At 35.8% G+C, this 141,179-nt stretch overlaps 12 protein-coding genes and 1 long non-coding RNA gene across 27 annotated transcripts; 6 read left to right on the forward strand and 7 right to left on the reverse strand.

The window, feature by feature from the left end:
- Window positions 1–15,645: 15,645 nt before the first annotated feature.
- On the reverse strand, window positions 15,646–17,449 carry LOC132176906 (uncharacterized). The gene is made up of 3 exons (XM_059589067.1): window positions 17,372–17,449; window positions 16,677–17,193; window positions 15,646–15,723 (listed from the first exon to the last, which is right to left on the reverse strand). Exons 2-3 carry the CDS (start codon window positions 17,165–17,167, stop codon window positions 15,702–15,704), a joined length of 513 nt encoding a protein of 170 aa, XP_059445050.1. The 5' UTR covers window positions 17,168–17,193; window positions 17,372–17,449; the 3' UTR covers window positions 15,646–15,701.
- A 220-nt stretch (window positions 17,450–17,669) lies between these two features.
- On the forward strand, window positions 17,670–30,987 carry LOC132177427 (DExH-box ATP-dependent RNA helicase DExH16, mitochondrial-like). 7 transcript variants are annotated; one of them, XM_059589736.1, is made up of 16 exons: window positions 17,670–17,991; window positions 18,361–18,487; window positions 21,439–21,560; window positions 21,654–21,844; window positions 22,452–22,592; window positions 23,361–23,483; window positions 26,152–26,229; window positions 26,721–26,889; window positions 27,547–27,683; window positions 27,832–27,912; window positions 28,704–28,769; window positions 29,176–29,240; window positions 29,408–29,453; window positions 29,538–29,654; window positions 30,530–30,621; window positions 30,700–30,987. In XM_059589736.1, exons 1-16 carry the CDS (start codon window positions 17,928–17,930, stop codon window positions 30,794–30,796), a joined length of 1,716 nt encoding a protein of 571 aa, XP_059445719.1. In that variant the 5' UTR covers window positions 17,670–17,927; the 3' UTR covers window positions 30,797–30,987. The 7 variants fall into 7 exon arrangements, with proteins under 7 accessions (XP_059445719.1, XP_059445721.1, XP_059445720.1 ...); XM_059589738.1 differs by having other exon boundaries at window positions 29,180–29,240; window positions 29,413–29,453; XM_059589737.1 differs by having other exon boundaries at window positions 18,364–18,487.
- Window positions 30,988–34,085: 3,098 nt separating this feature from the next.
- LOC132177429 (DExH-box ATP-dependent RNA helicase DExH16, mitochondrial-like) lies at window positions 34,086–54,831 on the forward strand. 7 transcript variants are annotated; one of them, XM_059589745.1, is made up of 16 exons: window positions 34,102–34,534; window positions 35,542–35,668; window positions 39,014–39,135; window positions 39,227–39,417; window positions 39,970–40,110; window positions 41,198–41,320; window positions 44,272–44,349; window positions 44,834–45,002; window positions 45,697–45,833; window positions 45,982–46,062; window positions 52,899–52,964; window positions 53,065–53,125; window positions 53,326–53,366; window positions 53,450–53,566; window positions 54,440–54,531; window positions 54,610–54,831. In XM_059589745.1, the coding sequence occupies exons 1-16, from the start codon at window positions 34,471–34,473 to the stop codon at window positions 54,710–54,712; spliced, it is 1,713 nt and encodes a 570-aa protein (XP_059445728.1). In that variant the 5' UTR covers window positions 34,102–34,470; the 3' UTR covers window positions 54,713–54,831. The 7 variants fall into 7 exon arrangements, with proteins under 7 accessions (XP_059445734.1, XP_059445733.1, XP_059445728.1 ...); XM_059589743.1 differs by having other exon boundaries at window positions 34,103–34,534; window positions 53,061–53,125; window positions 53,321–53,366; XM_059589744.1 differs by having other exon boundaries at window positions 34,103–34,534; window positions 35,545–35,668; window positions 53,061–53,125; window positions 53,321–53,366.
- Window positions 54,832–54,909: 78 nt separating this feature from the next.
- LOC132177430 (pentatricopeptide repeat-containing protein At3g22670, mitochondrial) lies at window positions 54,910–60,370 on the reverse strand. 3 transcript variants are annotated; one of them, XR_009439758.1, is made up of 3 exons: window positions 60,035–60,370; window positions 55,943–57,954; window positions 54,910–55,697 (listed from the first exon to the last, which is right to left on the reverse strand). XR_009439758.1 is itself a non-coding variant. In XM_059589752.1 (2 exons), the coding sequence occupies exon 2, from the start codon at window positions 57,654–57,656 to the stop codon at window positions 56,010–56,012; it is 1,647 nt and encodes a 548-aa protein (XP_059445735.1). In that variant the 5' UTR covers window positions 57,657–57,954; window positions 60,035–60,370; the 3' UTR covers window positions 55,895–56,009. The 3 variants fall into 3 exon arrangements, 2 of the variants coding, with proteins under 2 accessions (XP_059445735.1, XP_059445736.1); XM_059589752.1 differs by lacking the exon at window positions 54,910–55,697 and having other exon boundaries at window positions 55,895–57,954; XM_059589753.1 differs by lacking the exons at window positions 54,910–55,697; window positions 60,035–60,370 and adding an exon at window positions 58,342–58,599 and having other exon boundaries at window positions 55,895–57,954.
- A 2,127-nt stretch (window positions 60,371–62,497) lies between these two features.
- Window positions 62,498–63,597, forward strand: LOC132179690 (uncharacterized). The gene is made up of 2 exons (XR_009439950.1): window positions 62,498–63,006; window positions 63,374–63,597. It is a non-coding gene; the product is annotated as an uncharacterized LOC132179690 (long non-coding RNA).
- A 1,452-nt stretch (window positions 63,598–65,049) lies between these two features.
- Window positions 65,050–68,246, forward strand: LOC132179820 (protein RDM1). Its single transcript, XM_059592601.1, has 3 exons — window positions 65,050–65,394; window positions 66,486–66,722; window positions 67,699–68,246. Exons 2-3 carry the CDS (start codon window positions 66,503–66,505, stop codon window positions 68,064–68,066), a joined length of 588 nt encoding a protein of 195 aa, XP_059448584.1. The 5' UTR covers window positions 65,050–65,394; window positions 66,486–66,502; the 3' UTR covers window positions 68,067–68,246.
- A 92-nt stretch (window positions 68,247–68,338) lies between these two features.
- LOC132179818 (pentatricopeptide repeat-containing protein At3g22690) lies at window positions 68,339–71,892 on the reverse strand. Its single transcript, XM_059592599.1, has one exon. It carries the CDS (start codon window positions 71,036–71,038, stop codon window positions 68,486–68,488), a length of 2,553 nt encoding a protein of 850 aa, XP_059448582.1. The 5' UTR covers window positions 71,039–71,892; the 3' UTR covers window positions 68,339–68,485.
- Window positions 71,893–71,993: 101 nt separating this feature from the next.
- On the reverse strand, window positions 71,994–75,872 carry LOC132179819 (homocysteine S-methyltransferase 3). The gene is made up of 7 exons (XM_059592600.1): window positions 75,591–75,872; window positions 74,898–74,954; window positions 74,543–74,787; window positions 73,771–73,900; window positions 73,304–73,507; window positions 72,811–72,882; window positions 71,994–72,491 (listed from the first exon to the last, which is right to left on the reverse strand). Exons 1-7 carry the CDS (start codon window positions 75,780–75,782, stop codon window positions 72,348–72,350), a joined length of 1,044 nt encoding a protein of 347 aa, XP_059448583.1. The 5' UTR covers window positions 75,783–75,872; the 3' UTR covers window positions 71,994–72,347.
- Window positions 75,873–80,891: 5,019 nt separating this feature from the next.
- On the reverse strand, window positions 80,892–87,253 carry LOC132177674 (serine/threonine-protein kinase STY13). Its single transcript, XM_059590100.1, has 6 exons — window positions 85,874–87,253; window positions 83,819–83,940; window positions 83,318–83,526; window positions 83,018–83,192; window positions 82,389–82,523; window positions 80,892–81,429 (listed from the first exon to the last, which is right to left on the reverse strand). The coding sequence occupies exons 1-6, from the start codon at window positions 86,193–86,195 to the stop codon at window positions 81,223–81,225; spliced, it is 1,170 nt and encodes a 389-aa protein (XP_059446083.1). The 5' UTR covers window positions 86,196–87,253; the 3' UTR covers window positions 80,892–81,222.
- An 11,618-nt stretch (window positions 87,254–98,871) lies between these two features.
- Window positions 98,872–104,643, forward strand: LOC132177538 (protein tesmin/TSO1-like CXC 2). Its single transcript, XM_059589905.1, has 10 exons — window positions 98,872–99,135; window positions 100,296–100,456; window positions 100,582–101,359; window positions 101,691–102,175; window positions 102,290–102,364; window positions 103,157–103,337; window positions 103,423–103,518; window positions 103,597–103,663; window positions 103,837–103,993; window positions 104,083–104,643. Exons 1-10 carry the CDS (start codon window positions 99,085–99,087, stop codon window positions 104,426–104,428), a joined length of 2,397 nt encoding a protein of 798 aa, XP_059445888.1. The 5' UTR covers window positions 98,872–99,084; the 3' UTR covers window positions 104,429–104,643.
- A 6,953-nt stretch (window positions 104,644–111,596) lies between these two features.
- Window positions 111,597–121,468, forward strand: LOC132176953 (protein NETWORKED 1A). The gene is made up of 7 exons (XM_059589119.1): window positions 111,597–111,810; window positions 111,916–111,960; window positions 112,063–112,107; window positions 112,558–112,632; window positions 112,750–113,017; window positions 113,759–117,927; window positions 120,087–121,468. The coding sequence occupies exons 5-7, from the start codon at window positions 112,915–112,917 to the stop codon at window positions 121,272–121,274; spliced, it is 5,460 nt and encodes a 1,819-aa protein (XP_059445102.1). The 5' UTR covers window positions 111,597–111,810; window positions 111,916–111,960; window positions 112,063–112,107; window positions 112,558–112,632; window positions 112,750–112,914; the 3' UTR covers window positions 121,275–121,468.
- Window positions 121,469–123,080: 1,612 nt separating this feature from the next.
- LOC132178874 (small ribosomal subunit protein eS1y-like) lies at window positions 123,081–126,206 on the reverse strand. Its single transcript, XM_059591448.1, has 7 exons — window positions 126,099–126,206; window positions 125,948–125,995; window positions 125,758–125,863; window positions 124,517–124,654; window positions 124,225–124,410; window positions 123,600–123,800; window positions 123,081–123,358 (listed from the first exon to the last, which is right to left on the reverse strand). Exons 1-7 carry the CDS (start codon window positions 126,107–126,109, stop codon window positions 123,263–123,265), a joined length of 786 nt encoding a protein of 261 aa, XP_059447431.1. The 5' UTR covers window positions 126,110–126,206; the 3' UTR covers window positions 123,081–123,262.
- A 3,278-nt stretch (window positions 126,207–129,484) lies between these two features.
- LOC132178244 (leucine-rich repeat extensin-like protein 6) lies at window positions 129,485–130,982 on the reverse strand. The gene is given in 2 exon segments (XM_059590693.1): window positions 129,485–129,597; window positions 129,600–130,982. Coding segments are annotated over 2 exon segments (1,299 nt in total). The 5' UTR covers window positions 130,786–130,982.
- Window positions 130,983–141,179: the final 10,197 nt, after the last annotated feature.

A 141,179-nucleotide genomic window follows, 5' to 3' on the forward strand; every position in this document is an offset into this window, starting at 1 on the left:
CACATCTTCCCAATATGAGAGCGGGGTATTACACACTCTCCCTCTTAAACTCCGAACGTCCTCGTTAGAAACACGTCATGCAATGCTCCAATACCGCATGGTATGACGTTACTAATGGCCCGCTCCAAATGATATGTTATTGTCCTATTGCTAGGAGTATTAACAATCCTTGACATCACCCTCGAAACAACTGCATCAAATACCGCTAGGGGTGTAAACGAGCCGAGCTTGGGCGAGCTTGTGCTGTCCAGGCTCGGCTCATTTATTTTTGGGCCAGGCTCGAGCTCGACTCGAGCCCGACTTTGCTGCTCGAGCTCGGCTCGACAGGGTTGGAACCCTGTTCGAGCTCGAGCTCGAGCTCGTCAATTTTGCTTGAACTTGAGCCCAGGCTCGAGCTCGAGCTCGACTGTTAGTTTTTTTTTTTTTTTGGTAATTTAAGTGTATTAGATTACAAAAATCATCCATACAGAATATTTTGCACCTTAAAATACTAAAGAGCATTAACAAACATAACGGATTAATGTCAACCTTACAATTAAAACTAACAAAATCAACTAAAATGCTAAAGAACATTAAACAAACATAACAAATTAATCCCAACATTACAATCATCCATACATAATCAACTAAAATGTTAAAGAACATTAAACAAATATAACATATTAATCTCCATCTCACAATTCCATACATAATCAACTAACATAATCAACTAAAATTTTAAAAAATAGTTATTAATGATAATATATATATTTCTTATATGTTTTTATATTAATATATACATATATTATATATATAATATATATACACACATATGCATAAATAATTTTTTTTTTTAAAAAAACAAAGGTATATAATATATTTGTTATTATTGAGTAAATGAGTAATGTTGATTATATATTGTTATTTGTTACTTGATAAAAAATATACGAGGCGAGCTCACGAGCTGCTCACGAGCTTAGTCGAGTCGAGCCGATCTTGCTTCGTTTAATATTCGAGCCAGGATTTGTGTTCACGAAGCGCTTCATTTAATATTCGAGTCGAGCACGAGCCGAGCCCGAGCTTGCTCGCGAGACGCTTCGCTCACTTAACAGCCCTAAATACCGCCAAGGTATCCTCAAGATTATCTTCTACTCTATGCAAATTCCCATCACTACCATTGGGAATCTCTAGCCTACCGCTGCGAGTCCTAACTGATTTTCTTCCATTTGTAGTATGATGTACCAAAACAACCACCAAGAAGCAAATAATATTATAACAACTACTACCATGATTATCTAGCAAACCTATAGATTTAAAACCTGAAATGACTTAGAAAAAAGTGTTAGCCATATTTGCGTTATCATTTTAATAGGACTATTAAATTTAGATTTTTCATAGAATTTCTCATAAAACCCAATTTCACTTAATAACTAGGCAATGTAAAACTTAGCACTTATGACTATCTTTATAAACTCTATATGGGTTACTCCTTATCTTCCGGATATGGGACCTGAGTGTTACATCATCTCTCCTACCTTATGGGAGAAAGTATGTGAAACCATAGCTCAAATGCAAAATAGAGATATTGAAGAGATGATTATTTTAGTGTGTGGCTGATTTAATTGTTTTTTGTGTGAAGGTGTGATCGAATTCTATCGTATGGAGAGGGCCTTCAACAATTTATCTTATTTATGTTCGTGGGGAACCTAGATTTTCAGATCATAGACCCATGTGTCGTATGGAATATTTTGGGCTGAGGTTGAGTCAAGCCCCAGCCTTATTATTCATTAGTAATAAGCTATAGTCTTATACTTATAAAAAAAAAAAAATAAATAAGCTATAGTCTTATTAATGACAGCAGCTCCCAGGCTTTGTACAATATCCCTCCGGGAGCTGAATCATGCCTTTTTCAGCCCTACAGTGCATCCATTTTGTAAGAAGCCATTTGCAAACCCACCTCAGAAACAGAACATGCGCTTTGCATAATGTTAAAGTGCTTCACATTTACATTCTCTTTTCCTTTCTTTTTCCACTCTTCTTGGTTTTGCTGAAGCTCTCAGTTTCTTTGTCTAATATTACCTTTACTTTCTCTTATAACGCATTGTACTTTCGATCATCACATCTTCTTAGCTAACAACACACCAATTCAGTAAGTTGCATAATTCTGTTAACCGATTAACAAGCACCCTTTCTGGCATCTCATAGTTCCGTACGAGCATCTCATAATGACGTACTTCAATGCTTAAACTATATATATATATATATAATAAGCTGTCTGCAGGATGAACTCGACCTATCAAGAAGTGCCAAGTGGGTGGATGACGAATTTTTTATTCATGATTCTTTAATTTGTTTAGGGAGTACATAGATGGTGACTGATGACATTGAAAGATGGTCAAAATAATCATCCGGGTCTAACTTTTTGCTTTAAATGCAAAGAGAAGTAAAAGAAAGATTTGATGGATACTCATTGCCAAAAGTGATGGAGAAAATGTAGAGAAAAAGAAAAAGAAATGAATGGTGAAAAAAGAAATGATAGAAATCATAAAGCTCTTCTGCTCTCTCTGTTGTCGTTAATGATTCTACTGAAAAAAGGTTGGTTTTCTTGATCGTCTCCCATCTCCACTGCGGTTTGCTTTTATTTTTACTGTTGGATGTTTAACAAAATACAAAAGCACACGACAGATTTCCAGCTTTGGCAGAATGAGACGCTATGATTTAGAAACACCTCTAATTAATTATTTAATTCCACGTTTGTCCTTTGCTGGTTGCTCTCAATTATACTATTAATAATTATTTTACCGTAGGTACTTCCACAAAAAGGGATGACCATGGTTTTTATTTTATGGTTAAAATTTAGGCAAATACTAAAGGCTCAACTTTTTTCTCAACAAAAGTTTAACTTTTGTCTCTTTTTTTTTTTTAAAAAAAAAAACAAAATAAAAAATGAAAAAAATGTCTAAAGCAACTCTATCTATTTTTGCCTTTCTTTTATTTCGTATTTTTTTAAAAATGAAAAAATGGTATTTTTTTCATAATAATGACATTTTCTTTAAAAAAAAAATGACATTATTATGAAAAAAATACCAATTTTCATTTTTTAAAAAATACCAAATAAAAGAAAGACAAAAAATAGATAGAGTTGCTTCAGACATTTTTTTCATTTTTTATTTTTATTTCTTTTAAAAAAAATATAAGATAAAAGTTGAACTTTTATTTGGCAAAAAAGTTGGGTTCCTATCGTACCTCTAAAATTTAAGGTTGGTATATTTAATGATGCACATAATTTTGTATTATTTAAAAATATGCCAATATTTACTTTATATATATTATTATATAATTTATATTTACTAACTTTAAATTCTGATTATAAAATAAATTTGAAAAGAAAAGAATCATTGTAAAAAAAAAAAAATACAAGAGTTGAAGTAACTCTTATGGTTTAAACCCAGACGCAATGGAATAAGTAACATGCAACAATTAACAATACAGGTAACTATAACCTATTGTAATAATAAAAATTTCAACACCAACAATCACATGCACAATATTTTTGTTGGCAAAGAGGAAATTCTTGAACCAAAGAAAAACTTCTCCGGAGCAACCAAACCCAGATTCAACTCTACTAAAAAAGAGAACAAATTACAAGCAACAGTAAAGCTTACAACTCCTTTGTAACTTTACCACGACAATTTGTAGGATGACCCACTCCTCACATGTCTTGGCTATGACTCCTTAGTTGATTATTCTTCAGAGGGTGAACTCCTTATCGATTATTACCGGTAGACTTGAGTTCTAACTTTGGCTTGAATCCTCATCCAAGAATCTTCACACGAACAAATTCTTGGAATAACATTCAAGAACCTTGTGTAGTATCAAAGGTCTAAGGTGCCATTTCAATACTCTTTATGGAGGTTCTGAAAATTGTGTCCGATAAATGCATAAAAGCCTTGACGAGGTCTCGATTGGGTTTCAGTAGTGTCGATCCCGCTAGTGTCCCGGCGAGGTCCCAATTAATCAGGTCTTGACAGGGTCTCGATGGTGGCCTAAGGAAGTCCTGGTGGGGTCCCGAATACGTTCCAACTAGATCCGTCGATTTAAGAATTAACAATAAAATGCTCAATCTCGAAAAATATTTTTCATAAATCATTTTATATCGAAACAAATAGAGTTATAGTGTATTTTTAGTTTCCTCCAATATCTCAGTAGATTATGTCTCTACAATATTTAATTCCTTTTAAAGAAAGAGCTTGCTTTTACCCCCAATAAGATAGCATGCACCACATAAGAAGGCACGCTAAAGAATTAGATTGAGTCACCTAAGGGAAGTACAAAAATAAAAAGGAAATGAATGGTGAAGAAGGTAGCTGTTTTTAAGTTTTATCTAAAATTTTAAAGTATGAAAGAAAATTTGTGAACCATATAAATGAATATTAAGTTCTTAAATTGTGTATAGTCATATGTAAATCAACAGAATGGAAGGGAAGCATCATTGATATGATTTATATAATTCATGATACTTGCATGGGGAGTTAGTTTGTCACAAATATAATGCTAGCAAAAAATAAAGCAATGAATATCAAAAGAGTTGCAAAATAAAAGTGTGAGATTCAAGTGATAGAATATATAAAATTACTTGATTAATTAAATGTTGAATAACTTTGTCCCCTCTCACACAAAAAGCTTTAAAAGTCAATTTCTAAACCAAACTGTATGAAAGGTCTTCCTTCTTATGTCTTTCATTCTCCACTTTTTATTTTTTTATTTTTAATTAAAAATACAAGAGATGAAAGAAAGATTCGAACTAGAAATCTCCGTTTCATAAGGCGTAATTTTTAGCCGATTGAGCTACTCCTTATTGAGATATTTAAGCTTTCTAATCTTTTGTTTGTGAAATTCTTTTCTAGAAACTAGTATCTAGTTTTTCAACATTTGGCAAATTTTGAAATCTCTGTTTCCTTTCTTCCTTTCTTCAATTAAAAAAAAAAAAAAAAAAAATCAAAATCAAAATCAAAACACCCGATCTAAATTGTTATGCAAGATTCAATTCTCAATTTAGTCTTTCCATGAACCAAATTCTTTTCGTTCTTCTATAATAGAACAAGCATACACTATGCAGTTCTCAGCTGACATTGCCGAGGATATGTAGAAACGGAAATAAATCCCATTCTGCATGCAGTAATCCTAGAAAACAACAAACTATGCTCAACTAGCCCACCATTATCACTTTCCTCAACATGGGTTGAGTTTTTTTTTTTTTTTTTTAAATAAACTTTTTTCTTTGTTTATTTTCCACAGTTTTCTTGGGTACCAAACACCTTCATTACAAAACAAAAATTGAACACGAAATTGAAGATTTATCAAAGAAAATGAAAACGAGTCCGGAGATCGAACCGTGGAGCGTACAAGAAAAGCCCAGAGACAAGAAACAATTAATGAGGCGATTGTTTTTTTGGATTGGAAAATTTTATTTTTTTGTCAAAAAAAATTAAGAGAAAATAATAATTTAAACGGTTTATATTAAAAATAATAAATAGAAATTTAAATTTTTTTCTATTCAAGTAAAAAAATCTATTTATTATTCAAACAAAGGGAAATCTACCATCGGTAAATCCCGAATTCCCTTTGTTTGAGTACTATCTCTTTCTAAATTTAAATTGTTTATATTAAAAATTGTAACTTCACTTTAAACTCCTGAATTATCAAGTGATTTAAGAAGTTTCAAAACTTCAAAACCTCTTAATTTGGACCCTAAACTTTCAATTGCAATCAATTTGAACCCACCGTCAAATTTTAAACATTAAAAGTGAGACAATGATGTTTATACTCTTGACTTCTTTTTTGTTTTTTGTTTTTTGTTTTTTTTTTTTTTATATATAAAATTTTAAATTTACCCCGAATTTTAAATTAAAAAAAAAAAGTTAAAAAAAAAAAATTATGGATGTTTTGGTCTTTTTAGGAGTAAATTAGGGCAGTTAACGGCTAAATCTAACAAATGGGTTCAAATTGACTGCAATTGAAAGTTTAGGAATTCAAATTGAGAGGTTTTAAAGTTTTTAGTAGCTTCTCAAATTGCGTGATAATTCAAGGGTCTAAAGTAAACTTATTCCTATTAAAAATAATACATATAAATTTAATTACTTTCACTATAAAATTATCTAGAAATTCTAAAAAATTATTATAGACCGACTGTACATGAACCCAGCCCAAACTGAACCCAGATTCTTTGCCTGCTAAACGACTCGTAGCACATGTTCCACGGTTTCGACTTCCCCTCTCTCTCTCTCCCCAACGACGGTGCTAGAAGTGCAGCCCATGAGCCTGGAGAGCGCAGAGAGGGAGCACCACATGTTTCCCTGCAAATACGATGTCTTACGTTAACACCATTTCTCGTTATTGGTTTTTCTCTGAATTTTTTTTGACAAAATAAAATTTTCTAATCCCAAAAGCAATGGCCTCGTTCTTACTTCGTCGAAGAGTTTCGTCGTCTCTGGGCGTTTCTCGTACGCTGCACAGTTCGACCTCCGGACACTTGTTTTATTTTCCTTGATAAATCTTCAATTTCGTGTTAAAGTTTTGTTTTGTGTTTTATGATTTAGTTGAACGTGTTTGGTAGCCGAGAAAACTGTGGAAAATGTAAAGAAAGTAAGAAGTTTGTTTGTTTGTTTTATTTTTTATTTTTAAGTCAAAATTGATATATAATGGTGGCCTTAGTTGAGCATAGTTTGTTGTTTCCTGGGTTTACTGCAGAATGAGATTTCTTTCTGTTTCTACATATCCTTGGCAATTTCAGCTGAGAAGTATATTGTATCACTTGAATGATTGAATCTCACACTTTTATTCTGCAACTCTTTTGATTTTCATTGCTTTCCTTCCATTTCGTTGATGACTATATAGGCCTTAGTTGACTATATGGTTCATTTCGTTGATGACTATATCCTACAACTTTCCTTCCATTTCTAATTCTACATATGACTATATGCTATTTAATAACTTGATATTCATTTATATGGTTCAATATGCTATTTAATAACTTGATATTCATTTATATGGTTCAAGAGGACAAGATTTTCTTCCATACTCTTAAATTTTGGGTTAAACGCACATTACCATGTGGTTTAACAACTTTATTTTTTTTTTTACCTATGTTTCGATTAGTATTGTAGACACTACAAAAAATTAAATTTTTTTTTTGACGGCCCGTTAGTGACGTGTCAAGCCTGATGACACGTCACTAACGGTTAGTGATGTGTCATTAGCAACGTGTGTGGCATGTGAAAAAAGGTGGGTGTAACTAATAGGACTTTAGTAATGTTTCAATTTGTGACACGTTACCATTTGGTGACGTGTCACAAATCAACACGTTACTAAAATATTAGTAACTGTCAATTTTTGATACGTCACAGTAACGTGTTAATTATGCCACATCACTAAATGGTGACGTGTCAAAATTGACACGTTCCTAACCTTTTTTTTATGACGTGGCAATAGAGCAAATCAATTCTCTGAAGAAACAGCCACATAAAACACAAGAATTCTGATAGTTGGCGTCGCATATGAAGAGAAGGAATCCTTAATGAAGTAAATCACGGCTAAAAACTCTAGAAGGAACCAGATTTGTTTGCTTTACCCTCTAATTCTACATAAAGAAGCCATACGAACTCAAGAGGGAGGGAGAGACAGACGGAGAAGAGCAGAATTTGGCAGGAGGAGTTCTTTCCCCATTCGGTCCGTTAGTTTATTTTACTTTGCTTTGTTTAATGTTTAGCACCTTAGTTATGGAATTTATTTCCATGATTATGAGTGGCTAATCTTTTTAGCTAGGACAATGGGTTAAGCCTAGCATTTTTATTATGTATTCTTGAGACTATTTTAATTGTTCTTCATAGATTAATGATTGAATTTTGGAGATGTTTTTGATTTGATGATACATTCACGTGACAAGTTTATTTTGATTCATTATGATTTTTGTTTATATCAACTGTTTACTTTGTTTGATTTGTTATGATTCAAAAATATAGTGAATGCTTAACATTGTTATTAGAATCAAATTCTCAACAAATCCATGTCCAATCTACTTTATATTTGATTAATGCTTTATTGATCAATCTTCCAATTAGGAGAGTTAATTCTTTTCCTATTTGAGTAAAAAAAGAAATGTCTCAAGAATATGTAATAAAATGCTAGATGGATCCTTGAAGCTCTAGTGTTTTTACCTTAATTTATTGTACATAAGTTAGTCTTGTTAATTTAATCACTCAATTGCCCCACTTTTTAGTGGAAAACCAAAATCAAATCTTTTTAATTTTCTGCATAATAATAGTAACTTTACATAGTGTTTTACTATTCCCTGTGAATCAATCTCATACTTACTGAAAATTTATTACTTGTGATAGCCTGCATTTGGATTTGCACTCTTTTTGGCACTGCTAGGGTAATTTATGATTTTTTTTTTCTTTTTTTCTTTTCCTTCTTTTATTATTATTTATTTATTTATTATTTTTTGAATGCAAGGGTGGAGAAATCCTTTATCAGGTGTATACCAAAGACCATTTTGCTCGCCATTGGCTGGAACTTTTATTTCATCATGTTGTGACATTAGGGACAATGTAAGTTTTAGGTTGGGGGGAGGAGCTTGATTTCTGATATATGTTGCTTTATTATTATTATTATTTTGTTTTATTTTCGTCCTTTTGTTTTTACAGTTTGTATTTTATTTTATTTTATTTTTAAATGTTGTTCTTAAGAATGGGCTAAACTATAACAGTGATTTGCATTTCATTGGCAAGTTTGAAATTATGAACACATGATCATTACGTTAGGCATCCAAGTTTTGTTACTAATTTTTTGGCAAAAGACTCACTTGTTTTGATTTGAACTTATCACAAGCACATTAACACATATTCTGTGAGGTATGAAAGCAATTTTGTTTATCTTGAGATTTGTTGATGGATTTATTGGATGGATTATCTTAGCATAATATATATATATACACAAAAATGATCATTTTAAGTTTTTCACTGAATAACCAGACATCTTACCTCATTAAGTAGTGAGTGTTCACGTAAAAATGTGAGAAATTTGGATTGATTGATAACCTGGCTAGTTTGGCTTCGTACCCTTTTTTACTCGAGTTAATAAGCTCATAAGAGTGTTTTTACACCTAATGCCCTAAAGCCATCTTGTTTAGGAATCATTGGCCTAACACTCGTTATATGGGTCAATTAGAAAGCTTAAAGGAGTTAAGCATTGCACAGCCTACAAAAAAATTTAAAACATTTAAAAGATTTATTATGTCTTGATTGTTTCATTTGATAGGAATTCCTACAAATTTTGAGGTTTGAACCATTTATTTTAAAGATCAAATCTTAGTTTCACTTTGCACTAATCAAAACAAGATGTCTCAATTGTTAATTTATGAGTAATTTGACTTTGGATTTCTTAAAGATTTCAAAGATAGAGTTTATATTTTTAAGCTTGCTTATGAATAAAAAAATCATTGTTTTTGTGAACATTTATTCTTTTTAATAATATAATACTGACAATGTTTGTGGGTATCATTTCTGTTAAACCATCACGAAACTAATCTTGTCCACTAGAGATGCCTAGAGGTTTAAAAAGCTTATTGCATATGCTAAATACAATCGTATATCCCACGAAAGATGACTTATGTTGTATGTTTTCATTTGTTTTTAGTTTTGTATTGCCAAGAACTAGCAATAAGCAGAATTTGGCAAAAGGAGTTCTTTCCCCATTCGATCCATTAGTTTATTTTACTTTGCTTTGTTTAATGTTTAGCAGCTTAGTTATGGAATTTATTTCCATGATTATGAGTGGCTAATCTTTTTAGCTAAGGCTATGGGTTAAGCCTAACATTTTAATTGTGTATTCTTGAGTTTAATTGTTCTTCATAGATTAATAATTGGATTTTAAAGATGTTTTTGATTTGATGATACTTTCATGTGACAAGTTTATTTTGATGTATTATGATTTTTGTTTATATCAAATGCTTACTTTGATTTGTTATGATTCGAAAATATAGTGAATGCTTAATTTATTGTAACGTTGTTATTAGAATCAAATTCTCAACAAATCCATATCCAATCTACTTTATATTTGATTAGTGCTTTATTGATCAATCTTCCGATTAGGAGAGTTAATTCTCTACCTTTTTGAGTAAAAAAAGAAATGTCTCAAGAATATGTAACAAAATGCTAGGCAGATCCTTGAAGCTCTTGTGTTTTTCCCTTACTTTATTTTAAATAAGTTAGTCTTGTCCCAATGTTTTGAGTTCTAGATATGCATCAGTTTGTATCATTCTTTACCTCATGATACAGTTTCAACCTTCTTCCCCTTAATTCTTTACAGATATAAAAAAAAAATTTAAAAGAATAATAATAATAATAATAATAAATTAAAATTAAAATTTTTTTTTTAAAAAAGGTGGGTTTTGAGAGATTTTGTTGTCTTGGAGTAGGTTTTGATAAATTTTGGTATGTTTTTCAACTGGAGGGGCTGTTTCACGTTGGCCATTGGAACCCATTGACAATGATGAAGCTTTTTCTCTTCATTGACAAGTGTGCGTGTGTTTAAAATAGATGGGGGTATTTTGGGTAAGCGACTTTGACTGACGGAATGGCCGAATTGCAAAACTTTGGCAAATTTGGAGGGTGAATTGCAAAAATTGAAACATTTGAGGTTAAGTTGAAAATGACCCCAAACTTTGAGGGGTAAAATGTAATTTTTCCTTAATTTAATTACTCAATTGCACCACTTTTTAGTGGAAAACCAAAATCAAATTTTTTTAATTTTCTGTACAATAATAGTAATTTTATATAGTGTTTTACCATTTCCTGTGGATCGACCTCGTACTTACCAAGAATTTATTACTTACGATAGCCTGCATTTGGGTTTGCACTCTTTTCGACGCAGCACCAACCAGGGCGAGATGTTGGATCACTGTTTCGTGGTTTCGCGTATGTGGAGTTGCCCTTCATATATAAATGTACGGATGTACCTTATTTCTTCTGAATACGGAGAGAGATTGTGGGACCGTTGAGTAGTCCACCTGGAGTTATTCTTGGGACATAGTCCCCGGGTTACCGGGGACTCTCCGATGCTTAAGTCAGTATTGGTGTATGGAACTCATAATGGAAAAATAAATAATGAAATAATTTGGAGCTAATCACCTTTATTCATCTTGTTTCTTGCCTTTGAAGCTTCTGATTTGGTTCCTTTCGCTGAGGATGTAGGTAATGACATAGTATACAACTCATACCTGAGGGGTTTTTGATGGCACCTTCTTAAGTTGGCTTTGTCCAACCTTCTTTCTATCATCTTGAAGATCGTTTTGTTAGTTGCTTCAGCCTGCCCATTGGCTAGGGTGTGTGCGGGTGAAGAGTAATACTCAGCTGTGAGCACCAGTCTCTGAAGGCCGGGTTAGCAAACCGGCTCAATTATATTTAATTACTCAATTACACCACTTTTTAGTGGAAAACCAAAATCAAATCTTTTTAATTTTCTGTACAATAATAGTAATTTTATATAGTGTTTTACCATTTCTTGTGGATCGACCTCGTAATTACCAAGAATTTATTACTTACGATAGCCTGCATTTGGGTTTGCACTCTTTTCGACGCAGCACCAACTAGGGCGAGATGTTGGCTCATCACTGTTTTGTGGTTTCACGTATGTGGAGTTGCCTTTCATATATAGATGTACCTTATTTCTTTTGAATAAGGAGAGAGATTGTGGGACCGTTGAGTAGTCCACCTGGAGTTATTCTAGGGACATAGTCCCCGGGTTACCGGGGACTCTCCGATGCTTAAGTCAGTATTGGTGTATGGAACTCATAATTGAAAAATAAATAATGAAATAATTTGGAGCTAATCACCTTTATTCATCTTGTTTCCTGCCTTTGAAGCTTCTGATTTGGTTCCTTTCGCTGAGAATGTAGGCAATGACATAGTATACAACTCATACCTGAGGGGTTTTTGATGGCACCTTCTTAAGTTGGCTTTGTCCAACCTTCTTTTTATCATCTTGAAGATCGCTTTGTTAGTTGCTTTAGCCTGCCCATTGGCCAGGGTGTGTGCAGGTGAAGAGTAATACTCAGCTGTGAACACCAGTCTCTGAAGGCTGGGTTAGCAAACCGGCTCAATTATATGCCCTCTAAAACGAGCCGAGATAGGATTGCCAAAACTCAGTTCGGCTCGTTTCGTTTACACCCCTACATGTAACTTTAATATTGAAAGTTTACAAATCACAATTTATCCTTGAATCAATCTTTTGACCAAGCACCTACATTCTCTTATCTAACAACTTGAAGTGACCTTTAATAAAGAATTGATCAAATCTCTAGTGTTTCGTTACACTTAGTTCCATTAAACACTTAAGCTGAAATTTCCATTTTGTTCATCAGTAATAATTCTTACTAATTACTTCAAACAGTAACATTGATCATACCTATACAACTTCAACCTCAAAATAAAGTAATGTAGCAAAAATTCATTTGGTCTTGTTTTGCTAAATACATCAATGGCCAAAACCACCGCTCAATATAATCTCCATACAGCAAAAATTTACAGCTATTAACTTTCATAATCAGTAATTAAATTCTAAAAATCATCAATTGCTTATCATCACTTACCAAAATTTTTATCTTAAAAATTGTATCACCTAATTGACCAAAATTGATATTCTATCAGAATTTACAGACTTCAATACTCATACTAGCTACAAAACATCCAACAATTTCTATGGTCATTTATTGATACTTTTCTGATCATCAAAGTACTTTAATCAAATCCTAGCACCTTAAGCTTAAATATTTTCAGCAACTAAAAGTAAATATTCTTTCCATCTAGCAAAACGGATCATGCATTAAATCTTTAATCCATATAGTTCTTAAGTCTTCTAACTATAAACTTTCTTGAGTGGCAAGAGTAATCCATCCATTCTCTCTCTCTTCCTACTCTCATGCTCCGGCTTCCTACTACGTAAAAGCCTACAGAATATTATAACCTTAGCTCTGATATCGCAACTGTCACACCCCAATCCCAAAAAGGGACCATGGCGGAGATTATGTGTTCTCAAATGTGTAGTATAAATTTTTTTAACTCATAAATTGATTCCAAAAATTCACTTAATACCTTTTATTGAATAATTCCTAGTTGGGTATCACATCAACCAAATGTTAATGCAACTAAGTGTAGAAGATGACCTATGTCTAAACACACCATGAGTAACACCAATGCAAATCATTAACCTTAAACTTATAAACCTGAGTTTAAATAAGGAAAAATCAATGAGACTAATGCAATCTAAGACTAAGTGAAACACATCCTAAAAACATGGGGAACCAATAAATTAAACAATACAAATGAATGCAATTGATGCAAGTAAAATGACTAACTTTTCATTGGAGCATTTTATCAAACAAGTGGTGTGCATTATGAAGAGTGAAAGATGCAAAATAATATAACTTGTGCGAAACATTCCCAAATACATGAGGAAAATCAGTAATGTAACACAAACCATGTTTTCAAAGCAGATACTCAAGTTGATCATGCGAAAATTTTAAGGAAAAAGATGCAATGCACATGAAATACCATAACTCAAAATACACATAAAAACTTAAGCAAAAATGTGGAACAAGGAAGTAAAAAATTCAAAGAATGAGATGAAATTTATCTTGTGAGTTGATCATGCGAAAATTTTAAGGAAAAAGATGCAATGCACATGAAATACCATAACTCAAAATACACATAAAAACTTAAGCAAAAATGTGGAACAAGGAAGTAAAAAATTCAAAGAATGAGATGAAATTTATCTTGTGAAAAAGGGGTTAACAATCAGGTTGGAGAACCATCACTTACAAACGTGACCTTTCGATCCCATTTGAACATGATACCAAAAAATTTGTAGAAACCAGCGCAAAAAATTTGAAAAATAACACCACTTTCTACAAATTTTAAGGCACCAAAACAATTTATACCCGACCTGATGCATCAAGATAATTTTTCACAACATGGAATATATCAAGAAACATTTGATGATTAATGAAATAAAATCATGTAGAAGATCAAATTGTGTTAACTTTAGATGCAATCAGATTTCAAAAGATTGATGGATTTCAATTCACACACAGTGCAGTCATAGAATTTAACAATTAAACAACGCTTGCATGCCGTGTGTAAACAGTTTCCAACCAGACCTTAGATTTATGAGATTGTTAAGCTTTTCACCACTAGTGTATGATAATACATTTTAAAGCCCGAAAATCCAATCGAGCTCTAGGACCTAGGAGCACTTTATACGTTGTCTTTCAACGTTGTGTCCCCAAACAGCACTAGGCACTATAAATGGTGATCCTAGTCCATTATTGTTCGACTTTTTCCGCAATGAATGAACAATGACTCTTTCTATAAGGACATCAGATTTAAATCTTTGACAAGCAATTAATGTAAACCTTTTTGGTGTTTATTTTTTACACCTTTTTGATTTATTTTTTTGTACACCTTTTTGGTGTTTCTTATTGCATGTGTACCATATAGTGAGTAGGGTAACACACTAAATTATAAGCCCTAGGTTCAACTAGGCCATGATTGATTTGGTCCTATAAAATGTATTATCTCCACCAATGACTTTGCTTACCAAGAACTCATAGGACAGCATATTAACAAGTCGGAATTCTTAGATGCACGAACATTGCAAGCATAATTTAAATGTTTAATACCATTTATGCACACAATAACATGCAGATCCATCACAAAAAATAATCCTCAAGCATAAGTCACGCAAAATGAACTAATGCATAATTTAAGAACATTAAGCACAAATGCAACCACGTGTGAATACAAAAGTAAGACCCCCAATTTTTTTTTTCTTCTTTTCAAAACTGAAAATCAAATAAAAAATAGTGAAAAAAAACTAAGCAAAGATTTAAAAGCAATGCAATAATATATATATATATATATATATATATATATATATATATATATATATATATATATATATTATTTTATTTGAAAAAAAAAAAAAAAAAAAAGCCAAAACTGAGGAAATGAGAAAATCCAGGATTAATGCACACCAAATGTAAAAGACAAAACAACAACAACAAAAAATATGACTTATATATTACTTATCAAAAAAAGTAATATGACTTATATATATATATATATATAATTTTTTTTTGATAGCACTTAACAATGTAATGAAATGACAAACAAAAAAAAAAACAGAAAAAAAAATATATATATATATATATATACTCAGACCCCACAAACACAAATGAAATGTAATGAAATGACAAACAAAAAAAAAGCAGAAAATATTTTTATTAAACGCAACAATGTAATGAAATGACAAACAAAAAAAAAGCAGAAAATATGAATATGCAAAATGTTTTATGAATGACATATGTACCTAAATTTTTTAATTTTTTTATTAAACGCAACAATGTAATGAAATGACAAACAAAAAAAAAAGCAGAAAATATGAATATGCAAAATGTTTTATGAATGACATATGTACCTAAATTTTTTAATTTTTTTATTAAACGCAACAATGTAATGAAATGACAAACAAAAAAAAAGCAGAAAATATGAATATACAAAATGTTTTATGAATGACATATGTACCTAAATTTTTTACTTTATAAGAAAATACCTTGCTTCATTCGCTGCAATTGTCTAACAACATGCTCCATTCGCTGCATTTGTCTACCAGCATGCCCCAAGGTACCTGCATGTTTAAAACCCATCAATCAAAAAAACAATAAAAATTCAGACTAAGTACTTTAGAGGAAAAATAAAGCACCTCATATTAATCCCAGATATCTAACATGGGAGGGGGCAGACGTGCCATCGGCAACTCTCTCCCTCCAATACCATCAACCCAGCCCTTCTCTCTCCCGCCCATTGTTTGATTTTTTTTGTTTCAATTCGTTTTCGAATTTTTGAAACTCATCAGTGGAGAAGGTGATTTTGGGGTGTTTAGCTGTGGAGTCCGTGCTCTCACCGGAAACAGAGGATGGGTTTTGGTAGTTTCTGGGCCTAACGTCTTTTAAGATTTCAAGGAATTACAGTGACTGGAAAAATGGTAGAAGATGGTAATTCTTGGATTAGAAGAACAACTTAGACAATTTGTCATCCGTTGGACTCTTCAAATATTCAATTTATAATTCGGCATGAACGACCCTCGGGTTGGAAATCAAGGCCCGCAACAACTTCGACAAGTGAGTAATCAATTCCTAATAATTCAAAGATTCAACGGAATCCTATTATAAAGAAGGAGTGATCTTTGTCCTATTTCCCTAAAACTTCGCTCTCAGATGCGTTTTAGGAAGAAGGTTAGAGCAGAAGAGATTCATCGAGGAAGGGTTAGTGCTATCAAGACAGCAGATGAATGGTGTGTTGATCTATAAGTTGCTTCTTGGACTGAAATTTGCTAACGGGTGCATAGTCGGCTTTACTGTGTGTGATAAACACCAATGAACCGAGAGGGGAGAAGGCTAAGCAAGAGAAAGAGAAAGAGAAAGAGAAAGAGAGAGAGAGAGAAGTGAATATCTATATATATATATATATATTTGAAGAAAGCAAAATAATACCATTTAAAGAAAGCAAAATAATACCATTTAAAGAAAGTAAAAAATATATTTTTTCCAAAAAGAAGTGCGCGAAAACCAGAAGACATACTTGTGCTTGTTCTCCCCCACTTGCTCGCGGTATCCGATGGCGGGCCTTCGGTCCAATGCCGGGAAGTGAGAGCGAACGATTACCGCGGCTCCGATGTTCAGGACACCGTGTATTCTTCCAGAGGGGCGGCGGATATGGACCGCGGAGAAGGAGGGGATGCTCGAACCGGATAGGACGGCGGGCGGTAAGTTGCTGGCGAGGAATCGTACGGTACCAACCATATGGTGGCGAAGGTAACCGACGGCATAGATCTCGATGGAGACGGCTGAGGTCTCACTGGAGAGAAACTCCGGGCTGACACTGAAGAAGAGCCTGTCGTTCCAGGTTGGGTTCTCGCCGCCGACCCGGTCGGTTCGGGTCTTGACCTTGTGGCTGGGGTCGACCCAGACTACTGCGTAGGTTTGCATTCGGCGTAGATTGGCGGAGGGGGGTTTGAGATTCTGCGCTGAGATCAAATTAATCTCCAAGGCAAGCATGGGCTTTCTCGTCATTGTTCCGGCAGAATCCACCGCTGTGGCTTCATGAAAGAAAGATTTCACGAATCAGTGTAAGATTTCATACTTAAAACATAGCAAGAAAATCTAAAGGAGTCTAAAGAATAAAGAAAGAAAATAACTACGTACATCAGCTCCTGTTAACTCGATGAACAAGAAAAACCATGGGAGAGAGATGAACGAGAGGGAGTGAGAGATTACCCTTAAAATTCTACTGATTTTGGTAGCCGGAAACTGCAAGCGGCGACGAGAGACGAGAGAGAGAGAGGCGGCGACGAGAGAGAGTAGAGAGTCGGCTGATGAGTGAGACTGTGAATATATATATATATACGATTAAGTCGGTGGTTTTGATTTAAAATCAAAACCACGTCGTTGTGATTTCAAGTAAAACGATGTCATTTAGTTTATTCGGTTCGGTTATCCGAAACCACCCCTACTTGGGACATCGAGTCAACTGGACCATGTTGTTTCAAAGGTTTGGAGATTGGGTGGACTGGACATGAGCCCAGCCCAAACTGAACCCAGATTCTTTGCTTGCTAAACGACTCGTAGCACATGTTCCACGGTTTCGACTTCCCCACTCTCTCTCCCCCAACGACGGCGCTAGAAGCGAAGCCCACGAACCCCGAGAGCGCAGAGAGGGAGCACCGCATGTTTCCTTTCGAATACGATGCTTACGTTAACACCTATTTCCCGCTATTGGTTTTTCCCTGATTTTTTTTTGACAAAAAAATAAAATTTTCCAATCCAAAAAGCAATGGCCTCGTTCTTACTTCGTCGAAGAATTTCGTCGTCTCTGGGAGTTTCTCGTACGCTCCACGGTTCGACCTTCGGACCCTCGTTTCATTTTCTTTAACAAATCTTTAAATTTCATATTAAAGTTCTTTTTTTTTTTTTTTTTTTTTAATTTATGATTTAGTTGAAGGTGTTTGGTACCCGAGAAAACTGTGGAAAATATAAAGAAGAAAGAAGTTTGCTTGTTTGCTTCTTTTTTTTTTTTTTTTTTTTTTAAGTCAACCTAATTTGAGGAAATTGATAATAGTGGGCTTAGTTGAGCAGTTTGTTGTTTTCTCGGTATACTGCAGAATGGGATTTATTTTTGATAGTTACATAAAAAGTTATTGTTGTGGGTTGTGAACTAGTTGTGTTGTTTTGGAGTTTTTCTCAGTCCCTTTCTCTCCATTATGTAGCAGGAAATATGGAGCCCATTTGGCAGCACGTGGAATTGAGGATTGCAGCTTTAGTTACCATTTCTTGTGCAACGAGAAAGTACAGCAGTTGTGCTGGTACCACGAAGTTTGACTTTACAGATCTCACGTAAGAAATGTGGCTCACAACTACCGATATAGTGTTATCTTCACTTGAGAGAGAAAAAAAATACCTTTGCCTTTGTAATGTAATAATTTTGTACATGAAAATTCTATAGACTGAAACTACATAATACATGTCTGAGTTCTTGGATATCACGACCTTTTGGTTTGCTCTAGCATAGCATTCGAAATGATTTTATTTATCTATTTTTTGTTATGCATATGAGACAGAATTGCTATGTTGTTCGGTTAGGTTAATCAATCTATTCCTTATTTTTGTTTCTATTTTAGTGATATGGATACAAAATCATGGGGCTTGACATTATATGGGATTAGTAACTATCTGGTCTTTACATCTTCTGATAAAGCTAACATTCTTCAAAGTAGAACAACCCCTCAATGAAATCAATGAAATCATATCTTTGAATTAACCAAAAATAAGTTCCTCATTCTTCCTCGTTCTGACACCAGAACAGCCTCTCAATCCTCACTTTTGCATCTGTGTGTGTTTGTCTATGTGTATGCGTTTGCTTGCACATAGTCTTTGGAGTAGTTCTTGGGGCCATTGATCATAAGGACTTTCGTCCTATTAGTCTTGTAAGTGGAGTTTACAAGATTATTGCTAAAGTCCTTGCCAATAGGTTGAAAATGGTCGTCAAGAAGATTGTTTCGAAGCCCCATAATGTTTTTGTTAGAGGTAGGCAAATCCTTGATTTTGCACTTATTGCTAATAAATGTAAGGATGGTCGGATCAGATATGGTGAGTCAGGGTTGCTCTGTAAGCTAGATATTGAGAAGGCCTATGATCATGTCAATTGGAATTTCTTTACTTGTTGAGGATGTGTGGTTTTTGGGGAGAAATGGCCTCTTGGATAATGTTTTGTATTTCTCTGGCGCGCTTCTCCGTTTTGGTGAATGGCAATCCGTTTGGTTTCTTCAGTAGCTCCCGTCATCTTAAACAGGGAGATCCTTTGTCACCTTTTCTCTTTGTTATTGTTGTGGAGGCCTTAAGTAGAATGATTTTTGCAACTATTGATGGGGTTTTCTTTCAGGCTTTTCTGTGGGGTTTAAGGAGGTTAATATCTCAAACCTCTTGTTTGCATATGACACTTTGGTTTGTTGTGGGGCTAAGCTTGGCCACCTTCACTATCTCTGTGCTTTATTTTTATGCTTTGAAGTTGCCTCAGGATTAAAGATTAATCTAGCTAAATCAGAATTGGTTCCTGTGAATAATGCTGAGAATGTGTATGGGTTGGTTGGCATTTTAGGTTTTGGGGTTTCTTCTTTGCCTCTGAAGTATCTTAGTCTCTCGTTGGTGGGGGCCTCCTCCTATAAGGCCAAGTCTATTTGGGACAGTGTTATTGAAAACACTAGATCGGTGGTTGGCTAGTTGGAAAAAGATGTATTTGTCTAGGGTGATATCAAGAGCACCCTTTCCAATTTTCCTACGTATTTTATGCTCCTTTTCCCTCTCCTAGTGGGTGTTGCAAACCGTATAGAGAAGCTTTTACAAGATTTCTTATGGGTGGCTAGGCCAAGAGTTCAAATTTCACCTGGTAAGTTGGTCCAAGGTCTGCTCTACAATCTTTGAGGGAGGACTGGAGGTTCAGAACGTGTAGATGTTCAACCGTGCTCTCGGAGGAAAATGGTTATGGCGCTACGTGCGTGAGAGAAAGGCTTGGTGGAAAGTTGTGGTGAACACTAAATTGGCAGTTCGTGGGGCGGGTGGTGTTCTAATGGACTTGTTGGGGTGTATGGGTGTGGTAATAAAAGAATATTAGGAGGGCTTGGGGGGTTTTCAAGTCATATTAGATTTAAGGTAGCAGTTGGCTCTAAGGTTAGATTTTGGCGTGAACTGTGGTATGGGGATAAAGTTCTAAAGGAAGCCTTTCTAGATTTATAGAGTATTGCTTACACAAAGGATGCCTCTGTAGCGGCCCACTTGGTGCTTTTGGGTGACTAATAAGTGGAACGTTAACTTTGCTAGACCAACTCATGACTATTTTTTTTTTCTGAGCAGAGCAACTCATGACTAAGAGGTGGATATCTTTGCCTTGTCTTTCAGCTTGTTGTATTCAATTAGCAGCAGACGAGAAGGTGAAGACAAGCTTTGGTCCCTCTTCAAAACAGGCTTGTTCAATGTCAGATCTTTCTATAGTGTCCTAGTTTGTATTGATGGCTCTCCTTTCCCTTGGAAGAGTATTTGGTGGACTAAGGCTCCTTAGAGGGTGGCTTTCTTTGCTTGGTCGGACGCCTTAGGAAGGATCCTTGTTATGGACAATCTTAAGAGGCCATTGTAATTAACAAGTGTTGGATGTGTAAGAGGACTATGGAGTCTGCATACCATCTTCTTCTCCATTGTGAGGTTGCTTGCACCTTATGAAATGTTTTTTTTTTTTTTTTATTGGGCGTTTTGGCTGTCTTGAGTTATGCCTAGCTGATTAATTGGCTTCTTTGCTATTGGTGGACTGTTGGTAGCACTCGGAGTGCAGTTGTGTGGAAGATGATGTCTCTTTGGCTCTTGTGGTGCCTTTGAAGGGAATGAAGGATAGAAATTTTGAGGACCGTGATTGAACATTGGTGGAGCTTGAGTCCTCTTTCTTCTATACTTTTTCTTTGGATAACTTCATTTATTTCTCCCTTGGTGCTTAGTTATCCTGATTTTCTTGTTTTTTTTTTTCTCTACTTCTAGCTAGCTAGGTGTTTTCTCTTGTATATTTCTTGTGTACCTGAGGCGCCTTATGCTTTTAATGATATTTCAATTCCTTATAAAAATAAAAAATAAAAAAGTTGGATTCTGACGAAGCCTTTTTTCCAATGTTCTAATAGATGTCTTATCCACATACTCAAGTCATAGGATACCAGTAATTCTTTTCATTATGCTTATGCAAATTGTGAATGCAATATTTTCTTTTACCATCATAGAATCCTCACAACGGAGTTTTTGATTTATTTTAGTCGTCCACATACATGGTACCCAAATGCTCGAAGGAAACATCGCAAGGTTTTCCTGCATATGGGTCCCACAAATAGTGGTAAAACATACCATGCTCTGAAGCAACTTGAGTCGAGTTCATCTGGTAAATTCCTTACCAAATCCTCTTAGTAAAAGAATTAAGAGAGAGTATTATAGCTGTATGTAAACTTCTTAAGCATCTGTCATTACTGTGCAGGTATATACTGTGGTCCATTGAGATTGTTGGCTTGGGAGGTGGCTAAACGGTTGAACAAGGCAAAAGTCCCTTGTGATCTCATTACGGGACAAGAAAGAGAGGAAGTTGATGGTGCAGAACACAAGGCTGTGACAGTTGAGATGGCTGATGTAACATCAGACTACCATTGCGCTGTTATTGATGAAATTCAGGCATGCCCTTGGTTTATCTGGAGACTTACTTCCTGCATATTTTAGCAAGTTCATCAGCATTTGGATGCTGTTAATTAAATTCTATATAAATGTGAAATTAGTTAAAGTGCGCACCTTGATGCAAATGATCTAGTTTCTATAGTTTGTAGATGGGAATCAGCCAATTATTGGAAAGGTTAGGGTCTGCCATAAAGCATCACGACATTGATTTAAATCATGTACAATTGTATTTAAAAGATTTCTCCTATTTAATGAAATATTCCTCCTATTTAATAAAAGGGAGTCTGTTTTCATGTTATAACAATACTTTGATTCAATATCTTTGCTTTGCTTATTTTACCATCACAGTTATAAGAAGTATCTTTGAACATCATGTTGGTCAATTATATGTTTGAAGATAAGGCCTAGATGGAACTTCTTTTTTATAAGAATCCTAGATGGAAATTCTTGGTGAAGTAATATTGGTCCAGAGAACCTCAAGTTTTTGGACTATGTGGCTTTGTCTTTATCAGTGTTGTTTTATATAAATAAAAGCTTTTGAATTTTCTGTAGGTACTTATATTTTGTGGTTATTTATATTCATATTCTTATTATCTTCCTTCCTCAGATGTTGGGATGTAGGACAAGGGGTTTTTCATTTACTCGTGCTTTATTAGGAATCTCTGCTGATGAGCTTCACCTTTGCGGAGATGCAGCTGCTGTTCCCCTTATCCAGGAAATACTCAAAGTGACAGGTGATGAGATTGAGGTAATAATCTGTTTAATGTAATCTTGAGTCAAAATTTACTTGTTTTAGTTCATAAAGGATATATTAAACCTACTTTACCACTTCCGTAAATAGATGAGAACTTTTTTTTGTGGATAATAATTGATTTGAAGTGGCATATTTACAAATTCTTCTATTGTCTAATGTCCATATAGAGTTCGCTTTCTTTCATTGTTCAAAAGAGAAGATAGAATGAAATTGAGAAGCCTATTGTAATGTGACTTTTTGTTTTTCTTTTGGTCTTCTGCTATCCTCCCCCCCCCCCCAACACCCATCACTCTCCCACGCTGCCATCTTTCAAATTTATTGGTTCTCTGTTGAATATCTTTAAAAAAGAAAGTAACTTTTTCTCTCTTTTTTCTTAATGATAATTTAAGTTTGTTGTTGGTACGAAACTTTTTTTCTTTCTTCTTTTTAGATGTATTCATTCTGTTTACCTGCATTGGACTAAAATGAACCTGAAATTCTTCTGCAACAAAGTTTAGGGAGCACTTTTTGGTTTCCATACCAGCTTCTATTGAAGTAGTCATAATTCTGTAAATTGTCTTTGATTAACTAATATCCTCAGACGTTTATGTTTGGGTATACAAATGGTAATGTGCCGATATCATTCTATATTTTCTAATTCACAATGCCCCTCCCATCCGCAAGTCTACCATTATGTGGCTGTAAGTTGTATGCTAATGTTGTGGTGTTTGTATCATGTTACTGACTGGAAAACCTTTTTTTATTGTATATGCCATACAATAGGTTCATTATTATGAGAGACTTTCACCACTAGTTCCATCAAAGGTCCCTCTTGTTTCCTTCTCTCATATACAAACAGGCGATTGCATTGTAACCTTTTCGCGTCGTGAGATATACAGATTAAAGGTCAGTAGTTACTTCTCTTTTGTTTCTACTTTTATCGTTATGTTCTGTTCCCTTGTTTTCTTTCTTGTTTAATCCCACTTGACGTGGGTTTAATTATTTTGTCCTGAATCATTATTTTTTCTTGTCTAAATTTTCTTGTTGCAATGATATATTTGCAGTGACCATGAGCCTATCCAGCTATCTTACAATTTATTTATTTATTTACCTATCAAAAAAAAAAATTTATTTATTTTGTTTTTCTTTTTGTGTGTATTTAGATGGAAAGATATGTACTTACCCCCCCCAAAAAAAAGGATGAAAGAAAAAATGCGTAGAATGACCATGTGGGCGGAAGCTGTGAAATTATTCTAAGCTGTTGCCATGTTGATTTGGTTCTTTTTATCTTAATAAAGCAATTTTCCAAACTATGATCAGATCTAACGTCTGATCCACATGAGGCTTACAGGCTTGGGTAAAATTACCTGTATAAAATACTTGACTTTTGCTACATGGTTAAATGGAGACAGTAGATCATGTCTTTTTATAAGTAGAAACAGTAGATCATGTCAGAATGGTGATCCTAATGGAGGACACATGATTGAGGCATGGAGCATTCTGGAAAGATGTTTGGGAGTTACAAAATGGGCTTTAAGCTGGTACTGGTAATGGGTGCAGAATTTGATTTGAACATACTATCAAACTCATTATGGTTCATTAGTTTCAGTTGACAGACTTGTTAAGAGTTATGATTGGAGTTGGATCATGAGCAAAGTAATAAAAGGTAAAAGCTATGTATTTTTCTTTTTTCTTTTTTTCTTTTTGATAAGTAATTCAATCTTATTAGAAAGCGCAAAGGGACACAACCTAAGTATACATGAAGTATACAAAAGAGACACCCAACTAGGAAGAAGAAGAAAAAAATCAGAAATTCTAAAATATTAGAAAAGTGAGAACTGTTGAAAGCAGTCATCCACCCATAAAGGGTTTTGAACAACATAGCTTTTAACTCAACTTCAGTTCTCTCATAATCTTCAAAATTTTGGGTATTGCATTATCTCACAATCTTCAAAATTCCGGGTATTGCGTTTTCTCCAAATACACCACATCAAGCAAAGGGGAACAGTCCTCCAAACTTCTATATTATGGTGGTGACCAACCTGGCCTCTCCAACTAGCTAATAACTCCACCACACGTTGGGGCATTGCCCACTCCATTCGGAAAAGACAAATTAATACCCACAAATCTTTAGCTACTTCGCAGTGGAGTAGAAGATGATCAATAGATTCCCTGGTCTTCTGGCACCATGCAACACTATTCTTTTTCTGAATTATTATTGATAATAAATATCAAGTTTCTATCTTCTACTTGTAAGTATTTTCATACTTGAGCCCAAGAAGCTCTAAAAGCATGTTCAAGCTGCACATGTAATTAGCTTTGGAGAGGAGATTGTAGCTAGATTGTTCAGATATGTAAGGATATTTCAGCAGAAGGAGGTGGAGACAGAAAGCTGTATTCCAATCTGAAATTATATGAAACTTTGAAGACCCCCATGTTTAGATTTTTAGATCGATCTATATTTTTAAAGATGGTAGAATTTGTGATATGCTTCAGCAGACAGATCAATACATAATTTTGTTGTGTGGTTTTGGAATAATTTTCAAATCAGACTCAAGTTGGACTCAGAGATGTCATATAATATCTTTCTTCCTTGTTTACTTTGCACAATTTGGAATTCTCTAGTTACAATTTGGAAACTTTGTTAGTTAGCCTGTAAGTATGCCATATAACATAGACAAAATTTTACTAATGATTAAAATTCTTGAGGTCTACGGGATGATCGTAACTCGTGAATTTTTCTTCATGGCTCTACTTAGGTGGTCTGGAATGAAAGAATTTGATTCAGTAAATCTTCTTATTGATGGAGTTCAAATGAGAATTTGCTATGGACTTCGCTTCAAGGTGTTCTAGGGCATCCTATTTTAGTCTTTGTCAAAGGCTAGTATTTTGCTATGCCCCTAATTCTGTTTCCAATAGAAGGAGAATGAGAAAGAGGGAGAAGATACACAAAATTTGACTAACGATTTAAAATTATTGAGGCCTATGGGATGATGGTAACCCGTGAATTTATCTTCATGGCTCTACTTAGGTGGTCTGGAATGAAAGAGTCTGAATCAGTTAATCTTCTTATTGATGGAGTTCAAATGAGTATTTGCTATGGACTTCGCTTCAAGGTGTTCTAGGGCATCCTATTTTAGTCTTTGTCAAATGCCCCTAAGTTCTGTTTCCAATAGAAGGAGAATGAGAAAAGAGGGAGAAGATACAGGTCCTCAGTAGTCTGAGTGGTGGCCAGACGAGCTCATGTTACTATTGTACTGCTGGGAGAGATCAAGCTGGCAGAAGTGGAAGCACTCTTTTTATTTACTCAAGAACTGAAGGGTTTCCTTCAATAAAACCTTCTTCTACTCATGTTTTAAACTCTGCTCCTTGGCTTACGAAAGATAGAAAATTTACTTTCCAACTTCTGTTGCCGTTGAGATCCTACGTATTGAGTTTACTTTCTTGACATAAGGGAACTTTGTTTCTTTCTCTTTTCCGAGTTCTGTTTAAACAATGCACATGTGACATAATATGAGTTTTATTTTGTAAAATAACTTTTCTAAGTTCATTTGTATCCTCTCCACCACTGTAGAAGAAAATTGAAAATGAGGAAAAGCATCTTTGTTCTGTAGTTTATGGTTCACTGCCGCCTGAGACTCGAACCAGACAGGTATGCCTTCCTTCCTGTGTCTAAAAAGCTTTATCTCGCCTCTGTTTTACTTATGCTTAGTTCATTGCAACAGATGTATTTTCTCAATAGATCTCATTTACATTTCCTTGCTTCTTCTTCTTCTTCTTTTTTTATCTACTTTTTTTTTCCCTTTTTCTGTTATACATTTGTGAAAAACTCACAGTTATCCCCCTTATCTAAAATATGTTTTCCTCTACAGTGAGTTATGTGTTTGGTATATACTGATAACAAAATTCATTTACAATGGCTACTTCTCCTAGTGGAAGTGCAATTTTTCTTAATGTACTTTGAAGGTTTTTTCCACTTTTTCCACTCTCTCTCTCTCCCTGTATATATATATACACACACACACACAAACATAAAAGTAAACCTTCTCTCAATTTTCAGTTGCTTGTTTATTTTCTCTCTTATGGTCCTCTATAGTTGATGATTATGGATTTGCTGAGTGAAAACATTCTTTAGGACTGCAGGCAACAATGTTCAACGATGCAAGTAGTGACTTTGATGTCCTTGTGGCTAGTGATGCCATTGGGATGGGTCTCAACTTGAACATCTCCAGGATCATATTTTCAACTATGAAGAAGTTTGATGGTATTGAGATGCGGGATCTTACCATTTCAGAAATCAAGCAAATTGCAGGTAGCTTAATCCGAGCCAAACTATAGAATTTTGTTTTGGTAGTGATTTTTAGCATGGTTGTAAGTTTTAACTGTTACTTGTTACTCAATATCTATAAAGCTCATGTTAATGTGGAAATTGGGCAGGAAAATTTTGTGAAAGGATTTCCTTTTTCTGTTGGTAACCTGCAACTTTTTGACATCAATGTAACAACAGATATTTATTTTAGTTAAATGTTAATTCCCATTTTTTGCTGCATTGATAGTTTTTTTATTTTTTTTATTTTTTGTATTTTGGAAGAAGAGCTTGCAGTATGTAGAGCTTGAGATCATTAAGACATTATGCCTGCTACATTATTTGAATATAGATGTTGGATACTCTCTCTTACATTCGTTATATGTTGTATCTCATTGAAAGCTTGGAATGAGTTTGGGGCTTGCCCTTGAAGTGAGCCATGGGTGAGGCTAGAGGCTCATGGCTGCAGATCTCCCTTTGTCTGGAATTACCTAATGGTCACTATGTTCGACCAATTTATGTGCTATCAAGATATCATCTGTTATGCCAACACTTGCATATCGAGTAAAGAATAGTCGCTTGGTGATAATGTTCTGTTGTTGTTTGTTTCCTGAGCTTGGAATGGTTTGATCTGTATATTCTGATCCTCCATGAACGCTTCAGATGGCTTGTTGAATTTACCTGTAGGGAGAGCGGGCCGGTATGGATCAAAATTTCCTGTTGGTGAAGTGACTTGTATCGATGCAGAGGATCTACCCTTGCTTCATTCATCACTCAAGTCCCCATCGCCCACTCTAGAGGTTATTCTACCATCATCAAAATGGCCACCACACATCTTATGCATCTGACTACTAATTACTTGTCAATTACAATATAAATATGTGCTTTTGTATCATTGTTTTACGTTGCATCATCATTTTTTTAATCGAAGTAACTCTTCTTATGCAGCGGGCTGGATTATTTCCTACTTTCGAACTCATGTTCATGTACTCTCGTGTACACCAAACAAATGACCTCCATCAGATCTTGGTAGGCGTTCACTTGACACTTTCTGTTTTCTTTGTATCTTCTATAGCCATCTATTTATTTGTTTCATGCTTATCAAAAACATATATATATATATATACTGTGCCTGTCTATTTATTGAGTTATACATTTTTTAGAACAATTAAAATTGTGTCTGCATAGCTGATGCTAAGGGTTATGATTCAATCTGTTATGTCATGGATTTTTACCTGTGAGGAAAAGAAAGAAAAGAGAAGCGAAAATTCATTTGCATTGTATGTGGAGGTTGTTGAATGTTGGAGCTTCACTCTCCTGCCCTCCCCATACGCTGCATGTGATAGTGCAAAAGAAAATATATATATATATATATATATATATCACTTTGATGAGTGTAATATTTCCTGACTTTGATGAGTGTATTTTTAGTAATCTATCCTCCTCCCCATCCAAAAAAAAAAAAAAAAAAAAAACGAATGAGTCTATCCATCAATTACATATTTTAGCTCCCAAGAAAACTCCTTTCTGTTTTAATAATCCACTTCTAATTTCCTTGGACATCACCTGAGTGCCGGTTGAAACTGGTAAAAAATGATAAAAAGGTTTAAACAAGTAAAGAAATTATGGTTGTAAAACAAACCATGATTCCTCATTGAATGCGATGGAACATTTGAAATTGTAATGAATACTTTCAGCCAACTGAGAAGTAAATCTGATTGTTAAAATGTTGAAAAACTTGTAGAAACTCGACCTTTTTTGCATTATGACAGTAATCTGTTTCCAACTATTTGATAGTTAGAGGCTTTTGATTTTGGCAGGAGCACTTTCTGGACAACGCCAAATTATCTGAGAATTATTTTATTGCTGATTGTGAAGAAACTTTGGTATGTTTTTATCATTCTCCCCCCATCAATCAGGGGAACATATCCCAATATGTTGCTTTCTTCTTGGCTACTAAGGACCTGTTTGGGATTGCGTTTGAGGAGTCTAAAAGTGCTTTTAACACTCAAAAAGTCGGTTAGAGAAAAAAAAGTACTTGTTTGGTAAAAAAACTAAAAGCGCTTTTAAGGGTCCAAAAAGCTTAAAAATGGTCAAAAAACACTTTTTGGCAAAAGCTTAAAAATGAAGTTTTTATCCAAAAGCTCTTTTTGACTTAAAAGCTTTATTTTTTAAACGCAATTCCAAATAGGCTTTAAGAAGGTCAACAATTTTGGTCATTTCACTTTCTTCAATATGTATTTATCTTTTATCAACTTTTGCTTTAGATGTTAATTGTGATATTGATGTCAGAAAGTTGCTGCTGTTATTGATGAATTGCCGCTCGGGTTGCATGATAAGTACCTTTTCTGCATCAGGTATTGTCTTTTATCCATCTGAAAAGGTCAAAATTTGTGTTTGTTTTAGCTTGTCCCCCAAGTTTTTAAAATATGATTACCTGTTTTGGTGGACTGAGCAAGTTAGGTAGCTTTTTTCTTTTGTTAACTTGTTCAGTTTCAGTATCATTAATTTATGTTTTGTGCAGTCCAGTTGACATGGGTGATGAGATTTCATCTCAGGGTCTCACACAAGTAAGATCAAGTTTATAGTTCTTGAAAAACTATTTGACGTTTGTTTTTAACTATGAATTAATATGATATATTATGATGCACCAGTTTGCACAAAATTATGCAAACAAAGGCATAGTACGGCTGCGAGAAATATTTACACCAGGAACACTTCAGGTGCCAAAAACACCTGCTGCTCTCAAAGAGCTTGAATCCATACACAAGGTAATTTTCTTTTTAGTATCACTTTTGATCCTGGGGGACAAAACTTGGTCTTGTTTCCATTGGTTCAGAAATTGTACTCATTGATGCAATCTTCTACTTTGTAGCACTGTTCGAAATAATCAAGTAACAACTTAAGTAGACATAACCGAGAATCTGAAAATTTTATATTGGACTTTGCAAGTGATAACAATCTTCTTAAATAGGCATTACTTTTTCTTTTTTCTTTTTTTTTTTTGCATAGTCACCACTTCTAATAAACCTAGAAATAGTTATAATATTAGAATTGTAAATTGCAATGTTTAGGAATAATTTTAGAATCAAAAGGTACATAAGTTTTATTGAGGAATGGAATTTTCAGAGTTTATTGTGATTGTAGGCACTGCACAGTAGAAAAGGAGGTGCATCTGTTGTATGTTTGGAATTAATTATATAATGAAGGGATTGGAGTTAAGTAATTGCTAGTTCTTAAGGTACTTTAGTTCTAAACTTTTAGCTGCGTATATATATATATAAGTTCCATTGATTTAGTTGTAAATTTGGCCAAGAAATTCGGATGAAAACTCTTGTAATTTGGCCATTAAACCATCGGCACCCCTACAGCCAATGGTGTATGTAGATAACTGTACATTTTCTCCTGTCTGTAAATGATTTCGATATCAATAGAGGTTTAAAGGCGAAAACATTTATTACTCTTTACAGTCATTTAGTTCCTAATTTGTCAATAGTATTCTTTTGTCAAGCTCAGGAGCTGAAGATAGAGGTTTTGTTTAACTTGAGCTCTCTTCAAGGAAATATGTTACTGAATTCCATTTTTCACTATTATTATATAGCGTGGATTTGCAACTAAAATTTCTTTTTTGGTACCAAAACGGAAGGTGTTGGATTTGTATGTTTGGTTGAGCTTCCGATTGGAGGATTCATTCCCGGACCGCGAGCTGGCATCATCACAGAAGGCCATTTGTAGCCTGTGAGTTTACTTGGGTCTTATGTAGTGTGTTTGGTTTTCATTTTGCTCCCTGTCTTATTCCTCTACATGAATTCGTAGGTTGATTGAGGAGTTCCTTGAAAGACTAGGGTGGGAGATGCCAATAGCAAGGAGGTTCCAATCACGCAGACGCTTAAGTTCTCAACTTTTAGATTAGTCACTTCACATCAACCTGTTGTATCTCCAACTATTTACTTCTGTTTAACAGTTGAACAGAGCATTTCACAGAAACTTTCTGTACTTTATATTTATAAATTCAATCAATTACTTTGGCAATCATTGTATTATTTACACAACAATATTAAATGTAAAAATTTAGTGTCAATGATACAATATAAATTGTCAGAATTGGTATTCCCTTTGCAAACTTGGAAGTGGACCAATTTTAACAGGCCACAATATGATCCAGTAGAATCTGCAAGTATAAGCTCTCCATAAAACAGACAATTTACATGGGCAATGCTTCAAGTTACAAGCCTGCTTGGTTATAGAAAGAAAAACGGCCCCTATGCTGGAAGGGCAAATGTGATGTTCACAGCAAAAGCGATGAACACCTAAAAATCCCACCAAAAGTGTCATTTGAAGGAAGTACAACATAATTTTGAAAAGCTGATACTATCGGTTGTGTTCTGCTTCTGGAAAACATTTGTAGGAACACTGTCTGTCTAATTGCTGTAGCTTAAAATTTTGAGTAATGCTATTATGCACATGCATTTATCGTGCTTATTTCATATTGACAGATATGGTGTATTTTAAGTAACTTCTTATGTCAGCTACTTAAAACATATCATATCAGCCAGTATAAAGTATGTGATAAACGAGTGTGAAAAGTAGCATTATTTTAAAACTTTTGGATACACAGATTACATGTGGTGCATGTATTATTCTTTTCATGTAAAATTTTCGGATTTTTGGAGCCCCTCATTGTGGCTATCCCGTGCCTGGAATTCGTTAATATCCTAACCTTCCTTTCTGCTGGAAGCCCAAGAAACCTGTGATAGGCAATATTGTGTCAAACACATTGGTCAGCCCAAGAAACCTGTGATAGGCAATATTGTGTCAAACACATTGGTCATCTTAACTGTCTGTAGAGCAGAATTTTAAGTTTCAACAACAGGGAAAGTGGTAATTTGTCCTCCAAAGTTTCTAGAAAACTGGAGAAAGAAAAACAAGCGTGCTCAAAGTTCAAATAACCCACATCATACGTCAGTAATTTATCACTTATTTTGGCATGATATATTGATTATCTGCCTAACATTATACAAAATTCTACATTGATCATCTGAGTAAATAAAGTGGTTACTTTCATCGTAATAGATTCACAAAACTAGATGGGGTGAGACAGACTATACTGATGAAGAGTTGCCTGTAACATTGGAAATGTATTAAAAAACTTACCAGAACCATAGTATAAAACAGCTGAACCAATTCATCCTGATGTTTACAAGGCACTCTAAAAGGTGTTAGATGCTTCTTTGTTCTTTTGCATTTGACATCAACTTCTCAATGTGTTCCTTTGCTTTTGTCATACTCTTACCCTCAACTTCTTCCATCAACATCTTGAATGTGCAGTCATTTGGAACCATTCCCTTCAACACCATCTCTTCAAAAAACAAGCAAGCGTGTTCGAGTTTTCCATTCTAAGAAATTTGAGCAAGCAATGGGCAAAAAATCAAAGATCAGAAAAGAGTAAAAATGCAAACTGTGTCGTTTGGCGGGTGTCGCTGAGAGAGAGAGAGAGAGAGGAGTGTGGGGAGAGAAGCACCGTATGGTGGACGGCGGCTCCTTAGGCAACTCCGGATTTCCACCGGATCCTTCCCTTGCGCCAAGCATTACTCGATTAAGAGAGGGGGAGGCGATTTTGAATGGGTTTGGGGAAAAATTTAGGGGGAAATGGTTGTGGGAATGGTTTTTGTTGGGGAATGGGTTTTGAAGCGTTTTTCAAATTTTTTTATTTTTTTATTTTTTTTTTATTCTGGGCAAACATGGCATGTGCCACATCACTGGCGTATATACTGTTCACGCACGCCGGTATCCCCAATATCATTACTCCACTCAAAATCATGTTTTGTATCGGGTCTAATTCATTTACACGTGGTAATTTTTTTAGCAATTCATATTTTATTTTCTTAATAGAGAATAAAATTAAATTTGGACTATTAAAAAATAAAATTTTAAATGAAAATCTGAATGGTTGAAAAAACTATAGTGCATATGACATAATTTTTATTTTATTTTTTAGTACGTAACCAAATTTTTTTACACCACATAAACCAAGTCTCCCATCTAAAATGTTAAACTTGATCGGTGGCCCTCTAGAAAGTCGGGTTTGTTTGATAAAGATTTCTTCTAATTTCTCTTTTTTAAAAATAAAAAAATAAAAAAAAAATGACAAACTCATTTTTTTCACATTAACAAATAATTTTCCTCATTTTTCTCACATTAAAAAAAGTCGGGTATGTTTTTAGGTTTTATCTAAAATTTTAAAGTTCTTGTTCTTTTGAACCATACAAATGAATATTAAGTTCTTAAATTGTGTATAGTCATATGTAAATCAACAGAATGAAAGGGAAACATCATTGATATGATTTATATAATTCATGATATTTGCATGGGGAGTTAGTTTGTCACAAATATAATGCTAGCCAAAAATAAAGCAATGAATATCAAAAGAGTTGCAAAATAAAAGTGTGAGATTTAAGTGATAGAACATATAAAATTACTTGATTAATTAAATGTTGAATAACTTGATGTCCCTTCTCACACAAAATCTTTAAAAGTCAACTTTTAAACCAAACTGTATGAAAGGTTCACATAATTGTAGTCTTTGCATATGCCCCATTTGTTTGCTAGCTAGTGTTGATCCAAGCCCCATCAAGATATGCCTCAAGTTAGAAACTTTGTGGAATGAATTCTTCCTTCTTATGTCGTCTCATTCCCCACTTTTTTTAAAAAATAAAAAATAAATAAAATAAATAAAATTATTGAACTAAAATTCAAACATTTCTTTCCAAATTCTCTATATCTAGAAGAAAATACATTACATAAACTTCGTATCTAAGCTTTATTCCATACAAAAGATGAGAGAGATTCGAACTAGAAATCTCCGCTTAGTTTCCAGCTGATTGAGTTACTCCTTGAAGACATATCAAAGCTTTTTAATATTTTGTTTGTGCATTTCTTTTCTAGAAACTAGGACCTAGTTTTTCAACATTTGGCAAATTTTGAAAACTCTGTTTCCTTTCTTCAATTGAAAAAATAAATAAAAAATCAAAATCAAAACACCTTATGTAAGATTCAATTCTCAATTTAGTCTTTCCTTGAACCAAATTCTTTTCTTTCTTCTATAATAGAACAAGCATACAATATACAGGTCTCAGCTGAGATTGCCGATAAATCTCATTCTGCAGTAATCCTATAAAACAACAAACTATGTTCAACTAAGCCACCATTATCAATTTCCACAACTTGGGTTGAGTTTTTTTTTTAAAAAAAACAAACTTACTTTTTTCTTTGTTTATTTTCCACAGTTTTCTTGGGTACCAAACACCTTCATTACAAAACAAAAAATTAAACACGAAATTGAAGATTTATCAAAGAAAATGAAAACGAGGCCCGGAGATCAAACGAGGGTCCACGGTTACAGCAATTTCAATATCTCAAATCCCACCCTTTAGCCCGTAGTGAGCCAGTACATATAGTACTAGACGGTGGAGGACAGCTGCCCAGTCAGCTTTCTTGATCCTTCCTCCCCGGGCACTACTCTGTACACGATCACCTACAGAGTTCCTCCCCTGTCCTCTGTGAAGCACCCGTAACATCCCAAAAGCAATGGCCTCGTTCTTACTTCGTCGAAGAGTTTCGTCGTCTATGGGCGTTTCTCGTACGCTACACGGTTCGACCTCCGGACCCTCGTTTCATTTTCTTTAATAAATCTTCAATTTTGTGTTAAAGTTTTGTTTTGGTTTTTTTTCTTTTTCTTTTTTTAATGATTTAGTTGAAGGTGTTTGGTACCCGAGAAAACTGTGGAAAATATAAAGAATGGAAGAAATTTGTTTTTTATTTTTTATTTTATTTTATTTTATTTTTTAAAGTCAAAATTGATAATGGTGGCTTTAGTTGAGAATATTTTGTTGTTTTCTGGGTTTACTGCAGAATGAAATTTCTCTGTGTTTCTAAATATCCTTGTCAATCTCAGCTGAGAAGTATATTGTATGGTTGTTCAATCCTATAAGAAAGAAAAGTGTTTGGTTTAAAGAAAGACTAAATTGAGAATTGAATCTTACATAACAATTTGGATCGGCTGTTTTGATTTTGATTTTTTTCTTTTAATTGAAAAAACGAAGAAAGGAAACAACAAATTTCAAAATTTGCTATTTTTAGGCTATATATGTTATTTACCATATCCTTATCTTGCAATAGATATACTGAATAACAAACCCGTACTGAACATGGTGGAATGTCAATAAAATTATCCTCAATCTCTAATTTTCTACTTTAGTAAGTTCTCTTATAAATGGCTATAGGGGAAAAACTTGAGTTGTTGGCTGTTAGGGAAAAACTTGAGTTGTTGGCTATAGGGGAAAAACTTGAGTTGTTTGAGTAGATGTTCATATCATCTAGTTCTGACATGAGCATTAATTGCTTAGAGATATTCTATGTTTTATCAGGTGTCACAGGTGCCTAATTCAGCTATAGGACTGGTCACACTTATAAGTTGGTGGCTATTTAGCTTGATACTACTAATATTATTAGCTAACATGAGTATTTCGTAATGTTCATTTTCACATCATGCTATCAATTATTCGGATTTGATAGTTACATAAATACTTATAGTTGCGGGTTTTGAACTAGTTGTGTTGTTTTGGAGTTTTTCTCAGTCCCTTTCTCTTCATTGTGTAGCAGGAAATATGGATCCCATTTGGCTGCACTTGGAATTGAGGATTGCAGCTTTAGTTACCATTTCTCGTGCAACGAGAAAATACAGTAGTTTTGTTGGTACCACGAAGTTTGACTTCACAGATCTCACGTAAGAATTGTGGCTCACAATTACAATAGTAGTGTTATCTTCACTTGGGAGAAAAAAATTACCTTTGCCTTTTTAATGCAATAATTCTTACATGAAAATTATATAGACTGAAACTACATAATGCATGTCTGAGTACTTGGATATCACGACCTTTTGGTTTGCTCTAGCATAGCATTCTAAATGATTTTATTCATCGATTTATTGTAATGCATATTTGACAGATTGCTATGTTGTTCATTTAGGTTAATGATTCTATTCCTTATTTTTGTTTCTATTTTAGTGATATGGATACAAAATTATGTGGCTTGACATTATATGGGATTAGAAACTATCTAGTCTTTACATCTTCTGAGAAAACTAACATTCTTCAAAGTAGAACAGCCCCTCAATGAAATTAATGAAATCATATCTTTGAATTAACCAAAAATAAGTCCTCATTCTGACACCAATACAACCCCTCAATCCTCACTCTTGCATTTTATGTGTGTCTCTCTCTGTGTATGTGTTTGCGTGTACATGGTCTTTGGAGTAGTTCTTGGGGCCATAATCTTAAGGACTTTCGCCCTATTAGTCTTGTAAGTGGAGTTTACAAGATTATTGGTAAAGTCCTTACCAATAGGTCGAAAAAGGCTCGTTGAAAAGATTGTTTCGAAGCCCCAGAATGCTTTTGTTAGAGGTAGGCAAATCCTCGATTTTGTGCTTATGCTATTAAATGCATGGAGGGAAGGATAAGATTTGGTGAGTCAGAGTGCTCTGTAAGTTGGATATTGAGAAGGCCTAGGATCATGTCAGTTGGGATATCCTATATAAGCATGTCCCCTTTCCCACACCCAGGCAATGGGCCCTAAACAATCACCCCCTCTAGGGATCTAGTATCCTCGTTGGTGACCCTTATGGGCTTGTGCACATCCTTCATCCCAGGCTGGTTTTGGCTCTGATACCATATGTAACAGCCTTGCTCCAAGTAGTATGATATTGTCTGCTTTGGGCCTTAGCCCACACAGTTTTTGTTATTATGTTTATCCCAAAAGGGCTCATACCATTTAGAGAGAGCATGCTTCTATATAAGCACATCCCCTTTTCCACACCCAGGCAATGTGAAACGCCACATAAATGGGTTCTTGGATAACGCATTGTATTTCTTCGGTGCGCTTCTCCGTTTTGGTGAATGGCACTCTGTCCGGTTTCTTTAGTAGCTCCTATGGTTTTAGATAGGGAGATCCTTTGTCGCCTTTTCTCTTTGTTATTGTTGTGGAGGCCTTAAGTAGAATGATTTATGCAACTATTGATGGGGTTTTCTTTCAAGCTTTTCTCTGGGGTCTAAGGAGGTTAACATCTCAAACATCTTGTTTGCATATGACACTTTGGTTTGCTGTGGGGCTAAGCTTGACCACCTTCACTATCTGCATGCTTTATTTCTATGCTTCAAAGCTGTCTCTGGATTAAAGATTAATATAGCTGAATCATAATTGGTTCTTGTGAGTAATGTTGAGAATGTGGATGGGTTGGCTGGCATTCTGGGTTGTGGGTTTGTGCTTTATTTTTATGCTTCGAAGCTGTCTCTGGATTAAAGATTAATCTAGCTGAATCAGAATTGGTTCCTATGAGTAATGTTGAGAATGTGGATGGGTTGGCTAGCATTCTGGGTTGTGGGGTTTTCTTCTTTGCCTATGAAGTATCTTAGTCTCTCGTTGGTGGGGGCCTCCTATAAGGGCAAGTCTATTTGGACAGTGTTATTGAAAAAGATAGAGCGGTGGTTGGCTAGTTAGAAACAAATGTATTTGTCTAAGGGTGACAGGATTGCCCTTATCAAGAGCACCCTTTCCAATTTGCTTACATATTTCATGTCCCTTTTCCCTCTCACAGTGGGTATTGCAAACCGTATACAGAAACTTCAACAAGATTTCTTATGGGGGGACTAGGTGAAGAGTTCAAATTTCAACTGGTAAGTTGGTCCAAGGTTTGCCCTCCAATCTCTAAGGGAGGATTGGGGGTTCAGAACCTACAAATGTCCAACCGTGTTCTCCTAGGAAAATGGTTAGGGTGATATGTGTATGAAAGAAAAGCTTGGTGGAGAGTTGTGGTGGACGCTAAATTTGGCAGTTCATGGGGTGGGTGGTGTTCTAATGAGCTTGTTGGGGTGTATGGAGTGAGGTTATGGAAGAATGTTAGGAGGGATTGGTGGGTTTTCAAGTCATACTAGATTTGAAGTGGGAGTTGGCTCCAAGGTTATATTTTGGCATGAACTGTGGTGATAAAGTTCTAAAGGAAGCCTTTCTAGATTTATTTGGTATTGCTTGCGTGAAGGATGCCTCTATAGCGGCCCACTTGGTGCTTTTTGGTGGCTCTAATCAATGGAGCAGCTTTGCTAGAGCAACTAATGACTTTTTTTTTTTCTTTTTTTTCTTTTTTTTTTTTTTTCTAAGCTGAGCAACCTATGAGTAAGAGGTGGATATCTTCGCCTCGTTCTTCAGCTTGTTATATTTAGTTAGCGGGAGACAAGAAGGTGAAGACAAACTTTGGTCCCTCTTCAAAAAAGGGTTGTTCAATATTAGATCTTTCTACAGTGCCCTGGTTCATATTGATGGCTCTCCTTTCCCTCGGAAGAATATTTGGCGGACTAAGGCTCCTTTGATGGTGGCTTTCTTTGCTTGGTCAGAGGCACTAGGAAAGATCCTTGTTATTCACAATCTTAAGAAGCAACATGTCATTGTAATTAACAGGTGTTGGATGTGTAAGAGAACTGTGGAGTCTATGGACCATTGTGAGATTGCTTGTGCCTTATGAAATATTTTTTTTTTCTTCTTTTTTTGGCGCTTTGGTTGTCTTGGGTTATGCCTAGCCGATTAGTCAACTTGCTTGCTTGTTGGTGAACGTAACACTCGGAGTGCTATCGTGTGAAAGATGATGCCCCTTTGCCTCTTGTGGTGACTTTGAAGAGAAAAAAAATAAGAGAAATTTTGAGGACAATGAGAGATTGCTGGAGGAGCTCGAGTCCTCCTACACTCTTTTTCTTTGGACAACTGCATTTATTTCTCCCTTGTTGCTCAGTTATCATGATTTTCTTGTTCTTTTTTCTCCTTCTAGCTAGTTAGGTGGTTTCTCTTGTATACTTTTTGTGTACCTGTGGCGCCTTATGCTTTTAATGATATTTCAATTCCGTATTAAAAAAAAAAGTTTGGATTCTAATGAAGCCTTTTTTCCAATGTTCTAATAAATGTCTTATCCACATACTCAAGTCATAGGATACCGGTAATTGTTGTCATTATGCTTATGCTAATTGTGAATGCAATATTTCTTTTACCGTCATAGAATCCTCACAACGGAGTTTTTGATTTATTTTAGTCATCCTCATACATGGTACCCAAATGCTCGAAAGAAACATCGCAAGGTTATCCTGCATATGGGTCCCACAAATAGTGGTAAAAAATACCATGCTCTGAAGCAACTTGAGTCAAGTTCATCTGGTAAATTCCTTACCAAATCCTCTTAGTTGAAGAATTAAGAGAGTATTATAACTGTATGTAAACTTCTTAAGCATCTGTCATTACTGTGCAGGCATATACTGTGGTTCATTGAGATTGTTGGCTTGGGAGGTGGCTAATCGGTTGAACAAGGCAAAAGTCCCTTGTGATCTTATCACGGGACAAGAAAGAGAGGAAGTTGATGGTGCAGAACACAAGGCTGTGACAGTTGAGATGGCTGATGTAACATCAAACTACCATTGCGCTGTTATTGATGAAATTCAGGCATGCCCTTGCTTAATCTGGAGACTTACTTCCTGCATATTTTAGCAAGTTCATCAGCATTTGTTTGCTGTTAATTAAATTCTATATAAATGTGAAATTAGTGAAAGTGAACCTTAATGCAAATGATTTAGTTTCAATACTTTGTAGATGGGAATCAGCCAATTATGGGAAAGGTTAGTGTCTGCCATAAAGGATCACGAAACTGATTTAAATCACGTATAATTGTATTTAAAAGATCGTCTTATTTAATAAAAGGGAGTCGATTTTCATGTTATAACAATACTTTGATTCAATATCTTTGCTTTGCTTATTTTACCATCACAATTAGAAGTATCTTTGAACATCATGTTGGTCAATTATATGTTTGAAGATGAGGCCTAGATGGAAATTCTTGGTGAAGTAAATATTGGTCCAGAGAACCCCAAGTTTTTGGACTATGTGGCTTTGTCTTTATCGATGTTGTTTTATATAAATTCAAGCTTATGAATTTTCTTTAGGTACCTATATTTTGCAGTTATTTATATTCATATTCTTATTATCTTCCTTCCTCAGATGTTGGGATGTAGGACAAGGGGTTTTTCATTTACACGTGCTCTATTAGGAATCTCTGCTGATGAGCTTCACCTTTGCGGAGATGCAGCTGCTGTTCCCCTTATCCAGGAAATACTCAAAGTGACAGGTGATGAGATTGAGGTAATAATCTATTTAATGTAATCTTGAGTCAAAATTTACTTCTTGTAGTTCATAAAGGATATATTAAACCTACTTTACCTCTTCTGTAAATAGATGAGAACCTTTTTTAAGTTTTTTTTTTGTGGATTTGAAATAATTGATTTTAAGTGGCATATTTACAAATTCTTCTATTGGCTATGGTTGAGCAGGCAGGCATTTCTTATTATCTCCTCTGCTGTTTCGTCGGGCAGTGGCTTATTTCTTTGAAAATGGGTTGGTTGAACTTGAAAATTCAGGTCCATATGGAGTTCACTTTCTTTCAGTGCTCAAAAGAGAAGATAGAATCACAAATTTTCTTCACAAAAAAAAAAAAAAAAAAAAAAAGAGGGGGTGGGTGGGGGGGGAGAGATAGAATGAAATTGTGAAGGAAGCCCTAATGTAAATGTGACTTTTTTTTATTTTTATTTATATATATATATATATATATATATATATATATATATATATATATTTCTTCTCCTCCCTCTCGCTCTCTCTTTTTCTCCCTGGTTCATCTTTTTCTATGTGATTTAGGCCACGCTGCCATCTTTCAAATTTATTGGTTCTCTGTTGAATATCTTTAAAAAAAGAAGGAAGGGCAACATTTTTATCTCTCTTTTTTCTTAATGATAATTTAATCAGAAGTTTGTTGTTGGTAAGAAACTTTTTTTCTTTCTTCTTTTTAGATGTATTCATTCTGTTTACCTGCATTGGACTAAAATGAACCTGAAATTCCTCTGCAACAAAGTTTAGGGAGTCCCACTTTTTGGTCTCCGTAGCGGCTTTTCTTGAAGTAGACATAATTCCTATAAATTGTCTTTGATTAACTAATATCCTCAGACTTTTATGTTTGGGCATACAAATGGTAATGTGCCGATATCATTCTATATTTTCTAATTCACAATGCCCCCTCCCATCTGCAACAAAAGAAATGAATAAAAAAGATCTTGTAATATGTTATGCTAGTCTACTATTATGTGGCTGTAAGTTGTATGCTACTGTTGTGGTGTTTGTATCATGTTACTGATTTTTCCATGGAAAACCTTTTTTATTGTATATGCCATACAAGGTTAAATATTATGAGAGACTTTCACCACTAGTTCCATCAAAGGTCCCTCTTGGATCCTTCTCTCATATACAAACAGGCGATTGCATTGTAACCTTTTCGCGTTATGAGATATACAGATTAAAGGTCAGTAGTTACTTCTCTTTTGTTTCTACTTTTATCATTATGTTCTGTTCCCATGTTTCTTTCTTGTTTAATCCCACTTGACGTGGGTTTAACTATTTTGTCCTGAATCATTATTTTTCTTGTCTAAATTTTCTTGTTGCATTGATATATTTGCATTGAACATGAGCCTATCTAGCTATCTTACAATTTTTTTTTTTTTTTTGGTGCGTGTATTTAGATGAAAGGATATGTACTTAAAAAAAAAAAAAAGAAAGAAGGAAAGAAAAAATGCGTAGAATGACCATGTGGGTGGTAGGTGTGAAACTATTCTAAAACTGTTGCCATGTTGATTTGGTTCCTTTTATCTTAATAAAGCAATTTTCCTAACTGTATCAGATCTAACGTCTGATCTGCATGAGGCTTACAAGCTTGGGTACATCTATGCTCAATCAAGCTAAGAGCTAGAATTACCTGTATAAAATACCTGACTTGTGTTACATGGTTAAATGGAGACAGTAGAACATGTGTTTTTTTTTTTTTTTTGTAAGTAGAAACGGTAGATCATGTCAGAATCGTGATCCTAATAGAGGACACATTCTTGAGGCATGGAGCATAGCTTCTGGAAAGATATTTGGGAGTTGCAAAATGGGCTTTAAGCTGATACTGGTAATGGATGCTGAATTTGATAGAAATCAAACTATTTATGGTTCTTTAGTTTCGGTTGACAGACTTGTTAAGAGTTCTTATGATTGGAGTTGGATCATGAGCAAAGTAATAAAAGGTAAAAACTATGTTTTTTTCTTTTTTTCTTTTTGAAAAGTAATTCAATCTTATTAGAAAGCGATAAGGGGCACAACCTAAAGTATACATGAAGTATACAAGAGAGACACCCAACTAGGAAGAAGAAGAAGAAGAAGAGAAAAATCAGAAATCCTAAAATATTAGAAAAGTGAGAACTGTTGAAAGCAGTCATCCACCCATAAAGGGTTTTGAAAATAGCTTTTAACTCAACTTCAGTTCTCTCATAATCTTCAAAATTTTGGTATTGCGTTTTCTCCAAATACACCACATCAAGCAAAGGGGAATCATCCTCCAAACTTCTATATTATGGTGGTTACCAACATGGCCTCTCCTACTAGCTAATAACTCCCCCACCCGTTGGGGCACTGCCCACTCTATTCGGTAAAGACAGAAAATTAATTCCCACAAATCATTTAGCTACTTCACAGTGGAGTAGAAGATGATCAATGGATTCCCTGGTCTTCTTGCATCATGCAACACTATGTTTTTTTTTTTTTTTCTGAATTATTATTGATAAATAAATATCAAGTTCCTATCTTCTACTTGTAAGTCTTTTCATATTTGAGCCCAAGAAGCTCTAAGAGCATGTTCAAGCTGCACATGTAATTAGCTTTGGAGAGGAGATTGTAGTTAGATTGCTCAGATATGTAAGGATATTTCAGCAGAAGGAGGTGGAGACAGAAAGCTGTATTCCAGTCTGAAATTATATGAAACTTTGAAGACCCCCAATGTTTAGATTTTTAGACCGATCTATATTTTTAATGATGGTAGAATTGGTGGTATGCTTCAGCGGACAGATCGATACATAATTTTGTTGTGTGGTTTTGGAATAATTTTCAAATCGGACTCAGAAATTTAATAATTTTCAAGTTGGAGTCAGAGATGTCATATAATATCTTTCTTCATTGTTTACTAAGTTGCACAATTTGGAATTCTCTAGTTACAGTTTGGAAACTTTGTTAGTTAGCCAGTAAGTATGCCATATAATATAGACAAAACCCCAAGGGGTTGGCCCAAGTGGTGGAGGCCTTGGTCTTGAGGCATCATCCCTGCAAGGTCCAAGGTTCAACATCTCATGGGTGCAAACAATCTATTGGCGCTACACCCCCTGTTGAAAAGTCAGTGATTTAACCAGTTCCGTGTGGGAAAACTTCCAAGGGTGCGGTGCACGAGACCAGGGTTTACTTTGCAGGGGTGGGTCCGAAGGACCCTGCCTTGGAGAGGTTCCTCGACATAAAAATAAATAAATAAATAATATAGACAAAATTTGACTAATGATTTAAAATTCTTGAGGCCTACGGGTGATGGTAACTCGTGCATTTATCTTCATGCCTCCACTTAGGTGGTCTGGAATGAAAGAGTTTGATTCAGTAAATCTTCTTATTGATGGAGTTCAAATGAGTATTTGCTATGGACTTCGCTTCAAGGTGTTCTAGGGCATCCTATTTTAGTCTTTGTCAAAGGCTAGTATTTTGCTTTGCCTCTAAGTTCTGTTTCCAATAGAAGGAGAATGAGAAAGAGGGAGCAGATAGACAAAATTTGACTAACAATTTAAAATTCTTGAGGCCTACGGGATGATGGTAACCCATGAATTTATTTTCATGGCTCTACTTAGATGGTCTGGAATGAAAGAGTTTGATTCAGTAAATCTTCTTATTGATGGAGTTCAAATGAGTATTTGCTATGGACTTCGCTTCAAGGTGTTCTAGGGCATCCTATTTTAGTGTTTGTCAAAGGCTAGTATTTTGCTATGCCCCTAAGTTCTGTTTCCAATAGAAGGAGAATGAGAAAGATGGAGAAGATACAGGTCCTCAGTAGTCTGAGTGGTGGCCAGAGGAGCTAATGCTACTGTTGTGCTGCTGGAAGAGATCAAGCTGGCAGAAGTGGAAGCACTCTTTTTATTTACTCAAGAACTGAAGGGTTTCCTTCAATCAAAACCTTCTTCTACTCATGTTTCAAACTCTGCTCCTTGGCTTACGAAAGATAGAAAATTTACTTTCCAACTTTTGTTTCCGTTGATATCCTACGTAGAGTTTAATTTCTTGACATAAGGTTACTTTGTTTCTTTCTCTTTTCCGAGTTCTGTTTAAACAATGCACATGTGACATAATATGAGTTTTATTTTGTAAAATAACTTTCTAAGTACATTTGTATCCTCTCCACCACTGTAGAAGAAAATTGAAAATGAGGGAAAGCATCTTTGTTCTGTAGTTTATGGTTCACTGCCGCCTGAGACTCGAACCAGACAGGTATGCCTTCCTTCCTGTGTCTAAAAAGCTTTATCTCGCCTCTGTTATACCTATGCTTAGTACATTGCAACAGATGTATTTTCTCAATTGATCTCATTTACATTTCCTTGTTTCTTCTTCTTCTTTTTTTTTTATCTACTTTGTTTTTTTCCTTGTTCTGTTATAAATTTGTGAAAAACTCACAGTTCTCTCTCTTATCTAAAATATGTTTTCCTCTACGGTGAGTTATGTGTTTGGTATATACTGATAACAAAATTCATTTACAATGGCTACTTCTCCTAGTGGAAGTGTGATTTTTCTTATTGTACTTTGAAGGTTTTTTGCATTTTTTCCACTCTCTCTCTCCCTGTATATATACACACACACACAAACATAAAAGTAAACCTTCTCTCAATTTTCTGTTGCTTGTTTATTTTCTCTCTTATGGTCCTCTATAGTTGATGATTATGGATTTGCTGAGTTAAAAAATTCTTTAGGACTGCAGGAAACAATGTTCAACGATGCAAGCAGCGACTATGATGTACTTGTGGTTAGTGATCCCATAGGGATGGGTCTCAATTTGAACATCTCCAGGATCATATTTTCAACTATGAAGAAGTTTGATGGTATTGAGACGCAGGATCTTACCATTTCAGAAATCAAGCAAATTGCAGGTAGCTTAATCCTAGCCTAACTTTAGAATTTTGTTTTGGTAGTGATTTTAAGCATGGTTGTAAGTTTGAACTGTTACTTGTTCTCAATATCTCATAGAGGTATAAAGCTATGTTAATGTGGAAATTGGGCAGGAAAATTTTGTGAAAGGATTTCCATTTTCTGTTGGTAACCTGCAACTTTTTGACATCAATGTAACAACAGATATTTATTTTAGTTAAATGCTAATTCCCATTTTTTGCTGCATTGATAGTGTTTTTTTTTTTTTTTTTAAATTTTTTTTTTTTTTTTTTAATTTTTTTTTATGTATTTTGGAAGAAGAGCATGCAGTATGTAGAGCTTGGGATCATTAAGACATTATGCCTGCTACATTATTTGAATATAGATGTTGGATAGTCTCTCTTACATTCGTTATGTGCTGTATCTCATTGAAAGCTGGGAATGAGTTTGGGGCTTGCCCTTGAAGTGAGCCATGGGTGAGGCTAGAGGCTCATGGCTGCAGATCTCCCTTTGTCTGGAATTACCTAATGGTCACTATGCTCGACTAATTTATGTGCTATCAAGATATCATCTGTTATGCCAACACTTGCATATCGAGTAAAGAATAGTCGCTTGGTGATGATGTTGTGTTGTTGTTTGTTTCCTGAGCTTGGAATGGTATGATCTGTATATTCTGATCCTCCATGAATGCTTCAGATGGCTTGTTGAATTTACCTGTAGGGAGAGTGGGCCAGTATGGATCAAAATTTCCTGTTGGTGAAGTGACTTGTATAGATGCAGAGGATCTACCCTTGCTTCATTCATCACTCAAATCCCCATCGCCCACTCTAGAGGTCATTCTACCATCATCAAAATGGCCACCACACATCTTATGCATCTGACTACTAATTGCTTTTCAATTACATTATAAATATTTGCTTTTGTATCATCGTTTTATGTTTCATCATCATTTTTTTAATCGAAGTAACTCTTCTTATGCAGCGTGCTGGATTATTTCCTACCTTTGAACTCATGCTCATGTACTCACGTGTACACCAAACAAATGACCTCCATCAGATATTGGTAGGCGTTCACTTGACAATTTCTGTTTTCTTTGTATCTTCTATAGCCATCTATTTATTTGTTTCATGCTTATATATATATAAGCATGTAAGAGTTATACATTTTTTAGAACAATTAAAATTGTGTTTGCATAGCTGATGCTAAGGGTTATGATTCAATCTGTTATGTCATGGATTTTTACGTGTGAGGAAAAGAAAGAAAAGAGAATCAAAAATTCATTTACATTGTATGTGGAGCTTCACTCTCCTGCCCTCCCTGTACACTGCATGTGATAGTGCAAAAGAAAAAAAAAAAACAAAACAAAAAAAAACTTTGATGAGTGTAATATTTCCCGACTTTGATGAGTGTATTTTTAGTAATCTATCCTCTTCCCCAGAAATGAGTATCCATCAATTACATATTTTAGCTCCCAACAAAACTCCATATTTGTTTTTCATTTGCTTTCTAGGTCTCATGAAGAAATGTCAGTGAAGTTGGTTGACCATATTGTTGATGATCACCATATTGAAATTGACCCTGAAATGATTAAAAAGGTCAAGCTTCTCTTCCTAGCTTGAGTGGTGGAGCGTGAGGTGTGTTCTTAGATAGGGGAGGTGGAATCATGGCGGGAGGGAAAAGATGGTCAATAGAGGCGAAGGAGTTTGAAATAGTGGTGAGGGCAAGAGCTTATGGGGTGAGGATTTTCGAGAGGAGCAAAGGGAAATAAAGATTCATTTTCATTCAGAAGGATGAATTAGAGTGGTTAGTTCATAATGTGGAGGAACTGGTGGCAGTGGAACCTTCAGAGGTCTTCTGGGATCAATCCAGAGTGGGTTACCCACGGATTATTGCGCAGCGTTGTTCCAATGGACATGGGTGTTTCCTGATGATAGAGGAATTTGATGGGAGGAGGAGTGGTTCGGTCCTTATTCCAGAAGGGCGCCATGGGCAAGGTTGGAAACGCTTCATCTTGGAAGTGCGTTTTCTAACTCGTCTCTCCAAAGTACCAAAGAAGAGAAGAAAGTTCAGGAGAGGAAGGACAGGAGGAGCTACGCTGAGGTCTTGGCACTGTCAATAAATCCGGTGGAGGAGTTATTTGGTCCATTTACAAAGCCTGTTGTGCGAGTGCCCAGATGGTTGAAGGAATCCACAACAGGATTGGAGAAGCATGTACTAGACACAGGGAAACAAGGCTTGATGCCAAGGCAGCAGACCCAGAATCCGGCGAGGCCACCTTGTGGTCAGGAGGGCGATGGTATCCGACAGCCGGAGGTGAAGAAAATTATGGAGAAAAAAGCGCAAGAGGCTAGGGCTTCGGCGTGCAACTTACAAGCGCTGGGGAGGACGCCTACAAGGAGTAGCAGTACTATGCAAGAGCTGACCGGACGGGAGGTCTCTGAGTGTCAGATTCAGACCAATGTAAGTCTTGAGCTCCACAATTGCAGAGAGACGTTAAGGTGGCTAAAAGGAGAAATTGACATGGGTCTTCAGAGATTGGAATTGGCTCTTAAAAGGGTGGAGAATATTGGGCTTCTACAGGCAAAGAGGGGTTCGAATCTAGCCCATTCTGTTAGGCAAGGGTTGCAGGGGAAGGAGTGGAATGTTGGGCGAGGCTCACAACCCTTGAGAGGCCATGAACTTGACTGGCCCACGGAATGCGAGAGGTCCTACTTTAGACATATCTGTTAAGGAAGGATGTATTCAAAAGGGGAAGGAGTGGGGCCGCAGGGAAAGGCCCACTACCCACGAGAGGTTTTAAGGCTAAAAAGAAATTTGTTTATAAGTTGAAAGCAGCTGTGGGCTCGGGATTGGGCCAGGATTGTCGAGGACAGTCTGGACCAAGTGGGAGGAGTAATAAGAATTGTTCACACCCTACAAGCGGCCCGTTGATGGAAAGGCTTGAGGGTTGGACCGTAGACACAGGGGCGTCGTCGTCGTCATTGCCGGCAGTCACGGATGTCCTTGCCGCCGCTTCAACAAGTATCGCGGATGTGCCTAGTGGTCTTCCCAGCGGTGAGGAATCGTTAGGTGTAGCCGGAGCTCCACAGAGATCATCGGCGAACGAGATATTGACCAGGGGAAAGGGAGGATTGATGCAGATGTCGTCGGAGAAGCCATCACTAGTAGATCCCCTACCAATCAAGAGATGTTCGTGTCTGGAAAGGTGTCTGGAGGTGTTGGTGAGCGAATTAAGGCCGGTGATCCCCTGAACTCACTGGCGGTTGCATCTCTGGTAAGTGGGAAGGCAGCTTTGCATCACACGACGGCAAAGATGTCATTTCCAGTGGGTGAGGCCAGAATTTCAAAGCCTGGGTCTCATGGAAATGTGATACAGAAGTGCGTACAGGTTAGTGAGGGGCTGGGTAATCCTCGGGACGAAGGGTTCTTTGTTGGTTCTCCACTCATGTGTTCATAAGTGGTTGAGTTTTGCGTAGCTGGCTAGTCTGTTGGAGAGGATGGCAGGGTGGTTGAGTCACGAGTAGAAGTTCAAGCATCTGGAGACGAGGACATCTGTAGCTTGGGTAGGGAGGATGAGGGGGTGGGGGTTTGTGATGTTGATGTGCCTTCTTCTTTGAACACGTATGTTCCTAATGCAGGGGGTGTATCGGGCTATTCAGATTGGGTGATACAATGTGCTAATGAGATTTATCCGATTGTGGGGATTTCGTAAATGGGTCATAAGCTGCAATTGTTAGCACTATTGACCTTTTTAGAAGAGGAACGAAGAAATAATGCGATGGTTACTAATCCAAGTAGCGGCACTAAGGGCAAGAGGGAGGTTAGGAACTTGGAGTGCTCGGTGAATTATGATGCTAGAAGTATGAGCTTTAGCCATGGTAATTGAAAGGGGAGGGGGCATGTAGTAACCTTATGAAGCTAAGCATTCTATCTTAGAATGTGAGAGGGTTGAACAAGAGGGATAAACGTTTGAGCGTAAGTAATATGCTTAAGGACTGGCAGGTAGATATTGTTTGTCTTTCAAGAAACCAAGGTTCAGGGTATGTCTCGCAATATTGTCTGTAGCTTATGGGGGCGGAGTCATGTGGATTGGTGCTGTTTGGATTCTAGCGGGGCGTCAGGTGGTATTTTGATTATGTGGGATAACAAGGTGGTGGAGAAGGTCGATGTTTGTGTGGGAGCTTACACCTTGGTGGTGTCTTTCAGGAATATTGGGGATCACTCTGTTTGGGCTTTTGCTAGGGTATATGGTCCGAATTTATAAAGGGATAGAAGGCTCCTTTGAGAGGAGTTGGCTGGCATTATGAGTTGGTGGGACATGTCGTGGTGTATTGGCAGCAATTTTAATGTCACTCGGTTCCCTAGCGAAAGATTAGGGGGAGCTCATCTAGATTCGGCTATGATGGAATTTTCTAATTTTATTTCTGAACAAGGACTAATGGATCTCCCCCTGGTTGGGGGCTCGTTTACTTGGTCGCTATCTAACGATCCCCCTCTGTGGTCAAGGATTGATCGGTTTCTTGTTTCCCCAGCTTTGGAGGCCTGGTTTCCAGGGGTTAGACAAAAGAGGCTTTCTCGCCTTTGCTCTGATCATTTCCCTATCATTCTTGAGCTGGGGGAAGTGTCAAAGGGGAAAAGGCCGTTCAAATTCGAAAATATGTGGCTGAAAGCTGAAGGGTTTGTAGCCCTCTTGAAACAATGGTGGGACTCCTATGTGTTCCACGGTACGCCGAGCTTTGTTCTTGCTTGCAAGCTTAAGGCCATGAAGATGAATTTGAAGACATGGAACGAGGAGGTGTTTGGCAACATTGGTAGGAATAAGAGGTTGCTTCTTGAAGAGCTCCAGGTGTTAGATTTGAACGAAGAAAGTAAGGCCTTGGATGCGAAGGAGGTAAGGAGGAACGCGGAGGTGGTTCGTGAGTTAGAGAAATGCACTCTTATGGAGGAGGTGAGTTGGAGGCAAAAATCCAAGGTGATGTGGTTGAAGGAAGGTGATAAGTGTACTAAATTCTTTCACTCTATAGCCAACTCTAATAGAAGACACAACGCTATAGATACTCTTATAATTGGAGACAATCCCTCTTCAAACCTAACCGAGATTAATGAGCACATAGTTGAGTTCTATAAAAAACTTTTTACGGAGCAATGCCATTGGAGGCCTATGGTAGAAGGTATTTCCTTTGATTCCATATCGGAGGAGGAGGTTAGTTGGCTAGAGAGAGACTTTGAAGAGGATGAGGTCAGAAAGGTAGTGTTCAAGATGAATGGCTTTAAGGCACCAGGCCCAATGGGTTTTCTATGGCTTCCAAACTTGCTAGGAGGTTGTGAGGGGGGATATTATGAAGGTGTTTAGAGATTTTCACGCATGAGGGTTATTCGAGAAGAGCCTCAATGCTTTTTTCATTTCGCTTATTCCGAAGGTTCCAGGCACTATCAATCTCAAAGACTTCCGGCCGATTAGCCTTGTGTGAGGTATCTACAAAATCATAACCAAGGTTTTAGCAAATAGATTGAAGGTAGTTCTAGACAAGATTATATCTCAGTCACAAAGTGCTTTTATTAAGGGTAGGCAGATTTTAGATCCTTTTTTGATTTCTAATGAATGTCTTGATAGTCGGTTGAGATTTGGGGAGTCAGGGGTTATTTGTAAAATGGATATGGAAAAAGCTTATGACCATGTGAATTGGGATTTCTTGTTATATATGCTAAGGAGGTGCGGTTTTGGGGAATTTGGTGCTCTTGGATAGAACATTGCATTTCTTCGATGCGATTCTCAATTCTATTCAATGGTTCTCCGAATAGTTTTTTTAGCAGTTCCAGGGGATTAAGGCAAGGGGGACCCCCTGTCTCCTTTGTTGTTTGTTTTTGTGATGGAAGCTTTGAGCAGGATGATTTCGGCGGCGGTTAATGGAGAGCTACTAAATGGATTCAAGGTCGGTAATACTGCGGTCTCCCACCTTCTGTTTGCTGATGATACCTTGATCTTTTGCAATGCTATGCCCGCCCAAGTACGATATTTGCGGAGTCTATTTTTACTATTTGAAGTTGCATCCGATCTGAAGGTTAACTTGGCTAAGTCGGTGTTAAATCTAGTGGGGAATGTGGAGCAAGTGGACATGTTAGCCGGTATTCTAGGGTGTGGGGTTGCCTCTCTTTTACCAATTAAGTACCTTGGTATGCCGTTGGGGGCCCCTTATAAGGCTAAGCATATTTGGGATGGAGTTATCGAAAAGATAGAACATCGGCTGGCAGGTTGGAAAAGGTTGAATTTGTCGAAGGGTGGCAGGGTCACGCTTATCAAGAGCACTCTTGCTAACTTGCCTACTTATTATCTATCTCTTTTCCCTATTCCGGTTAGCGTTGCCAAGCGCATTGAGAAGTTACAGCGTAATTTCTTATAGGGTGAGCTAGGCGAAGAGTTCAAATACCACCTGGTGAAGTGGTTAAAGGTTTGCACTCCGATTAAAGAAGGGGGGTTGGAGAAACTTAATTGTGTTCAATCGCGCCCTGCTAGGAAAATGGTTGTGGAGTTATGGATCAGAAAGAGATGCTTGGTGGAGGGTTGTGGTGGATGCTAAGTTTGGAAGCTTAGGGGAGGGTGGTGCTCTATGGAGATTGGAGGTACTTTTGGGGTAGGGTTATGGAAGAATATTAGGAAAGGGTGGGACACTTTCCAAGGCTTTACGCATTTTGAGGTGGGGACTGGACTAGGGTTCGCTTCTGGCATGATTTGTGGCGTGGAGATACATCTCTCAAGACAATTTTCCCTGGATTATTCAGTATTGCTTGTGCGAAGGACGCCTCAGTTGCGGATCATTTGGAGGTGCGGGGTGGCTCTAATCAGTGGAATGTTAGTTTTTCTATAGGGGCTCATGATTGGGAGTCAGGTGTTGCATTCTACCCAAGTGAGACGAGGGTGTGAAGATAGGTTGTGGTGGATTTCCTCCAAAAGAGGCCATTTCAAGGTCAAACTTCTATTTGCTTCCTTGGCATGTACTGAAGGGAGGCGATTCCCTTGGAAGAGTGTGTGGTGTACACAAGCTCCTTCGAGGGCGAGTTTCTTTGTGTGGTCGGCGGCTTTGGGCAAAATTTTGACTCTAGACAACCTAAGGAAGCGGCATGTGATTGTGACAAACAATGTTGTATGTGCAAGAGGAATGAGGAGACGGTGGATCATCTTCTTCTTCATTGCGAGGTAGCTTATGCTTTGTGGTGCGCATTTTTCGGTCGGTTTGGGTTGTCTTGGGTGATGCCGAGACGGGTTTCCGATTTGCTCGCCTGTTGGTGGTCTTCAGGAAGGAGGGGAGTGCTGCGGTTTGGAAGATGGTGCTTACATGCTTTTTTGGTGTCTATGGAGGGAGAGAAATAATAGGTGTTTTGAGGACTTCGAGGGTTCCTTGGAAGACTTATTATCCTATTGCTTTCATACATTGTACTTTTGGACTATGGCGTATGTCTTCCCGATGTCGATTAGTTACAATGACTTTTTTGTTCGCTTTTTCCCTTTCTAGTTAGGTGATCCTATTGTATACTCACGGTGTACTTTGGAGCGCCTTTACGCTTTAAATAAAACTGGTTATTACTTATCAAAAAAAAACTCCATTCTATTTTGATAATTCACTTTTAATTTCCTTGGACATCGACTGAGTGCTGGTTGAAACTGGTAAAAAATGATAAAAAGGTTTAAACAGGTAAAGAAATTATGGTTGTTAAACAAACCATGATTCCTCATTGAATGAGTTGGAACATTTGAAAATTGTAATGAATACTTTCAGCCAACTGACAAGTAAATCTGATTGTTAAAATTTTGAAAAACTTGTAGAAACTCGACCTTTTTTGCATTATGACAGTAATCTGTTTCCAAATATTTGATAGTTAGAGGCTTTTTATTTTGGCAGGAGCACTTTCTGGACAACGCCAAATTATCTGAGCATTATTTTATTGCTGATTGTGAAGGAAGTTTGGTATGTTTTTATCATTCTCCCCCCATCAATCAGGGGAACATATCCCAATATGTTGCTTTCTTCTTGGCTACTAAGACTGTCAACAATTTTGGTCAGAAAGTTGCTGCTGTTATTGATGAATTGCCGCTCGATTTGCATGATAAGTACCTTTTCTGCATCAGGTATCGTCTTTTATCCATCTGAAAAGGTCAAAATTTGTTTTTGTTTTAGCTTGTCCCCCAAGTTTTTAAAATATGATTACCTGGCTTGGTGGACTTCAACTTGGATGGAAAACTTGGTGGACTGAGCAAGTTAGGTAGCTTTTTTCTTTTGTTAACTTGTTCAGTTTCAGTATCATTAATTTATGTGTTGTGCAGTCCAGTTGACATGGGTGATAAGATTTCATCTCAGGGTCTCACACAAGTAAGATCAAGTTTATAGTTCTTGAAAAACTATTGACGTTTGTTTTTAACTATGAATTAATACGATATATCATGATGCACCAGTTTGCACGAAATTATGCAAACAAAGGCATAGTACGGCTGCGAGAAATATTTACACCAGGACCACTTCAGGTGCCAGAAACACATGCTGCTGTCAAGGAGCTTGAATCCATACACAAGGTAATTTTCTTTTTAGTATCACTTTTGATCCTGGGGGACAAAACTTGGTCTTGTTACCAAATATCATTGGTTCAGAAATTCTACTCATTGATGCAATCTTCTACTTTGTAGCAGTGTTCGAAATAATCAACAACTTAAGTAGACATAACCGAGAATCTGAAAATTTTTTATTGGACTTTGTAAGTGACTACAATCTTCTTAAATAGGCATTACTTTTTCTTTTCTTTTTTTGCATAGTCACCACTTCTAATAAACCAAGAAATAGTTATAATATTAGAATTGTAAATTGCAATGTTTAGGAATAATTTTAGAATCAAAAGGTACATAAGTTTTATTGAGAATGGAATTTTCAGAGTTTATTGTGATTGTAGGCACTGCACAGTAGAAAAGGAGGTGCATCTGTTGTATGTTTGGAATTAATTATATAATGAAGGGATTGGAGTTAAGTAATTGCTAGTTCTTAAGGTACTTTAGTTCTAAACTTTTAGCTGCATATATATATATATAAGTTCCATTGATTTAGTTGTAAATTTGGCCAAGAAATTCGAATGAAAACTCTTGTAATTTGGCCATTGAACCATTGGCATCCCTACAGCCAACGGCGTATGAAGATAACTGTACATTTTCTCCGGGCTGTAAATGATTTCGATATCAATAGAGGTTTAAAGGCGAAAACATTGACTACTCTTTACAGTAAGTCATTTAGTTCCTAATTTGTCAATAGCATTCTTTTGTCAAGCTCAGGAGCTGAAGATAGAGGTTCTGTTTAACTTGAGCTTCTTCAAGGAAATATGTTACTGAATTCCATTTTTCACTATTATTATATAAGGTGGATTTGCAACTAAAATTTCTTTTTTGGTACAAAAACGGAAGGTGTTGGATCTCTATGTTTGGTTGAGCTTCCGATTGGAGGATTCATTCCCGGACCGCGAGCTGGCATCATCACAGAAGGCCATTTGTAGCCTGTGAGTTTACTTGGGTCTTATGTAGCATGTTTGGTTTTCATTTTGCTCCCTGTCTTATTCCTCTACATAAATTCGTAGGTTGATTGAGGAGTTCCTTGGAAGACTAGGGTGGGTGAAGAAGAAACCAATGGCAAGGAGGTTCCAACCACGCAGACGCTTAAGTTCTCAATTTGTAGATTAGTCACTTCACCTCAACCTGTTGTATCTCCAACCATTTACTTCTGTTTAACAGTTGAACAGAGCATTTCACAGAAACTTTCTTTACTTTATATTTATAAATTCAATCAATTACTTTGGCAATCATTGTATTATTTACACAACAATATTAAATGTAAAAATTTAGTGTCAATAATACAATATAAATTGTCAGAATTGGTATTCCCTTTGCAAACTTGGAAGTGAACCAATTTTAACAGGCCACAATATGATCCAGTAGAATCTGCAAGTATAAGCTCTACATAAAACAAACAATTTACATGGGCAATGCTTTAAGTGACAAGCCTGCTTGGTTATGGAAAGAAAAACGGCCTCCTCTGCTGGAAGGGCAAATATGATGTTCACAGGCAATGCGATGAACACCTAGAAGAGGTCTCAAATTCAATATGTGGTACATGGGCATTGGATGTGAGGTTCTGAAACATGTCAAAAATCCCACCAAAAGTGTCCTTTGAAGGAAGCACAACATAATTTTGAAAAGCTAATTATATCAGCTGTGTTCTGCTTCTGGAAAACATTTGTAGGAACACCAACTGTCCAATTGTTGTAGCTTAAAATTTTGAGTAATGCTATTATGCACACGCATTTATCATGCTTATTTCATATTGACAAATATGGTATATTTTAAGTAATTTCTTATGTCAGCCACTTAAAATATGTCATATTAGCAAGTATGAAGTGTGTGATAAATGAATGTAAAAAGTAGTATTATTCTAAAAATTTTGGATACACGGAGTACATGTGGTGCATGTATTATTTTTTTCATGTAAAATTTCTGGATTTTTGGAGCCCCTTATTGTGGCTATGCCATGCCTGGAGTTCGTTAATATCCAAACCTTCCTTGCTGCTAGAAGCCCAAAAAAACCTTTAACAGGCAATATTGTGTCAAACACACTGGTCGTTTCAACAACAGGGGAAGTGGTAATTTGTCCTCCAAAGTTTCTTGAAAACTGGAGAAAGAAAAGCACGCGTGCTCAAAGTTCAAATAACCCACATCATACATCGGTAATTTATCACTTATTTTGGCATGATATATTGATTATCTGCCTAACATTATATGAAATTCTACATTGATCATCTGAGTAAATAAAATGGTTGCTTTCATCGAAACAGATTCACAAAACTAGATGGGATGAGAGAGAGACTATAATGATGAAGAGTTGCCTGTACCATTGAAAATGTATTAAAAACTTACCAGAACCATAGTATAAAACAGCTGAACCAATTCAGCCTGATGTGTACTAGGCACTGTAAAAGGTGTGTTAGATGCTTCTTTGTTCTTTTGCATTTGACATCAACTTCTCAATGTGTTCCTTTGCTTTTGTCATACTCTTGCCCTCAACTTCTTCCATCAACATCTTGTATGTGCAGTCATTTGGAACCATTCCCTTCAACACCATCTCTTCAAAAAACAAGCAAGCGTGTTCGAGTTTTCCGTTCTTACATAAACCGCGCACCAGAAGCAAGTAAGTTCCAACTTCAATGCTAATGTCATTTCTAAACATGTGGTCTAACAAGATATAAAGCACCTTCATTCTCTTCTTTCTGCAGAACATCTTCAATAGAGGAGCATAAGTCTTGAGATCCGGCTTGCAAGAATCCTCTTCCATTTTCTGAAGCAACTTCAAAGCTGTCTCTTCTTGCAAATGTGAGCAATAACAAGAAATCAAAGTATTATACGTCAGTACGTCGCGACTAACTCCTTGCTTCTCCATGTCCTCAAATAAATCGCGTGCATCTTTAAGCCTACCAGCCTTACCAAGAATGAATATCAAAGAGCTATAAAATGAAGTATCAGGAACACAACCAGTCCTCTTCATCTTCTCATAAACCTCCATCGCTTTAGTTACCTGCCTTGCCTTACCTAGAGCATGCATTACAATAGTATAAGTCACCACATTAGGTGTGCATCCCTTATCTTTCATTTCATCAAGAATTTCATCCACTTTGCGAAAATCCTTTTCATGAGAATACGCTTTAATGAAACATGTATAGGAGGATACATTGGGCTGAAACCCATGTTTCTCCATATCCTCCATAGCCTTTTTGGCATGGTCTAATTTCCTGGCTTTGCACCACCCATGTATCAAAACATTGAAAGAGTGAGAATCCAAAGGTATCACATTCTTGAACTCCAAGAAAACATCATGGGCATGCTCAACACTATTCTCTTTCACCAATGCATCCATCAGGACATTCATTGCTACGATATCTTTGCTCACCCCAAACCGCACTATGTTCCTAAATGCCTCAACTGCCTCCTCGTACCTACCAGCCTTTGCAAGCCTCCTCATGACCTTACTCATTGTGACTAATGTGACATACCCTCCTAACTGATTCATTTCCACCACCAACTCCCACATGGTATGAAACTTCCTCGATTTTCCTAAGACATCAACCATGAAGTCATACAACTCCGGCGAATGCTTATAACCTGTTTGCACTTTTGCCCAAATGAAAACTCCAAAAGCGGGGATCCAATCGTTGCTAAACCTCTTCAGAAGCTGTTCAACCAAACTGGTTGATGCAATAAAACCAAACCCATTTAGAGCTTGAACCACGTCATCTGGCGATGGGTACCGATTCTTGAGGATTTTGCTGATTTTGTCTACGTCAGTTTCGCTTAGCGTTGGCTTAACAACTTTGCCGTGATCATGGAGTTGGTGGTTCTCAACCCAATGAGCAAGTGAAGGTATGACAAAGTCATCATCTGAATCTGCGGTTGCAGAGTTCTGGGTCTCACTGAATTTGACCCAGCTTGGAAGCTCGGTCGACTCAGCGATTTGGGTCGAGTCAGCCGTGGTGCAGAAAGGGTTGTATAAGAAGTTGAAAGGCAGCAGATTGACAATGGTTTTTCTTCGGCAAAGTGAATGACAGAGAAGCCTGGGAAGTTGGAACTTTGAGAGCATTTTGGACAAGGATGATTCTTTTCCTCGCTGCTTCTAAAACAAAATCGATTCACCAGCTTGAGGATTTTACAAAGAGTGCCCCTACTATGCGGTCCATCTGCAAACAATGCCTTTTGCAGCATCCAATAGTTGAGTGACACGTCACCTTATTACACAAGTACACAATAAAACTAAAACACCTAATAAATTCCTCTTCTCTTTAATAAATCGAATGGGTTCCGATTTCTCTTCTTCTTCTCTTTAAAACGCTCTTCTCTTCTCTTCCTCTTCTCTCTGAAATACTCCAAATTCCTCCTCTCTGCAACAAAAATAAAGAACTTAGTTTCAGAGGACTTCGTTGAAGGGCTAATTTGCAGAGCCATGAGAAAGAGCAGTGAAAGAAATGATTAAAGAAAACAAATAATTCTGAAATAACAATAGCAAAGCTCATAAAAAAATAAAAAAAAATTTTCTAAAAAAAAAGAAATCTGCAGATTAGTGCCATGCAAATTTATGTTATCAAAATTTGAAAACAACCCAGAAGAGATAAATAAAAAAAAAATTAAAAAATAAAAAAAATAAAAAAAAAATCCATAAACCCATCAAGGAGCATTGAAAAAGATTAAAGAATTCAAGGATAGCAAGATTCATAGTTCAATAAGAAATTAGACTAAGACTATATTTTAGCATGGAGGGGAAACTTCACCTTCATTTTCATGGGTCCAAAGCTCTGACCAGAACTTGATTTAACTAATCGAAGACAATATAAGGCACAATAACAAGCAGAGAATATATAAGAAGAATATGATGAAGAAGAAGGTGCAAAGAAAGAGAAAATCCCAAGACTTTCGCCTCAAACCAGTTTGACCCGCCCCAAACCCAGTATCACCGGCCGTTTCTTATTTCTTTCTCCCAAACCCTCTTTTCTTCTGTTCTTCTTCCTCTTTTCTTCATCCAGAAAAAACCAGAAAAAATAAAACCCAAACTCCAAACCAAATCCCTTCTTCTTCCCAAACTCAAAACCCCAATCAGCCAAACCAACAGAGACCCAACAAAATCAACCAAAAAAAAAAGCAACTGGAAAACGCAACCGGACCGGCCAAACCCAACCGGTACTTCAACAAGCCAACTGGCCATTTCTTCTTTCTCCTTCTTTCTCTCTTTTCTTTCTTTCTCTTTTTTTCATCCGGTGTATTTGGTTGTAAGTTATGTTTGTGCACTTAGCTTAGGTGGCAGTAGTTCATTGGGCGCTGCAAAAGTTGGGTTTTGCAGCCCGACCGCATAGTAGGTTTTTCCAAAAAATAATTGTGAGTAAAGATTGAAGAAATTTTTGTAGCTTCCTATTTCAATTTCTGAATAAAAAAATTGTCTCCTTTCTAAAATATTACTTTTGCCTGTTCCTCCAAAAAAAAACATTTGAAGTGTTTCTAACATTTGTAAAAGGAAAAACCTACTATGCGGTCGGGCTGCAAAACCCAACTTTTGCAGACACGCACACAACACACATAGAAATGTGTAATGAAGTAGAAAGATGCACCACCGCACATATTAATCCATAAAGTTTTGGTACTTCTTGAAAAATCTAGAATGACCCCAATCTTGAATTAAACAGAAAATATCTGTTGTCAATGCAAACACCACGGTTATAAATATCAAAATCCAAGAAAGTATAAAATCAATCCATACAAAGATTTTAGTATCGAAGTGGAAACTTTTGAAGCACTATTCAAAAGAAAAACCACTCCAGGATAAGCCAACCCTAAAGGAATTCCACTAGAAGATTAAAGTGTTACAACTAGTTTACTTACAAAACCTTTGTAACCTAGATTTGAACTATACTCTTGGCCAAGGATAAAAAACAATGCTAAGAGTTATTCTACGCTTTCTGCCGTCTACTGCAAACTATGAAACTGGGTTACTCCCTCTAAAACCATTCCAGGCTCTCTCCTACTTCCATATTCTTCAAAGCAGGCCAGGCCAGTCTTCCAAATCTGGGCAAACAAAAATGCCTTTTTTTTTTACCCTCTTTCTCTGGTGGATAGAAACTAAAATGACCCATTTGCCTTGCAAGTTTGCATGGCAATCTAAAACAATTTATCATGCATAAACGATACCCATTTGATCAATGAGAAAACAACGGTACCCCAGACCTACTCCCGCCAGTAAAAAATTGTACGCTTCTCCAAAATGCCCAAAAAGCTAGGCCCCCCTGATTTTCCATTCTTGGGACTTTATCAAAATTACAAAAAAAAAGATCAAAAGATCAAAACTTTAGGTAATAAATTCTGAAAACCATGCACTTCCATGAAGGCCCATTTATGATTTATTCACAATAACAAAGGGAAAGTAAATCATCAAAAGGAAAGCAGAGAGAGAGAGAGAGAGAGAGAGAGACTTACCTTTGAACAGCAATAGAATAGGCGATTTTTTAGTTTTTATCAAATTGGGTCAATTTGTCAATACAGAGAGAGAGATGTCTGGGTTTGGTGCTGGTGATTGTTATGGAAGCTTAAACCGTATACAAGACAGGTACAGTTAGGTCCAAGAGGTCAGAGTCAGAGACTCAGAGACTCTCTCAGACCCCTAGTTTTTGCGTCATTAAGAAAATAAATGCCGCGGACCCTTTCCCCGGCTGAACTAAACTAGGATCTTAATCGGCCGGCTCGCACTTCCATAATTCGAGCTTTCTCGGGTTTGAACGGCTCCGACGCTCCGTTTAGCAACGAATTTGGTAACTGGTAAGTAACTTTTTGTCTGGGAATTATTTATTTTATTTTATTTTTTTATTTTTTTATTTTTATAAAAAATTTAAAAAATTTTGTTTTGTAATAAATTTTTTATTTGAATAATAATAAAAAAATTATTAATGTGATATAAAGAGAAAAAATGTAGAGGAATTGATTTTTTTTTTTTTTAAATGAGACTTGGGCAAGTCGATTGCCAAATGAAGTCGGGAGGGCTCGGGAAAAGTGTTTGGTTAAGAGTTTTGAAAGTTGAAAGAATAAATAAATTGATTAACGTGATATAAAGTATAATTTTTATTTTTATTTTTATTTTAGAGAAAAATGAAAGTTTTTTGTTAATGTGAAAAAAATGAATTTGACTTCTTTTTTTTTAAGAGAAATTAGAATAAATCTTTATCAAACATACGGACTTTCTAGAGGGCCACCCATCAAATATCACATTTTAGATGGGAGATTTGGTTGAGGTTGTGTAAAAAAAAATTGGTTATTTAAATTTTCTTTTTTTAATAGTCCAAATTTAATTTTATTCTTTATAAAATTAAATATGAATCGCTAAAAAAATTACCAGTGTAAAAGACTTCAACCCGAAACAAAATATGATTTTGAGTGGTATGAGCACGAGCCGAGCTTATGCAAGTCGAGCCCAAGCTTGCTCGCGAGCGGCTTGCTCACTTAACAGCCCTACTTGTGCTTGAGCATTCTCATCTGGCTCCTTGTTTTGAAAAAATTCCTAATTTGGGAAGCTGAAGATGTTAAAATGCATCTTTTTACTCTCCATCAGGCTCCCTATATTAGCTAAAAATTTTGGAGAGATGAACAAGGATCCAACACTGTTCACTCCTCAAATCTTAAATATATTAAATTTTGGTATTCTCTTTCCCCACAAATTTGACATTCTTTCTCCTCACAAGAATAAAGAAAAGGAAAAATTCACTTTACCCTTTTGAAGTTTTAGGAGTTTTTCAATTTGAACTCCAAAGTTAAAAAATTGGCAATATATCCCCTAATGTTTCAAAAAATTTCAATTTAAACCTTCTGTTACTAATTTTCGTCAAATTTAACGAAAATCTATGAAATTATGTAATTACCCTCTAGCTTTTTTAAAAAAATTCCGTCCAATTTAACGGAAATTAGTAGCATAATGTTTAACTTTAAATTTTTTGAAACATTAGGGGGGTACATTGCCAATTTTTAAATTTTGGGGTTCAAATTGAAAAACCTCTGAAACTTCAGGAGGGTAAAGTGGATTTTCCCCATAAATAAATCTTAAAAAAAAAAAAATTATAATAGAAGAGTGAAAGTGAATCTTTAATTTGTTGAGTCGAATGTAAATGTTTTGAAAAAATTGATAGCTAAAATAAAAATATATGATTTTTTAGATAAAATAAAGAGTTGATTTAGGGAGCTATATCAGAATGCTACGAAGAAATGATAGGAATGTATGATTTGTGTTGGAACTAGTGCCTCATATTAGAATACTAGTGGAAGGCCAAATAGACGGGAGTGGAGTAAACGTCGCGATAGTGACGTTCATTGAGCGGGAGTATTTTGAGGATTTTCAAAATACGTCCATACAATTAAGGTTTAGGATTTTCCTATATATATGTTATGATGTAATCATGAATTATTAATAGTAAAATACAACCACACTCTCTGTAGACGTAGATACATTGTCGAACCACGTTAAATTTGTGTCTTAACTCTCTCTTTCGATTCTATATTACTTATCATTGTTGTGTACAGTACCAACAGTTTGCAAAATGCAAAGGGCTAAACAATTTACAAAAATATAACTCAAAAAAATAAAGAGTGAAAAAAAAAAAAAAAAAAAGTGTGCAAAAAGTTGAGTAAAGATTGAAGAAATTTCTGTAGCTTTCGATTTCAATTTCTGAATAAAAAAATTATATCCTTTCTAAAATATTACTTTTGCCTATTCCTCCAGAAAAACCATTTGAAGTGTTTCTAACCCAACTTTACTATGCGGTCGGGCTGCAAAACCCAACTTTTGTAGCCTCCAATCAACTACTGCCACTTAAGCTAAGTGCACAAACATCACTTACAACCAAATACACCGGATGAAAAAAAGAGAAAGAAAGAAAAGAGAGAAAGAAGGAGAAAGAAGAAATGGCGTAGGTCAGGCAAAGAAATAAGAAATGGCTAGTTGTTGAAGTACCGGTTGGGTTTGGCCGGTCAGGTTGCGTTTTCCGGTTTTTTTTTTTTTTTTTTTTGGTCTTTGTTGGTTAGGCTGATTAGGGTTTTGAGTTTGGGAAGAAGAGGGGATTTGGATTTGGAGTTTGGGTTTTATTTTTTTTGGTTTGGCTGATTGGGGATGCTGGTTTTGTTTTTCTGGTTTTTTCTGAATGAAGAAAAGAGGAAGAAGATCAAAATCAAAGAGGGTTTGGGAGAAAGAGAGAAGAAACGGCTGGTGATACTGGGTTTGGGTCGGGTCAAACTGGTTTGAGGCGAGACCCACGGTGTCGAGGGAAAGTCTTGGGATTTTCTCTTTCTTTGCACCTTCTTCTTCATCATATTCTTCTTATATATTCTCTGCTTGTTATTGTATCTTATATTGTCTTCAATTAGTTAAATCAAGTTCTGGTCAGAGCTTTGGACCCAAGAAAATGAAGGTGAAGTTTCCCCTCCATGCTAAAATATAGTCTTAGTCTAATTTCTTATTGAACTATGAATCTTGCTATCCTTGAATTCTTTAATCTTTTTCAATGCTCCTTGATGGGTTTATGGATTTTTTTATTTTTATTTATTTATCTCTTCTAGGTTGTTTTCAAATTTTGATAACATAAACTTGCATGGCACTTATCTGCAGATTTTTTTTTTTTTTAGAAAAAAAAATGTTATTTTTTTATGAGCTTTGCTATTGTTATTTCATAATTATTTGTTTTCTTTAATCATTTCTTTCACTGCTCTTTCTCATGGCTCTGCAAATTAGCCCTTCAACGAAGTCCTCTGAAACTAAATTCTTTATTTTTGTTGCAGAGAAAAGGAATTTGGAGTATTTCAGAGAGAAGAGCGTTTTAGAGAGAAGAAGAAGAGAAATCGGAATCCATTCGATTTATTAAAGTGAAGAGGAATTTATTAGGTGTTTTAGTTTTATTGTGTACTTGTGTAATAAGGTGATGTGTCACTCAACTATTGGATGCTGCAAAAAGCATTGTTTGTAGATGGACCGCATAGTAGGGGCATTCTTTCTTTTTTCACTCTTTATTTTTTTGAGTTATATTTACGTAAATTTTTTTAAGTTATATTTTTGTAAATTGTTTAGACCTTTGCATTTTGCAAACTGTTGATACTGTACACAACAATAATGAGTAATATAGAATCGAAAGAGAGAGATTAAGAGAGAGATGAGACACAGATTTAACGTTGTTCGGTAATGTATCTACGTCTACAGAGAATGCAGCTGTATTTTGCTATTAATTATTCATGATTACATCATAACATATATATAAGAAAACCCTAAACCTTAATTGTACGGACGTATTTTGGAAATCTCCAAAATACTCCTGCTCAATGAACCTCGCTATCGCGACGTACACTCCGCTCCCGTCTACTTGGCCTTCCACTAGTGTTATAATATGAGCCACTAGTTCCAACACAAACCATACATTCCTATCATTTCTTCATAGCATTCTCATATAGCTCCCTAAATCAACTCTTTATTTTATCTAAAAAATTATATATTTTTATTTTAGCTATCAATTTTTTCAAAACACTTACATTCGAGTCATCAAATTAAAGATTCACTTTCACTCTTCTATTATAATTTTTTTTTAAAAAAAAAGATTTCTTTATTCTTGTGTGGAGAGAGAATGTCAAATTTGTGGGGAAAGAGAGTATCAAAATTTTAATATATTTAAGATTTGAGGAGTGAACAGTGTTAGATCCTTTTCATCTCTCTAAATTTTTTAGCTAATATAGAGAGTCTGATGAAGAGTAAAAAGATGCATTTTAACATCTTCAACTTCCCAAATTATGAATTTTTTTCAAAATAAGGAGCCAGATGAGAATACTCAAGCACAAGTAATGCTATACATACCACTCAAAATCATGTTTTGTTTTGGGTTCAAGTCTTTACACTAGTAATTTTTTTAGCGATTCATATTTAATTTTATAGAGAATAAAATTAAATTTAGACTATTAAAAAAAGAAAATTTAAATAACCAATTTTTGTTTTTACACCATCTCAACCAAATTGCCCATCTAAAATGTGATACTTGATGGGTGGCCCTCTAGAAAGTCCAGTATGTTTGATAAAGATTTCTTTTAATTTTTCTTTTTTAAAAAAAAAAATGTCAAACTCTTTTTTCTCACATTAACAAAAACTTTCTTTATTTTCTCTCACAAAATATATAAAAATAAAAATTATACTTTATATCACGTCAATCAATTTATTGATTCTTTCAACTTTCAAAACTCTTAACTAAACACTTTTCCCGAGCCCTCCCGACTTTGTTTGGCAATCGACTTGCCCAAGTCCCATTTAAAAAATAATCAATTTCTCTACATTTTTACTTTTTATATCACATTAATCACTTTTTATTATTATTCAAAATAAAAAATTTATTACAAAACATAACTTTTAAAATTTTTCATAAAAAAAATTAAAATTAAAATTTTATCTACTTTTCGCATTTCTAACTCCCAAACAAGAAGTTGCTTACCAAATTCATTGCTAAACGGAGCGTCGGAGCCGTTGAAACCCGAGAAAGCCTGAATTATGGAAGTGCGAGCCGGCCGATTGGGATCCTAGTTTAGTTCAGCCGGGGAAAGGGTCCGCGGCATTTATTTTCTTAATGAAGCAAAAACTAGGGGTCTGAGAGAGAGAGTCTCTGAGTCTCTGACTCTGACCTGTTGGACCTAACTGTACCTGTCTTGTATACGGTTTAAGCTTCCATAACAATCACCAGCACCAAACTCAGACATCTCTCTCTCTGTATTGACAAATTGACCCAATTTGATAAAAACTAAAAAATCGCCTATTCTATTGCTGTTCAAAGGTAAGTCTCTCTCTCTCTCTCTCTCTCTCTCTCTCTGTGCTTTCCTTTTGATGATTTACTTTCCCTTTGTTATTGTGAATAAATCATAAATGGGCCTTCATGGGATTGCATGGTTTTCAGAATTTATTACCTAAAGTTTTGATCTTTGTATCCTTTTTTGAAATTTTGATAAAGACCCAAGGATGGAAAATCAGGGAGGCCTAGCTTTTTGGGCATTTTGGGTAAGCGTACAATTTTTTACTGCTGGGAGTGGGTCTGGGGTACCGTTGTTTTCTCATTGATCAAATGGGTATCGTTTATGCATGATAAATTGTTTTAGATTGCCATGCAAACTTGCAAGACAAATGGGTCATTTTAGTTTCTATTCACCAGAGAAAAGGGTTAAAAAAAAAAAAGGCATTTTTGTTTGCCCAGATTTGGAAGACTGGCCTGCTTTGAAGAATATGGAAATATGAGAGCCTAGAATGGTTTTAGAGGGAGTAACCCAGTTTCGTAGTTTGCAGTAGACGGCAGAAAGCGTAGGATAACTCTTAGCATTGATTTTTATCCTAGGCCAAGAGTATAATTCAAATCTAGGTTACAAAGGTTTTGTAAGTAAACTAGTTGTAACATTTTAATCTTCTAGTGGAATTCCTTTAGGGTTGGCTTGTCCTGGAGTGGTTTGTCTTTTGAATGGTGCTTCAAAAGTTTCCACTTCGATACTAAAATCTTTGTATGGATTGATGTTATGCTTTCTTGGATTTTGATATTTATAACCGCGGTGTTTGCATTGACAACCAATAATATTGATAATCTGAATTCGGTGTTAAATTTGAGATATTTTCTGTTTAATTCAAGATTGGGGTCATTCTAGATTTTTCAAAAAGTACCAAAACTTTATGGATTAATATGTGCGGTGGTGCATCTTTCTACTTCATTACACATTTCTGTGTGTGTTGTGTGCGTGTGTCTGCACCTGAGCATGCTCTGTTGCAATAAATGAAGTTGCTTTGATCCTTCTAGGAGCCTTGAGCTTTTCTGCTCTACAAATATTTAAGCACTTCTTGATTTTCTTTGATGTGGATGCAAAAACGGTGATTTGTCTTCTTCAGGATACATTTTCTACACCATGAAGAGGGCAATGCCATGGGACGAGCAGATTGATGTTATATCATCAGATGATTCTTCTTCCTCGGACTCAGAGATAGAAGTCAACGATGGGTTTGACAGCAAGCATCCAACCAACAATGGGTGTGATGACAAGCAGCCAGTCAATGATGGGTGTGATGGCAAGCAGCCAATGAATAATTTGTCATTAAATCCACCTGCCACAGAAATAAGATCTGAAGGTATTTGCCATTGGGATTTGAAGCCCAGTTTTACTATTAGTTGGTATACATTTTATCAAATTTATAGTGTTGGAAAGCACCTTAGTTTGGATTCTTTTTATTGGAAACTTTCTGGAAATACCTATCCAGTTGAAACTGGTATGCCACTACTCTGTTTTCAGGATCGTACTTATTTATTCTAGTTTAAATATCACCAAGTGATTATAATCACCTTCTATCAACTTTTATTGAATAAACAAAGATTCTAACTTAAGTTTTGCATTGGCTTAAGAGATACAACATAGACAGAGTATGATTAGAATAGTATCTCCATAGCCCATAGCCCACGGCATGGTGTTATAATGCAATTTGTTCCATTACATGGTTTTACGGTGAAGCAGTTTCAGCATGACAGCCTCAATTGATTAAAGATTATTTAGCCACTAGTTTTGCTTGTTTTCGATTGCACAGGAGTGACTTAAAAAGTAAATTGCTTTCTTTTTCAACATTCGTAGTATGAAAACCTACAAAGAATCTATGATATATGGTGTTAGTGAATACTAGATTTTCAACATTGCTGTCATCATGATGTTCGGGAGCTCTGCTTTCCTTGTAAAATGGCTGTCTCCTTGTCTTGTTCATCATGTCGAATGCACAACATGTTCACTTCTAGATCATTTTGAGATTCTGCAAGTTGCATGAAGCAAAACGGAAATATTTTCATAATGGCCGATTCTTGCATGTTGTCCAAGATGAAAAAAATTGAAAGTCAATATGGTTTTTGTTCCTGCTTGCTTTTGCTGACAATCATTCTAGGTCTCAGCATGTAGAACTTCTTAGAAAATTTCTCTGGCTCATAAGTTACTGTTGATTCCATTTTTTGAGATACAGTTCTCTCTCTTGTGGTTAGTACCTTGGGCTTCCTTCAGGGATCCTTACCGTTGATCTCATTTGCAACAAGTGCCTTTATTTCATAACCATGCTCTTTGTGATGCAGATGCATTAATCAGAAGGGCAGAAATGTATCAGGAATACATGAAGCAGATCCCAATCCCTATACACCGTGGATCTGTCATTCCATTTACATCATGGATAGGATTAGGCAAATCCATTAAGCAGTTATATGGTCAGCCTTTGCACTACCTCACCAATAATCTCCTAAAACAGTGGGACCAAATGAGAATTGGCAGTGAGGATGAACATAGGCCTTTGGATACCATAATTCACCCTTGCAAAGCTGAAGCCACCATCTGGCTCACTGAAGAAGTCCATCGCCGCACCTCATCTCATCTTCATCTGGCCAAACTTTGGCTTTTTGACCCAATGCACCATGCTTTTGTCGACTCCATTTTCCCACAATTATGAACCATATATTGAAAGGCTTGGTTGGCCCTTCAGTTTTCACTGGCCTGGTGCTGATTGTGTAAAAGTGTTAATGTAGATTCCTATTCCTTAGGTTTGTTTGGTCAAGACCTGTATCTCATAAATTTTGTATGGAAGAAAACTTATTCTCTTGTAACAATGTATGATGACGCTTCTATTCTCCGTTTGTTTTATTTTTAATACCAAACCAAATAATGTTCTCTTAGATTGAAGCCAAACTATTTCAGTGTTCATTTTTTGAACAGATAGTTGGAATTAAATTGGAATAATATATAAAAATATTTATTATGCTGAAATTTACAATGAGCTAAAAAGTTGTCTAGGAGTAGTAAATCACAAATGAAGGCTCTTCGTTTTTTTTCTTCTCCCTCTCTCTCTCTGTCTCTTTCACTGGTGCTTTACTACCAATAATCACAACAGGAACAATAGCCTTGCCGGAAAAAGTGGAACCTGTTATTATCTCGAATAACAATTTCCCTTCCATATATTCTTGACACGAGTTTGGAAAATGAGTGGCAATCAGTGCACATACGGAGGTTCTTCACAACACGAATAGGCATGCCTCGACCCGTACTGATTAGTCCAAAAGCTATGGCTAATTTCTCACTGTGTCGGCTGAGCAAGTATTGTTTCTCCTGCTCATCAACATCAAGCATAACATTGGTTAAATCTGGAACATGACCTGCATCTCTGAGTCTGTAGTTTATTTCTTGTAGCATCAATGTAATCTGGGTGTTTTCTGAGTGTGATTCATCACCAGAGGTAAACTCATGGATTATTCCATTAATCTCTGTTGAGCTTGATCCAGGTACTTTATGGACGCCTTTCTCCTTCAACAGTAGCCTCACTTTTGCAACTTCAGTCCACTTCCCAGCAGATGCATATATGTTTGAGAGAAGCACATGAATCCCAGTCCTCTCAGGAGCCAATTCAGTTATCCTTTCAGCTGCATATGCTGCCACTTCAACATTTTTATGATTCCGGCAAGCAGCTAAAAGAGACCCCCAAATCACATCATTAGGTTTCATTGGCATGCTCTTTATGAGATCAAGAGCTTCTTCCAACAACCCAGCTCGGCTGAGTAAATCAACCAGGCATCCATAATGGACAATTTGAGGGGAGATTCCATGGATCTCCTTCATTGACCTGAAAAGAAGCCGCCCTTGATCCACAGACCTGCCATGGCTGCATGCTGTCAATAGCGCCACAAAGACTACCTCGTCGGGTTTCACCCCTTGCCCAAGCATCTCATTGAAAAGCTCTATAGCTTGTTCCCCATTTCCTTCCATGGCCATTGCTCCAATGGCTGCAGTCCAAGCAGAAACATCTCTTCTTGCCATTTTATTGAAAATTTGCATTGCACTTTGAGGATCACCACACCTAGCAAACATGTCAACCAAGGCCGTGCTAAGCCGCATGTCACAGTGAATATCATTCTTTTCAATGTAAGTAAGGATCCACTTAGCAAGATCAAGAGCTCCTAAATATCCACAGGCAGATGCAATGCCCACCATTGTTACCCTATCTGCTTTAATTCCTTCATTCTGCATCACTCGGAAAAGTTCAATTGCTTCCACAAACATGCTCTCTTGGACCAAAGCAGAGACCATTGTGTTCCAGGAGACGAGATCACTGTCTGGCATTTCCTTGAAAATTTCCCAAGCTGACTCCACATTACCATTTCTAATTAAACCTGCAATCAACGAGTTCCACGACACGACAGTCTTCTTTGACATACAGTCAAAGACCCTGCGAGCCATTTCTTGTTTGCCACACTTCATATACATGTCTATCATCGCATTAGATATGTTATCCCAACCTTCTAACCCATTTCTCAAAATATAACCATGGCACTGCTTTCCAAAGAGAATATCACCTAAATGTGCACATGCTGAGAACGCAGATAACATTGTAACTCTATCAGGTCGTGGTCCCTGTTGCAGCATCTCACCAAAGACAGAAAGAGCTTCTCTCACCAGCCCCTGGCGCACATAATTTGACATGATAGTATTGCACAGAACCAGATTTCTATCAACACATTCATTAAAAAGCCTCTTTGCACTATCAATAGCTCCACATTTCATGTACATATCAACAAGCGCATTCACCAAAATAGTGTTAAGCTTTACTCCTGCCTCACCCATGTAAGCACTTACCTTCTCACCCAATTCAAGATCCTTCAACTTTGCACAAGCCGAAATAACACACACCATCGTAACTGAATTGGGTCTAACACCCGTCTCCACCATTTCAAAAAACAAATAAACCGCCTCCTCCGGACAATTCCTCCTAGCATAACCACAAATCAAACTAGTCCACGACACAACATTTCTTTCAAGCATCCCATCAAACACCTTCCGTGCATAATCTATCTTCCCACACTCCGCATAAAAATGAACCAAAGAATTCCCGATAAACACATCTTCTTCTAAACCCATCTTAACAACTGCTCCATGAGCTTGAATTCCCTCACAAAACCCCACAACCTTCGTGCACGCGCTCAGCAAAAACGGAAACGTGAATTTATCGGGCACAATCCCCGCAACCACCATCTCAATATAAAGCAAGATAGCATCACCACCAAGTCCAGCAGAAGAGTAACCTCTAATCAAAGAATTGTACATGAACAACAACCCAGTAGTTCCCACATCTCCATTATAGCCTTCAAACGCTTTTCGAGCGTAATGTAAGCTTTCGGAAGAGCCCATTTCGGCGCACGCGGCAATCAGCTTTGTAACGGAAGAGGGGCTGTGGCTGAGGCCTTTCTTTGTGATGTTGCAGTGTATTTGCCTGAGTTCGTTCATGGTTTTGCAGTTTTTGAAATACCCAGTTGGAGAAGAAGAGTCCTTGGCCGTGGTATTGGGCTTGGCCTCATCTAGATTGGTGAGAGTTATGGAGCTCGGGGTGGCTGAGACCACAGGAGGCAGGGGAAGGGTCACAGCCATTGTGGTCATGGTGGTTATTGGCTGCAGCAGTCACCAAGTGCTAATTAACTAAACTATTCTTCCAAGGATAAAGTATTTGAATTGGTTCCGCTTATATAGTACTTGACTTGGTGCTGCAAAATGGTGATTTTGAGTTGGATGTAAAGTTGATACAAGAAACGACAACTCTTTGACTCACAACTAGGATTCATGCCCAGACAGTTCTACATGCTTCCTGTGACAGCAGCCCCTCCCCTCCTTAACTGCATTTTACTTCTCTTCCAGCATAATCTAACTCAAGCAAGCACAGCCATGTTGTCTCTTAATCCAACTCAAGCAACCAAAATAGGTATTGTCCTCTCAATTCCTTCTTTTGTATTGTCGTGCATCACTTACATGTAAATCTCCTTCTTTGTAGCTTTCGGTTACTGTATTCTTTGTAAACTGCTCTTCACCTCGTTGGTTATAAATAAACATTACATTTCTGTTTTGGTACATCAACCACAACAGAATTCTCAACTCTTGCATTTGACATCTTACAAAAAAGTTCTAAAACAAAACTAAGGTGCTAGAGGGCTTGCTCTCCACCACCTAAGGTCGGCTAAACCACCCCCTCACCAGGGGTGGGGGATGACCATCCCTTCAAAAGGTTTTAGGGGTTGCTACACCATCCTCTGGCTTGAGGGGAGATTCAGCCACCCCCTTGGGAAGTTTTGGATGGCCGGGCCACCCTTACTTAGGGACAAAACCTCTTTTTAGTTTTACGGTAGTCGGTCCAATTGCTCTTGAATAGGCTTTCGAGGGTTAGGAGCGGTCAGTTACTCCTAAAACCTTCTTTAGGAATGGCCGGAACCCCACTCCCAAGGTGAGAGGTGGTGGAGAGATAAAAGCCTTCTTTGCCAACTCTTTTATTTTTTTAAGAAGGTTTTTTCTTCTTTCTTTTTTTGGGTTAAATGTCAAGCTAAATTCGCATTTTATACACATGTCAACATTTCAAACGAAATCAAATTCTATTGTTATTCGAGAATACATGGGACCATTTTTCTCCCCCAACCTCGGATTCTGCTGTTATTTCTTCGATGGTATGAGACAAGGAAGTAACAAGTGAAAAAACTATTTCTAGCTTCTTATTCTTAACATCTCAGTCTGACATGCTAGCTCGGTGTTGTTTGCACTACTTTTGCCCGTCAACGGGTGAAACATTCAGCTCCCTTTCTTCTTTTCTGGTAGACAAATAGATTGCTGTGTCTGCTTCTTTGCATGAGGAAAGGAACGAGAGAAAAAGGAATGCTCACAGTAGGAGAACATGCTTGATGTGCCTCCTTGGGGTAAAACTACATTAGTTTTTACTAGAAAGCACCCTGGCTATGCCTCTAATGGTTTTGGGACTAGTCCTGCAGCACCCACCAAAAAGAGAAGCCCCAGCTTCCCTCCACTTGCCAATGTATGTGACAAAATCTTCATCTACATCTCCACTTGATTTCTGCCAAAAGAGAATATTGAACTTCAGCTCTTTGAGACAATATCAAACATTATCAGAACCTACTGTCTATGGAATTCAATCATCCATCAATGTGCGAACCATGCAGCAGGTGGATCAAGTACATTGCTTTAATAAACACCCCTTTTGTTTTAATTGGAAGATTGAGAATCATATGGTGGTAAATCAGTGAAAAGTGGGGTTGTAGAAGTTGATATGAGCTACTTCTTTGGAACTATACCATTCACATTGTGAATATGCAATTGTTCTTAATGATCCTGAAAGGCCTTTTAGGATCATTAGAGTGGAGCAGGAAACTCACCACCCATTGCTTGGCCTGACCGTCGTAAGTCTCACCGCTGTTGGGATATACCAGTATTGGTTTACTCGTTACCTGCCAATTGGTTAGCCAGAGAAACATCACTTCAAAATTTTCAAAATGTTAAGCAGGTTAAGTGTGAAATGCATCAGGAGCAGTATAAATTATAATCCCAACGCTTCATTCGACTGCTTGTTTGAAAAGGCAAGCCAGAAAAACATCATTTGAAAATGCTAATTAAGCAGGATAAAAGTAAAAGTTATCAGTATCAGTATAATCCTAGTGCTTCATTTGTCAGCTCATTTGAATGAAGAGACAACAAGAGAAAGATTGTTGCAAAGCAATTGCACAGTAACAGAAATTGATGTCACCTATAACATTACTGGCACCTAACCTAACCCAATTTCTTCACAAGCTCATGAGAAAAATAAGCAGATTTAGAACTTCTATCAGAATTACTCTCATAAATGAGCATCAACCCAAAAACTCATCCTACCTTCTTAATAGATGTAATTAGTCCATGGATAAATCTAGGAGGGGTACAGTTGATTCCAACAGCAACAACCTGCTTGCATGAATCTGCAATGGAGGCACACTCTGAAATAGGATCACCACTGACCACATTAACTCCATCCTTAGAATTGAAAGAAAACCATGCTGGAATTTCTATGCCTTCTTCCTCAAGAAGCTCAGCATATGCCTGCAATAAAGAAAAGAAAGTGAACAAATATGTTCATGCTGAAACTAGTTCCATACATAATAGAAAATGCAAAATATCAAACAAGCTAGATAAATTTTTCCAAATTATAAATAAGTAATGGATGAATGAGGTGGCAATTGCATGGGAGAATTCCTGTAACCACATGATAAATAGGATGACGCTAAGACATGTTAGACTCTTTAAGACTACTGCAGATATATAGAACAGATCGACATATATTGTAAGCAGATAAGGTTCAATACCTTTGCTTCTAACTTGTTTGGGATTGTTTCAAACGCAATTATGTCAGCACCTGAGTTTGCTAGAATCTGTACCCTTTTCCTGTGAAAATCCTTCAACGTTTCCAAAGTAATTGCATCACCATAGTTTCCGCTGTGGAGAGAAAATAAATCATATAGAGACATGTTGATGTATCACAACAAGATTCTAATACTATCAAAGTCAAACTAAAAATAAAATGAACAACATATGAGGCCAACACGCCTGTCCATGTTAGACATTATATTTGCTTTAAAGACAAACCATCACCCAAAGTTAACTCTAGTTTATTAAACTAATATCTATCCAATGCACTTGATTGTCTTGCATACAATTTTTTATAGATGTTAGCTTTACAAAAAAAAAAATAGTAATGTTATTATTCATATATATATTCATTTCACTCTATTTGACTTAACATGTTTTAAGTGACTTTTCATGTCAGCCACTTAAAAAAAATTAGGTAAAACACGTCATAAAATGATTAGTATAATAAGTCACGTTACTCAAAAATAGATGTCCAACTTTCCATGTTGTACATGTAACATGTACAAGTTGTCTATAATTACATGTACAAGTTGTCTATAATAACTATATAATCAATAGAGTATTATACGACTGTCATATAACTTGACTGTCATAATGTGGTAATAAAAATCAGTATTTAAATCATTGTAACGTCATCCCAACAGTATGATAGTTGTATAGCAATCTATTAAATAATATTATTTAATGGATTACTCCAAGTTTACACACCTATACTCAGAACCATCGGCTAAATAAGCTCCATAGCTGCCCACAGAAGCTGCAACTAGAATTGGACGTCTCGAACTCGAGCTCGAACTCGAACTCCTCCCATTTTCCATGACATCCCAAGAATCTTTTGTGCAACGGTCATGGTAAATCTCCCGGGCCTCGCACGCAATTTCTACACTTCTCCTAAGCAAACCTTCAGCTTCTTCACTGGAGAAGCCTTTGGCCTCAAAGCCTTGAACGGTGGCCTGTGTCAAATTAAGAACGTACATGGTAACTTTTTTTTTACCGAGAGCAAAAGAAGTAATTCTATGGGGGTGAAAATCAAGGAAGATAAAAAGTGGGTATCGAAAATTACCTGATAAGATGCTGTTAGAATAATATTTGCACCAGCGTCGAGGTAATCTAGGTGAACCTGTTGATCAATAAAAACACGACAATTAACAAAAGAAATGCATAAATAACTCCTTTCATAGGCACTTGCAACAGCCAATGAGATTCCAGCACGATCCACAACTACCGACACGTGGACACAATAAATTTCGCCACGTCACTATCAGGAAAATTTTATTTTCTCTACTTTCCACTGTGATTTTCACAGAAGAAGACGAACTTCACTTCTAGATTTGTGTGAATCGCATTTAAACTTTTACTTAGAGATAAATAAAAAACTAATTAAGTAAATAAATAAAAGAAGGGATGTTCAAAGTAAGAAATGGAATTAATCAAAGTTTTCGAAAGTATATTTATCTGCTACATATAAAATTTATTATTCTATAAATCAAGAAAGAAAAATCCAACATATATGATAGAAATACATATATGCATAAATACATATATGTTGAAAAATCTAACCCTCATTTACTCCGACCAAAAAGGAAGAAAAGACAAAAAAAAAAAAAAAAAAACCTCTGAGAATCTAAACAATTCTTTCTTCATATATTTTCTAGTAGTACCCTGAAAAGGAAATCATTTGAGAATATATCTTTCTTTCTTTCATTTCATCTTTCCCAAGAACCAAACAGAAAAGAGAGAGAGAGAGAGAGAGTACCCTTCTGACAAGATGAGGAGAATCAATAAGGCACTTGGCGCTCCAAAGAGGGTCGTTGAGGTCAGCCCCGTGTCGTTCGAGCTCCGTTGCAAAGCCGCCGTCAATGACAACGCAGCCACCGCACTTCTGAATGAAGTCGGACATAAACGACGACGACGACGACGACGTCTCCTCCGCACCTACTAAACCCATGCCGTAGAATCAGGAAAAGAAGACGGCGGTTTTAATGCAGAGTGTTGGAACGCGTTTTTTTTTTTTTTTTCTCAGTTGGAAATTAAACTAAAGCACGACACACTTAATCCTCCATGGTTCTTGAAAACCATTTATAGAGGGAAGGGAAGATGCAAACTTACGAATATGCCCTTGCCGATAAGATTCTCAGTTCTCACGCCAACTGTCATTATTCTTAAGCATATTTTCAATTGCATATTTTTTGACGTGATAATAAAATTCACAATTATTAAATTATTAATATTGTGTATCCCAGAAGGTACGAGGTACGAAGCACTAGGAACAAAGAAATAAATAATTAAGTAAAAGCCAGGGGGTTTTGGATAATTAAATAATTAGACACTTATTTTTTTGGTAACACTTAAAAGAGATCCGATGAGCTGGAAATAAGCAACAAGCTAGCTCAGCCTACACATGCCGTATTGAAAACACCAATCCCAAAATAAAAAAAAAAACTAATCCTTGCTGTCTATGTTTCCAATTCCTATCTTCATGGGCATTAAGGTGTGCTCATGCTGTCTTGCGTGGCATGATAAATTGATAATGTTTCACATGCCTTTCCATACCACTAAGCTCATTTAGAGAATATATATATATTCTAAAGGGTGGTTCGCGGCGCTTCGCAGGTCACTCCCTCAAAGCCGTAGAAACGAATTCTCTTTATTTGACTTGAAATGGAAAGAGTTTATTTAGTGTATTTATGGGGCATAATTGTCCATTTAATTTTTGAACAATTTTTCTTTTGAATAATTATGCCTACTAAATACATGCTGTTATTAAAATAACAGCATGTATATTGTAGTTTAATCAACAATCAAGATTAAATTTCTTAAAATCTAGGGGTGCAAAGGCGGTTACGGTTAGCGGTTAGTGGCAATAACCGCTAACCGTAATCGCCCTAGCGGTTAGTAAATTTCACTAACCGCAACCGCTAACCGCCTAGCGGTTAGCGGTTAGCGGTTAGTGGCCGGTTAGCGGTTAGTGAAATAGATAACCGCCCGCTAACCGCTTTTTTAAAATTGGGCTTTTTGGGCTTTTTTTTACCCTCATTTTTTTTTCTTGTATTTTTAATATCTTCTTGGGCCCAATTGCTATAAAAAGAGCCCATATTGAAAAATCAAAAATATTTGACCCAAAATTTACATTTACTTGTACTTAAAAAAAAAATTCCTTAAATATTAAATCATAACTCGTTAACTTTTTTTTTTTAGGAAAAAAAAAAATTCAACACAACATACAAAAAAAAGTTCAAAATTCAGATAACTGTCACAACATATAAAAAAAAATATATAAAAAAAGTTCAACACAAAGCATATAAAATAAGTTCAAATAAAACATTAAATGATACAAATAGTCAAATAAAACATTAAAACTTCATCAATCTTCTCATTTGGTCCTCTAGCAAATCCTGTGGACATCAAAAGAAGAAAAGTAATAATATATTATCACTATAATCATATAAATTATAGTGATAATATATTAATACTCAAATTGTGATTTAATGATCAAGTGATTATATGATATAATCATATAAATTATAGTGATAATATATTAATACTCAAATTGTGATTTAATTATTTTTTAAAAAAATTGTGATTTAATGATCAAGTGATTATGTTATATGTATAAATATTTTTATAATTATAATTATAAAAATATATTATATAAAAAGGCGGTTAGCGGTTAGCGGTTACGGTTAGTAGACCCAATAACCGCTAACCGCTAACCGCTAGGCGGTTATGGCGGTTAGGCGGTTAGCGGTTAATGCGGTTAGACGGTTAGGCGGTTAGGCGGTTGGCGGTTATAGCGGTTAACGGTTAGCGGGCGGTTTTTAACCGCCCGCCTTTGCACCCCTATTAAAATCTCTTTTCATTTTTTCTCTCCTATTGAATGCTTCTAAAAGTAAATCAACTTTAAATTCAATCTTAACCGTTGATTCAACTACATCATATCCGGATCCTCCCGAGGTGATCGTAACTCACTGTTGTTAGGTGGTGGCTAGGGAATTCTTATTGGATTAAGAGATAGCTATAAGACATTGAGGGAAGCGCTTTGAGGAGCCTAAAAATATTTTTAACTCTCAAAAAGCTCGTCTAAAGAAAAAAGTATTGGTTTGATAAAAAAAAAAAAAAAATTAAAATTAAAAGTGTTTTTAATGGTCCCAAAAGCCTAAAAATAGATAAAACGCACTTTTGACAAAAGTTTTAAAATGAAGCTCTTGCAAGAAAACTATTTTTGACTTAAAAGCTATATTTCTCAAACACAATCACAAACATTCTCTTCTTCCATTAAAAGATAGAAACAAAAATATGACGAACATATCACAATAATGATATATTTAATTGTCAAAATTAGATTTCCAAATCCTTATCCCATGATTAACCAAAAAAAAAAAAAAACTTAGGGTAGGAGACAATTTTAAGGCACCAGAGAGTGATAATACATTAAAACTCCACTATCTCCAAAAGTAGATAAAGTTGGTCCATCTTGTTGTCACTTGACACGTAAGCGCTTAAGAATTTTGGATAGCCTTGCTCTCTTGGACTCCACCTAATAGGCTAATGGTCTACATCAGCATGTATCCATCCTGATTAGCCGCCACATTATTTTGAAAATAATAATTTAAAAAGAAAAGAAAAAAAAAACACCCAGACTCCCGAAATTTGACATGAACCGGAGGAGAACTGTTGCGTCCACATTCATTTGTTGTTTATTATCCAACTAAGTTTTTTTTTTTTTTCTTTTCTTTTCTTTTCTTTTCTTTCTGTCTTTTTGTTTAATTTGGTTTCATATTGGCTTACATAAGGTAAAGTGTATGATAGGAAAAATGACAGAAGATGATGATCAAGTGGTGACACCACTAAAAGATGGATTTTTTTTTTTGGTGAATTTTGATTGCCTTCTGCAACATATCAAGATAAGGTTTGTTTGCCTGCCATTATATGGGATAAGATTAAAAATAGATAAGTGCTTTGTATCTTTAAACCAAAAAAAAATAATAATAATTTAAAAAAAAAAAAGAAAAGGAAATATGAAGTGTTTATATTCTACCTAATCCTTCTAAAACCACTATTATCAGTCACTTAGAGCCTGTTTGAGATTGCATTTGAGAAATAAAGCTTTTAAGTCAAAAAGAGCTTTTTGGCAAAAACTTCATTTTTAATCTTTTGTCAAAAGTGCGTTTTGGTCATTTTTAGACTTTTTAAACCCTTAAAAGCGTTTTTAATTTTTTTTACCAAACGAGTATTTTTTTTTTTTAAACGGGCTTTTTGAGTATTAAAAACACTTTTAGGCGATTTAAACGCAATCCTAAACAGGCCATTAGACCATAAGTATAGACTGTATAGTTAGAGTATCTCTAGCAGCTTAGCTAAAAGACTAATATTAGCTATATTTAGCTATTATTGCTCTTTTTTTAGCTCCAACGGAGTAGCTTGCCATTAGGTAGAATAACTACATTGCTACAGTGAATAGCAATTTGGAGCTATTCACTGTAGCACACTAGATGAATAAAATATTGTTTATTTTTCTTTTGTTTATTATTTCTTTATTTCTACTCTTTTCACCCAACATATTTTATTTCTTATAAACACATGTTCACATCTGATACGTCTTTCTCTCAAATACAAAATTTATCTCCCTCACTCACAAAATTTCTTCACAAAGTTAGATGAAAAAATTGAATGCAGAAAAAATTTATTTCATGGAAACACACGGATGGAAACAAATCAATTGCAATTGGCTGAAAAAAAAAAATTATTTATGTTATTAATTTTAACAATTAGTACCTACACGTGAGATGAATGTTCCTCATATGTGTTTATTTTTGTTTTTATGAATGATTTCTATATATGTGTTTGTTTTTCCCTTTAATTAAGTGTTGGCAATAATATAATAAAAAAATAATGAGAAATAATATTTTAAAGCAAGTAGATAATGCAATAGAGAATATGTTAGAGTGTGTAGTGAAAAAACAATAAGTAAAGTAAAGAATTGTACTTTTTTCAAAAGGTAAAATACTTAATGCTGCTGGGAATGCTATATCTAATAATAGAAAATAAGGCCCAATATTGTATCTAATACAAGGGGAGGTGTTATATGGTGTAATATGTTTACACTACATAGGCCAATCAGACGCAGCCTTCACTCTCTAAGCCAAAACTTTAGGGTATTATTGAACACAAATATTTTATAAATTGGTTTATATGAGTTTTCTACAAACCAGTCTCTAAAAGTGGCACGTCTTCTTTAAGCTACTAAGAAAACATATGTTATTAAAAGAAGTGTGTTTCTCAAATGCTAAGAACATATGTCACTTTTAAATGCAGATTTGTAAGAAAATTTTATGTCCAGTATTATCGTAGTAAAGAGTAACAAGTTAACCCATTTCTTGTAAAGCAAGCAAGCAAGCCCCTGTTTATAACGTAACTCAAAACCAAAACCAAAAGATTGTCACACCCACACACAACCCACGTTACATGTACAACATACTTCTGACCCTAAACAAAAATAAGAGGCATGCCAGCCAGGATAAGTCTTCTGACTTCTCATAAGAGATTCAAAATTGGGCAAACCTAGCACAAGCCTTGGAGGCTTAAGTCCCAAAAAAAATTTAAAACATCCCCCAATTTTTTTTTTTTTTTTATAAGTGACAAGTGACATCACATAAGAGAAAAGGTTTTGAGGCTGCAATCCTTCCCACATGAAATATCCAGGTCTAATTGGCATCACTTTGTAGGGGCACGGGTGGATTAGGTAGAATAATGGAAATATCTAGTTGGCCATTAGAATTCAATTAGGATTTGCACTGTATTCTGAAATCATCTCTCTTTACTTGAAGGCTAGAGCAGCTTTTCCTTCTCTCACTGTTCACCTGCTTTAATTCAAGGCCAGAGATTTTCATTTCCATTGCAGAGTGCAGAGGGAAGCTGCTTTGGTGGGCATAATGTTGTGACAAATGGGTCTCAGACAAAATGTATTTTAATAGAAAAGTAAAAAGTAATTTGGTTATCTAAATTTACATTGAAACTAAGGAAAGCTGCAGTGAGTACTTTGTCGAAGAAAAGCATAAATATCATAATATCTAAATATATTTATTCCTTGTGTCTGTACAAAGTTGATTTCCCAGGCAGGGATTGCCTAAGCTCTCTGTTACTTCCAACATCAAGACTCAAGAGTAATGAGTGACAACCATTATAGGTATAGCATGACTCTATCCCCAATACCAAACCCATAGCACAAACACAAATCACTTTGGAATACAATTTAATATAAATTCCCATAAACCTCAGTGACCAAAACAATTTTGCAGACCTAAAAATCAAATGAACGAACAGCTCCACCAATTTCTTCGTTTTTCCTGGCACAACTAATTCAACAAAGCACGCAAGTGCAAAAATGATCAGGGACCACGAGCAGGGGAAAAACAGAAGCAGCTCGGCGCTTGGTCTTCTGGTATCATCCCTCCTCCTTTGCTTGTATCAATTCCTTCTAACATTCGCACCACCTCATCCATTTCTGGACGTTTATCCGGATTTGCATCCCAGCATTTGCGCATGATATTTGCTATAGAACTTGGACAACATCTGGGAATTTCTGGGCGCAAGTTCTGTCAATAAAACCATGCAGTATGAAACTCCCTTGAAGATTGATAACAAATGTTATGGTATACATAAAGTTCAATATAGGGCTTTTGACATTTTGTGTTGGAGTGTCGGGTTCATGTAGGGTCGACTCACTGGTCAACCTGTTAAGGGTCAATTCTGACATGACCCAAACTCGATAACACAAAACTTTAACCTGCTAATTTCATGTTTGATTCATATCGGGTTTGTGGGTTGTGTCAAATATTGACAACCCTGCTTCAACTTTACCCAAGAGGAATCACTAGAAATGTATAAAAGATAAAAATAAGTTAATTAAATTATTAACAAAACTCATTTCTATTTGAAATTTTTAAGCATTAGTTATTTGAAACAAACAACAATAACTAACATCCTGTGAAAGTTAGACGGTTACAGTTCATGGATCGTTTCTATAGCAAGGTTAAAAGTACATGTGAAAACATCAAAAAATCAATAAATATGGATCAGAACATGATCCTTGTCCTCTGGTTAGCATATTCAGACTGATAGACTCCCCTCACACATGCCTGGTTAAAAATAATTATTCCTAATATAGAATCAATGTTTCAAATGGTCAGAGCTTAGAGCTGTAATAACTAATAAGCTTTGTTCGCATGTTAAAACCAAAAAGAGCTTTTGAAGGAAGGCCATACTTAAAAAATTTCAAATCCAAAACTTGCATTAGGCAAATAATGTGTACACAGTAGTTAAACTCAAAAACTTTCATTAGTCACATTATTTGTCAGTTCTAATGCTATTAAGAACAAAAAAAAGGATACCATAACCTACTGTCATCTAAAACCCACTAAATAAGTACAATGACAAAACAGTTACTTCAAGCCTTACTAAGTCACAACATTGCAAATAAAATAATATAAAACTGACAGCAGAGACTGCACAAATTTCTGTTGATAGATATCACTCATTCATCGTACAAACTGACCTGTCGAACAACCGCAGATGACACATCGGCGAAGCTAAGATCTGGGTAGGGCATATCACAGCAATAAATTTCCCATAAGCATATGCCAAAGCTGTACACGTCACATCTTCTATTATAAGGTTTACCATCAAGAACCTACATAAAGAACTTGTTAGTTTTATAGCCTACAGTCATAACCTAGGCATGTTATCTCATCCATTATCTACTAGAGGACCCCATATGTGCATGAGAGAGAGAGAGAGAGAGAGAAAGAACTTGAAATTCAAAAGGAGCCCAATAACGTAATGCTTTATTTTCTTGTTTCTTTTTTCTTTTCAATTTTGGTTTCCACCAAACAGAAATACTGACCCTGTGTGATCAAACAAATCAACTCCACCTCTTAAACAGGGAATATCTTTACCAATGATTAATTGCGAAGACATCATATAAATCAAGTTTTTTAAAAAAAGAACTTCTAAGTAAGTTTTTATATTCTCTTATTCTGGGTTCATGGAAAGCATTACAGTAGAAGAAAATTTCTATTCAGCGATCATGAGTGGATATTTGTCATAACATACAAGGTTGAATAGTTCACTATTTCTGCCCCACAAAAACATCTAAAGTTAACATATAAAGTTTTGGCATAATACCTCTGGGGCCATGTATCCAAGGGTACCGGTTTCACCAGTCATGTCCCTCGGATTCTGAGCTTCAACACGGGCAACACCAAAATCAGCAATTTTTAGAGTTCTTTGAGCATTGAGCAACATATTTTCTGTCTTTACATCACGATGTACAATACTCTTTGAGTGTAGATAGCTAAGACTGCAGATCATTGGAAGATGTTTAGCACTCATCAGTTTGTCAATTCAATTTACAAATCCTACTGACAAGGAAAAAATATTCATAATTTTTTTTCTACAACAATGTCAGAAAAATATGGAGCTTACCCTCTAGAGAGGTCCAAAGCAAGTTGTATCACAACCTTAAAGACAAGTTTCTTTCGCTTATTTCTTATCAAGAACTTTTTTAGTGTCCCACCAGGGAGATACTCCACAACTACACAACATGCCCTAGAAGGAAGGGAATTGTGACCATCAATTGAAGGGTTTTTAGAAGGTATCTTAAGATTTGAAGTTCCCATTGAAGCGCCAACAAACTGTAATCAAAATTTATAAAAAGAAAAAAAAAAATTACAATTGAAAAGATTTAGAAATACAATTAACTTCAAAAGTATGCGATATCAAATCAAGAAACTAAGATGATGCAACAGTATTATATCTTAGAAGGAATTAGGTAAGGGAAACGTTACAGACTTAGTGTCAAGATTTACAAGTTATAGAAAATGGAAATAGTGAAGTCTAAAGCAGCCACTTTTGAAACAAATGTCATTCATCATCGTGGAGATGTCAATAAATTAAACGTAACATGTTGTAGAATATGGGCTTTACTTTTGTAACGTTAGGATGGTCAAGCTTGTGCCAAACAGCAACCTCTTGGCGAAATGATGCCCGCAGAGCAGCAGTTTCAGCAGATGTGGCCATACCATCCTCCCCCCAGTCCAACAGCTTCACTATAATATTAAACGGGACAATTCTGTGAGAATTTGATATGAACATGAATCAAGTGTTACAAAACTACTAGTCTAGCTAATAAGAAGACATGGAAACAACTTAATAAGTAATCAATTTTATTAGTGAGCCTCCATAATTAGCAACCGTGAGATCTTATAAGCCAAGTCCTATCACAAACATTTTAATAATTATTAACTGTCTCCTGAATTACACACAATTTAAAATTCATTCTCAGTAATTTTAAAAGCATACTAACTTGTTTGCAAGTTTCTAATTAATTCCTAATATTTCAAGAACCAGGATATTTACTTCTTGAGTTAGGAACCTAAAGAATTTTAAAATCCTGGCTGGGAGACGTAGATTTGCTCAAAACTACAAATGATGCCAAGGACTCATTTATATGGCTGTGACATACACATAGTAACTAATTCAATTGATACTATATTGGCATCCGGATGAAAAATGCAATCAATAAAGTTGTCTGAGAGGAAATTTTAACGAACATGCAGTGCCAAAAAATATTACTTCTCTTGTCTGAATAACAGACAAACAGTTCAGTCCCCAAAAGGTTGTCCAATCTGTTTTGGTAGACATTACACATGGTTTCTCTGATGGAACCAGAATGTAAAATAAATGTTATACTCCCCAATATGTGTGATCAAAGATAGGAAATAAGCATGTGCATGCTTGCATGCATGCAGACAATGTTTGACAGACACACACAAGCATGATCTAACACACAAACAAAATTCTAATCTGTCAGAAGATTCTATAAATCGATAGAAAATTACTCCAAAAATCGATAGAAAGCAGACCAAGCTGTGCCAAAATAGGCTATAAGAAAACTTGCGACAAGACAAAATAGCAGTTCAATGTCCTTTGCAAAAACCATTGGTGGGATGATGTTGGTTCCTATGGAAATGATTTTTGATATGTGAAGGGTATGTGAGCTGGATAAACTGACGTTGAAGTAAGACCACTAGGTCTTCATCAATTCTGCAATGAAACTTACACGAGCAATAGTGTGACCTTAGAGCAGTTATAGCACTCTCAACCACAGAACCCGAAAGTAAGTAATTAGCATTAGTTAGGTGTTTTATTTTGTATACCTCCAGTGTACTAAGGGGTGCCTTACGCTTTTAATGAGATTGAATTATTACTTATAAAAAAAAGAGCATTAGTTAGGTCTTACTCCATCTTAATATCAAAATTTAAAAATATGACCATCTGTTAATCAATTTTAAACCTCGACACTAAAATCATTTTCATCATCAAAAGCACTCTCCATCCAAAAAGAGAATCAAAAATAAATTGGCAGACATACCATGAATTATGCAGAGCATTTTATGCCTCAAACGCCAATTAGGTTTGGTAGATCATATAATCAAGTTTTTCCCTACAAGTTTGATCCATGCCATTAAGCTTTTTTTTTTTTTTTTTTTTTCATATTAAAAAGAAAACAAATTAGATGATTCAAATGCTTAGATTTTCTTCTCATTTTCTCTAAGAAATCTCAATTCATCATGTGAAACGGACTCAGAGAGTGCAACTTAAGGGCTAATTATCAGAGTAGAAGTAATGATGACATGTAATATGGATCTGATACCAGAGTTATATATAGAGGACGTGTCCAGCTAATTCACATATTTTTTCCAGCACTCATGCTTGTAAAGCTAGAACACGATGACAGGAAAACGCAACATATCAATAGGCAATCCTAGCAAGATGTTCAAGCTTCAAAAATTACTACAATATCTCGGATTGGTCAAGCAGTATAAAAGAAACCTTTACAAGAATCCAAACAAACTATAAATTATAAACATCGTATTCTTATCAACATCTTCTCGAGAAACAGAGCAAAAAATCTTCTCGAGAAACAGAGCAAAAACAAAAATACAAATGAGGAGAAAAGAAAATAGACAGAGATACTACCTGCAACATCTTGGCTGTCATAAGTACCCCTGTATACAGTGCCATAGGTCCCATCAGCTATATTATATCTGATATCCAATTTAGATAAATCAATCTCCCAGTCTTCTTTGGACCTTTGGATGTCGATGTTGTTCGACCAAACCCGGTTCAGGTGCTTCTCCAGCTGCATATCCAAGCTTTTCAAATCAATTTTATCTGCTCGGATCATCATACCTTTACTACTAACACTTCCCGTACCCTTTACTTTTGAATTCTCTTCTTGATTGCCCACCTTCTTTTGTGTCTTAACACCTCCAACATCCTCAGACCTCAAATCCATCATAAATAAACCAAATTGGATACCTCAGCTACCCAATAAGAAGCCTTAAATTCCAAAGAAAAATAAAGAAATAGGACAAACCTAGATAAATTTTATGTACGTGCTATCTTAAGAAGTCATAATCAAAATAAATTCTAAAATTCTCATCATCATCAAAACGAGAAAGCTCACAAAAGCAAAATTTGCTAACCCTCCTCCTACCAAAAGTAGATTTTTCAGCAACAAATGTTTTCCAGATGAATAAAATAGGGGAAAAAACAACCCAATTGAAACCCAATCACAACAACCCAATTCCTAATCCAATATTGACCTGACAACCCAAAAATCAATATTTGGAAAAAGCCCACAAATATGGAAAAAAAAATAAATGGTAAGAAAGAAGAGCGCTCTAATCAATATTACCTAGGAAAAAAAAAACAAAACTAGCCCTTTCTAGTTCCAGAACCCCAGATTTCCTCATCGCCAACCACCTTTTTTTATTAATACATTTTTATAACTATCAACAAAAGTAAACTCTAAGAAAGCGACTCAATTCCCACCATTCTACGACCAAGACCGACGACCCAGAATTTAAAATTTTAAAAAATGCACACAAAACTTCAAGTACAATCCGAACCACATAAAATTTTATAATGACCACCAAGAACAAGCACGAATACAAAACCCAGAAACCCAAAAGCCCCAAACATATAGAGAGAGGGACGAAAAGATTGACTTGAACGTTATACAAATGGAATAATGACCAAATAGTCGGTGGAAAAAAAAGAAGCTTTTTTTGTGGGATTCAAAGGCAAAGTCATTGAAAGCAAAGAGAAAAGTCATCAGGGTCCCATGATTTCATCATCATCATCATCACCACCATCATTATCAGCTATTCCAAAGGCAAAGAGAGAGACAAATTTTCAACGAGGGTTCGGCTCAGAAAATAAAATGGGCATTAGGGTTTTTGTGGGTGAGAGAGAGGAAAGCCCGGGTTGCCTATAATATACAAGACAGAAGACAGAATCACAAGCTGTTTCAGAAATCCAAGGAAGGAATTGGAGCGTGTACAAGGAGCAAAACATAGTAAAGCTTTGTTCCTCGCCCTGTATTTTTAACGAATTTACCTGTATTTCTTCGATGGACCTTTGTGCCCTTTTCCATTACTCTAAATTTCATCACATTAACATAATAACATATATCTTCGATCTAGACCTTTTAGATAATAAAAACTCTTCAAATCTTATCATTATGTTTAATTGAATGGTTTTAAAACTTAGTATTTTAATATTTATATTTTTTAATTTGTATAATAAAATGATTAATTTTGAATTATTTAATTAAAAATAGTTATCAAGATTTGAAGAACATTATCAGGAATTATCCTAAAAATTTTAAATCATTAGATATTCGTGTAGTAATTACTAATTAGGATTCTGATCAAGAAAATTGAGAAGACCATTTATATATATATATATATATATATATATATATATATATCATGGAAAAATAATGGGCTGCACAATGTTTTTTATATGAACGAGAATGTTTAATTAGTTGATTAATTTGACTGGCTAAACATGTCATTAAATATTGATGCAAATTGCAAAGTATGTTTGACTTTTTTTTTTTCAAATCAAATGGATTATGAGAGGTGTGCTAATTAATATATGCTTAAGGGCTTCTTTTTTTTTTTTTTTGGTCCACCTTCCCTAATTTGGCATGTTATTTTAGCGAGTATGAGACATGTTAAAGGTCAAAGTCCAAATGGCATTTTTGTAAGGGACAATAATAGTGTTTAAAATTCCAATAATGGAGTGGGAAACGTTCCTTCCAAGGAAATCCTCAAAGTTCTTGATTCTTGGAGCCACCAAAGTGAATCCAGTTGGATTATGCCTAGATGCACGTACTTGATGCACTAATTATACCTAACAAATTCTCTGTATTTGTTTGGTACTTTACTTCAGGTATTGTCATGTATTTATGTTTCCTTTAAATTGGGTTTTTAAAAAATTTACGGTTAAATATTATTTCAGTACTTGTGGTTTGCACTAAAATTAAATAACTACCTAAGTTTTCAAAAATATCGCAAATGATACCTGTAGTAAATCAGTAAACCCACTAGTACTAAAAAGTGCCGTAAGGAGGACCGTCAGGAGGAGGGGGAGAACTTTTGCTCTCCCCCTCCTCCCTGATTTTCTTCACACCCCCCTTCTTTTGTTTTTAGAAAGCTCAGTTCAGATGCCGTCCACCGTCTTTGGTTGTGTTTTTTTTTTCGAGTTTTGACTGGGCTCTTGGATTGGACTTTTCAAAACTCAATCTATTTCCTTCCGTCATACCTACCTCGACACGCGCCCCACCACCACGCTCACTGGCTTCCAATAGCACTTTCGGCATCTTTGTTGGGCAACCACGCACCAATGCATGGTCTGTTGCGCTCCGGCTAGATTCTTTCCGCATCGTTCTATTGGTGCTTGTGGGCCTTTTATGTCTTTTGTGCTTCGGCCAGAATCTTCTAGCAGCTTCCCTCCTCTCCTCATTCCGATGATGCTGCTGGTTTGTAGGTTTTAATTGCTTTTTTTTTTTCTTTCCTTGTATTTTCATGTATGTTTTGTTGTCCTGGCCTTTGGGTTGAGGACGTGAATAATTTCCTGGCTTTCAGGTCTAGAAGGGAATAGTTTAGGTGTGGGTCTTTTGCTCATGCCTGGGAAATGTGCTACCTTTGCTAGAGTAGATCTGTTCTATAAGCTAAAGATTGGACAGGGTTTGCAGATGTTTAACGCCATAGATAGGATTTCAATTTAAGATCTGTATGTTTTTTATGTATGACGTGTAATCTTTTAGTTTCGGTTATACTCTTTCAGAATTATTTTGCCCTAAGATTGTAAAGAGCTCTTATGTTCTTGACTACTCTATCAATGGAATCAGAATGAATTTCCTTAAAAAAAAAAAGAAAAAAAAAAGAAAAGAAAAAGGTCAATAAATCTACTTGGTATCTCTGTCAAGGTTTCGTTAATTTTTTTAATGAAATGCCACATCACCCTTATACGTGGGCGCCACGTAGCATGGTACTTGAGTTTTTGGGTCTAAGTCATATTTTATTTTATTTAAAAAAAAAACATGAATTATATAATATAGAAAATTTGTAAGAATATTTAATATTTTTAGTGTGTTTTTACGCATCCTAATTTTGTTGTTAGTGATAGTATGGCTGCCATGGAAGAATATTCCAGTTAGCAAATGAACCCACGTGGAACAGACAAGTCGTTGGAGGGCCCCTGGCCAACAGGTGGATGGGTTAAGGCTAATTGGGATAAAAACAAAGAACAGATGGGAGTGGGAATTGTAGCGAGGGATTGGGGTGGCTTTGTCCTTGCCACTTGCTGCAAGGTGCATGTCTTACACGTCCAGGCATTTTAGAGCCAAATTCTGCAGAAGCAATGGGCCGGAGCTCTCTACACGGCCAGCTTTTGTCATGATATAATTGATATTGGTATATCAAACGTCATATTGGAAGGAGATGCAAAAGACAAAAGTTGGGGTGGATGCAATCTGCTCAACGGACACAAACATGACTCGACATGGATTATAATATAGAAAATTAGGAGGAATATTTAATATATTTAGTGTGACATCTATAATATTTCAATACAAATCAAACCCATATAATTTTGAACATTTGAAAAAATATATATAAGGAAAAATAAACTTTTTTTTTTTAATAAAAAATTGTTTCTATAGGTATACATGGTTTAAAATGAAAAGTATAAAGAAAAAAAAAATAGCCTTTTAAAAAAAATGGGCTATATGGCCCATAATGAGTAGTTAATTAATGTAATATGTTTTTAAAAAGATGATAAAAAGATAGTCCTTAGCCTAGATGGGTTGGCCTAGTGATGAAATGTATTACCACTTTCAAATATGAAGTGTTGATTAATGGTTCTCCTGAGGGTTATATTCAACCTAGTCGTGGTCTCCGACAAAGAGACATGTTATCCCCTTATTTATTTCTTTTATGTGCAGAAGCGTTGAGTTCCAAGATCCGGTGGATGGAACAAGAAGGCTCTTTCAAAGGGGTTCCTACATCTCCTAAAGGGCCACGACTAAGTCATTTATTTTTCGCGGACGATAGTCTTATTTTTTGTCGGGCCACGATACATGATTGGAGGATGTTAACAGAGATTTTAGACTGGTATGAAAAGGTGTCAGGCCAAAAGCTAAATAAAGAAAAAAACATCAATCTTCTTTAGTAGAAACACAAGCCAGAGGGATCAGAATCAACTTATTCAATTAGCTGGGGTCCTTACTACTCAAAGATATGACAAATATCTTGGTTTGCCAGCGTTGGTAGGGAAATCTCAGGTTAAAGAATTTCAAAGCATCACGGAGCGGGTTCGTAAATGGGTCAATGATTGGAAAGTGAAACTCTTGTCTCAAGCAGAAAAGGAGATCCTTTTGAAAGCTGTGATTCAAGACATCCCTACTTATAGTATGGGAATTTTCTTATTGCCCAAAAGTTTGTGTAAGGAGCTTAATACCATTATGCAAAGATTTTGGTGGGGCCATTCGGAAAATGTCAAGAAAATCCACTGGATGTGTTGGGAGAAAATGGGGAGATCCTAGACACAAGGGGGTATGGGGTTCCGTGATTTACAATGTTTCAACAAAGCCCTGTTAGCCAAACAATGTTGGCATTTATTTCATTACCCCCAGAGTTTGGCGGCACAAATTGTTAAGGCAAAATATTTTCCAAAACATTCTTTTTTAGAGGCGAAGTTGGGGAGTCGACCGTCGTTTGCATGGCGGAACTTACTTTCGGCTAAACCTTTGTTTAAGGAAGGAATGATTTGGAGGATAGGCAACGAGCAAAAAGTGAAGATATGGGGCGATAAATGGATTCCAAAACCGGTGTCTTATAAAATATAGTCTCCTTGTCGGCAATTGGAGCAAAATGCTTTAGTAGCTGAGCTTATTGATAGGAATACAGGTTATTGGAATTATGCTCTTATTCATAGCATCTTTTGGAAAGAGGAAGCTGAATTAATCTGTAACCTTCCAATAAGCCGTTATGGTCAAAGGGATAAGTTGATATGGAGGTCGACTCCTACAGGGGTGTTTACGGTGCGTAGTGCTTATTATTTGGAGAAGGGGAGCATGGATACTATGGATGGGGAAGGATCCACTCATTATGGGGTTTCTAAGGTTTGGAAAAAGTTGTGGGCTATTAAGGCACCTAATGCTACAAAAGTATTTATCTGGAGGGCATGTAATAACATTCTCCCAACAAAGGAGAACCTCAAGCGGAGAGGGGTAATCAGAGACGACATGTGCCCCATTTGCACGCTAGAGGTAGAATTTGTTGTTCATGCCTTATGGGCATGTCCAGGTGCCCAAGATGTTTGGGCAGGCAGTAAGAGATGGATTCAGAAGTGCCATAGTGCAGGAGCTAACTTTTTTGAAGTCCTAGAATTTTTGATGTTGCGAAGCAGTGACAAAGACATGGCTGTGATAGCAACAGTGGCCCAAGAAATTTGGTATTGTCGGAATACTGTGGTCCATGGTGGAAACTTTACTCATCCGAACGTCCTTGTAAGAGAAGCGGAGGAGCTAGTAGCCCAATATTGGAACCAAAATGAAAACATGTCGACAGAAATTACTTCTACACCATTTGTCCCAAGCCGGTTGCAGTGGAAGAGTCCGGATATAGGTTGGCTTAAAGCCAACTAGGACGTGGCTCTTAATTTGGAGAGACAACGAGTGGGAATTGGGGTGGTTATAAGAGATACTACAGGGAGGGTATATGCGGCCCTTAGTCGTTCAATGGAGGCATGGCCGGTGCCGATCATAGCTGAAGCAATGGGGGCACTGCAAGCGTTAGAATTCTGCCAGGATCTGGGCATTACAGAATTATTTTTAGAGGGAGATTCTTTACAGGTGACCCAAGCAATTAATTCTATGGATGATCAATGGCTCCGGTTTGGACAGATTATTGGAGATATTTAGGTAATGCTTTTACAATTCCATAACTGGAAGGTCGCTCATGTGAAAAGGGAAGCAAATTTTGCAGCCCACGGTCTAGCGAAGGTAGCGGCGCAAGAACCTACGGAGAAAGTATGGAGGGACGAGATCCCTTTGTGTAGTTCTGATGTAGTTCTTTTATAGCAAATTGCTCTTGTTGTTTAGAGTGTTATACTCTAGATTTTTCAGATATGAATGAAAAGAGTCTCTATTCAAAAAAAAAAATAAATAAATAAAAAAATAGTCCTTAGCATTACTCTTCTAAATGTTGTCTTTATATAGTTTTGGAAAGTAATAAATTCTGAGATACATTAAAATTTTGAACTTAATGAAATCACATATAAGGAAACTTATTGAAATATAATTAAATGTTCTTAATTAAGCTAATTTAATGAGCCGTTCACTCTTAAAAAATTGATTCAAAAATTATGCCTTAAAAAACTGGTTTAGCCTTTTAAAAAAATGGGTTCACGCCATATGTCATAATTCTAGACTATCTCTAAAGAGTGATTCGACTATTATATGTATATATGTGTATGTGTGCGCACGATATGAATCGAGGAATATACATGAATTTGATTGCTTTATATTGATGTTTAATGGCTGTTTTATTGCATGGGGTTTTAATATTGATGAAATTGACAAGTGGGGATTGTGGGTTTTGGTTATTGGAAGCTTGGCTAGTTGAGGATGTTATGTTTTGATAATGGGATGTTAAGGAGAGTTTTATATAGGGAGGATTGATGAGGATTAAGCCCTCCATAATGGCAGGTTGTGCAAGGGTCCCTATATGGCTTAAACTAGTATGGATTTAAAGGGTGAATATGGGTTTTGCTCACTTTTTTTGTTTTGAGTTTTAATTAGTGGACATTAAGCTATTTGATGATGGACCCACTAATATTAAGTTTTTTTTTTTTTTTTTTTCTTTTCTTTTTTTCTTTGAGTTGTAAGCTACACTTACTTAGTGGGTTTTGAACACACCCTCAGCTTCCATCCCATTTTGAGCTAGATCGCTAAAGGCTCGTTGGAGCCACCATGGGCTTAGCAAAAACAATGGATATAAGAAGAAAAATCCCACATTTACTTGCTGCAATGTGAGTGGCATGCCCAACAATTTCGTTTTCCTGTAAGAACTTATATAACTTTCTCATAAGGCGAGTGAGCCTTATGAGATCTTGGTAGTTGAGGATCTAGCTACGAATGGGCCCCTGAGGTAGATGGCCAAATGGGCCCAGTAAGACTGGGTCCACGACACAAAATTGTGGTCATACAATGAATGTCTATTGTTTTGGTTACTTGGAACAAAATGGCACAAAATTATGATATAGTTATTGCAGGGATTGTGAAAAGTAATGGTATAAAGTCACAGTTCCAACAATATTGGTCGGAAGGTACAACAACATCATACAAGCCTGCCACATATAATAAGATATTTTCAGGATTTTGGTAACAAATATATAAGAATTTGTTCACTTCATGCTGATGGATTATATTAATAACATATACTTCAAGTTATAACTCTCTTCCATATGGCTTATCCATACTCATAACCTTCTTACGGTAAGATTGGCGTGTTCCTTGAGACATATGGTACAACATTAATGCCCCAATAAAGTGCAATAGCCCACGATCGCTAGTTGTCCGACCGAATTCGACCCCAAGTGATCGATCCACATAACTAGCAATGCTACAGGGTGTAATTGTCATTTGTAAATGGTTGCGTCGATCACAATAACTCGTCACTGAAAGAAAAGTCATATAGAAGGCCACTATGTTCAAGAGTATGATCTATAAAGGAAAAACATTCATTTTGAAAATTAGAGAGGAGATAGTTTGTTTATATAGAAAGAATATGACTTAATTCCCTTTTCCCCGTCTCCTGCTCTGATTCTATATATAAATATGACTATCGGAGAATATAGCATTTGAAAATATGATAGTTGGAAAAGAAATTATAAATAAAGAATATTTAAATGGTATAAAGAAAGAATATAAAATCTATTATAGAGTGCATTTGAATATCGAAGTAAAAAATAGTTTGATACTTTAAATTTGAAATTAAATTTAGGAAAATCATTTTGAGTACTTAAGCCCATAAAGAGGATAGGTTGGTTTATTTCTCTATGATCAGTTATGAACTCTCTATACCATATCCATGAGGTTGGTAGCAAAAACAAACAAACAACACCTATGAATTATTATCCTGTTAATGGTTTTGTTTTGTTTTATTTTATTTTTTCCAATCAAATTAACAGAAAACTTCATCCATTAAAGATCTGAATGCTGTGAAGAAATATATTTATATCATTATATGCATCTTTTGACAGTGCTGTTGCCTGAGCTTCTTTTTTCATGCTTTTGAAAAGCAATGCCTGCACCTGATTCACTTTGTGTATGGAAATCCTACCTCTTTTGCAAAGTAAAGTGGCCACCACTTTCTTTTATACAATTATGCATATTGAGAGTGACCTACCTGCTGTTCCTTTTCCCTCTCTCTCTCTCTCTCTCTCTCTCTCGTTGGGCTCTGTTTGGTCAATTTGAATTAGATTAAGGCTATTGGACTTTCAGACACCACACCATGCCTCTAAAGCAACACATGGAGTGGATTGGTTGGGAATGTTGACTTTTGATCAAACTGGCTATTGATCTCTTGTAATTCAAATCATCTTTTATTTATGGTTTCAACGATGATGGACAAGGATTTCTACCTCTAGAGGAGGCTTTTGGAAGTGGGAGTTTGCTGCAAGAGGAGTGCTTTCTTCTAGACTAGTTCTCAAATTACGTACATTTTTAATTCTCAAATCCGACACAATTTTTTCTACTATAAGATGCAATTTAAAAAACAAACTACACATGATAAATTTGAGTGGAACAAAAACTTGAAATATTCACGATACTCTTAAAACTACTTTCATCTTTATATCACGTCACAACTAAAAAGCAAATATTACTCTCTAAAAAAAACATTCTCAAACGAACCCGCCATAGTTTGAGAATGGCACCTTTTTCTTAGGACAGGAAAACAATAAACTAGTGTAAGTTCTCAACCACCATGGCACCCCAAATCATGCATATTTAAAGACCTGAGAGGACTTGGCTCTTTGTGACTAAAAAAACAGAAGCCAGAGACACAAATTGCCTCTACATGTTTATCATAGAATAGGGATCCATAATCCATTGAGCAACATAACAAAGAAAAAAACAAAACCCTCTTGCCAAATCCCAAAAGCCACAACATTACCAAATGCCAACCCCCAAAAATCTGTGTGTAATATCTCCACCAGTGCTTCAATTCTGGCCCTTCTTTTGGCCCCTTGTGAGTAGCAAGGCGGCAAGAAGAGCATCCCTGGAATTAAGAAATAAGAATTATTAAGACTCCTAAGCACTTGGGTCAACTACACTTTTATTCTATTAATCCACAGTCTGACATCCACAAAAAGACTTTACCCAATTTCTATGATTATCAAACATAAACATTTCGTTGATTTTCTTGTAAGCTTTGTTTACCGAGGTCTCCGTATGTTTAGGGTAACCTCGTTGACCTCCGTATGTTTAGGGTAATCTTTTTATAACGTTGAAAAAGAGAAGTGTTAGGAAACTAAACAAATAAACTTAAAAAAAAATTTAACCTAACGTGACAGATGGTGAGTGACAAGTAAAGGAAAGCGAATTGTATTTTTTTTAAAAAAAAATTTAAAAACTCTAGCCATATCAGTTTAGAAATTTTTCTAGATTAATTTATTTGTCTCTCTAGCACTTTTGATCAAAAAAATTATGCCAAAAAACAAAAAATATATAAATTGGTGAAATTGTCATGTGCCACGTGGTTGAGTACGCATGAAGTGGACACTATGATTGTGCATCAAGTATCAACTTTTTTAATTTTTTTTTTTAATTTTTGGGTGTGCCTGAGAATGATGTGGGAAAGTTGGGAAAGAACAAAAGGAGTGATTATTTTGGTGGAAGTGCTGCTGCTGCCAGCGGTGGTGGGTGAGTCATTCATGTGAGTCCGTGAGTGTGACACCGTTCTTTATGCCCAAAGGGCGTGATGATGATGGATGGAGGAATTATCAGACCGTACACGTGTCGTCGTGACTCGTTAATCGATGTCGATCCCTGGGTGGGGTCTACCCAGGAGGATTTAAAACTTTGATGTGAAGAGCCAACGACAACGTCCTATCTCAGTGTTGCCTTGTGTCCGCGGATATGAATATAAAAATATGCGGAATTTGAGCGCTACGAATTGGGTCTATTTCTTTCTTTTTATTTTTTATTTTTTTATGGGTCTATTTCTTGATAACATCAGATGAGAGAGGTTTTATTTTTACTATATTAACAATGTGGTATCCAAAATTGCCATTGAATTCAAATTTCAATAATGTTTCGTCTAAAATTTAATGGTAATTTTAAATACTACGTCAAGGACTATACACATGAAAGTGTAGGAGTAAGAATGTGTGTAACATTTTTTCTTCGAGCATATTAGCATCTAAAGGAAGGATGTCAATTTTTGACATGGCCTGCGAATCTGATACGAATTCAGCACGAAATTGGTTGGTTAAGATTGAAATATTTAACCCGTATAATTAAATATATCAGGCTATAGTTGACTTATAAAGTCTTATATTCATGCTTTAATACGACCTGAATTTGACCCACAAATTTGACACAAACCAAACATAGAATTAACAAATTAAAATTAATAAATCTGATTTATTTAATTAAATTAGTTGGCATATATAATCTTATCAAGACACTTCAAAGTGATAGACAAAGACAAACGATTACCCTTAATATATATATATATATATATATATATATATATGGTTTATTATATTGTATTGATGTAAGCAATAGGTCATCTATATATATATATATATATATATATAGGTGAAACATCGAGTGCCAGTAGTACTGGTGGATCTCAAACCTAGCTTAGAATCTACTTTTCAAAAGCAGCCGCGCGCCAAAACTCACAAAGACCATGTTGTCATTATGTCACTCACGTGAAAAATCAACGGTAGGTGCCATATTAGATAGTGAGATAAATTCATTCAACACCAAGGACAAAACAAAAGTGATCAAATTTTGTGCTGAATCACACATTCTTTAACGTACCCATCTAACATATTTATGATATAATATATTTATGCAACTTTGGGTTAAAAGAAGGACAAAGTGTTTTTTCAAACTGGGTTGAAAAAATTTTTTTCAACTTAATCTATAAAAATGACATGTGTCCCTTGAACATGTGAGATGCACATATTTTTTTTAATAGTAGGAATAAAATTAGAATAAATTTTATTAAAAACTTATGTGCATCTCACATGTTATTAAAAAAAAAAAAAAAAAAAAACACATGTCATTTTTATAGACTAAGTTGAAGAAAATTCTTCTAACCCAGTTTGGAAGAAAACTTTGTCCTTCAAAGAATGGAATAGGCGTTTAGCCATGTAGGGCTCGTTTACTCAAAACTACTTTTACTTTCGTATCACATTACAACAAAAAGGCAAAGTATACTCTCTAAAATACATTATTATTATCAAACGAGCCCAGTAATATTTCCCTCCTATAAATTCATGGATATGTTTGGGAATGAGTAATGTTACGGATTATTTTTTTATCCTTCCAAAATTGATGTGACTTTTAAAATCATCATTAGATCAAAATTCAATAGTAATCTATCCCAAATTTAAGAGTGATTTTAAAAGCCACATCAACTTAAAAAATATAAAAAAATAGTTTTTAACATTACTCATTTAGGAAGACATAATTACTATTTTCACACTACATATTACTGTTTTTAGCATATATATGTACAGTGGATTCCATATGAATCTATAATGAATAAGCAATTTCTGATGATGACATTTTCACAATAATATCATGAAGAACATATTACTTAATGCTGTAATTTTTTATTTATTACAATATAAATGTCACCTCCACACATTTAGGCCATAAATAATTGATGTTTAGACGTTATGGTACCTACCTACTTTGCCTCATTAATCATTATCAACGGTTTTAGCATCTTTAGCAATTTTCAATTATGGACAATAAACCTCCTTGATTTATATTTAATTAATTGTCTTCAATTTTCATTGTCGTTTTGGAGGTTAATAGCAGCTGGGAGAGCAATCTAATTTTAAGGGGAATTTTTTTTTTTAATTATATTGGATCACATTAATTAGAAGCTTCTGGCCAGCAATGAAAGCTAGCTGGTGACACTAATGTTCTGTATATTCAATAGTCCAACACTGCAGGAAATGGTGGATGCAACCAATAAAATACCCATAAAAGCTCCAAATTTATTGGTTTATCTGATTAATGATTATCATACACTGTTGACAGGGGCCAAATTAATGAAATTATCAATGTAAAAAAGTTAAAAATGGAAATAGAAAGGAAGCGTAGGGGGAACTTGTACAGATAGCCGAAAACGGAGGGGTCTATTTTGGAGAAAGAGGAAAGTTGGAAGATCCGGACAAGAGGATCAAACAGCAATTCAAGTATACGTTACACTTTGCCTAGGAAAAAAAGAAAGTGAACGTTACTCCTATAAGAAAAAGCTATGGGTTTGGCTTAGAATACTACACACCATTACTATTTTTACTAGCCAAAAGAGAGGACGCATGGTCCCTTTAATAATAGACAAAGAGCTGTGGGGGAGTGTGTGTGTGTGGGAGTGGGAGGGGGGGTTTCCGTGGTAGGGTCGGGTTATCCCTACGAGAAAATCTATTCTTACTCTCAACTTCCCGCTTCTTCTTGAATCTCATCAGCTAAAAAGTCATGGAAAGAGAAGGAAAGTGAGAGAAAGTACAGAGAGAGAGAGAGAGAGAGAGAGGGAGGGAGAGTAGGAGTAGAGGAATGTGGAGGAGCTTCTTCTCTAGACATGGACACTCCAGAGAGGAACCAGATCGGCGCTCCCATCTCTAAGTTCGAGGTAAGATGCAGTGACCCATTTGATTTTTGTTTTTTGTTCTTTGAGTGGTTTGAAGAATTGGTTTTTATTTTGTGGGTTTCTTGGTGATGACAAGCTTGTACATTTTTTAGGAGGTTGACTTGGTTTTTTCAGATTTGGTTGCTTTTTGTGAATTGGGTTTTGTTTTGTGGATTTCTTGGTGATCGAAAGCTTGTGCATTTTTTATGTTGACTTGGTTTCTCTACTTGGTCCCTCTGCATCACTGCATGTGCTTGATTTGGTTTCTGAGTGAAATTAAGAATTTTGTCAGTCGAATTGGGTGTTTTTGTTTTAATTTAAAGTGATGAGTATCATGATTTTGTTTTCAAAGTTGGTTCTTGACTTTCTTTTTTGGGTTACGCTTTTTGGAAAATTTGTATTTGAATTTAGTTCCATATGGCTTAGATCTCCAAGTTCGGTTCAGTTTTTGCAATTCTAACGGTCATTTGGTTGATTTTTGGTTTCTGGGTTGTTTTATGCTTTTGAAGTTTGGTTGCTGGAAGCTCTAGAAAGATAATTCACTTGTAAAACTTTTTTTCTTTTTCTTTTTTTTTTTTTTTTGGTAATTTGCAAGGGTGTATGTTTTATTTAGGTTGAATATATCACGAATACTGTTTTTTTTTTTTTTTTGGTCAGATTTAATTCATTATCCCTTCTGGAAAAAAGAACAAAAAAAAAATCATATTCTAAGAAGGATTTGAGGTTGTATGAGAGAAGGATCTGGTGGCAATGTAGTTCTAGTGAATCTATTACTAAGTTTTATTCGTGTGTGTAGCACTCATGGAAACTCCTGTAAGTTTGACTAAATTTTCATCTTTTCTGGCCCCAGATTTACTGTTAACACTCATTGTCCTAAAATTTTCCATCTAGCTAATAATTGGTTTTCTACAATATAGATGTAAAACTTGTACATCTATATATTTGTTTCTTTTTTCTAGTCTCCTTTTACTTTTTGATGGGACTGTTTCTGATGTTTATACGTCTCAAGGATATCTGATTTAGATAAAAAGGTGTTTGTTAGGTAATAATGGTATGCTTGTGGACATTTTAATGTCTATTTTTTAAAATTTGAATTGATTTGCTTTCTCTATTTACTTCTCTGTTTCATGCTCTTAAAAATGTTCTTTTTCCACTGCATGCAGGATTCCCCTGTCTTCAACTATATCAACAGTCTTTCTCCTATCAAGCCAGTCCAGTCCATACATATTACTCATACCTTCAACCCGCTTAATTTTGCATCTCTTCCATCTGTTTTTACTTCACCCCATGTCAATTCTCACAAGGACTCTAGGTTCTTAAAAAGGTGAGTTTTTCTTACATCTTTCATTTCTTATTGTCTTAGTTTATTATTCCTACAAATTATAAGTGATATTATCTGGATTTATTTGTTATTCACCTTTTTCTTTATGTTAATAATTCTTATTTCAGATACAACTGCCTAGATCCATCAAAATCTGAGTTTTCTTCTGAAAATGGGAATAAAGTCTGTACGAATGAAGGAATTGATACAGATGTGGCTCAGTTGTATGATAACTCAGCTGAGCTACAGGAAAATTTTGATTCAGGGGTTTCCATTGGAGAATCTTCTGTTGAGCCATCTACTGAACATTCAAAGTTTGCAATTGAGCTGCCAGGTATCTTAAAATATGATTGTGGTAGCCCTGAGTGTGATCCAACACTTCATTGTGGTAATGAGGCAGGTTGTGTGTTGAAATTGTCTGGAAAGTCGGTGTCACTTATTCAATATGGTCAAGAGGTCACTTTAAATGGTTCACCTGAAGGTGAAGTGCATCTATCTGAGATGTGCCGAGTTGACCAAAAGAAAGGAGTGGAATGTGATTGGGAGAGTTTGATTTCTGATGCCACTGATATACTAATCTTCAATTCTCCAAATGAGTCAGAGGCTTTTAAGGGGCTAATTCAGAAATCAATGGACCCCATGACAAGATGTTGTACTTCTGTTGTGTCACAACTTTCTCGAAATGACATTGATAATATGCAGACCATGCAAATTGTTGATCCAGTTGGTTCTAGTGAGCAACATGAGATAAACGATCCTTCTGCTGAACATGAAGAATCCGGTGAGCTTCAGGAAATTGACCAGACACAGGACTACCCTGCTGATACTAATCTGAATAGTATGTCTAGCAGCATGAGTGAGAAAATGGATGGTGAAGTGGGAACCTGCATTCCATATGCGTCTAAGGTAAATGACACCACTAGGGTCTATTGCCAACTTATGCAGCATTAGTTGCATAGGTGCAGAATGCATTTAGTAGCCTAAACTTGTAGGTTGTTTGTTCTCTCTCTCTCTCTCTACATACATGGATTTATGTATGTATACTTTCCAGTTTGAAATCAATTTGAAGTTGCAGTATAACTAACCTTTACACTAATATATATATGCTAGTTTTAAATACTAATCAATCCTTTTTGTTGTTGCCCCATTCATATTATCTTATAGCTGTTAATATATTATGTTAAAAATGTAGTTTGGTTGGCCTAATAACACATACATTTGCTTTGTCTGTGTATAGTCTCTCTCTAATTTGCACCGTGGTGTGCGAAGGCGCTGCCTTGATTTTAATGCGGCTGGAGCTCGTAGAAAGAACTTAGGTGATGGTTCAAATTGTAGTTCTTCTATCCTGTCACCATTGGATGAGAAGATTGCCAGTCATGATAAGCAGCTGGTCCCAATTAAACCTAGTGGAGATTCCTCTCGGTGCATGCTACCGGGAATTGGTTTGCACTTAAATGCTCTGGCAACAACTTCAAAGGATCACAAAAATGTCAAGCTTGAAAATTTGTCGTCAGGAAGACAATTATATTTGCCCAGCTCCACTGCTTCCTTTCCCTCCCCTACAGACAGTCAAGAACCTCTAAATAAATCCTTAACGTCAGCCTCTTCTGAAAGAGACGCAGATCTTCCTGAAAGTGGGGTTTCTCATGTGGAAGATGCTTCTCAGGCAGCTTTATATTTAATTAGTGACGACTTCAGTCAGAATAGCCCCAAAAAGAAGAGGCATGTGAAACTAAGTATATATTATTCATTTTCATTTTGTGTTTATTATTGTATATTTTATCTCCCTTTTGGTTTCTTTATTTGTTTTCTGATAATTCTGAATGGGATTTGCAGGCGTAGGTTGGAGCATGCTGGAGAAAGTGAGTCCTGCAAGCGTTGTAACTGTAAGAAATCCAAGTGTTTGAAACTGTAAGTTTCGACGTTTTCTCTATTTATTAAAATTAAATCTGGAACCTAAGATGTACCATACTTGTTGATCACTTGTAGCCAGACTAGACTTTCATTTTTAAGTCCAAGTGCATCTGATAGGTTAATCTTGTTTCTTTGTTGATTATCAAGGTGAGAAATGCTGTCTAAATTGATAATATACCAATTTAGTAAGTTCTTGATGATGGTATGATTTACTACTAAACCTGGGCCTGAGGGGCGGTCCTGTTCACTAAATTAATAACCTTGACATCTGCCCAAATGCCCAGGTCAAAAATTGGGCTATAGAGGCCTCAGATACCAGAAAAGGGCATACTTGTGGCTTAATATGCTTGGACGAAGTTGATTTGTTTTGAACAAAGAAGATCAAGTGGGAAAAAAAAAAAAAAAGGGAGTTGACCAATGAGGCAAAGTGGTGGAGACTAAGGGTTCTCTTTCAACTATGTAAATCGAAATTAAAGGTTTTGTCATAATAAATGAACTCCCTGAATACCCTTGTTTCCATTACTTCTTTTCTACTGGTGTGAATATTTCCCACATGCCCAGCTTGACCTATGTGTCATTGGAGTATGTAATTAGAACTGCCTCCACTAACTTATCCGTAGCCATTGTAGCCATTTCCTCTCACATCTTTCTTCTATTTCCAGTCGTGTTGTTTATATATTTGCATTCAGTAGGATTGTGTGAATATATGCATGTATAATTGTTTTGGGTAGGTTTCTATATTTTACATGTCATGCTTAGCTATTTTGCTCTTCATACTTTTCCATGCAGGTACTGTGAATGCTTTGCTGCCGGTGTATACTGCATAGAGCCATGTTCATGTCTAGAATGCTTCAACAAGCCTATTCATGAAGATACTGTTCTTGCAACTCGCAAGCAGATTGAATCTCGTAACCCTCTTGCATTTGCTCCAAAAGTGATCAGGAACTCTGATTCTGTAGCTGAAATTGGGGTTAGATAATAAGCCTGACCTTACACTTAACTTGATAAGCAAGTTGGTCTGCAATTTAACCTGCTAAAGTTGTTTTCGCTTGCAGGAGGAATCTAGTAAAACCCCAGCTTCAGCACGGCATAAAAGGGGATGCAACTGCAAGAAATCAAACTGCCTCAAGAAATACTGCGAATGCTATCAGGTTTGTCCCCTCGGCAGGGTCTGTTTGCTCTTAATGCCTTATCTAATCTAATTCACAAATGGTTCTTTTCTTTTGCAGGGTGGCGTTGGATGCTCCATCGGCTGCAGATGTGAAGGTTGTAAGAATGCATTTGGAAGAAAGGATGGTGAGTCCGTACCTTAGTGCATATTGCTACTACAACCATCAAATATTGTTTTTCATAATTATTTCTATATTTTCTTTTAGTGTTTTCATCAAAATCATGTAATTGTGCGTGCTGATATTGTTTGAGCTTTAAATGTTCATGTCCTCAGTTTTTTCTTTTCTTTTGAAATTCAGGATCCACTCCAATAGGCGCAGAAGTTGAACAAGAAGAAGAAACAGAAGCATGTGAAAATAGTGCGGTGGACAAGGCTTTACAGAAGTCTGAAATTCAAAATAATGAAGAGCAGAATCCAGCTTCTGCTCTTCCAAGAACTCCATTACGGCTTAGCAGGTTTAATCTTTGAACATTTTTTTTTTTTTTTTGGCTAATGAATTTCACATTCAATTTGAATAGATCTAAAATGATAATTTTGTGTGCAGACCGTTGGTTCCATTGCCATTTTCATCACATGGCAAACTGCAAAGACCGTTTCTTACTGTGGGATCCTCTTCTGGATTGTTTACCAGCCAAAAACTTGGAAAGCCAAATATTCTCCGATCTCTACCCAAGTTTGAGAAGCATTTCCAAACCACTCCAGAAGATGAAATGCCAGAGATTCTCCGCAGCAATTGCTCTCCTAACACTGGCATCAAGTCTGCTTCTCCCAACAGTAAGAGGGTCTCTCCTCCTCACAGCAACTTCGGGTCATCTCCTAGTCGAAGGAGCGGCCGGAAGTTGATATTACAATCTATTCCTTCGTTTCCTTCTCTCACACCCCAGCACTAAAATGCTGGTTTTGCTATAAATCTCAAATTATATTCTCCTAATCTTCACTCTGTTGAAAAATATGTTGTTGAGTTCATGCCATTTGAGCTTGCCTTGTGTACCCGTGTAATAATATGGTATCTTGCCCCCATAATGTATACTTGTCTTGTATAATATGATATTTTAGTTAAGTGGTTTTGTTTCTCCACGCTTAATCTGGTATATTGTTTCAACTATCTCTCCATCTTTATGGGATTTCATGAGCATTGCTTAAAAGTTTCTTACACCCCCTCCTCATCCTAATTGGTTGTGTATGTTTTGAATAATTATGTATAATGTTGGAAGCCACCTTAGAGTTATGGCCCTTATGGGCAATGAAATATCATGAAGTGAAGGAATTCTAAATAGACAAAAATTTCGTCCAAACCAGTTTGAAGGAAATATTCTCCAACCCATTTAAAATATTGCCAAGTGTCTAATCATTTAAAATACACATTAAATTCTTGACGTCATTAATAGCAGTATACTAACTTAAACTAAATTTAATGTGCATTTTAAATGTTTATAGACATTTGACATTATTTTAAATAAGTTTAGGGATATTTCCTTCAGACTGGTTTGGAGGAAATTTTTGTTCATCCTAAATATGGCTCAGCGTTTTGCATATGCCAGAACATTTTCCTCATGCAATTAATGATGCCATTGTCTATTACAATAGGTGAATTAACACTAATGAGTCATGTAGGTTTCCTGTGGTTTATTTTTCCTTTTCTAATCTTCCATATTTTTTTGTATTTTGCCATAACAGTTTGACACTTCTCACACACGTCGGGCATTGGAAAACCACCTAAAGTGATGTTTCCTCGTCCCGAATGGAAAATGGCCTACTTATATGACCAACCATGAGGAAGAAGGTGATTCGGATCAGTAACTTTTGTTTCATAAGGCGTTCACGAGCTACCTTGGAGAGCAAGCCTTTAAGTTGAAGTTGCATCAATTCAAACATGGTCTGAGGCCAACTTGAAACCAAAAACACAGCAAACTAAAACGTATGAGAGACCATGTGAGGTGAGGCCCAAACCACAACAAAAACGAAAACCCAAACATGGAATTGTGCCATAAATGACAAAACAATAATATGCCAATACACAACAATTGAAACCCATCCTCCCATCATAAATTTGGACCCATTTTCATGTTTTTTTCTAAATGCCAAACCTCCACACCTAAATCATAGCCAATTGAAATAAAGTTACAAATAGCCTGCACATGGGTGAGAGTTGTATGGAGATTGAAGAGTGTTGTCTCTTTCTTTTCAGCATGGCAATTTTATAGGGGAAAACATATTGCCCTTTTCATCATTTTCCCCTTTTCACTTTCTCGGAGAAAGCCCAGAAAAATCCATAATAGTGTCGGTCGTCAACTTTTCAGAGTCTTTAACTTGAACATGGTGGTGGCATAGCTGGCTTTGACACTAAAAAACGAAAACGCAATCTGAATTCTATCTTTCGGCTGGGTCCATTGGATCTCTCTCCCCATTGCTTTTTGGCCACTTTGAAGACAACTTATCATTGTGGTTGTTGGGAGGTATCTTAGTTGCGTAAGTGTCAATTAAGGGTGGTAGATATTGGGGGGGCTATGGTGTTCCCCAAACAACATCCCTTCAATCACTCCTCTTGAAGTTTTCAGCAATTTTGCTCAAACGATAAATGTGAAAGAACTCTTACAAAATTTATCAGTCTGAACAAGTTTCGAACAGTCTGCTCACTTGTTCGAGAAAATAAATCCCATAAAAACTCTCTTATATTTATAACAAATTGCTGAAATTTGACTCTCAACTACTTTTTCCCACCCAATTATTTTAGGTAGAGAGAGTGGGAGTGAGAGATATATATCACATCATATGGGTGGGCCAGTTGAGTTACAGTTCTAGTAGCTTAAAAGCAATTAAGCATAGGTGGGCCGGTGGCAAGTGAAACATCAATTCAATACTACTTGGAGAAAGAAAGAAAGAAAGAAAGAAAGAAAGAGCAAAAAATGAAACAGGCAACATCTTTTAGCCACTCAAGTTTGTTGGTTGCTAATTATTAAGAGTTTTTATTTATGAGGTATGTACAGTATATTCATTCTTAACAAATCCATATTCTAATCTCTCTATGCCCTATGGGGTTCCCTGGCCCCTTAAAAGGCTTTGCTTAAGGTACCCACAAAATCTATGTCTAGATTACCTTTATTTTATTTTATTATTTTTTTTTTTTTTTTTGAGTTAGAAAAAAGAGCAGTCCAATATTTCATCACTTTCACTCATTTTTGCTCTAAAAGTGCCTTTCAAATTCTACTCCTTATCATTGCTTTTAAAAGTTCCAACTTGTTGAACTGTTTTTGGGATAATCCGGCCGGCAACGAAGCTCCTACAAAACAAGGAAAATGTGGTCGGAAAACATTGGTATGGAAGAACTAGGGGCACCTCAACGATAAAGCTAGTAAAGAATCTCCCATAAGAAAAAACTGAATAGAAAGGGTATGTATAAGAAATTATGCTTCTACCTAGTAAGGAGACATTCCCTCCTTTTATAGATTTGCCGTTCTCACCATTGCTCTTTAGGGTTTTAGAGACACCTACCAATAGTTTGATACTGGCACAAAGATCCGTCATTGCGGTAGGAGTAGGTAGTTAAGTGAACTGACAATGAAAATCGACTGAGAGCATTTCGAGTTAGGATCCTCTCAAGCTCAAATGAACTGGAGAATATCCAGTTAGTTATATTGAAATAGTATTTTTGTATCTTTAAAAAGTGAAAAGACAAAATTATCCATCACATATAACTAACTGGATATCCTCCACTTTAAATGAACTGGAGAAGATTCTGTTCCGAGGGTTTCACCTAAGCAAAGAGTATACTTAAGTTCGAGAACACTAGGCTGGGCCGCCGGTTTGGGACCTTTTTGGGCTTACTAGCAGTAATTTGGTCTTGGTAAAAAACACGGTAAAATTTAGTCGTGCATTAATTAACTTAAAAATGATATGATCTAGCCGTATGGCCCACGAGGAGTACTGGACCATGGGTGGTCCAGGATTCCACGACACATGTGATATATATAGCCGGACTTGAGGACTTGGCCGATCACCCACGTGATCAGTGGACCCAGAATGATTTCAACCGTCATAGAAGTACAACATGTGCCCATAATTATTAGATCAACGGTGCTGATGTAGCCATCGCCTAGGGTACAATTTACCATAATTATATGATCATTATCATCTACAAGAGATAAACAAAAGTACTAATGCAACACTATCAAGGTTTTGATGGCTTTATCAAATGTGAGAATTCTTAGTTAAAACTGTAAGATTGGATAGATTCTTGTAGGAAATAGTTTCTTCAAAATTGGGTCCAAAGAAATTTTTTCGAATTAATTTATTCAACTGGTATGTATTTAGAAAAACTTCACTGAAGACACTTGAACTTTCACCCGATTTAATAAACCCCTCATAAACTTCAAAATCTCTCAATTTAGTCCCCTGAACTTTCAATTGCTCTCAATTTGGACCACTCTGCTAGATTTCAAACATTACATGACGTTTATACCTTTGACTTTTATATAAAATTTTAACTTCCATAATTTTTTTTATTTTTAAGAAAACAAAATTATGGATATTTTGGTCTTCTTTTTTTTTGTATTTTTAACGGCTACAATTAATGGAGGGGTCCAAATTGAGAGCAATTGAAAATTCAGAGGATTGAATTGAGAGATTTTAAAATTTAGAAGGGTATTTTAAAACGGGTAAAAATTCAGGAGTCTTAAATAAAATTTTCCCTATATATTTTTAGAACAAGTGATTACACACACATCAACAAATAACTATTTAATAAATAAAAAATCACATAAAATTTTCATTTTTTTTTTTTTTTTGATGATGGAAAAATTTAAAGCTACTGCTCGTAATTAAGTGACGGGGAGGGTGGCACCACCATCCAAAAGGCGGACCAATAAAGGGTGATGGCCCACTCTAAAAAAGGTGCTCATATTATTTCCAATTTTATTAGAATAGCATGCCCCTACCCTAATCTAATTTAGATTCTAAATTCCAATAATGTTTTACTTGGGGTTATCAGATAGGTTATTGAAGGCACTGCACAAAACATACTTTTCACGTTGGATGTACACTAGATCAATAGTAGTTTGAAGTTGTATTTTATGATTAGTCCTTTGGATTATTGTGCAAATAATCATAACAAAGTATTAAAGTAATAGTCTATTTGGGATTGCGTTAGAGAGTCTAAAGAGTATTTTTAGTCTCTAAAAAGTTGTGTTAAACAAAAGCTGGCATGTTTGGTAAAACATTTCAAAAAGTATTTGTTTGACTTTTTTACTTAAAAGCTTTATTTATCAAATACAATCTCAAACATGCTCTAAATACGGATTGTGCATCAGAAGTCACGGAGTAAGAAATGAAGTTTTTGCATTTTACCTTTGTCTTGGTCGAAAGAGTAAAAAAACTTTCGACTCTATTCAGATGAGGGTCATTTCTGCCTAACCTTTGTCTTCGAAATGTTGGAGGCGAAGTAGGCCAGAAGGGTCAAAGATGACCAAAGACGAAGAGATCTTAGATCTCCATATTAGTCCTCTCCTTACCCTCATGTTCCTACCTTTCCTCCTCCTCACCAGCACTCGTGCCCTCGTGCAACCTAGCCTCCCTCCAACCGCCATCAACCTCTCCCCTACTCACCTCTACATGTTTCCCCCACCCTTCCCCTCCTCCCGATCCTCCATCTTCCAAGTCATGATCATTATCCTAGTAGAGCTTTCGTTGACGTACTTTGTCCACCCTCATCCACCCCTTTTGGCCGCTCGACCCTCCCTCCACAATAACCCACCAAATGTCTATCAACCTCAAGCCTCACCTACAACAAAACACTAAGAGAGAGAGTAACCCTCCGCTTTGAAAATGTGAAATCTAGTATGATAGTAATAAAAAATGTGGGAGTGAGTGTTACAAATTGATAATTAGCAAGGATACTTAGGCAAGTAACTATTAGAGCAAAGAAAGTGTCGAAGTTTAAAAATAATGCAGATTGTGCAGCATCATTTGAATGAGACTTGGTCTTGTTCGAACGAATGGAAATTTAGGGCAATGCAAAACGTGTGACAGGTTAAATGATGGATCATTCAAACAAGCCTAATTCTCACTCAAACTGAGTTATAATTAATGCAGCTGCGGATCAAGTCATAACCAAAATATAAAAGAGGAGGGTTTAAGGTTTTTGCTTCATTCATGCCACCCTCTTCAAACTTGTGAGTAGAGAGCCCTTGTTCTACTCCTCGACCTCCCATTAACCTCCTCAAGCCTTTCATTGCCATTTATACCTTGATTTCTACGACTTTAGCACTACCTATTACCAATAGCCTTGTTTATTTTCTCCTCTACCTTGCTACTCTCGAACTTGTTGTGAGTACACTTGTAAGTATTGAGTATCACATTGAAAAAATATAAAGAAAAATAGAAATTAATATACCTAAGTGGACTAAGCTCGAAAATCTGCACACCCTTAAGAGTTAATCTAATAACACTGCATAACTTGAGAACACAGCAAAAATATATGAATCTTACTTAACAAAGACATTAATTAGAGGCAATGCATGGAATGTGGATTGAATTGCATGTGAAGTTTGCTTTAAAAAATTACAAAATCATATTTTATTAATTAGTTTATTCTTTTCGCTTTGAACAGAATAAAATTCTCATTAGAAGAAAAAACCAACCATTATTGAATAAGATCAGTTGATGCTCGCAACGGCTCTTTTGAGAGATGTGATGAAATTGGATTCAAATTCGGATTCATTCTTCTACCATTCATTTGATTGAGAGTTTTTTTAAACAAAAAAAAAAAAAAAAATCTTATTGTTATCTTCATAACATTTTTATAAAATGTATATATATATATATGTATTTTAAAGGGTGGAGAAATGGACGTCCTAACTCAATCGAGCCTTGCTGCCTAATCTAATGGCAATTGTAGATCTTATTATATCGATTCTATAGACTATAATCGAAAAAAAAAAAATATGGCAACCACCACCTTTCCCTCATTATTCTCACCACCATTAGTACAATTACATAGTTACTGCCTATCAACTTTTTAAACCATTTTTTGTTGGTTTTAAAGTAGATTGTTTTTAGTATAATCAAACACTAGAAAAATTACTTTCATAATCTTAATTAAATAATAAAAATAAATTAATTTTACAAAAAAAAATATGGTTTTTAAGAAGGAAAAATTTCGTATGCACACCTAACCCTTTCAAAAGTAGGGATTGGGTTTAATTACACTAAACCCTAAATATAAAATTTCAAATCCCTTTGTTGGGATTTGAAATTTTATATATATATATTTTTACATTTTTAGACCGTCATTGTTCAAAAACACACCTAAACGAGATGCTTTTTTGTAATTTTGTTTAAAAATGCACTTTTTAACCTATGAAAGTCGCAATACCAAACAAACTTTAAGTGAATAAATGATTCGAACCTCCGTAAATAATGCAAGGGGCATGCCCGGTTATCGGTTGAAGCTATCCCAAGATCCTAAAAGCATGTTTATCCAAATAATTTTGCTGAAAATATTATAGATACAAGTATTGCTATATATTACACTTTTATTTTATTCTTATTTTACCGAATTGATATAAATGTACTTATCGGTTCTTGGATCAACCCTTTTAAGAAATCAATAGGTTTAATAGAATGAAAGTTGATTGAAAGTATAGCATGTATCATTTCTCGTGATCTCTTTATATCCGTACCGGGCAATTTAGACGAACCGACGGATTCCCCAACGAAAGACATGTTTGAGATGTTAAGGAAGGGTATGACAGAGAAAAAGATGTTAATCAGGGCTACATTAGTCATTTTGAGTTCCCTAGGCAGCTTTCCACCCACCAAAATGTACAGTTTAAAGTAACGACAAAGGACAGCAAAAAACCTGAAGAAAATGATCGTTTACTAGTACGAATCGCATTTAATTAAATATTAATTACACTATTAACAAGCAAATCAAGTCTTTTATTCTGGATTTAGATGCACAGAAACAAAGCCAAATAATAATTACAGTATCCCATCTGCCTTTGTAAATTTCTGAAATAAAAAAGAAAAGAGAAAAAGGGAAAGTTTCAATATTTTTGAGTACTTTTTGGCTCGGTCTCTGTCTCCTTTGCAGATGATGCGTCATCAAATAGTTCAGTGACAAATCTCAGAGTATAATGCAAAGGACCCATAAGAGAAAGGACAGAGAGAGTCTGGGAGTTGGCAGAGAAAATGGGGTGAGAAGAATGATAGGCAGCTGTACTTTTAGCATCACAGCTGCTGGCTAAAACCCCATCAGCAGTTTTCTTCTCTTCTGGTGTGTGTACTTGATCCAAATAGTTTCGTTAAGTGATCATTTTTTGTAGTTTTGGTTGAGGCTTATTTGCTTAAAATTTACGAGTTTGTGTTCTTTGGATGGTAGCTTTGCTTGCTGGATCAGCACCCATCTCTGGATTTCATTCATTTGGTAAAATTCTTGATTTTATGGTTAGTAAAGATTCTGTCTTTTTTAGTTTCTGTTGAGACACATCTGCTCATAATTGTTGCTCGTGTTCCTTTTGAATGGCAGTTTTCGCTTTCGGATCATAAACCATCAGTGGAATCCATCATTTTGGTAAGTTCTTGATCTTATACTTCATAAGTCGCATTTTTGTTGAGATCCATTTGCATTTCTGTGCTCCTTCTAAGTGGTAGATTCACTTGCTCATGAGCTCTGTCTCTGTCTCTGTCTCTGTCTGTGTCTCTGTCTCTCTCTCTTACATGGATCACTCAATGTACGTTGTTTTTGCTGTTAACTGGGCTGGGGCTCCTACTGTTATGTATACACGCACACACCTGTTATATTGTGTTTGTGTGTTTATGCATACACACATTTTTTTACGGGGGGGGGGGGGCTTGTTGAGCAGGACATCAGGTGATTTTAGTGAAGCTTTTGACTGGGTTGTGGGGGATCAAGTTATGCATTCCTGGTTGTCGTGTTTTTGGTCCCCCTGCATTTCCGTGATTTAATTGTTACTTCATGATGAGCTATTAATAATCCTATTTTGTCCTTTCTCTGGATCAGTTGATTTGATTGTCTGAGCTACTAAAGTGAGGAGTAGCGCTTACTCAAATATTGGCCTTGTGTCCAATTGAGCAGGTAGTCTATTTCATCCTATATTCTGAAGAAGCTTATAAGAACTTTACAGGTTTCTGAAGGTCAAACTCCAAAGTTTGCCTTATACTGATATATTGTTTTGATGATCTTGGTGTCTAGGTGCAAGGAGTGAGAAATATAGAGCCAAAAAGTGGCGTTTAGATTGGTGGGATTTATTTAATTGGTATTCTGGCCTGGATTCATTACTTGGGTTTTTATTACTGGTATAACGACCAGGCTTTTGCCAAGTCAAAACCAGTTGTTCTGTTGTTTGTCGCTGGAGTCATGGCTACCTTGTTACATTCTGAGTCCAGACGCTTATACTCGTGGTGGTGGGACAGCCACAATAGCCCGAAGAATTCAAAATGGCTTCAGGAAAATCTTACAGGTGCTGATTTTTTCCTTATGGCTTGATTGGCTATTGCTGTGTTTCTTGCTAGATCTGTTGTTTTGCATGTACTGTTGTTGGTGTTAGCTTTCTAATTACTAAAACTGGTTACTGCTGTAGGCCTGAAATCAACTTAAAGTGGAACTTATTAGACTAAATAAATATAGAAAACAGCCTACTTTAATTTTTCAACTTTTAACTGAGCATAGCCAAGAACATAATCATATGATGCGGAATACTTGAATATTCTTCCTTCAATTTGTGTAGTTTTTTTGAATAAATCGTTTACTTCTTATATATTACCCTTTCATTTTGTCAGTTACTAGTTGAAACCAACTTAAATGGCAACGTTTCCTAGATTTAGAGCGATTTACTTCACCTTGTGCATATTCAACTTAAATGTCCCAGGTCTTGTTGTTGCATCTGTCATAGCTGGCGCATGTTATGCGCACAAAAATGTATCTGAAACAATCCAATAAAAAATCACCCTTGAGTTGTGCATGACAGGAATCGGAGGCAATTAATCCACTTATATAATTTGCAAGAGTTGGTGATTCTACATGGGATATGATCTAGGAAGATTGAACGGCATTATTAACCACTAGAAAAATTTAAGATGGCAAAACAAGTGGATGTGCTGCTCTATGTGTGTTTTTGCACATTTTTGCATGAGTTTGGTCACATGCATTCCGTGCTATTTTTAGTCAACATTCTCAACTGACCCTAAATCTGTTCCTACAGACATGGATGCCAAAGTCAAAGCAATGATCAAGCTCATTGAAGAAGATGCAGATTCTTTTGCAAGGAGGGCAGAGATGTACTATAAGAAACGCCCAGAGCTTATGAAACTGGTAGAGGAGTTCTACCGAGCTTACCGTGCATTAGCTGAGAGGTATGATCATGCTACTGTGGAGCTTCGCCAGGCCCATCGAACCATGGCAGAAGCATTTCCTAACCATGTGCCTTATGAGCTGGCTGATGATTCACCCTCAGGTTCGTCAGGCCCTGAGGCTGAACCTTATACTCCAGAAAGACTGCATCCAATTCGTGCATTGGTAGACCCGGATGACTTGCACAAGGATGAACTGGGATTCTCTTCAACAAGCTTACATACTATGCAAAGGAATGGGGGGAATTCAGAAGAATTTGATTCTGGAATAAGCAAAAGGGGTCTTAAACAGCTGAATGAGCTGTTTGGATCAAAAGAAGCAGTGCCACAAAATTCAGATGTTGCTGAAGGAAGGATGAGAAAAGGCCTTAATGTTAATGAAGCAGAAACCGAAGTTCAGACCTTAAAGAAGGCCCTAGCGGAGATACAAGTTGAAAAGGAAACTATCCTCCTTCAATACAAGCAGAGTTTGGAGAAGCTATCTCATCTGGAGAGAGAACTTAATCATGCACAAGAAGATGCTGGTGGGCTTGATGAACGAGCAAGCAAGGCCGAAATCGAAATTAAAATACTGAAGGCAGCCCTTGTTGAGTTAGAAGCTGTGAGGGATGCTGGTATTCTTCAATACAATCAGTGTTTAGAAAGGATATCTAGCCTGGAAAATATGTTATCTGTTGCCCAAGAAAATGAAAAAGGACTCAATGAGCGTGCTATTAGAGCAGAAACTGAAAGTCAATGTCTCAAGCAAGAACTTTCTAGATTAGAGGCTGAAAAGGAGTCGGGTCTTCTTCATTACAAACAATGTCTTGAGAAGATATCTGTTTTGGAGACTAAAATCTCACTTGCTGAGGAAAATGCTCGAATGCTGAATGAGCAAATTGAAAGAGCAGAAACTGAAGTTAACTCACTTCAAAAGGCACTTACGAAACTAAATGAGGAGAAAGAAGCTGCAGCACTTCAGTACAAGCAGTGCTTGGAGATAATAGCAAAGATGGAAAGTGAAATTTCTCATACCCAAGAGGATACCAAACGATTGAATAGCGAAATTCTTCTGGGAGCTGCAAAATTAAAAAGCGCAGAAGAACAGTGTGTTCTCTTGGAGAGATCAAATCAATCTCTGCAATTAGAGGCAAACAATTTGGTGCAGAAGATTGCAGTGAAGGATCAGGAACTTTCAGAAAAGCATGATGAGTTGAGAAAGTTTCAAACTCTAATGCAGGAGGAGCAATCACGGTTTAACCAAGTTGAAGCCACTCTCCAAGCTTTGCAGAAGTTACACTCTCGATCTCAAGAGGAGCAGAGAGCTCTGGTAACCGAGCTCAAAAATGGGCTTCAGATGCTGAAGGACTTAGAGATCTGCAAACATGGGATGGAAGAAGAACTTCAAAGGGTCATGGAAGAAAACAGGAGCCTGAATGAACTGAACTTTTCTTCCACTTTTTCATTAAAGAATCTGCAAAATGAAATCTTTGGCTTGAAGGCAATGAAGGAGAAAATTGAAGACGAGTTTACACTAAAAGCAGACCAAAGCAATGCCCTCCAGCAGGAGATTTACCGTTTGAAGGAGGAAATCACCTGCTTGAATGGAAGATACCAGGCCATTATGGAGCAAGTGGAGTCTGTAGGTCTGAATCCTGAATGCCTTGAGTCATATGTGAAGGACTTGCAAGATGAGAATTCAAAGCTGAAAGAGATCTGCAAAATGGAAAGAGATGAGAGAGAAGCTCTTCATGAGAAGTTGAAGCATATGGATGAACTTTCGAAAGAGAATGCTGTTCTGGAGAGTTCCCTATCAGGAATGAATATTGAGTTGGAAGGATTGAGAGAGAAGCTTAAGAACTTGCAGGAATCCTGTCAGTTTCTTCATGGAGATAAATCCACACTTCTTGCTGAAAAAGCTACTCTGCTTTCACAGTTACATATTCTCACCGAGAATATGCAGAAGCTCTTGGAGAAGAGCACCTTGCTGGAGAATTCACTCTCTAGTGCAAATGTTGAGCTTGAAAGTCTAAGGGCAAAATCGAAGCGCTTAGAAGAATTATGCCAGTTGCTCAGTAATGAGAAGTCCAATCTTCTAAATGAGAGAAGCACCCTGGTATCTAAGTTGGAAAACGTTGAACAGAGATTGAGCAACCTGGAAGAGAGGTTTACAAGACTAGAAGAAAAATATTCAGATCTCGAGAAGGAGAAGGAGTTAACACTTTACCAAGTGGTAGAATTGCGGGGTTCCCTCATTACAGAAAAACAAGAGCGTGCGAGTTATGTACAGTCAAGTGAGACTCGATTGGCGGGTTTGGAAAACCAAGTCCATGTCCTGCAAGAAGCAAGTAGGTTGGGGAAGAAGGGATTTGAAGAAGAACTGGATAGAACAGTTGTCGCTCAGGTTGAGATTTTCGTCCTGCAGAAGTTCATAGAAGATTTGGAACAAAAGAATCTATCTCTATTAATTGAATGTCAAAAACATGTTGAAGCATCCAAATTTTCGGATAAACTGATTACAGAGTTGGAAGGTGAGAATCTTGAGCAACAGGTAGAAGCAGAATTCTTGTTAGATGAAATCCAAAAGTTGAGGATGGCAATCCATCAAGTTTTCAAGGCTGTTCAAATTGGTCGAAATAATGGGCATGTAGATGAGATTGGTCAGGAGCATATACCTGTGTTGCATATTTTGGATGGCATTGAGGATTTAAAAGGCTCTCTGTTGAGAAGCGAGGATGAGAAGCAGCAGCTGCTGGTTGAAAAATCAGTGTTCTTAACTTTACTTGGGCAATTGAGATTAGAGGGTGCAGAGCTTGAGTCAGGGAAAAAGTTCATTGAGCATGAGTTTGAAGTCATGACAGAGCAGTGTGCTATGCTGCAAAAGAACAAGTACGAGCTTCTAGAGATGAATAGGCAGTTGAGGTTGGAAAGGGGCAAGGGCGAGCAACGAGAGGATGCTTTAAAGGCTGAACTGGAAACTCTGGGTGTAAAGCTGATAAATTTGGAGGGTGCTTACCTGGCATTGCGGGAAGAAAATTTCATGTTGCTTGAGGAGAAGAAATCTTTGCTTAAGAAATTTTTGGACCTGAATGAGGAAAAGCATATGCTTGAAGAGGAAAACAGTTTCATTCTCCATGAAACAGCAGCTCTCAGCAACCTCTCTTTGGTTTTTGAGAGCTTCTCCATTGAGAAATCTGTTGAACTAGAAGCACTAGCTGAAAATATCAGCAGTCTCCATGTGGTCAATAGTGACCTCAAGGGGGAGGTTGGAATGTTGGGGAAGAAGATAGAGATTAAAGAGGCAGAAAATTTACATCTGAATGAGTCTGTAGAGAAATTGGAGAGGGAGCTCAATGAAGTAAAAGACTCAAATGACCAATTATGCAATCAAATTTCCATTGGAGAGGATTTTCTGAGACAGAAGGGAACAGAGCTTTCAGAAGCAGAACAGAAGATTAAGGCTACAGAGAACTTGAATGTTGAATTTTTCAGAACTATTGATGAACTGAAGATGGAATGTGAAGAATCAAAAGTGATCAGAGACAATCTAGAGAAACAGATTCTTGAAGTGTTGGAAGATAACTCAATTCAGGAGAAGGAAATTGAATGCCTTCGTGAAGTGAGTGAAAGTATGGAGTCTGAAGTAGAAATACTACGTAAAGAAATTGAAGAACATAGGATTAGAGAAGAGAATTTGAGTTCAGAGCTGCAAGAGAAGAGAGATGGATTTGAACTCTGGGAGTCTGAGGCTGCAACATTTTATTTTGATCTCCACATTTCTGCCATTCGTGAAGCTCTACTTGAAAATAAGGTTCAAGAGCTTGCTGGAGCTTGTGAGATTCTTGAAGATGAAACTGCCACAAAAAGTATGGAGATTGAACATATGAAGGAAAGATTTAGCCTCTTGGAAAGTGAAATTGGAGGACTGAAGGCCCAGTTATCTGCATATGTTCCCATCATAGCTTCTTTGGGAGATGATATATCCTCTCTTGAGCACAATGCAATTCTTCACAAGTCCATGGAAGGAAATCTTGAAGAAAAGGTAGTATTCTTTCCTCATGAGCACAATGCCCTGCTTTCCTCCCTCAAAAAAAAAAAATTAAAAAAAAAATAAACCCTATAAAATGACTAAATTTACTTTTTCTTTAGTTTAAACTTTTGAAACAAGTGGTAATTTAACATGGTATTAAAGTAGTAGTCATGACATGTCACACTTAATAAGAAAGAGTTTTAGCTCACACCTAAAGGGAAGCGTTAGAATATTAATCATAAATACTAAATTCATCATTTCTTATTAGCTTAAACTTTTGAGATAAATGGTGATTTATCATGTAATACTTGTGGCTTATAGTCTTCTTCCATGGTTGTTTTGTTTTGAGGCGATTTATCTTTAGACAACTAGTACTTATTGTTGGGCTTTGATTTTAAAATTTTTAATTTTAAACCAGGGAAACTATGTCATGACCCCCTTGTGTTTTAGCATTTATCTACATTGAAACTCTAGTTTTCAATTTGCTGAATTTAAGACCAATGCTTTGGGCATTTGTAAACCAAGACCTCTGTTAGATTTTCCATCAAATTATTGACGGAGGCTGTTTAAGTGGGGACCATATTGTCTGATGTGTCATCTAATTTATTAAAGAAAAGCAAAAACAAAAAACAAAAAAGGAGAAAAGGACCATGGAGGTCCATGGCTTCCATGGCCACAACCGCGGGAAGGCAACAACCATGTCTCCATGGCCAGACCTCCACAGCCATGGAGACCATTGCCATGGCCTGCCTTCCACGGTCCTGGCCATGGAGGCCATGGACCTCCGTGCCTGGGGAGAACCACAGCTGATCATGGCCATGGAGCCATGGAGGTCATTGGCCTCAATGACCATGACTAGTTGCAGTCCTCCATGGGCCTCCATGGACGAGGCCTTCCATGGCCCTTGCCATCATGGACCTCCACAGCATGGTGGCTGTGGAGGTCCCCTGTGGTCTTTTCTTGCTGCAACATTTATCTCCTTAGTGTTGAGCTCTCACCCTCATTTCTCTCTTCTCCATTATTATCATGCTTCAGACTTTCTGCATGTATTTTCTTTTGAGCATTGGGCCATTAGGGTTTGTAGGAGTTGTCATTGCATAGAAACATTCCGGAAGATTGTTGTATCTCTTGGAGTGGATGCTGGGAAACCCGCTTTTTTTTTTTTTTTTCTAACTACAGTGCATTTATTCATATTTAATACTAACGACAGTGCTGTTTTGATAAGGGGATTTTTTTTCTAACGACAGTGCTGTTTTTCACATGCCTTGATCAATGTGTTTCATGCTGATCTAAATCCCCCTTTCTATTATTGATTTCTAGATATATTTCACTTCTTATTTTTGCTTTATTTTCCTGAGTAAAATCCCTGATAGTTATTTTCTGCACCCATGCATTGTTCATAGCAAACTGTTTGTCTCTTTACAGGCTATGCTAAATTTTAATTTGTGTGATATTCAAACTTATGCACACAATCATGGGTTTTAAACTGAATTTTACTACACGTGAGTGATGGAAAAACCATTTTTATATTTTGTACAGGCATTTATTCATATTTAATACTAGCATTTGGCAATAGAAAGTTTGATCTCCATATTTTCCATGTGTTGGTTCCATGTTTCCAAATTGTATATTAGTATTAGGACATTCTTAACTCGGCATGTGTAGGTAACTGATGCAAAAGTAAAAATTTATTACAGGTTCATTGTTTTATTGGGAAATTACAATAAGTTTGTAGTGTTCATGGCTGTGGACTCAGTATTATGGCGTCGCATCCCATTATCTTTGATGTGCCCGCAGATTATGTCTTTCTGATTTTTTCCAAACTGAATTGATCATCACATTCTTTCCAATGAGAATTTTATTTTGACTACGACAGTTTAGGTTGAGTACTTGATATAAAGTTGAAGTCATCTTTAATCTTATCGTAGTGGGTCACAGATTTGTTGTTTGTGCTATAAACTATTGTTGTTCATCTATCTGATATGTTGTATAAATGCTGAGATCTTGCTGATTTGTATATTATATCTTCTTCTTTTTTATGCTTTTGAAGGGTCCTATTTGAAACCAGAAATCCAACAGTCTTAGGCCCTTCAAGATTTCTATCTAGATTTCATGTTTATAAATGGTCTTTTGCTAGATCTCATACTTATTTGACATGCATCTATCTTTAGGACAAGGAAATGACAATTCACCTTCATGAGAAGAGCTGTCGAGAGCTTAAAGAAGATCGAAGTACTGTGATACCTGATGGAATTGCAGATTTGCAGAAGATGCAGAATAGGATTAAAGCTGTAGAAAGAACAGTGGTGGAAGAAATGGAAAGGCTTGCAACACAAGAAAACATAAAAACCAACATCAAAGTAGAAGATGTGATAATGGAGACTGAAGAGTTGAAATTGGAAGGCATGTCGCGTATAGAGAAGGGAATAAAAAAGGAAGAGATGGAACTTGGGAATGACCTTACCAATGATCTGGAGTCACAGAAGACTAGACCTGAAAATGGGACTTTGATGAAAGATATTCCGCTCGATCAAGCCTCAGATAGTTCATTATATGGAAAATGCAGAAGAGATAATGTTCGAGCTGATGATCAGATGCTCGAGTTATGGGAAACTGCAGAGCAGGACTACAGCCAGGATCCGATGGTCAACAAGACACAAAAGCAGACATCTGCACCAGTGGAAGATGTTATTGCGTGCCACAAGTTTGATCGTGAAGAGAAGAAGAGTCATCCTCTCTCCTCAGAATTACAGGTCGAGAAGGAGTTGGGCATTGACAAGCTAGAGGTATCCACAAGTGTTAGAGAGACAAATCAAGATGGCAACAAGGGAAAGATCCTGGAGAGACTTGCTTCCGATGCTCAGAAATTGACAAGTCTTCAAACGACTTTACAAGATCTGAAAAAGAAAATGGAAATGCACAAGAGAAACAAGAAGACCAATGACATCGAATATGAAACAGTCAAAAGACGGTTACAAGAAGTTGAGGAGGCTGTTTTGCAGCTGGTGGATACCAATGATAATTTGATGAAGGAAATTGAAGATAGCTCCTCCTCATCTTTGGATGGGAGACCTTCCGTAGAGTTGGAGGCTGGAGATATCTGCCGAACGAGAGTAACGGAACAGGCACGAAAAGTGTCTGAGAAGATTGGACGTTTGCAGTTTGAATTACAAAACATCGAGTATGTTCTGCTGAAATTGGTTGAAGAAAAGAAAAGCAAAGGGAAATACAGATTTTCAAAAAGTAGAACAGGCATTCTCCTGAGAGATTTTATTTACAGTGATGGGAGAAGAATTGGCGGGAGGCGTAAGAAGGCTTGTCTTTGTGGCTGTACAAGACCTTCAACTAATGGGGATTGAGGTAATAATTAAGAGGGAAAGCACGTTTCATTGGCCACAAGTTTCAGTCTGAGATGTTCCCAATAATATGTTTAGGGGGTCATTTCTTGGAGTAATCAGAGAAAATCGTGTATTTTTAGCTTACAAGATCTTAAAGAATTTAGCACTGATCTAATTATAATAAGCTGCTGCTTCCAGCATTTTTATTTTGTGAATATCACAAGACTTATCATTATCTCTGAAGCAACTCAGTGCAGTAGCAGTTTCTTATGTATGTCTGGGATGTTAGGTCATGTGAATGGCATTGTTTGACACAAACTAAAGTAGAAAAGCATGGATGTAACTGTTATCATTTGAACTTAACTTGAACACCTTGGAGATGGGAAAGTCTTGTTTGTTGAATTCAGTAGTGTTCGTGAAAGAGCCAACAAAGTTGCTGTTTAATCTACTAGACTTCGTTGGCTTTGTAGTGTAGTAAGATATAAAATTTCCAAAATCCTTCAAGGGTTGCAAGATATATATTAAAAAAAAATGTTTGAAGGGGTAATTGTCTTTTCCATTGTTGATGGAAACCGCGGAAGATGCAAACCCTGTATTGTATGCTTCTTCTAAGACTTGCTCTATATGCAAATTTTGAAGCATACAGTTTTCAACAACGTTGGAACCAGAGAAACTTGACTTTGTGCTCGTTATCGCATAACTATAATATGGATGCCCATCAAAGTAAATTATGCAATTTGCTTAACAGAAGCTTCATCAACATGGTCCTCTGCTCTGAAGTTAAGAGACAAAAATGTTGAATAATGATGATTAAATTGGACAAAAGTTATCATTAAATGGGAGGAAGTAGTTTTTACAAGTCGCCAAACAGGTGGGATTTGATAGCTTTGACACAGAAGCAGGGAGAGCGTTAGCCCTTCATACAACCTAAGAGTCTCGGCTTCAATATCATCAGCTGCTCAATTCAATTCCAGGTTGATGAATCTGTCACAAGTTTCTTGTATCCATTGGATGGAAACCATTGAATATTAATGGTACAGCTCTTATGAATTTTGAGTCGACCGCTGAACTGAACTACACTAGTAATCCTCCTGGTTTGGCCTTAATTTTGTTCTTAATCTTTCAACTGCGAAGAAGTGAAAGACAAATGTTAGATCCTATATATTTTTATTTACAATTGTTCAACAACACCATACTCCAAATCAACCATTAAATCCCTTTCTTTTTTTCTTTTTTTTTTTATTTAATTATTTAACAAGAACTAATCCTCTTTTTATTTTAATTTTACAAGGATTAATCCAAAAATTCGTTGAAAGTATTATGTCAATCTCATGGAAGTAAAATTTTTTAATTATTTAACAAGAACTAATCCTCTTTTTATTTTAATTTTACAAGGATTAATCCAAAAATTCGTTGAAAGTATTATGTCAATCTCATGGAAGTAAAATTTGAAGAGGGTACCCTGTTGCCATCCTGCTAAATTATTTTCTTTTTCTAAGCAAAATGTCCAGGGTCCAGAACCTAAACCTCAACCGGTACAGAAACTTCAAAGGTGGAGGAATAAACCTCCTTGCTAACCATGTTCATGTTTACTTCAAATGAGGCTATTGCCCTTTAATAGTTAAAATTTTTGGACAAAAATTCTATTCGAGGATGCAGATGTTCATCGTGTCGTGCGCAAACTATTGCAATGAGAGAAGTTAATCCATGCAATCTAAACGTAGACTCAAACTTGGTGGGTGTAAAAGTGTAACTCACCCATATCGAATATTACTCCAGACAAGCATTTCATTTCATGCCCATTTCAGATGGATTTGGATGGGAACATAATAAAATAACTCCTTAATTAAACAGACAAAAATGTGTTTTTTAATGACAACCGTTCTAATTCTCAAAAAAGCATGAACAACGCACGGGGAATTTTAGAGTAACCAATTCTTGGGGCAACACGAAAAAAGAAAAAAGAATAAAGGACAGCTAAAATGCAACTTTTAGAATCCCTCATTCAATCAAGCTCCAACTGGTTCAGCAGGCACCTCGGCCATTGTCTCATCAGCAGGCCTCTCCACCTTGACGCCAACATCATCAGAGTAGTCACCATGAACCTACATACAGAGACCACAACAGACAATTACATGTGGAGCTCAACTGGTCCAAACACATGACATGATTTATGATATGCAGGATACAGAAATTTGGAGTTCAAAAATGTCAAGAGATAAAACCACAAGTACAGGGCTAACGATGACACAAATTCGTAAGCCCCAGAGTGTAATTAATTAACTGGTTTGATGTTGTACACATACTAAATGTATAGGGAGATAGGGAGAGAGAGGAGAGACTTACCTCCATCAACTTTCCAAGATCAAATTTTGGAGCTTTCAAGATCTTGACTTTCCGAATGAAGACATTTTGTAGAGGATAGATGCCTGTAGTTGCCTTCTCAATCTCTTTGCCAATTGACTCGGGAATAAACTTGCGAACCAACTCCTTCAGATCACAAGATGATGCCTGGTTGATCATTATCTCCCTCATCTTGCGACGGATCTAACAAAACAAAAGCAACATTATTTGTATTATGAAGGTAAAAGATATATCAAAATATGGCATTTCAGATGATGAGACAACCATTACCACACTTCGCAGTTAAACCAAACGGAGTTGACAACCAATTTTAATGTATAGAAAACAGACATTGAGCAACAGATTATTTGAGGTATAAGCCAAGGATGAAAATTTGGCTAGATTATTCTTTGTTATTGCATTAATAAAGAAGCATAAAAAATAGAACACATTGCATTTGATTCCAGTCAGTAAAGACAAAACAATTCAGGAATTACAAGAAACAAACACAATCACATATCTATAGAACAACACAGTGGAAGTGATAAAACAAACCATCTTTGCTCTAGCTGCTGAAAAATTGTTATATAACTATTTAGTTAGCCAAAACATAATACTATAATATCACCTGTCTAATTTGGCTAGACTGGGCATAACTGGTCCTCTTGACCTGGTTTTGACGCCTCTTAGTGAATCCAATGCAGAACATCCTCAAACTGTAATTGTCAGTAGTCTTCACATCCACATGAGCTTCAATCATTGTCTGCCATTTCCTTACCAAAGACCTCAACTTGTCTGTAGTAAAATCCATTCCCTGAAATGTTTGAGAAATAAGAAAAAAGCAGGGTGTGTTTGATTTTCATTAGAAACATCAAACAAACAATGTTGGCAGCAGATGAAACAATATAATTCAATCATACCCAGAAATTTGTCAGCACATTCCTCCCTTGAACATCTTCAGCTCTCAATCTGATCTTTCTGTAAGCGTGATCCTCATCTTCCTGAAGGTCAGCCATTGATATCTCAAAGACTCTATGTTTGAGTCCTTCTGATGCAATCTGTTAGGGAAACAAGAGAGGTCACATTTATATTTACACACATACACATGTAAACATCTGTTCACCATCAACAAGCATAATAAAAAGGACAACAGAAACTCTGCAAAATCACACTAGGGAGCAGAATCACATTGATTTATTGACATCATTCCAAAACTTTACAAAGTATCAAAAGCAAAAGTTGTCACAGAAACAAAGACATAGACCACAGATTTAATGGGCAGTATTAAATGATGAAAGTGTAAGAAACAATATAACGTATTAAAAACTTACACTGGAAAGGAAAACAGCAAGTGTTAGTGGAACAAAATAAAAGGCCGGCTCAAGCATTCTTGGCACTGCGAATTGGTACTTCCATATTCTAAAAATCTCATAGTTTTATAATGAGACGGCGAAGAGGATTACAAACTTGAAACATTATACAAGTCTTGAACACATCAAGAACAAATTCAAGTGCCACTCTACTCAAACATTGCCGTTGCAAGGGCTCACAAGCAAAATACAAAATGTCCCAAAGCTACTAAATTTAAAAATAAGATTTTTTATAAGTATAAAACTTTAAAATTTGATTAACCTTGGTTGATGAGAGAAAGGTACAAAGGCTTTCGAAATCTAATCTAAAAAGTTCACCCTTGGGAACAGCAAAATCAAGAACCTCCACCGAGCAATTGAATGAAACTAACAACCATACAGCACAGAAAATCAGATACCTTGGTTTTCTCCGATACATTCCAAATCCATTAATCGCACACAAAACTGTGTCCTACGTAAAAATCTAGCACAAAGACAACACTTACATAGATCTAATCAGTCAATCTGGGGCATGTTAACAATTACAAGTTGAACGATCACCGTGTAACCCAAATACGCCAACCAGTTAAGTTTAAACATCCGATAATTGATTAGGCAAGCGACAACTGAAACATCTAAAGAAAAAATCAATCTTCAGCTACATAGAAAGCTTAACAAGATAAAACGGAGAAGTCCCATATTAAAATTTGAACTAAATTTATGACATTTTCTCGGTAACCAAACAGCGCACTGAACCCATAAAAATGAAAAAACAAACAAATAAAATGAAAGTGAAGAAAAAAAAAACTCACCTTGGTACCCTGGGTGCGAGTAACGAGGGTTTTGCCCACGTTTTTCACAGCGAACACTGAAGGTGCCTTGATATCATACCAGTCCTTCTTCGCGAACGGATCAGCCCTATACATACACACATATGCAAATCAGTATATACCACGAAAAACGAAAACGAAAACAAATGAAAAATAAGAAGATAATACTCACGCCTTCTTCTTGCCTCCCTTCTTTCCCTTGGAAATCCTCTTGTTTTTTCTGTTCCATACAAACACACCATTACATCAGTGCCTCATAAATCCATGTATACCATTTTACACACACATTTGTACATGGAGAGAGGGTGAGAGAGAGATCGTACCCCACTGCCATGGTTGGAGGAGATGAGAGGCGCTTAGAGAGGGTGAGTGAGCGACGACGGCTATGCGGAGCAAACCCTTCTAAAAAGCACAAAAACCCTAATTTTGTGTGTGGGGTTATATAGGTCTTCGATACGGTAGTTTGTGCTTTGGGTGGTTTTACTTGGAGGGTGGGTGTGTCATTTTGGTGGGATGGGAGGGTAATTTAATCTCTCATTTCATCTTCTTTCTTTCTCTTCCATACTCTCTCCAAACCCACAAAATTACCGCACTGTTAACTATTCTCTTTTTCTTTTTCTTTTTCTTTTTCCTTTGTTTTTTTTTTTTTTTTAATATTGCCTAGAGAGATACGAATGACTTATGAATTAATAATGGTGAGGAGTACAAATTTTAAAAATATAACCATTAAAAGAAAAAAAATTAAATATATGAATGTTAGATAAAGAAAATAAAGAAATCCTTAAAATAATAAAAATAATGAATAAATTTAGGGGGCTGAATGAGAATGGTGAGCGTTTTTGTATATCCAAACATGTAAATATATATTACGAAAGCGATCTCGACAAAGAAAAAACTATGGGGAAAATTCACTTTACTCTCTGAAGTTTCAGGAGTTTCTCAATTCGAACCTCAATGTTTAAAAATTGGCAATGAACCCCTCAAATGTTTTAAAAATTTTCAATTCAAACCCTCCGTTACTCATTTTTGTCTAATTAGACAGAAATCATCCCACGTGCATCTCACGTGGAATTTTGATGCCCTCTATTCCAATTTTGCCCTCGTTAAAACCTATGAAAGTACGTAATTACCCTTATTAAAACCTATGAAATTACGTAATTACCCTCAATTTAATAGGTTTTAATGAGGGCAAAATTAGAATAGAGGGCATTAAAATTTCACGTGAGATGATTTCCATCAAATTTGATAGAAATTAGTAACGGAGGGTCTGAATTGAAAATTTTTGAAACATTAGAGAGGTACATTGCTAATTTTTAAACATTAAGGTTCGAATTGAAAAATTCCTGAAACTTCAGGTGGTAAAGTGAATTTAACCCAAAAACTATCATGATGATTACAATATTTTCGCAAATAGCTACATCGTCATAAAATGTGTAATTGAGATTGTAAAGAGAAAATGATTTTCTTATCAATAAGTTCTATTGAATATTTATATAAGTATAACATGAATTATTATTGCATTCATACATTAGACATACGAAGCATAATAATATTAATATTTTTTGTAAATTTTGTTTGTGAGAATGCTTCTAAATACAATGTGAGAAACGGCTCACTTAGTTAACCAATGTGTTTTAAAATTAGCACAACACTAGATTTAGCCAAGTCATTGAGATTTATTTGCATGCTTCATCTTTTGAAACACCAATATCATTGCCTTCTAATTTTATTTTATTTTATTTTTCAAAGGGGGCGCTTGCCTAGGAAGCGCCCCTTTCTTAAAATGGAGCATTTTTCACCACTAAGCGCCTCCTTTTAAAAAAAGAGGCACTTTATTCCAAATGTCTCATTTTCAAAGCGTTTTTTTGTAAAAAAAGGTTCAAACTTAAATTCTAGTTGCCATAAAAACCGACGTGTCCCAAGTGCCCATAATCAAGTGTTGTGAAATCAATAGGAACGTATTTTTGGCCAAAAATGCCCCAAATAACCATGTCACTAAACCTTGTTTTTTTTTTGTAGTACATAGAGCTCCAATGCCTTACACTATTTAAACAAAATGCTAGAAAAATATGCCACGTACTTTTCAATAATTTAGAAACTCTAAAATGTCACTTGCCACAATTTTAAAACTCTAATCGTCAAAATTTAAAGAGAAAAATGCAAAGTCAATCTATATGGTTTATTTGATTTGCAATTAGCTTTATATGGTATTAAAATATTTCGACAGCATACAAATAACAAATTACTCTTTCCTGTCTCACTTTGTCAAAAAAAACTTGATGGATTGTCATGTCAAAACTAATAAAATCATAACAAATGTCACTTATAATAAAAATATATATAACTATATAAAATATAAAAACTATAAATATATAAAATAAGTTAATTAAAACTATTAGTTTTTTTATTGAAAAAAAAAAGGCTGGAATAGGGGGTGGCTTGCGGGCTAGGGGTGGTTGACTGCCACCCTAGAGGTCGTAAAATTAATAGAGTTTTAGATGTTAATATCTAAGAAAAATTACAGTTTACCCCCCCAAAGTTGACAACGTTTTTCAATTCGAACATCAAAATTTTAATTTTTACAATCCACCTCCACAAAGTTTCAATTTTTTTCAATTCAACCAATATTATTCCAAAATTTCCATATTGCCCCTGATTTTTTTTTTTTTTTTTAATTTTTATGAAAAAAAAAATTTTGAAGGTCTGAAAGCGACCAAATAGACGAGGGGGTGACCACGAGATACGAATTTTATTTTATTTTTAAAATTTTTTATAAAAAATAAAAAAAATAAAAATTATGGACAATATAAAAAGTTTTGGATACAATTGGTCAAATTGCAAAAATTGAAACTTTGGTGTTCAAATTGAAAAACGCTGTTAACTTTGGGGTTAAACTGCAATTTTCCCTAATATCTATTTATCATTTAGTGATTATTGATAAATTCTTTGATCCTTGCAATAAGATTAGCAGTAATTTGCACAACCGTATTTGCGTCCATAACTACTGCAATTTTGTTAAGATAGAAGCTATGACTCATTTCGATAGCCCAGCCTTCCTCTGGGGGTGTCTCACAATCGCAGGTCACCCCAATTCTTGCACCTTACTTTTTTCATTTTTTTTCTAACTTTTTAATTTATTATTCATGCATAAACTAAGAAATTATTAGAATATATATATATATATATATATATATATATACATCCATATAAAAGAGGGTGAAGAGCTTTGAAACCAATGGGACTCCCGTTTAAAAAAAAAAGATAATGATCTTCAACATCGAAATATTCCCTTAAGGAATTTAATATAATATACATCTAATTACAAATCAAGTAAATTAAAGATAATAATTTTACATTTTACATTTTATTTTTTTGTTTTTCAAATTTTAAGCTACACTCTCTTGTTATATAGTGATGTGATGTGATATGGAGAGTGTATAACAATGCACAAAGGCACCAAAAGTCAATTATAAAATAGATTGCCACATGCCATGTCAGTTCAGCATTGAATAAAACTTAAAAGAAAAACAATTAAATAAAAAAAAAAATCTATAAAAATACAGGTCCTATCATTTAAAATCCTTTCATCTTTTTTCTTAAAAAGTTGCAAAAAAGAAAGCAACAATAAAATCTTTTGGAGGAAACTTGCTAGCTATATATATATATATATATGATATATAGTTTGCATCCATCAATTAGCAAGTGCTGCTCATGGACGATTATAATCAGGCACCGGCGGGGCTAAATGCCATTTCCAATGTGGCGGCGGAGGCGGAGGAGGCGGCGGTGGGGAGGTGGTGGCGGAAGGAGGCGGTGGAGGGGAGGCAGCGGAGGTGGTGGCGGTGGCGGCGGAGGAGGAGGTGGCGGTGGCGGTGGGGGACTTCTAGGTGAGCAGCCAAAGGCACCACAGTCAACAGGTGGATGAGCATAGAAAGAGGCACACTCATTTGGTGACCGCTGCAAAGGCCTATCCGGGATGCAATTCTGGCGGTCATCTTTCTTCGGCAGCTTCAGGCACACGGGCGGTTCACCACAGAAATAGTTATACGAGTAGGTGAAGTTCTCCAGCTTAGGCAAGACGCATATGCCGGCGGGAATCTCACCGGACAGCTTGTTATGCGCCACATTCAACTGCTCCAAGCTCTTCATCTTCCCCACCGACTCCGGCAAAGGACCAACCAGCATGTTAGAGCTCACATCAAACACCGTAACGCCGCTCAACGACCCAATTTCCGAAGGCAAACACCCCGTTAACCCACTGTTCGTTATGATAATCTCGTTCAACGTGTTCCTCATGTTCGACAAACCGGGAGGCAGGCAACCGTTGAGGTTGTTGTTCGCCAAAACAATAACCGAAACCGGGGAGTTACCGATGTTTTCCGGCAACGACGACTGGAACTGGTTGTCGTTGATGAACAAAGCGTCGAGTTTCATGTCGAAAAGGCGGGGAGGAATCTGACCTTGGAATTGATTGAACCGGATATCAATGAATTTGATTGAAGGCAGGCAAAGAAGAACCGGAGGGAATGAGCCCGAAAACCGGTTATTACTAATATCAATCTCGTGGAGAAGATTAAGGCTGCGAAAGCTGGGGGGGACGGTGCCGCAGAAGCGGTTGGAGTTTAGATGGAAGAGGGAAAGGTCGGTCAAGAGGCCGAGCTCTTCCGGTAGCGAACCGGCGATGTCACCGTGGTTGATGTCTATTCCGGCTACTGTTAAGGTGTGGGGGTCATCTGGGGCGGGTGCACAGTAGACACCGGTGTAGTTGCAGACATCTGGGCCACACCAGTTTGATGTGAAGTTTTTGGGGTCGGAGGTGATATGGTGTTTCCATGCCTGGAGTGCAGTGTAAGCCTTTTGGAGTCTAGGGGAGGTGTAAGAAGAAGCTTGGTGAGAGGGTTTGGAGATCAATAGTAGGATAGAGAGGATGCCCCAGACCCAGAGGGCTATTATTCTGAGATGTGGGTTCTTCTTCTTCATCATCATCTTCCAGAATGAAGAAGCTGCCATCAATGGGTGCTCAACATTGCCTTATATAAGGGGGGGAAATGTGAAAGGTAAAAGCTTGACTAAGTCTCTCATGATCAATCATTTTCTTTTTTTCTTTTTCGAAATTATTTTGTAGGTAGAGAGTACAGTCATGAGGTAATGTGATAATGTGTTTTATATATATTTGGATTTGACTTCATTGATATTATGAAGGTAACAGGAATGGTCTCACTTCCCTCTTAATTTGCATATTTTATGGTAAAAATAGTCTCCTTTAATTTGTTTCTTGTGGAAAGTTGCAAAGGAATTTGGCAGCTCATCTTACCCAAAAACACGGTTTTTTTCCCTATATATATATTTTTTAATTAGATTTGTTCAAGGAAGGATTATTCAACAAATTAATTATATTAATTAATTCGTTGGGTAATGTGATAGGTAAAAGTCATGAAGACACGAGTAAATTTTGTCGAGGCATCTTTTAAATGCAGGCAGCCCCTTTCAATCAATAACAGAGAAATGGATTTTGTAGGGTGATTTGTCTTAATCGACTTTAGTATTTTGCAAAAGCAGTGGTCCCGCCCCCGTCCCCAACCCAGGGAATCTGGTAAAGTGCTGTGGATCATGCATGGTTGGTTATGGATCCACAAGGGATTTATCGTTTATCATTCTAGATTATGAATTAATTATATATCATCAAAATATATTTGACGGTGGTTGGAATTTCAGAGTGAGATTATGATCTGACGACTGAAATGATCTGCTGGTTGTTGATATATATTGCATGCAATATGCATTAATTGACTTTGTAATTCGATGGCTCTGAAAGTTTCACAAAAATCATTTAATATTACAACTGGGATTTTCTTATTCGACAATGAGTTGGACTAAGCTTACACTTGAAGGCAACGGGTAGCAGGTCACCAACTTAATTAAGTGGTTGATCTTAATCCCCTTGTGCAGTGTGACTGGTGATTTTACCCACGCTAGTGTTAGTGCACAGTGCTTTACGTTGATGTGAACAGTAACCAAACAATATTAAAAAAATGTTGAAATGGTAATTTTTGGTGGCGTGCGTAATATCACCACTATATATATATATATATATGACGATGAACCCCTCTTTTACTTTTAGGTTGGAAACTTAGAATTAATTATCTCAATTTTTCAACATATTTCCACGTGAGTACAATTTTTTCCCCACTTACTAATTACCCATTTTTCAAAGCTAACATTATATCTTAACTTGTTGAATTCAATCCTCTTAAATTTTAGCAAAGCGTAAGATATATATGCACACACTAAAGTCTCATAGAAGAAAGAATATTATTAAGACTCACGGCTGCATGGTCCATTCAAGCATGCTTGAATTAAGAGTACCCCTTTCTTTTCTTATGATGTGAAATTTAATTAATTTACACCCATTTTGCTGGTTGAAGATTGTTAGAGAAAGAGAGAGGCAAATGAATTCAAAGACGGCTAAGGTACAGTTTGTTTCGACGTAAAATATTTGTAGTATATAAAATGTTTTTCTTATTTTTCGGTGTTTAGTATGATTGAAAATCGTGGTCAAACTGAAAACATTTTCGGTTGATTAGGAAAAAACATTCTTTATTTTTTGTAAAATTATTTTCCTTTTTAAAAATCATAAATCATTTTGAGATTTTGAGATTCTCATTTTTGCACGCACTACCTTTCATAGTTCATTCTCCATTTCCGCCGAAGTTTGCCATAATCAGCCATCGGTGTTCGCTGGAGGTTGCCGGCTGTTTTTCAATGTCGCTAATTTTCCGTACGAGCTAAATGCCCAAAAAATATTTTCAAGATTTTTTTTTTTAAAAAAAAAATTTATTTCATTAAAGATTTTTTCAATGAAAAACAATTTACGTCGAATCAAACAAAACCTAAATAAGATTGCAAGAGAAAAAAAAAAAAAAAATGCTAAACATTCCGGTATAGCAAGACATAAACGAAGCTCTATGTAAATAAGCTTGAATATATCTATAGTTGTCTCAAAAGGCAAGTTAGTGCAAATATTATTGTTAAAATATTAATTAAATAATTATTTTTTATAAATTTAAATAATTCAACAGGATATTATAATAAAGTTTTTTTTTTGTATTTTGAACCAATCGGGACGAGAGTGTTAATTAAATTTCGTAAGACAATACATTAGTTCTAGAATGTCATCTCTCTCTAAAGTCAATAGTACCAAACTCTTTAGACCAAATGATTAAGATTAAGATAATGTCAGCTTATCGTCAACAACTTCTAAACCGACATTGATCAGATTGACAGATTCAACGTCATGCCGGAAAAAATAATGAAATTGGATAAAAATTTAGAAAAATGGGTTAATTATATTTGTAAAGTCAATAAAAGAACATTAGGTAGGCACTAAGCTTTATTTTGATTGGCAGACATGGGAAAGCAAAGGTGCTAAACCTAAAACGAACGCATTGCGTCGGTGGTCCTGAGTCAACCTTTTTTCTGATTAACTATTTTGGAGGTAATCAACACAAAGAAAAAAAAAAAAAAAAAAAAACGAAAATAAAGAGACAAAAATGATTTCAATTATTTGTTTTTTTAGATGGAAGAAAATAAATATGTTGAAAAATATGATTTTTTTTTTTTTGACAGAAATTTTCTTCGTTCGAAGGAAATATCCTCAAACCAATTTTTTTTTTTTTTTTCAAAAAAAGAATCAATTCAATATCATTCATTGATAAACGAGCATAAAGCTCAAATAACATAAAGCAAAAGCTCTGAAGCAACCATAATCAAAGCTACGAGGTTACAAGCGTTAAAGATGACGTATTACATTCTAGACTCAAACAAAATATGCTAACCTATGACTAATTTTCAAATTAAACAGCAAATTTGCACCAAACAGACTCAAACTAATGCATATATGTAGCTCTTATTCCTCGGCACTGAAGATAAAGAACCTCAAGCCAAAGCTCATCCTCCTCAAACCAAAAGCCAGGATAACATTCATATCCACAATCCAAAGGTGTGGACCAAAGCAACAAACCCGAAGGGTATCAGGCATATCAAGAGAGAGGACCGAGCATTATTATAAGCAAAAACAAAAACGATTACAGGGAAACAAAACAAGATAGAAAGAACAAAAAAAGGAAAGTCAGACAAATAAACAGGGCAATAAACAAAATAAAAAGCACACCAAGAGGATGATAGCAGCTGGAAAGAAGAGCCGATCGCGTGTTCGCCGGAAACCGAAAACGGAAGGGGCGTTGGAAGCTCATCAGGATGGGGGCGCGAGAAAAAGCCTAGCAGAGGACGGTGGGCGGTGGAGCACGCGGAGGAGATTGGCGGCGCACTCAAATGGAGGGGGAAGTTTGAATGAAACCCTAAGAGCATCACCCACAAAGTGTACCTAAACAAGTAGAAAAAACAACAAAACCAAATACAGAAAGAAACAAAAACAACTAGGGATCAAAGGAAGGGGAAGAGGCGGAGAAGAAGGGAAAGGAAAAAAATCGCCCAAAGAGCTAGGGGCATCAGGTAAATAGGCTAGCTCAGTAAGCGAAAAAGGGCAATGGGAGGGGAGGGGGGAGGCAAAAGAGGGAGAGGGGAGGAGGGCCTGATCCGACGGCTGCTAGAGATGAAACCCTAGCAGAGAGGGGAGGGGGCTAGGCTTTCTTTGCTTTGTTTTCGAAAATAATATGGGAGTTCCCAACCCATTTAAAATAACGTCAAGTGTCTATAAACATTTAAAATGCACATTACATTTACTCTAAGAGCCTGTTTGTGATTATGTTTGAGAAATATAGCTTTTAAGTCAAAAAGAACTTTTGAGCAAAAGCTTCATTTTTAAGCTTTTGCTAAAAGTGCGTTTTGGCCATTTTTAAGCTTTTTGGATGCTGAAAAACGCTTTTAATTTTTTTTTACCAAAATAGTACTTTTTTTTTTTAAACGGACTTTTTAAGTATTAAAAACACTTTTAGACCCCTCAAACACAATTTCAAATAGACCCTAAGTTAGTAAACTGTTATTAATGACTTTAAGAATTTAATATGTCTTTTAAATGTTTATAGACACTTGGCACTATTTTAAATGGGTTGGAGGATATTTCTTTCAGACTGGTTTGAAATAAATTTCGATTATTTTTGTAATATCAAAACTGCTTAAAATAATAATAATAATAATAATAATAAGAAAAGAGAAAGTTAATTATAAGAAATGTGAGAGTTAATGGCGAAGGTTTTTGTGTTTTTACTACTATTCTTTGAGAGTAATAGTCTATATTTACTTATCTTGATTAATTTTACTCATATACACTACAAGAAAGAACAGCAAACAATGTAAACAACTATCAAGATAACATTGCACAATCAGTTCGAATGAAACAAAGAACAGAAAAAAAAAAATACAAAAATAGATAGCCATTCTTCTTATGTAAAACATACATATAAAAATGATAAAAAGTCTTCATCTTGAGGAAATTCTAACACTTTAAATAACTTTGGACAAATGTCCAAATTAATTTGGTCTTCTTTCAACATCTCAACTAATAACTATTACTTTAGCTAGCTCTAACATATACACATGTAAAAGTTCATACCATTTATTGATTGAATGATGAAGTCATTTGGAGGTAAGAAGAAGACAACACATTGTGCTTTATTAGCAAAGCAAGAAAAGGAAGAAGATTCCATGTGTTCCCATTTATATATTGACATATGAATGAAATAAAGTTGAGTTTATTGTCAAATTATATGGAAAGGTGTTACATTTAAAAGACATGCACTTAGGGGGCGTAAACCGTACTCTTATGTGTGGATAATCTTTATTTTGCATTCGCATCCGCACTTTGTAGAGAGCGGATTTTAGTATCTATATCTGGACTTTATGAAATCCGCTCATAACCGCACATGTGCTAGTAGTTTTTTTATACTAACCACCATTAACATCTGCTTTACATTTTGTTTTGTATTTTTTTGTTTTTAAATAAAAAATAAAAAATTTGAAGTTAATTTATATGGCCTTGTTTTTTTAAAAGCTTTTTATGAGCTTTTTTAGATGAATATACTTGATATTGTTGTCGCTTGTATTAGGATCTGGGGTTCTCTCTTAGAGTCTCCTCAGAGCACAGACATGAGGTGACGACAAACTACAACCAAAATAAGCTTTTGTGTTGTACACATGCAATTTGTTAATAAAACCCATTGGTTGCCCTATATAGGAACATATAATAAGATACATATAAAGTGGAATAATATGAAATAAAGGAAAGAGAGAAAGACACACAGATTAAGGTGGTTCGGCATATAGCTTACATCCACACATGAAAGCTTTAATAAGCTACATATTTCATTAATTATATGATCTAAGCACATAGTTCTATTTATAGAGCTTTACATATGATTTGAAATATTTCAAATACAACGATATCACTTAAATCAGGATTAACAAATATTATCTAAATTCCTTGATTTAGGAAATACAAAATCAACATTTATTCTAAAGGATTTATATCCTTAACATGCCCTGCAATATTAACGGTCCGTTAGCGATCGTTGATCTTGAACATATCGAGTGACTGGAGTTAATGGCGCCTGATTTGAAATATTTCAAATGCAAAGATATCACTTAAATCAGGATTAACAAATATTATCTAAATCCATTGATTTAGGGAATACAAAATCAACATTTATTTTAAAGGATTTATGTCTTTAACACCCTACTTCTTTCCTTAAATGACGTTAACGTTTTAGTCTTTATAAGACAATTCCTTAAAAGACTTTAAGGAATTGTGTGTGTGTTAGGGGTTGAAAGTCCACCTTTAACCCATGCAAACAGACAAATAGCGAATGCGAACTATATTTGATATATTACGGTTCTAAAAGAAGAAGTAGAGGAGTAAGAGAGTGTAACACCCCAAAATTAACTTGTAATTTAGTTAGGATCAATACTACTCTATTAAAGTATACTATAGCAGAAAGCGAAAAGAAATGACATGAGACAAACTAAAATATCTTTAAACAACAATATTTATCATCAACATATATTGACTTTGAGCTTCCAAATAAATATTTCTATACAAAATCACAACTACCATCTATCCATGCAAACCTTATGATGATAGGTTAAATGGGCGCATTTATTTTAATTAAAATATGCATTATCATACTTTATTTTAGACTAGTTCTTGTATTTTATAGTTAATTTTAAAATATTATATAATTACTAATCTTAAGCTTAACTGATGTGTTAACTGATGTAAAACATACATATAAAAATGATAAAAAGTCTTCATCTTGAGGAAATTCTAACACTATAAATAACTTTGGACAAATGTCCAAATTAATTTGGCCTTCTTTCAACATCTCAACATCTCAACTAATAACTATTACTTTAGCTAGCTCTAACATATACACATGTAATAGTTCATACCATTTATTGATTGAATGATGAAGTCATTTGGAGGTAAGAAGAAGACAACACATTGTGCTTTATTTGCAAAGCTAGAAAAGGAAGAAGACTCCATGTGTTCCCATTTATATATTGACATATGAATGAAATAAAGGTGAGTTTATTGTTAAATTATATGGAAAGTTGTTACATTGAAAAGACATGCACTTAGGGGGCGTAAACCGTACTCTTATGTGTGGATAATCTTTATTTTGCATTCGCATCCGCACTTTGTAGAGAGTGGATTGTAGTATCTATATCTGGACTTTATGAAATCTGCTCATAGCCGCACATGTGCTAGCAGTTTTTTTATACTAACCACCATTAACATCTGCTTTACATTTTGTTTTTTTTTTTTTAAAAAAAAATAATAATTTATGAAGTTAATTTATATGGCCTTGTTTTTTAAAAAGCTTTTTATGAGTTTTTTTAGATGAATATACTTGATATTGTTGTCGCTTGTACTAGGATCTAGGGTTCTCTCTTTGAGTCTCCTGAGAGCAGAGGCATGAAGTGACGACAAACTACAACCAAAATAAGCTTTTATGTTGTACACATGCAATTTGTTAATAAAATTCATTGGTTGCCCTATATAGGAACATATAATAAGATAAATATAAAGCAAAATAATATGAAATAAAGGAAAGAGCGAAAGACACACAGAGATTAAGGTGGTTCAGCATATAAGCTACATTCACATATCAAAGCCTTAATAGACTACATATTTAATTGATTATATGATCTGAGTATATAGCTCTATTTATAGAGCTTTACATATGATTTGAAATATTTCAAGTACAAAAATATTAATTAAATCAGGATTAGTAAATATTGTCTAAATCCCTTGATTTAAGGAATACAAAATCAACATTTATTTTAAAGGATTTATATCCTTAACATGCCCCGCAATATTAACAGTCTGTTAGTGATCGTTGATCTTGAACATATCGAGCGGCTGGAGTTGATAGTGCCTGATTTGAAATATTTCAAATACAAAGATATCACTTAAATCAGGATCAACAAATATTAGCTAAACCCCTTGATTTAGAGAATACAAAATCAACATTTATTCTAAATGATTTATAGTTAATTTAAAAATATTATATAATTACTAATCTTAAGCTTAATTAACTGATGTATTAATGCAATGAATTATGTTTTGTAGGTATTGGTAGAATTTCTAGCAATAAAAAAATTGTGAAAAGAAGCAAAAGAAAGGCAAAAACATGGCAGGCAATAATTGTTACTTGTCACGTGAACCAACTTGCCAATTGCCATGGGGTATTTTGGAATTATCATTGGGTTCATTAAATGCAAAGTGAAAAGAGAATTGAGTCTCTGTTTGTGCAAGAGATCTAGATCGAAGAAAACAACGACAACAAAAAAAAAAATGAAGAAGTTGCCAAGGGTCTTGTACTGCATGAACAGATGAAGCCTGAAGAAATGAAAATAATTTAAGAGGAAAAGAAAGAAAAGCCATGAAACAACATGTCTGCCAGCCACAGATCTAAATCTGCTACAGCAGGAACAAGCTAGGTGGGTCAAAAGCTGAAGAAAACGTGAAGGAGCCAGGGCAGTGAGAAGAGAAGCAGCTGCTAATTTTTCTCTGCATGCAAAAACCAAATAAGAGACAAATTTTGTCTGACTCAAACCAAGGTGATCAGAGGAAAAAGCAGCAGACCCGTGAGGCTTGATAAATGAAAAGCATAACTTCTTTCAAAATTTCAGTGCATGTGTGTTACAAAGAAGGAAAGAGCTCTTCTTGACTGATCAACGACAGTACGCGCATGGGACCAACTGGAGATAGTTTTGGAAAAGAAAGGGCGAAGATCAGCTGCTGGGAGAATTTCTCTTTACAAGGATGTGGAGGGTCCATTTTTCTTTTCCTATTTTTTGTTTTTGTCTTTCTTTTATATTATGTTGAGTTTAATGTTTAACGCTCTGATTATGGAATTTATTTTCTTGGTTATGAGTAGTTAATCTTTTAGGTAGAGCTATATATGGGTGAAGCCTAACATTTCTATTTTGTGTTCTTAAGACTATGTTTAATGTTTTTTTATAGACCAGTGATATAATGTTGGGAATGTTTTTAATTTGAGAACGATTCCACGTGGACAAGTTGTTTTGATTCATTATCATTTTTCTTTATATCAAATGCTTACTTTTTGTTTGATTTGTTATGATTCAAATGTATAGTGGATGCTTAATCTTTCTTAACATTTCATTGAAATCAAATTTTCAATCAAACTCATGCTCAATCTACTTTATTTTTAGGGTTAAATATTTTTTTGCCCCACGTAATTTAACAATTTTATTTTTTACCCATTCAATTTCATTTTGTAAAATAGATGATACCTCGATAATGGCAAAAAACAAAGATAATACCTCCATCCAAAAATTGACGGAAATTCATGTTATCACCATTAAAAAAGTGACACGTGTCCATATACCTAATTAAAAATAAAAAATTTTAAATCTAAAGTTATTAAAGACATTATTTTTTTTTAGTTAAAAATAAATTTTTTTAAAAAAAAAAATTGGAAAAGGGGTGGCTAGGGTGGCCGGTTTGGAGGGTAACTGAACTTTGGGGGTGGTTTCGGCCACCCCATTTTTCAAGTTGGGGGTGGCTCGCCATGAGAGTGCTTCAGCCACCCTATGGCCCCAACCTAACATTTTTTTTTTTTGGTTATTTGGCCTTTAGGGATGGTTCGACCTGGGGTGATCGACCCACCGTCCACCCCATGGCCATGGCCTCAAACTTAACATTTGTTTTTTTAATTTGGCCTTCGGAGAACCACCCCCAATGGCCATGGCTCCAAGCCTAATATTTTTATTTTTATTTATTTATTTATTTTTCATTTGGTCCTTAGGGTGCTTAGTCACCCCTATGGCCCAAAACCTAACTTTTTTTTTTTTTTTTTTTTTTTAAGGTTTAAATACCCTTAAGCCCTTTGTAGGTTAACAACTTTATTTTTTGCCCCCTCGGTTTCGTTTTGTATCATAGATGGTACTTCAATAATGGTTAAAGATGGAGATTGTACCCCAGTCTAACTTTTGTCTAAAATTTGACAGAAATCCATGTCAGCATCGCTAAAAACTCGACATGTGTCCATATACCTAATTAAAAATAAAAATAAAAATGATTAAAAATCTTTTATTTTATTATTTATTTATTTTTTTAAAAAAAAGGGTGGCTGAGTTACCCCCAACAGCCTTGGGGGTGGTTCAGCCACACCCAATAGCCTTGGGGGTGGTTTCGACCACCCCCATTTTGAAACTTGGGGGTGGTTCGGCCACTCCTTAGGGCAAAATGGGGGTGGCTCCAAAATGGGAGGCTCGAGCCTTTTTTATTTATTTATTTTTTTTTAATTTAATTTAATTTTTTATTTTAAGGGATTTTAATCATTTTAATTTTTTTTAATTTTTTAATTACGTATATGGACACGTGTCACGTTTTTAGAGGTGCTGACGAGGCTTTCCGTCAAATTTTGGACGGAAGTTAGACGGGGTATCATCTCCATCTTTAACCATTATTGAGGTACTACTATCTGTGACACAAAACGAAACTGAGGGAGCAAAAAATAAAATTGTTAAACCACAAGGGGCAAAAGAGTATGTAACCCTTTTTTTATTTGGCCTTACGGGGTGGCCGAATCACCCACATTTTGTTTTTATTTTTTATTTTATTTTTTAAATTAGGTATATGAACTTGCGTCAATTTTTTAAGGGTGCTTACGTGAATTTTTGTCAAAGTTTTAGACGAAAGTTAGATGGATGTACTATCTCTATTTGTAGCCATTATCGAGGTACCATATGTGATACAAAATGAAACCAAGTGAGCAAAAAATAAAGTGAAACCATAAGGAGCTCAAACTAACTTTCCTCGGTTTAACTTCCCTTCTCAAACTACTACCCGATTTACAATGTCTTCCTCAAATTTTTAATGATGACAATGTCTCTTTTAAATTATCAAAAATTATCAA

The sequence above is a fragment of the Corylus avellana genome, chromosome ca4, assembly GCF_901000735.1.
Source record: "Corylus avellana chromosome ca4, CavTom2PMs-1.0".
NCBI classification, from domain to species: Eukaryota; Viridiplantae; Streptophyta; class Magnoliopsida; order Fagales; family Betulaceae; genus Corylus; species Corylus avellana.

Excerpts from the sequence above, each read along its gene's own strand:
- LOC132176906 (XM_059589067.1), bottom strand. The coding sequence starts at position 17,167 with ATGACGAGAAAGCCCATGCTTGCCTTGGAGATTAATTTGATCTCAGCG. Across the intron at positions 15,724-16,676 it reads GTGGGGGAGAACAAGCACAA|GTACCTTGGGGCATGCTGGT; the intron begins GTATGTCTTCTG and ends TTAAACATGCAG.
- LOC132177427 (XM_059589736.1), top strand. The coding sequence starts at position 17,928 with ATGGCCTCGTTCTTACTTCGTCGAAGAATTTCGTCGTCTCTGGGAGTT. Across the intron at positions 23,484-26,151 it reads GTGAGATATACAGATTAAAG|AAGAAAATTGAAAATGAGGA; the intron begins GTCAGTAGTTAC and ends CCACCACTGTAG. Across the intron at positions 29,241-29,407 it reads AAGTACCTTTTCTGCATCAG|TCCAGTTGACATGGGTGATG; the intron begins GTATTGTCTTTT and ends TGTTTTGTGCAG.
- LOC132177429 (XM_059589743.1), top strand. The coding sequence starts at position 34,471 with ATGGCCTCGTTCTTACTTCGTCGAAGAGTTTCGTCGTCTATGGGCGTT. Across the intron at positions 35,669-39,013 it reads TTTGACTTCACAGATCTCAC|TCATCCTCATACATGGTACC; the intron begins GTAAGAATTGTG and ends GATTTATTTTAG. Across the intron at positions 45,003-45,696 it reads AGAAATCAAGCAAATTGCAG|ATGGCTTGTTGAATTTACCT; the intron begins GTAGCTTAATCC and ends TGAATGCTTCAG.
- LOC132177430 (XM_059589752.1), bottom strand. The coding sequence starts at position 57,656 with ATGCTCTCAAAGTTCCAACTTCCCAGGCTTCTCTGTCATTCACTTTGC.
- LOC132179820 (XM_059592601.1), top strand. The coding sequence starts at position 66,503 with ATGAAGAGGGCAATGCCATGGGACGAGCAGATTGATGTTATATCATCA. Across the intron at positions 66,723-67,698 it reads CACAGAAATAAGATCTGAAG|ATGCATTAATCAGAAGGGCA; the intron begins GTATTTGCCATT and ends TTTGTGATGCAG.
- LOC132179818 (XM_059592599.1), bottom strand. The coding sequence starts at position 71,038 with ATGACCACAATGGCTGTGACCCTTCCCCTGCCTCCTGTGGTCTCAGCC.
- LOC132179819 (XM_059592600.1), bottom strand. The coding sequence starts at position 75,782 with ATGGGTTTAGTAGGTGCGGAGGAGACGTCGTCGTCGTCGTCGTCGTTT. Across the intron at positions 73,508-73,770 it reads CAAACAAGTTAGAAGCAAAG|GCATATGCTGAGCTTCTTGA; the intron begins GTATTGAACCTT and ends TCTTTATTGCAG. Across the intron at positions 72,883-73,303 it reads TAATTACATCTATTAAGAAG|GTAACGAGTAAACCAATACT; the intron begins GTAGGATGAGTT and ends ACCAATTGGCAG.
- LOC132177674 (XM_059590100.1), bottom strand. The coding sequence starts at position 86,195 with ATGATGGATTTGAGGTCTGAGGATGTTGGAGGTGTTAAGACACAAAAG. Across the intron at positions 83,941-85,873 it reads TGACAGCCAAGATGTTGCAG|TGAAGCTGTTGGACTGGGGG; the intron begins GTAGTATCTCTG and ends TTAATATTATAG. Across the intron at positions 83,193-83,317 it reads GCTTTGGACCTCTCTAGAGG|TCTTAGCTATCTACACTCAA; the intron begins GTAAGCTCCATA and ends AATGATCTGCAG.
- LOC132177538 (XM_059589905.1), top strand. The coding sequence starts at position 99,085 with ATGGACACTCCAGAGAGGAACCAGATCGGCGCTCCCATCTCTAAGTTC. Across the intron at positions 100,457-100,581 it reads GACTCTAGGTTCTTAAAAAG|ATACAACTGCCTAGATCCAT; the intron begins GTGAGTTTTTCT and ends TTCTTATTTCAG. Across the intron at positions 102,176-102,289 it reads AATAGCCCCAAAAAGAAGAG|GCGTAGGTTGGAGCATGCTG; the intron begins GCATGTGAAACT and ends TGGGATTTGCAG.
- LOC132176953 (XM_059589119.1), top strand. The coding sequence starts at position 112,915 with ATGGCTACCTTGTTACATTCTGAGTCCAGACGCTTATACTCGTGGTGG. Across the intron at positions 113,018-113,758 it reads GCTTCAGGAAAATCTTACAG|ACATGGATGCCAAAGTCAAA; the intron begins GTGCTGATTTTT and ends CTGTTCCTACAG. Across the intron at positions 117,928-120,086 it reads AAGGAAATCTTGAAGAAAAG|GACAAGGAAATGACAATTCA; the intron begins GTAGTATTCTTT and ends ATCTATCTTTAG.
- LOC132178874 (XM_059591448.1), bottom strand. Across the intron at positions 123,801-124,224 it reads AGTCTAGCCAAATTAGACAG|ATCCGTCGCAAGATGAGGGA; the intron begins GTGATATTATAG and ends TTGTTTTGTTAG. Across the intron at positions 123,359-123,599 it reads ATCTTGGAAAGTTGATGGAG|GTTCATGGTGACTACTCTGA; the intron begins GTAAGTCTCTCC and ends CTCTGTATGTAG.